This window comes from Lotus japonicus, chromosome 5 (genome assembly GCF_012489685.1).
Source record: "Lotus japonicus ecotype B-129 chromosome 5, LjGifu_v1.2".
In the NCBI taxonomy this organism is placed as follows: Eukaryota; Viridiplantae; Streptophyta; class Magnoliopsida; order Fabales; family Fabaceae; genus Lotus; species Lotus japonicus.
The window spans coordinates 3,444,221-3,584,840 of NC_080045.1; the positions used below are offsets into that span (position 1 = coordinate 3,444,221).

Consider the following 140,620-nt stretch of genomic DNA (forward strand, 5'->3'; position numbering starts at 1 on the left):
GTCGGGTTTCTAGGTTACAAACTTCGAGCTCCCCCTCTCCAGACACCATATGATAGGTTGAAGCTGTATCTGTAACAACGGTTTGAGATCTGGAAAAAAAAATCTTGGATTTTCTTCTCTGGTTTTCCTCTCAGTTATGGCAGATCTATTGTGAGAGGGAAGAAGGGGTTTGTGGGCTCAGTTTCTGGGTGGGGGTGGGTTTTTGGGTGGGGTTTGGCTTGGGTTGCGGTTGGGTTTCTGGGGAGGGGGTGGGGTTGGGTTTTTTCCACCGCCACTATCTCACTCATCTTCTCCAAGCTTCCACTCAACCAGGTGGTTCTGGGTTGTGGTTTGCTGGTGTAGGTTCGGTGGAGGGAGAGGTGCATAGTGAGAAAGATGAGATGACGATATGGAGGGAGAGGTCTGCAACTCCTTCTTTTGGGTTGTGAAATGGATTTCTAATAGTTTTCGTTCCTATTTCTCTAATTCAGTTTTCTAATTTCATGAGGAGATGAGAAACTGGGATCTGCAAAGAGTGTTGAAGAAAAACCCAAGCTTCTAACCACTGGGTGTTGAAAATCAAATTCAGAAACACCTGTTTTTAAGCTCGGCTTGTGAATTGCTGGTGCCTGATGTATTTAAAGTTAGATTTATTTTTGAAATGTAATATTTAGGAGTACTACCTAAAATTTGATGGAACAAAAATCTGGGTTATTGTTTAATGCCATTCGAGGTTGTTTTCTCCCAGTGTTTAATTATAAATTTGCTGCAGAAGTTGAGCAACCACTTGCAACTCCATGATGCCAATGGATTCCAGTGCAAATGATATAAGCAATTGTAATTGATAAGAAACGGTGGAGGAGGAGGAAAAAATTTCGAACATCTTGGATCTTGGATCTGGACTTGGAAGAAGAAGAAATGGATTTAGAGAGATAATTAGATTATAATTAATAAATATCACAAATTGTTGTAATTAGTGTTACCTAATTCGATTAAGCTAATAATTAATTAAAGATTAAGAAAATAAGTTTTTTGATTTTTTTAAAAAAACTTGCTATTGTGGGTCAAAAGGGAGTGGTGCAACTTTGCACCACCAAAAAGTGGTCCATAATAAATTTTCCCTATACTTTATGGTGAAGTAAGAGGTTGCTTAATAAAGATATAACAAGTTGGATGGTTGGACGACAACCATTAAATATGGACATTGCACGTATAAAATATTCGACTGTGTGGGATGTTATCAAAGTTTAGAAGAAGCACATGTAAAAAAGTATAGACATTCAAACTTTTGAAATTTGACAACATACAATAAGACATAACACATAAGTGAATTGGTAGAACAATATAAATCAATACACTTAGATGTATGGTAGAAGCTAGCAGCCAAATAACACCCTACAATTTCACGTTGTTATTGTGGTGCACTAATAAGTCATGTGTGGGTATGATATTCATGAGCATTCTCGAGATTTTACTGTAATCTCTAAACATGACAATGGAGCGGAACAGGTTTCAGGGTGAGTTTGATGAAGGTATGTTAACCACACAATTCTGGATAATTTCGACCTATGTTGCATAATTCGATTTGATGATGAAGTCGAAAGTGAGGAGATTTAAGAAAATTTACCAAGTGTTGAGTGACTTCGACTGAAAAGTACCTTTCGAGATGCGAAGAATTCAACACAGGAAGTCGGTTGTTTTTGAAGATAGTTCACGAAAGACACGTATGGAGCAAAAGGACACGTGTAGGACGAAGGCATATTCGGAAGACACTTGTAATGGTTTTATCAATTGACCGTTAGAAGTTAGTTATATTTTTTAAGTCTATAAATAGTGGGTTTGTAGATAGAATCAGGGTTCACAATCTTTACTCGAAAACTCTCAAGCGCTTACAATCGATCACAATGATTACAAGCCAAGTTAGAGCAAAAAAGTCACTTTGTATTTTAGATTTTATTATCATTATTCAGAAAGTTTACTTGTCTTTTTACTTACTTCAATCAAATCTATTTGTTTTGTTTCCAACTTGTTATCAAATTTCTTTAGTTTTCAGTGATCGAATCGAATTCATTTTCACCAAAGAACCCAAGAGGACTCGAATCCAGTCCCAGATTGATCTTTGGATTCTCTGTTTGTGTTTACCAAAATTTGGTGTAAACAAATTGGCACGCCCAGTGGGACCTCTTCGTGAAAATAATTGTGATTCTGGTTACCATTTGAACTTGCTTGGTCCACTTTTATGCGTTTAAGAAGTGGGAGATTAGTGAGTATGGCGAATGGTAGATCGAGGAATGGTAATTCCCCTCCTACGAACTCCGGGCCTTCGGCTCAGGCTGAAAATCCCCCTGGTGGAGTAAACATTGAGGGAAATGCTTTGAATTCTGGAACGGCGCAAGCAACTACCAATAACGTAGCCGAAAACGTGATGCCTACGGCGTCGCAGGCGGCTACAATACCTTCTCCGACAACCCCAGTGGTGTCACAGATGGCTGTTGGGGCTTCTCGGCCTCAACCGGTGAATATACCGGTTAACCCGCCATTTGCCTCCTGGGTTAATGGCTGGAATAGGGACGTTCCCTGCCGTCTATTCTGATAACATAATGTCAGTTGGGTCCCCACGGAATCCCCATTAGGCTTCGGCTACTAACGTTGGGGGTCGAAATAATATTTACCCTCAAGGAATGGCAGGAGTGGGTATCAACCCTCTAGGGAATTCCTTAACCAATACATTTGTTAATGTGTTGAGGCAACAGATGGATGATAGTAACCATGAAATGGTGAATTTGTTGGCCCAACAAATAGGAACGGTGTTTCACCCTTTTATTCAAAATACAAATGAGTCTTATCAGCAGTTGACAAGACAAATGGGTCGAATTGCAGACGCATTCGGGGTCCCTCGAAATGAAGTGGTGAACCCCGTGGGTACAGCGTTGAATAACGCTGTTGAAGTCAATGCAGTTCCTCAGAATGAACCACCCCAGGCCCACGTCGAAATACCGGTGGGGCAGGGTGGCCGAAATCAATTAGATAATCCGGGCATCCAAGGACTTCAGAACGTCGAGAATCCTGTTTTGATAAACCGAAATATGGATGCGGATAGGATAGTCGAGCGAATTAGACAGAATAACGTTGGGGGGCATCAAAATATAGTGGGAATAGTCGAACAATTATTGAATCAACATGGGTTCAATGTAGGCTACGCGAACCGACCCCATTTCGCTTCGGCCTTTTCCGAGGTTGTTCTCCAGACCGAATTACCTAGGGGATGGAAAGTCCCAAAATTTACTAAATTCTCGGGAGACACCGGAGAATCTACGGTCGAACATATTGCAAGATACCAAATAGAAGCAGGGGACATAGCCAATAATGAGAACTTAAAAATGAAATATTTTCCGAGTTCTTTGACTAAAAATGCTTTTACTTGGTTTACTACTTTGTTGCCTAATCCAATCCATAATTGGGCTCAGTTAGAGAGAGTTTTTCACGAACAGTTCTTTAGGGGTGAGTCGAAAGTCAGTCTGAAGGAATTGGCTAGCGTGAAAAGAAAATTCAAGGAAACCATAGACGATTACTTGAATAGGTTTAGGCAGATGAAGTCGAAGTGCTTCACTCAGGTCCTAGAACACGAGTTAGTCGAAATGGCGGCTGGAGGCTTGGATTATTCAATTCGTAAGAAGATAGATACCCAACATCTTAGGGACATGGCTCAACTGGCTGACAGAGTCAGACAGATTGAAAATTTGAAACTCGAAAAAGAGAAATTTAATAGAGTTCACAAGAAGGGTAAGGTTGCGTTCGTCGAAAGTTGTGAATATGAAGTCGATTATGACTCTTATCAAGGCAACTGTGACGACGTCGAACAACAGGAGGTTGATGTAGCCGAATTGGTATCAGGACCTCCTTATGTTTGTAGGATGTTAAAGCCTTATGAATCTAAAAATAAAGAAACAAACAATGGTGTTAGTAAGTTTCCTGTGAAAGCGTATAACTTTGATGTTACTAAATGCGATGCGATTTATGATATTTTATTGAAAGATGGGCAAATCAAAGTCCCTCCTGATCAAAAAGAAGTACCTTTCGACCAAAGGAAAGGGAAAAAGTTTTGCAAGTTTCATAACGTATTCAGTCACTGGACTAATAATTGTGTGCGTTTCAGGGATCTGGTGCAAACTGCAATCAAAGAGGGACGGCTCAAGTTCGAAGAAAAGGATAAGGCTGCGATGAAGATTGATTCTGACCCAATGCAAATTGGCAGCGCCAATTACGTCGAACCAGCCGGGATTATGATGGTTGAGTTGTCTGATTTGAACCAGGTTGCTACTGGGGATGATGATATCGAAGCTGTGGGGCCTACTCCAGGGATGGAGAAGGTCGAACTTTCTGAAGAAGGAATGGATTCTCCTTCCGTGGAAGAAGAGGTCGAAACTGCTAAGAAGATGGTTTATCCTCGGTCAGAGGAAAGCCTGCTGGAATTCCTGCAGCGTTGCCAAAAGTCTTATTCTGAAGTGATGTTGTGCCCAAGGTGCAGTGTCGTATTCGACAAAGTGGCTGCTCAGGTTATAGAAGATGCTGAAATCAAGAAACGCCGCCGCGGAATAATACCTGAAAGGTCTCCTAGATTTGGGTCCAGAGGACGAACTGATTCTCCCTTCATAAGAGGAAGGGGATCCTTTGGGTTCGGAAGAGGGCGTGGTCGAACTTATATGCCACCAAGTCGAGTTTCGTTTAACAAGTGGATGGCAAGGAGCCAGGCGCCTCACCCTAAGGTTCAGGTGGTCGAATTGGGAAATGGGTCTGCCTATATGGATAATTCTCGAAACAACAAGAATTATACCTATGTCCCAAGACCGTATTTGGGTCGAAACCCAATGACAAAAACTCAGTGGAGGCGTCACCAGAGGGAGAAAGCCTTCGAGGCGGGCCAATCCAGTTCTGAGAAGCCAGTCAAGTACCAACTTTTGGGCCAGAGTGGAGGGGCCCCTATGGTTCCTATTCAAGTGATTAAACAGAGTATGAAGAATGCTGGAAACTGGGTGACTACTAACCAGGCGAAAGGGAAAGAAAAGCAGACTGAAGATGTCGAAATGAAGGACAACTTTGAGATGCTGGAGTCTGAATTTGAGTCTATGTGTAGCTTGGTCTCGATCCTTCCCGAAGAGTTCGACGTGAAAACTGAAATCACTGATGATGAAGAGGATTACTACGTCGAAGAGGATGATGACAATCCACTATGTTATTATGTGATGACCAAAGGAGGGGTCGAAGATGATTGTGCTGTTTTCAAGAAGCCAGATATGGAGATGAAGAAGCATTTGAAACCACTTTTTGTGTGGGCCCGCATTGAAGGAGTTGGTGTCAATAAAGTTTTGGTTGACGGCGGGGCCGCTATCAATCTGATGCCAAAGTTTTTGCTTAAGTAGATTGGGAAGTTTGTCGAGGATTTGCAGCCTCATAATATGATGTTGACTGACTATGAAGGAAAGACCTCTAAGTCCTTGGGGATGCTATTGGTGGAAGCCACAATTGGTACTGTTTCTCGACCTACTCTTTTCATAGTAGTACCGTCGAAAGCGAACTACAATCTGCTACTAGGAAGAGAGTGGATTCATGGGGTGGGAGCTGTGCAATCCTCCCTGCACCAAAAGCTGTCCATTTGGAGGCCAGATGGGGTGGTCGAAAATGTTGATGCTGACCAGAGTTACTACAAAGCTGAAGTGGAGTTTGTCGACCGGAAGAATTTCGAGAAGCGGATGGCAAGCATTGCTCCATATGAATCAGAAGGAAAAGAATACATGGAAGGCTCTACTAATTATGCAATGAATCTTCACCCAGAGTACGGATTTCTTTGGAATAAGAACTTTCGCACTCAGAATGCCACTGGGGAGTGGCAAATCGTCGAATTAGATGATTGAGTCGAGCATAGCTCGAATATCGGCTTATGCAGCCGAGATGAGAATCAAGACTGCCTTGGAGGCCGAACAATATGCAAGAACGGCAAGGAAAGCCGAATATGAAGAAATTTGTAAACCGGAGGAGTACCTAGACTTGGATCATTTAAATGAAGACAGATCAGAACCGGTTCTTGATTGTATATATGATGATGAACCTCTTGGATTCGAGCAATCTTTAGACCCCATGTTAAAAATGCAGGCTCAGGATCCGTTAGAGGAGGTCGATTTGGGAGATGGAACCAAGAAAAGGCCGACATATGTAAGTTCGTTGATCGACTCAGATTTTAAGAATCGAATTGTTAGTTTATTGCAGGAATACAAAGATTGTTTCGCGTGGGATTATGACGAAATGCCGGGATTAAGCCGAGAGTTAGTGGAGCTAAAGTTACCCATTCGACCCGGTAGGAAGCCAGTGAAGAAAACTCCAAGGAGATTCGCCCCAGAGGTGTTCTCAAAGATTAAAGAAGAAGTTGAGCGTCTACTTGGAGCAAAGTTCATACGAACAGCCAGGTATGTTGATTGGTTAGCTAATGTAGTTCATGTACTTAAGAAAAATGGTAAAATGAGGGTTTGCATAGACTATAGAGATTTAAATTCGGCTACGCCGAAAGATGAATACCCTATGCCTGTAGCCGAAATGATGGTAGATTCTGCTGCAGGAAATGAATATTTAAGTATACTGGATGGATATTCGGGGTATAACCAAATTTATATTGCAGAGGATGACGTGTCGAAGACTGCGTTTCGGTGTCCAGGGGCACTAGGAACATATGAATGGGTGGTGATGCCGATCGGTCTTAAAAATGCCGGCGCAACTTATCAGAGGGTAATGAACACTATTTTTCATGAATACATTGAGAAATTTATGCAAGTGTATATCGATGATATTGTAGTAAAGTCGAAATCTCAGGATATTCATATCGAACATCTTAAGTTGTCATTTGAAAAAATGAGAAAGTATGGCCTAAAAATGAATCCACTCAAGTGTGCCTTCGGTGTAATTGCAGGGCAATTTCTGGGATTCATTGTTCACAAGAAGGGCATTGAAATCGACCAGAACAAGGCGAAAGCAATCTTCGACACTCAACCGCCGTCGAATAAAAAACAGTTGCAGTCCTTGTTGGGCAAAGTCAATTTCTTGAGAAGGTTCATTATAGATCTAAGTGGGAAAACCAAGGTATTCTCCACATTGCTTCGACTCAAGAAAGAGCAAGAGTTTCAATGGAGGGAAGAACATCAGAAGGCATTCGAGGAAATAAAAGCCAGTTTAACAATGGCACCAGTCATGGCTCCCCTCATTCGTGGAAAACCAATGAAACTCTACATTTCGGCATCAGAAGAAACTATTGGTAGTGTGTTGGCTCAAGATGATGAAGATGGAGTCGAAAGGGCTATTTATTATTTGAGCCGAATCCTTAATGATGCTGAAACTAGATATAGTTTAGTAGAAAAATTATGTTTGTGTTTATATTTTTCATGTACTAAACTTAAGTATTATATTAAACCTATCGATGTAACTGTTATTTCCCATTATGATATAATAAAGCACATGCTGTTCAAGCCCATTCTTCATAGTCGAATTGGAAAGTGGGCGTTGGCCCTTACTGAGTTCTCTTTAAGTTACCAACATTTGAGGGCTATGAAAGGCCAGGTAATAGCTGATTTTTTGGTTGATCATAGTGGGTCGAAAGAACAGGAGATGGTGGTGACGTTGAAACCATGGGAAATGTATTTCGACGGTTCGAGGCATAAGAAAGGTACCGGGATAGGTATCTTAATAATTTCGCCCCAAGGGATCCCGACAAAAATTAAGTTGGGAATCGAAGGTGAGTGTTCGAATAATGAGGCGGAATATGAAGCTTTATTGATAGGGCTCGAAACGGCTCTAAGTCTGGGGGCTAAAGAGCTTGTAATACGTGGAGATTCGGAGTTGGTTATTAAACAACTAACCGGCGAATACCAATGTATTAGCGAGAACTTAATGAAATATCATTCGAAAGCAGTTAAAATGTTGAGAAATTTTGATGAAGTCGAATTATCTCATATTCCTAGGATTGAGAATGCTGAAGCGAACGTTTTAGCACAAATTGCGTCAGGTTACCGGTTACCTCGGAAAAAGTTTAAAGAATTAGTAAAGGTCAAAAGAAAGTTTATCCCTAGCTTTAAGGAAGGGCGAACGGAGTTCGAGCGAGAGGTATTGGAGGAAACCTGTCGTAAGATACTTGCAAGACCCAAACGCTCCAGTAGATCGAAGAATAAAGTATCGAGCTCTAAGTTACTTGATTTTAAATGGGAATTGTTCAAGAAAGGAATGAATGAAGTTCTTCTAAAGTGCCTAAGTGAGGAAGAGGCCTTTCGAGCAGTCAAAGCCGTTCATGATGGCATATGTGGAGCACATCAGGCAGGCCACAAGATGAAGTGGACATTGTTTCAACAAGGAGTATATTGGCCAAGCATGTTAAAAGATTGCATCGAATATACTAGGTCTTGTGTCGAATGTCAGAAGCATGCTGGCGTCCAACATGTACCGGCAAGCGAGTTACATTCGATCGTGAAACCCTGGCCATTTAGGGGTTGGGCGTTGGACTTGATAGGTCAGATACACCCTTCTTCGTCCAAACAACATGAATATATAATAGTGGCTATCGATTATTTCACCAAATGGGTCGAAGCCATTCCGTTGAGAGGTGTAGATCAAGATACGATTATTAGTTTTATTCAGGAACACATAATATTTAGATATGGAATTCCTAAGACGTTAACTACTGACCAAGGGTCAGTATTTACTGGAAGAAAAATGGCTCAGTTTGCTGAGGATTTTGGAATTAAACTGTTAACTTCGACGCCATATTATGCTCAGGCGAACGGCCAAGTCGAAGCGGCTAATAAAGTTCTGATTAACTTGATTAAAAAACACATTAGTCAAAAGCCGAAAAGGTGGCATGAAACCTTGAGTCAAGTTTTATGGGCTTATCGAAATTCGCCCAAAGAGGCCACTGGAGTAACTCCTTTTCGACTTACGTACGTGCATGAGGCGGTTTTGCCAATCGAAATATGCTTGCAGTCCGTTAGGATTCAGAGGCAATTCGAGATTTCGTGCGATGATTATTGGAATATGATGTACGATGAGTTAATCGAACTGGACGAGGAAAGATTAAATGCTTTGGAGGTAATGATTCGACAAAAAGAACGAATTACTAAAAGTTATAATAAAAAAGTTAAGTCTAAAGCATTTAGCGTTGGAGATTTAGTCTGGAAAGTGATTCTTCCAATGGACAAAAAAGATCGAGCATACGGAAAATGGGCCCCTAAATGGGAAGGGCCATTTAAAGTGATTAAGTGTTATTCAAATAACGCTTATTCAGTTGAGGAAATTGGAGCAATTGCTCGAATATTGACGATAAATGGAAAGTACTTAAAACGGTTTAAGCCAGCAATTCATGAAATAAAAATTGACGTCGAAACGTAGTTCATAAGCTGAAGACAAATATGGCGAAAACGCCATTTGGAAGTACATAGGGAAATAAAGTGGCACATGCGCCATATGAAAACAAAGACATAAACAAAGAAATAAGACTAGAATGGTGGAGTGGCTTTCATGGGAGCATATCGACCCTTCAGTTTCTTGAGTCGTTTGTCAACCTTCGCTTTCTTGTTCTGAAGCTCAGAAATTTCGCCTTCAAGCCGATTCTTATATTTCACGTGAGAGATGGCCTTGGCAGCAACTTCAGTCTTTTGTTTCTTGAATTTGGTCAGGTTGGCTTTGAGGGACTGTTCTTGTTGTTGAAGTTCGGCAATTTGTTTCAAAACTTCATTCAATTTCACTGAGTCAGCTTCTTCGAGAAGTTTGATGGAATCCACTTCAGTTTTGGCTCGATCGAATGACTCAGCTGCATGTGTACACTCAGTGAATTTGGAGGCCAAATCCTGACTGACAAGCTTGGCTTGGTCAAAGGTCGAAAGTGATTCGTCAAGAAACTCCTAAAATTCTTGAATGCCTTTTTCTTGCTGATCAGTGAGGTCCTCATTACCAAGGTCAGAGATAAGTTGCTTAATTTCTCGGCCTAAATTAGGATTTGAGCCGAGGGCAGAAAATAAGTCTTGCTCGAACACAAGGGACCGAAGCTTGTTGATGATGATGGTGGTAGTGTTCAGAGTGCTTGTGCCTTCATTTTGCAGAGAAGATTCTTGGCTTCGACTAGTGCTAAGAGAAACTTGACCGCTTACGAGTTGCTCAAGGGCTAACACGGGGTCATTCATGGCAAGAGCATCAAAGTCTTCAATAGGGATGGATTGAGGAGACTTCCTGCCAGCAACAGGACTTGAAGCTTTAAGAGATTTTTCTTGGTTCTTCGAGACTTTGGCAATGGGCGAGGGGGCAGGTTGACAGTCTTCGTCAGTATCAGACTTTCCGGTCGAAACACCAAGGTCCTGCGTAAAGGACTCATTGTCAGTTGAAACATAGCTAACTATTCGACCAGAAGGATATTGAATTCGTAACGGTTGAGAGTTTAAAAAGTCATCAAGACTTTGGCAGTCAGAAGAACTGGAATCAGAGGAGTTTGGAGACAAATGGATTACTTGAGGAGGAGGCTTTGGTTTTGAGGAGGTGTCCTGAAGAAAAGTGTAAGAGTGCAAAAGGTAAGTATGAGATTAAGGAATGACGGAGAAAGAAATGACGAACGAAGAATACATACTTGTTCTTGTTGAAATTTGGTCGGTGAAGAAGCTCCCGAGCTTTCACTGTGAGAGGAGCCGGAATCTTCTTGGTCAGTTTCTGCTTGTGGTTCCTCTTGACTCGGCTCGGCCCCGGCACGTTTCTTTGCAGAAGAAAGAGGTGGATTCTCTTCGTCTTCGTTAATGTCCGAGGCCTTGGAGCTAGTCTTGGCTTTTCCAGCTTCATTTGGATCAATAGATTTGGAAGCAATGTTCTCGTCCTCAGGAATTGGGTCCACCTGCAAAACATAAGTGAAGGAGATGAGTATAGAAGTAAGAAAATGAAACGGAAAAGATAGAGGATAAGATTACCAAAGTTTTCTCTGAATCATCTTTTTCAGACGAAACTCTCATTTTCTTTCGAGCATCTGAAGTCGAGCTTTGAGAACCTCTCTTCCGAGCCTGGAAAATATATAAGATGTCAACTCGAAGTCGAATAAAGGGTAAGCAACAAAGTGATGAATATACCTTAGGGATGCTCTTTTGTTGAACTGGAATTCCTGTTGAATTGTCAGAACCCTCGTCTTCCTTGCATGGAACTTTGGGTATTGGTTCGGCTGAAAGAAGATGCGTAAGTACAAGAATAGAGAGAGGAGAACAAAAGTAAGACGAGTCTATCTAACCTTGATGAATTTGTGTAAGGACTTGGACGTGACATGGGTTAACATGAATGTGTCCGGGTTAGTTGTGCAAGAAATATTTAGTCGAAGTAACCCTTTTCGGAAGTGGCAAAAGACTTTGTACAAAACATTTGTATGTAAAATGGTCGAGCCACTTTGGGTAAATAACAGGTAAAGCCAAAGCCAGATCACAGGTAGGAAAAGCTGGAAATTTTGGACAGTAATGTCGAAGAATGTAAACGTATTTATCCACAAAAGGGGGAAAAAGTTTAATTTGAAAAACTTTGGCTTTGATTTTTTCTTTTAAAACTTCCGCCGCTTCCGAAATAAGTTCAATCGACCTGGAAGATAAACAGTTTTGAAGAATCTCTGAAATGACTGGATTTCTTTGATGTGCGTACCTCGAGTTTTCTTTGTAGCTTTTTTCTGCACAAATTGAAGAGCTTCGGTCATCTTTCCAATACAAACTCCTAAGGTGGTCTGAATAGACTTGTAGTAGGTCGACCACCAGACTTCAAACTCTCTAGTGCAATAAAATGATGGTTCGAAAGACAATGGCTCAAGACGAAGAGCGGTCGTCTTCTTTTCATAAAAGGTGAGGGCTTCGTAAAAAGAGTCGACATCTTTGTCGCAAAACCCTTCAATTCAAATTGCATCCTTTTTTGAGAAGAGTGGGATAGGAACGATTTGACTTAGGCCGAATTGTCTGGCCACGAGTTGAGGCTGGTAGCCTAACACGTTCACTTCTGATTTTTTGAAACCAAGGGAGAGAACTTGAGGTCGGAAAAATTCCCTCCAAATGCTAATACTTTCACTCTGTTCTCCCGGAAATTCACATGGGAAAGGTCGAACAAGCCATTTAGGACCGGTAGTTTGAGTGGCAAATGGAGCAAGGTTGGGAGTAAAGGAGGTCATTTCCATGAAAGCAGTAAAAAATTCGCTGAAGGTGGTTTCAGGATCGACTTTATCCTTGGTAGGAGTCAAGCAGTTAAGTCGAAAAGCAGCAATGGAGGTCGAGACATTTTGTGGGATTGGTGTTGAAAGTTTGGTCTCAAATATGGCATTTAGCCAAAGTTGAAGAAACCACAAAGGTCCAGCAAACAAGATGTTTTTCTCGGCTCCAGGGGGCTTCTGAAGAGAAGTGATGGCTTGACTCAAAGAAAGGTAAAGTTCGCCTAACAAAACTTTACCTAGACAGACGTCAGCACCTTCATGTAGAAGCTGAGCAAGAAGCACGAATTTCTGAGGAACTTGAAGAGACTTGGAACATAGGAAGAAGGCAGATAGCCAGAACAGCAAGAAAGCTACATGTTCCGAGTCGGAAACATTTGCAGAAGTTTTGTCGTGGTTTCTCAAAATGAAGCTTTTGTAAGTCAGATGGTTATAGTCTAGTTTGATTTCTTTCCTGACAGACCGGTCGAATGTAAAAGAAGATCCTGTAGGTTGAAGACCGGCGATAGCAGCTACATCTAAGAGAGTGGGGGTAATCATTCCATGAGGAGTGTGGAAGGTATTGGTCGAACGCTCCCAAAAGAAAAAAGAACTAGCTAACATCGCCGGATGGTAGACAATTTTCGATCTGGATAATTGAATTATGTTGAAAATTCCTAAAGTTTTCCAGAAATCTCCTTTCACTTTCTCGACTTTATTTAACCATTCAATGTAAGGATTCGTCCTCACTGGAGGTGAAGAACGGAAAGCTCTAGGTGGGTCACCTAAGAAGGACAGATTGTAGGAATCCCTAAAGGCTAAGATCTTTTCATCCGGTAATGGTGATGGAAAGAATGCAGATGCATTCCTTGGGAAAATAGTTTGGTAAGGTCCTAAATATGCATGTAACTTATCACCAATGGAGAAGGGAATAAGTACCTGGGAATTCCAGATCTTAATCTTTTCATCTTCATTGGGAGGTTCTGGAACAAAGGTCCTCCCCTCAACCTCAATGGGTTTTGAAAGAGAAGCAGCGGACGGAACCTGAGAAGAAGACGTAGAAGTCATGGTAGTTGATGGTGAACCGAAAGAAGACGATGATGCAATGATGGTGCCGGTGAAGACTCGTGCAAACCAAAATGGTTCCGGCGGAGCTCTGAAACCTCAAGGGAGTTGCAGAGAGTTAGAAATGGGTTTTTAGAGAGAAAAAGCTAGAGGTTGAAGAAGAAGTAGAAGTGGGAAGGTTTCTCCACCTATTTATAAGACTTGAGCTTGAGTAAGATGAGCGGTTGAGATTGGACCGGATGCCAAAACTTCGTTCAATGGAATTTAGTTTAATCCGTTTGAATTCTGAGTGGGGTATGGCAGTTTCCACTTTCTAATTTCCCTTGAAGAACGTGTCTGACATGATTAGACATTTATGATAGTGGAGTGTGGAAGTTGCTAAAGGTTAAAAGAGACTTTTGTTTTGTCAGGAATGGAAAAGGAAGAAACTAACATTTAGTATTTGGTCGAAATCATGTAAGACGAAAATATCATTTTTCTGATCGAACAAATGATATTTTGGGGGGCATCTGTTAACCACACAATTCTGGATAATTTCGACCTATGTTGCATAATTCGATTTGATGATGAAGTCGAAAGTGAGGAGATTTAAGAAAATTTACCAAGTGTTGAGTGACTTCGACTGAAAAGTACCTTTCGAGATGCGAAGAATTCAACACGGGAAGTCGGTTGTTTTTTAAGATAGTTCACGAAAGACACGTATGGAGCAAAAAGACACGTGTAGGACGAAGGCATATTCGGAAGACACTTGTAATGGTTTTATCAATTGACCGTTAGAAGTTAGTTATATTTGTTAAGTCTATAAATAGTGGGTTTGTAGATAGAATCAGGGTTCACAATCTTTACTCGAAAACTCTCAAGCGCTTACAATCGATCACAATGATTACAAGCCAAGTTAGAGCAAAAAAGTAGGGATTCGTGCAACACTTTGTATTTTAGATTTTATTATCATTATTCAGAAAGTTTACTTGTATTTTTACTTACTTCAATCAAATCTATTTGTTTTGTTTCCAACTTGTTATCAAATTTCTTTAGTTTTCAGTGATCGAATCGAATTCATTTTCACCAAAGAACCCAAGAGGACTCGAATCCAGTCCCAGATTGATCTTTGGATTCTCTGTTTGTGTTTACCAAAATTTGGTGTAAACAAGGTAGGGATAAAATTTTAAAACAAAACCTCATTGGTTTCCGGCAACACCCCAATTTTTAGAGATTAATACAAAACCATCATGAATATGCAATTAAACCTTCAAGACTCTAAAAGTAGGAGTCCGTTTCAAACGTAATATAACTCATCACAATATCCATAAATAATCATTATGCCTAACCATCCATCCGACCTCATTAGAGTAAATAATAATCATTTTACGACTCAAGGGCCTCCTACATTTGGTATACTCCCTTCCTGGCACAAGGATGGACCAACAACCTTATTGACTTACAAGGATTTTTTTTATAATTAACCTTATCATCAATAAATCACTTTTTTATATCGAAATCAATAAATCATATATATTTGTGTGTTCTGGACTAAAAAATATTTAAAAATAAAATATGCAAGATGTCCCAAACTTTGTACAAAAAAGAGTATTTGACCACAACAAAAAACAGAAAGTACGTAAACAAATTGGTGCTCGATAAGAACGCTACAGCCTACAATTATAAGCTCCATACCAATAAGTAACATCAATTCATTTCAAAAAAAGCCATCAATAAGTTGCACAAACAAACCCTATAACAATAGCCTAAAATAGGATGAAAAAAAACATCAATTAAATACGTTCATCACATATTTCTTCTCTTTCTTCGACTTAAAAGAATAAAACTAATATAATCATATTATTTCTTCAAAATTTAACTAATATCAAACTCACGTTCAAAAAAAACTAATATCAAACTCATTTGAACTCCATCAAAATATCATTGGACAACAACATCTGATCAAGCTGCCAAATATTTTGATATGACAAGGATAATGCTTGTAATTTGCTGCATAACACCACCATATTTAGGAAGTAACGAGCGATCAGGAAAAGGGGATTCACCCGGAGACTCCCCTGAAATGCAATCATCAACTTCATCTAAGAGAGCACTTGCATGCACATTCACACCAAGATAATCTCCACTCTTCAAAGCCTCTTGAGTGTCTTGAATATCACCAAGAACGCCCTCATCGGACTCAAAATGTTCTAAGCACTTCTTGTAATGGGCGTTTGCCTTTGGATCACGACCGCTTTTTGCAACCAAAGATTTGAGTAGAGTGATTGTGTTGGTCGCGTTGGCACGAACCACATCAATAGTGTATTGACCAAGGCTAACAAGGTCTTTCCCACCTGGGTTTGAGTTTAGAAGGCCTAAACAAAATGAAGGGTTTTTTGTTTGCTTGCAAAGCTCACCCACACCCACTACTTTGTTGGCAGCATGCGAAGATGCAACAAATAGAAGAAACCCTAGCACGAGGGATGAGAAAACCTTAAACATTGTGTTGATTTCTTTGTATTTCAGTGCTTGGTTTGAACCAAAGTGATTTAATATATATAGTAGTTCTCAATCAGAATAAGGGCAACGATTCGCCTCATGATAAATTAAATTTTAGATATTTTATTTGTTTAGTTTGATTGTGTCCAAACTTTCCAAATCCTTGAGATTAATCTTAATAATAAGTCAGTGAAATATTTGAGCTCGTTACTCAATTTTAGAGAAAGAAAAAGAATTGACTGACCAATTTGATCACATTCAATTACAGTTTATTTACATTTCAAAAAATTATAGTTTATTTATAGTAATGATTTAAATGGAATGAAATCAATAAATATAATATATGACTAATAAATTATAGTTTTATTTGGTCAAACACTCCTCATCTCGCAGATGAAGCGAGGATGGCTAATTTTTCCTCTTTTATTTTGATTCGTTCTATTTTGGGCATTATGTCGAATTTTTTCTAATACAAGATCCAACTTGACCGTAAAAAAAGTAGTTTATTTAAGGTAATGATTAAATGGAAAAAAGTAGTTTATTTAAGGTAATGAATATATGGAATAAATGCAATAAATCGACTATGTTATTCACATTGATATCCAAAAACAAATTGCACAATTTACTCCACGAATCATATGCCTAAAGATTATGAGCTAATTGTATATAAAATATATTGCTTATAAAAAAATGTACAAAATGTTGTCTCTAAATAGAAAATACAGCTGAAATATATACAATGAAGTATCCCAAAATCATAGGAGATAAATATGCTATTTCTTACCTTAAAAAAAATATACTATTTCTAATTACAAAAGATAAAGATAACGTTGACTTTGTCTTTGATCTCGACAGGCCCATCACTGCAAAACCTCTGCTTTAGCCACCACTTGTCGTCGTGAATCCTGAATTGAACCCAGGAAGAGTAAATTTTAAGGGGTCTCCAGTGATGAACCATGAAAAATAAAGTAGAGAGAGGAGTGAAGCGATAATGGATGAAAGGAAAGTGATGGTATTTGAAAAAAAAAAATCACGTCATGCTTGTCGTGCCTCTCACGACAGGCTATCTCACGTACATGCTTGTCGTGCCTATCTCACGTCGTGCACTTTTAGCATTTTCCTAAAATTAAAATGCTACGAAAACCGACATGTTATACCCACTCTAGTTTGAAACTGTTATGGCGTCGTGCCATATTATTGGGCAATCTGGTCATTCCAACCTATGTCATTCATTTAACTCGAGTAATTTTAGGACCAAAGAACTCTATATGCTTTCAAGCGCAACCGAAAAAGAAAAGAGTATTGCTAGTTACGAAAGAAACCTTGGAAGAAACACAATAATTTTAACTTCCACCAATTAAAATTAGCTTGGTGTTCATTTCCATTCGTTTGCATTGCATAGCATCCATATAAATCAGCATTTTCCAAAACAAAATAAGCTGTTAAGAAGGTTCAAACACTGGAATAGCATCATAAAAACAACTTAACTGTCGCAAAGATAATTAAAAACTGATTGAATTGGATTCAGTACGCTGGATTGTTCATTAATTTGGAAATCTAATCAAATAGACTATAGAAATGTCATGCTTCATGCCCACAGGATGTCTTTGAATTGTCAATACCTCAACCTTTCCAATGAAAACTTTCAATCTAAAAATCGAAAGACACCTAGAGATCAATCACACGTGACAATTTCTGGATCCGGTTCAATAAGAAGTCCCCTTGCTTAATAGTTGTTTGGTAAAGAGCATTCTTAGCATCCGGGCGATTAGTTTCGAGAACGCCTGCAAATTTGTCAATCTTACAATGAAGCTTCCCTGCTGCAATAAAACGCGATAGCTCCCTGGAAAGAATACATGTAATGAGTTGCCTCCCACGGCATTTTAAAACTAATAAGGTGCTAAAGCTGAAATTGAGCTAATGAGATGCATTCACTTACACATCAATGAAATCCACTGTAACTCCAAAGGCTTTTGCCATTGCTTCAATTGTCACACTCTTATAAGATTCCAAAAACTGGGAATAAACAACAGTTCTGATCTCCCTCATGTAATATCGGAAGTGCGGATGCAGGTAGCGGTCCAACTTAATTTGCTGCGTCAGGCCAGCTGAAAAAAATCACAAAATAAAATGAAACTAAGAACATGGGACCAAAAAGATAGGAATGAATTGTTTGCCAGCACTTAGTAGCCCCTGCTATACAATACATGATTTCCACAGATTCTCAAATTATAACACAAAGCATAAAGTGTTTCATGTGGAGAGCGGAACATTCAAAAATCACTAAAAGATAACTGAGATTCTGCAGATGTCTACTCACCAAATGCTGAGAAAAAAGACTTGTATTGACAATCATATAAGGAGTTCAAAAACTCTGGAAGATGTGGGATTTTGCCAATCACTGTCAAGATCTCAGGAGCATCTACTACCTGATGCAAATTAGCTGAAGTTAGTAATTAGGCATAAGCAGGCAACTTGCCAAGAAACAATAAATTAAACAACAGTGCAGAAAAAAACATAAATGTACAAGGCTTCATGAAAGAATCAACATACCTTCTGCTTTAAGGAAACTCTGTCCAATGATATAATGCTAGTCAACACTGTGTAGAAAATAAAGGTGTCATAGGGAAAGAGTTCATAGGTCGTAAATGTTGATATAGAATCCAAAAATAATTTGGCAGCCTCCTTAAAGTTTCGTGTGGACATGAAGTACAGGCCTTCATACACTTTCAGTCGATTCTTCCTTTCCCAATCACCACCTTCTTCAAACAAGCTGCCATCACAGTGCAAACAGTTAGAAAACCAATTCTCATCCAAAAAGCAGAGCAGATGGTATAACTACACACATTTATAACTAAAATAATTACCTTTTGGCTTTGTCAATGCTTTTCGAAATGAGATCAAAATCCATATCAAAGAAACCAAGCTGTAATGTATGAAACACCAGGTCCATCTTCTGTCCAACAGCAACTGTCTTGGTTTCAGTTAACTTAAGATGTTCCAAAGCTTTTTCCTGGTAAATAAGAGAATTATCAAAAACTGATCCCTGCAGCTGACAGGAAATAAACAAAGTTATAAAAGCTATACATACCTTGTCCCCAATCCGGATGAAAAACAATGATTTTGCCAAGTGAGCCTCACGAACTTCACTCTCACCGAGGTTTTCCTCAGCATCAGCAATCCTAAAATAAGGCAACATGTAATATCATAAGTTCAAGGATTATCAAACGTGCCACTTCTCAAATAATTATTTGCATCTCGAAGAATTGCAAAATGGGAAATGCTATGACTGTCATCTCGCCCAGTCTCAGCATTTTTTGTTTCCGAGTATCAAGTTTTCTAGGTCGTAGAGGATATATCTCGTATTCTCATAGCTGTAATTTCCTTCTTTTCACTGTTCTAAAATATCATATTAGTATCTAGATCTAGATAAAAAAGAAAAGCAGACCGTCATAAAAAACACATGCATCATTTATCACAAGTCATACAATCAGAGGCGGTCATGCCCTGAAACTTCTAGTTTCCAGGAGATACAATCAGTTTTGTACATGTGGCCCTCAGCCACATGGGGAAGCAGCAACGAGGTTCATCATCATGAGACATCTTCAGTTCGATGGCAACATGATATCTTCCTCAAGTGTGGTGGACACTGATTGTAGTGCTACAGTGTCAGCTCTGCTGGAGTGAAAATGATGGATTTTGGTATAATTCATCTCATTTTTCTCTCAGCCAACAGGTTTGGGATTTGATGGGTTACAATAGTCATTCAGCTTTATATTTGTGTAAGTAACACATAAAAAAAATGCAGAATGAACTCTAAAAATTACAGTCACAACGCAACATCGTTGCAAATGTTACTAGTCAGGTCACATGGTTATCTACTTTGCTCAAGGACTTTGGCATTGATTCAGGTCCTACTCTGGGGATTTGGCTCCTCTAAAGTGAGAGTAAAGTAAGTCGTAACACCATTAATAGCGATTACCTAGTTTGAAAAAAGTCAATAAAAACAACTCAATCAATGGAGTAATGACTTACTTTACCCCATAAAGTGAGTAGACATACTTACTCACTTTAGAGGAGCCGGACCCCTACTCTAGTATTATGAAAGAGCAAAGCACACTGAAATAGATTGCCATCTTGTGAGTGATAAGATAAATAATGGCATTATCCAGCTAGTCCCCGTCAAGTCCGAGCATCAATTAGCAGACTTGTTCACAAACGCAGTCACAACACCTATATTCAAATCTCTTATGTTCAAGATGCGGATCCTCAATATTTATCTACCATCTTGAGGGGGAAGTATTAGACTATATTACTGTATATAAGTTAGCATGCCAATATATTTTCGGTTAATGGTGGGCACCGGGTAGTTCAGAGAGTCTAAGTTACTGAAGACTAGTTGTTAGTTAGAATTGTAACAGTTAACCTATAAGCACTAGTAAGTTGTAACTTCTCTGAATCTCCTATAAATGTAGCTTTTAATTTCACACAAGATCAATAACAATAACAGATAATTTGTCATTCTATACCAGTCTTCCATCCTTGATAAGCATCAATAATGCTAAGAACAAAAAGCCCTCAACAATACCAAATTATCACTCTCATTCTGTATTTAACCTACTACTGCATTTGAAATCTGAAATTCTCAATTAAAATTGGGCAATTATAATAAATCGTAAAGACAGACTCACTTTTCGTCGATCTTTTTGAGCTCATCGTCAATTTTAGCTCGCATTGAATCCAAAAGGGTAGGATCCATGTCCAATACGGAATCAGCAACTAGGGTTTCGTAAAGAGGGAGCATATCTGTACAAAAAAACGAGAGTTAGGGTTTTGATAGTGATGGAAGGAAGATGAGCAAGCTGAGAACCCTCTTGTCCTTACCGTTATCCTTGACATAGTTGAAAACGTCCTCTTTGTAGCGAACCTTGTCGATGTCTTGAACATCGGGTTGTTTCAGAAGGAAGAGCTTGTCGGCGAGCACAAGCTGTGCCTGTTGAGAACCTTCTTCTCCTTCCATCTTCTTCTCTTCTTCGATGATGCAAATGCAGATATGGAGAGGCTCAAGTTTTAACAGATGCACAATGTCACTGATGAACTACTTGTAGATGGAAAAGAGGCTTACTTGTAGAACATGCTATTTGATTTATATATTTTATAAATAATAAATAATAAATAATTGAGCAGATTTATTTATTTAAGAAAAAATTGATTTAAAAGAAAGTAAAGTAGTTATAGTTTTTTTTTTCGTATGCAAGTTAAATAGTTATAGGTAAAGTCACTTTTGTGTTTGATGGTGCGCTGGAAATTGTAGTAATGGATCTCAACTACACTCATAACCCGGAATCATCTCAACCTAATCACAAGTCTTACTTCTTAGTTGTCATCCAGAGTTATGAGATTATTGTTTCGGTAAACAACCATGATAGCATAATATAAAATAAATTTATAAATATTATATTCATAAAACCAGTCCAACCAATAACTTAGTGATTGTGCGATTTTAATAATTTCTATCATTCTTAATCTCCTTCCTATATGATAAAATACATTTAAGTTAAATTAAACCATACCATAATAAATTATCTTCTATCTGGGATTACACAGAGACGGATCCAAGTAGTGGAGTATGAGGGCAAGTGCCCTCACTTAAATATGGAAAAATACATTAGAAAAATAATTTGAGTAGTAAAAGTATGTGGTTTTTTATGATTCCTTTGATAAAAATTGTCCTCACTTATATTCCACATTACTAAATGCTCTCACTTGTGTTTCACATTGCTAAATGTCCTCACTCGAGTAGTAAAAATATGTGGGTTTTTATGGCCCATTTGGTAAAAAATATCTTCACTTGTGTCTCCTTTGATAAAAAAATGTCATCATTTTTAATAGAATATGTTAATTTTTTTATTACAAATTAATGTGTATATATTGCCCTCGCTATATAAAATTTCTGGATCCATCACTGGAATTACATGTGGTCTTAATAAAACTCAAGCCATAATGATTAAACATTATTATCTTCTACATAGGATACATGTGGTCTTCGCAAAATAAGTTATCAAATAATCCAACATATTAAGTCATTAGACTAAACAACTTTAGTTTGAGCTAAAATATAGTTCTTCTTTATCCTCCTTGAAATTTTTCATTCATTTATAAGATCAATCACAAAGTACTGACATGCATTGTCAAAATTCCAATGCAGGCCAAAAAAACTTCCTGCTAAAGATTGAATCAAGGACCATCAGGAATAGTATTTACTGTAATTTTGTACACCCACCTATGCCTATCTATGTAATATGTACACAAATCTGTTGTCGTTGACAAGTTGAGAGAGTGAAAATGAGGACAAAAAGGAAGGAAAATCCTAACTCATTCCTATGACACTACTACTTGCTCTGCACCATCCTGCTCCCTCTTGACCTCAGAAGGAGGCAAGAAGCAATCCGTGGACAACCCACAAATGTTAAAATCAACCTCTTCAATCCTCCATGTCTCCTCAATTCTCCGCTTTTGATTATGCGCCTTGCCGTACCGATACAAAATGGCCACCGTCTTGCCACCATGCGCTATCTTAATGCCATCGATGTACCTATAGTCCTCAATGACAGACTCAATGCTTGTTTCCCAGAAAACAGAGTCATCTCCCTTAGAAGGCTTCATTCTTACCAATTTTATGTCCTCAAATTTGACTAGTAATCCCGTGCGTTGGCTAAAGTATCCCCACACAGTGTGTCTTATGATTTCTGTGTTGGACGTGTTTTGAGCTTGGAGGATGTCTTGTGCAGTCTCTATCTTGAGGAGAAAACAATCTTCTTTGTTGATAGTTTTCTCTCCAACACACACAGCGTCTAGGAACATGTTAGCAGTGCACCTTGGGTCCAGCCCCTGGTAATAACAAGCACAAAATAAACAAAGAGAGTTAGAAAACAATTCTTGATTTAACCCCCTCATAACCTTACTAATAAAGCTAAAATTCTAGTGGCAAGCCAATGAATGATTGACCCAGTTACTCTATAACATGGTTATATATATACATATATGAACTGGCTAATGTGGTCAATCAAATATCCGAAAACAGTCACATTTAATTTGAGTTAAAATTTAACTTCCACTTAGCGAAGGTTTGGTTTCACTATTTACACAAAACTCAATGCATGTTTACTCAGAAGCTGTAGCATGTTTGGTTGCATGTTTAAATATTCCAGAATCACTTCTCATCGCACAAAAGCTACTGTAAGCAGCTTCTTCTTGAATCACTTATCATACTAATGTAGAAATCATCGCATTATACACTAAAACTTGTAGCTTCTAACTATAAGTAATTTAAAGCATTTGACTGAGAAACCAAACATGTTATTAAAGGATGTTGGTGACAAGCATGCAAAAGCATGTGAATTAAGTATCATGAACTTCAAATCACACAGTTATGAGGTTCTACTGAATAACATATCATCAATGATCAAACAGTTGTCCTGCAAAGTTAATGCAGTTATTAAAAATACATGAATATGGTTCAATATCTATCTAGCTGCTAACAAACTAATACCCTCTTATAAGTAAGCAGTACCATTGTCAATTGGTGTGAAAATGTATTAGGGATTTAGTGCTGTACCTGAAAGAAGCGGCGAAGAGGCCTAGGAGGGCCTTTGTTTGCATGACAAGGTTGAGAAGAAGATTGGGTCCAGGCTACTTTTCCATTGCTTCCTGCACTAACCTTGAAACCAGAGACAACCAATTCAAAGTGCCACAAATCAGGGTTCTTTTGCCACAGCACAAAACCTCCCACTTCAGCCCTCCCTATTGGGTGAGTGCTATCATCTCCTGGACGCATCTCCGACCCAAACATCCTCACTTGTCCCACTGCATACATGCTTTTCAGTGAATCCAATGCACCCACTCCCCCTGTCGCAGCTATGTACTGCTGCACTATATATTTTGCAGTCGAAGCTTCCTGCACAAGATCCAACCAAACTATAACTTGTTAATTACTCATTTCAAGAAGAATTAAGAAGAAACAACTTATTCTTTAATTACAAATCAGTCATATTATATATTGTAATTAGAAAACTTCATATGAACATTCTAATTCTAGCTTCCCATATGCAGTCTCAACCCTAATTGCAGCATTGCCAATCATTTGCTAGTAATATTTCTCAAGATAAAGATCGTGATATATAACCACAATTTGAAACATAAACATGTTGGTTAAATAACTTAAGTAAGCACTTATGACAATAATCATTTATTACATAAGCACACAAGCACTTATTCATAAGATAAGATAGTTTGAGAAGCTTAATAGAATAAGCTTAAAATAACTTTTAGGCATGTATGTGTTCATTCATAAGCTAAATCTGAGTGAGTTATGAATAACCTCAAAATCTATGTACTCCGGTTTGGAATAGCTTACTTGAGTTTTATCTTATAGAATTTGCACTTATGCCACTATTTGAGAGATATTACGTAAATAGCTCATAACCTATTTATAAGCTTTTTCGGGTGTATTTTCATGAAGCGTTCAAATTAGCTTATATATAAATAGAAGCTTATGCTTACATATTCCATATTTTTAGTTTATTTCAATAAGTTTCTCAAATTAGTTTATGCATAAGCTATGCGATAAATGCTTATTGTCATAAGTGCTTAATCAAGCTGTTTACTCAATACTCAAACATACCATGTAACTGATATGCTATTTTCATAAATTTTCCCAAACATTTTATTCTATAAGATAATTTCAAATGCAGCCTAATTCTTCCAATTGCACCACAAAGACTCACAATACCAAGAAAATCATTTAATCACTTGTGCATTCTGATTCAGGGTATCAAAGTATACAATCAATTTCAAGGTTTTAGAGGTTTTTGCAGCTAATTCGTAATGTAATAAACAATTATAGTTTAACTAATAATCCCTTGATTCTAATTGCTAAAAACGCTAGTGCTTGCATTCATAATCCTATGCCGAAATCTATCAATCGATCAATTAATTGTGCAATGCATGCTGCTAGATGAAATTAATTGAAATTAAAGAACGAACTACGCTTACAATGGAAGGATCTTTGAGGGGGCGAGTTAAGGTGTGATCGGATTGAACGTGAAGAGGGATTAGCGGTGAACCAACGAGCTTCAACAAAGCGACGAATTCATGGTTAGATGCGGCGGAGAGATGAGAGGCGTTATCGGCGGAAATCTGAGCTCTCATGAGAGCACGGAGGTTCTGCCAGCGGTTAGCGCCGTTGTTACCGATGCTGGTCCACATGTCCTCCGGAATCGGCACCTCCAGCACCGTGTCCAATCCATCCACCTTGTCGAAATTCGGACACAGTTTCCTCATTCAATCGATTAATCGATTTTCAAAGTTCAATTTCTTCTTCTTGTTTTTCGTCGCTAATGTGAGAAATGAGAAATGAGGGTGTTGCGTTATAGAAGGAGATGTGAGGTGCGTTTGGCTGCGGCTTTACCGGCATATCGTTTCTTTTTTCGTCCCCTTTGCGTTAGGGATTCATTACCAACCTTCTTAACGGAAATCTAGTGTGTAACATCAACATGCATGCAACAATAAGGTGATACTAGCTATATGCTATTTTTAAAATTATCTTTTCTCTTTTTATCTACCATGAGGGTTGACTATGTAGTTCTACTTCTATTTGACTCTTTGTACTGACGGCCAATCGGAGTTAGGGTTGTTTTGGTGTAATATGAACGGATTTTCATCTTAGTTTATAAAGAGTTTCTCTTGCTTTTTGTCATGAATGAGCTAGGGAGTCTTGAGTCTTGACTATGGAGATTGGAACTGGATCTGTCGTGTGGAAGTTCAATTTAGAGTTTGTGTTCTGATGTGGTTAGTTTGAAGGGGGGTGCTCCCGACAAATGCACTCAGAGCAACTTGTGACATTACTGCTTATTGGATGCGCTCACTGTGTCATGAGGGGTATGGAGATAATACTCCATTGTCCGCATGATTGTGTAGAAGTTGGAAAATTTTGGAGCCTTTCGAGTGTGGGCTAAGGGGCAGTGTGTTTCATGGTTCTTAACCGTAATGCGTAAAGATTAGCTTAAAGGGTTGTTGACTATACACTCGTATCCTACTACTCACTTATCCTTAAGGTAGATTTGGAGATATAGAAACGCTAGGTGTATGGGGGGATATTGTGCTTAAATATGAGGTATTTTGAGTGATGTATTATCGCTCAAGAATGACATTTGTGCGGCATTTGAAGCTAATAGAGGGGTTTCTACTATTATCAAGTTGGTGTGGTGGAATTCTCCTTCTCATCCTTTCACTACCTTAAATTTTGATGGGAGTATGATAGGATAGGGTAATGCAGACTTTGACGGTTGCTTGAGAGACACCACATGGAAATGGATTTTGGGGTTGAGATCCTTCATATAGAGCTTCTAGCAATGTACAATGGGTTTTTTGTTGCTTGGAGCACAAGGTTTAGGCATGTGATTTGTCAAGCGAATTCACTAGAAGTCATTTATATGTTTTTGATGAGTGAACCACAATCCTAACATATAGATGTATATTTAAAAGATTAAAGATATGTTAATTCTTTCTTGGACTATGTCAGAGGTTCATACTCTAAGGGAAGTTAACTTTTGCTCGAGTTCTCTAGTAAAGCATGGTGCTCACAAGGACTTGGCTTTAGTTATAGTCTCGGAGGTGTTACCAGGAATGTCTCAGTTGAAACTCTCTTAAGCAAAAGGATCCTTCAAGAGAAGGGTTAGGGGTTTCCAGTAGCTTTTGTTACTGCCTTTGTTTTGTTTTTTATTTTCTTTGTTGGCGGGGCTCACTAAAAAAAGCTCATTATTACTAATGACCAAAAACCTTTGATAAAACCTAAAAACTGTTAATAATGTATTATTATCGACAAAAAATTGATCACCATAAAGTTGTACACTTGTACGTATTGGCCTCATCGGTAACTTTTCACCGACGACTTTGCCAAAGCCGTGGGAAGCTTTCCACTAAACCCTCGATAAGTTGGCGATGGATAAAAGCACGTAATTACCGACGGCTTAGACTGTCGGTTATTTCCTTTTTTTTCCTAATCATCACCATCCTCCTCGTCCTCGGATTCATAAATATGATGAGGAAAATTGTCTTCACGGGCAACAAAAGCAGAAGCACCCCTATCTTGTGTAAGATCTATATGAACTTAAACCAATAAAAAATAGTGTTAGAAAAAGAATATCAAAATAAATTTTGGTAGCAATTCTCATTCTCTTGTTACATATTAAAAGCCACCAACATTCCACCTAGTGAATTGTTAAAAGAATGCCACGACAATTTTGCATGTTGCCAAACAATAATTTACTCTTCTCCAAATTTGTCCCATTATACTTCATGTTCTAGACCTGATTGAAGGGCTGACTTGGACAGAAGAGAATCAACTAATATGCCATTAAAAACCGATCAGCCGTTCAACCTTGATATATCATATATGAAGAATACCTTTCGGATAACAGTTTGCATTTTTGAAGTTTTCAATTGCTGACAATAATCTCTGTAGAATCTAACTCACTCCCTTCCTAGAACATGGGTTTCTAGCACATATGTGTGTCTTTTCTTCGAGCAACAGTGCAACTGGACCCCCTAATACCTAGTCATTTTTGTTAAAAAAATATACATTTATACTTACTTTCTCCTCTCTCCTGTTTCATTTTCATAAAACCTAATACCAGCTCCTCTTATTTCTTCTGAACCACCAAATGGTAAAAAATACTCAATATTGTCCTGGTCGATCTAAAGGATCCACTGCCAAGTGAAGACCGTGTTGGTCAGTCAAGATGTCCAATAAAGTTTTAACTTTTAACCCATTCAAAAGCTAGCTGAGAAAAACAAAATTTGCAACTCAAAGGCTCCATAAACGTATTCAAAATCTCAAAAGTTATTTACAATGATTAAACTAAGGTTAAGTGCCTCCATTACTTTTCATACATAACTCTATAAATTAAATACATGGTTGTTCATTATGTAATTTAATCATAACTCATTTAATTTGTCAATTATTGCTCTTTTTAGACTTTGAATTTCTCTCTCTAATCTTAAATTAACTTAACATCCTCGCCCATATTCCGCCATGGACGTTTAACATGCCACCGTGCTCTCAGTCTTGCACCTGCCTGATATGAGTGAAATTGAAGTGTGAACAAATTAATTTCTCACTCAGGTATGAACACCCATGCTCACTTGGATTTCTGGCGTCATTCTATCAGCTGGTGTCACCATTAGGTCCTACTTCTTCCCTACTATTTGGCCGGCCTTCAATTTTTCTAACATTCTTTACCTTATAAATATTATTAACCCTTACACCATTCTCTTCAAGGTCTCAAAAACCTTGAAAGCTTAGCTAGTTTTAATTAATTTGCTACACCATATTTTACTACCAACACCATGGCTAAAAGCTTTAAGCTCAAATTCAAGATCCCTTCATTTCAATTGTGTTGTTCAAAACACCATCATCCCACAGTTCCTTCCATACATCGTCTTTCTCCTATGAATCCCAAAGCATGTGATGTTGGGTACCCAAAAAACCCACCTGCTCCACCACCTTCAACACCTGAATACCAGTGCATAGTTTCACCAAAAATCACTGCTATAGCAATGTTTTCCAATTCTCCTGACATCGTTCACTGTGAAATTGAATCCACCTTTTGCAAAATGGGCCTCAAAGCCAGAGTCCAAAAAACAAAAACAGCCATGGCAAGTGTTTTATCAAGGAGTGCAACAAGAAGTGATTCTTTTGTTCATAAACTCAACAATTATATTGAAGAAGAAGATAGTGAGTCTCTACTTTCATTCTCCGCGAGTTTCAGTGACGAGTTTTACCATGAACCGAGTGATGAAATGGCCCATTCTCCTTACAAGAGCCAGAGGAAAACAGAGGAAAAGGTTGTCAGCAAAACAGAGAAACAGGGGAAGAATAGCAAAAGCAACATAGGGAAGGTTCAAAAACTGAATTTTCTTCATGATTCAGAGATGGAAGAGGAGAAAGATGAGAAGAAGAAAGGGATGGTGAGAAGGGCATCATCAATGGCAGAGGGGTGCGACGCGGTGGCGGAGGGAATGGTGATGAATGAGAGCTTTGCAGTGGTGAAAAGGTCGAATGATCCGTACGAGGATTTCAGGAGGTCAATGGTGGAGATGATAATGGAGATGGAGATGACACAAGCTGAGGATTTGGAGAGGCTTTTGCAGTGTTTTCTGGCTCTGAACTCACGGTGTTATCATGGAGTAATAGTGAAAGTTTTCATGGAGATTTGGCAACAACTGTTTTCTGAAACATCATGCTTCCAACAAAAAATCTTAGAATAAGAAGACAAGTTAATAATCGTGTTCTCCACACATGCATGGTTAGTAAAAAGAGAATTTCCCCTTTTGTTTAAGTTTTTCCTCTTAAGGAGATTTGTAAATTTGGAATTCAAAGACTGAAGTTAATGTTTTGTTTGAATTTGTACTTGAGCTATGGGGTGATCGAAGGGAGGGAGGGAGGACATGGGGTGCCATGGTCCCCAAGCCTTTCAATTTTATTTTTTATATGTTACACTCATGTAAGTAGTAGAACTTATTGTAAGTATGTCATATTTTTTTTTGTTCTTGCCCTCCCTTTTATCTTAGCTCTCATAGTCTCAAATTTCTGTCTCGTCACTTTTGCAAGTAGCTTTGATTGAGAGGAATTGTTAAAAACATTTTGATACATTTGCACTAATTTTCTCTTCCATTTCATGTATATCTCATTTTACCATTATGTTCACGTAGTGAAAATAATGTAGGGGCCAACTCTTGTACCCTCTGAAATTAGGGTTCTTAACCTAGATGTCTCTCTTAGTATTCAAGCGAAGATGCTTATTACAATGAAGTCTTTCCCTTTAACTCTAACCCTAATTCACGACCTCCCTCCTACACGTGGCTAGTATAAGTTACGTTTTACATATGAAAAGTGATGATCCTAGCTCTACACATGTCAGGTCTGGGACTCAATATTGAGAGCGGACAATTCATATGTGAATTCCTGGGAGGACTTTTAAGTCTCTAAGTCCTCTAGTCGCGCAACCTTCTCATGGTCGTCCGAAGGTTATAATTGCCACTTGTCGCCCAATACTTTTCAGCATATCTTTCCTCTACTAGGTCCTAAATAGAGGCAATTCATAGATTGGGTCACCTTAATCGGCGAACCAACTTGGGCGACCCTAGTAGGCTGGGTAACCTCTCTCTAGTTCACATTATTTTCTTTTTCTATCACACAACTCATCATATTTCTCATTCTTCTCTTCACATCTCTCTAGTGTGAGTGGAGTTCTTTTGGTCTAGCAAATGTATCATCCACAAAAGTCAATCATGTTCGAGTCGGAAAACATCTACATCCTGGTGGAGCTAGACGGCTAGGTTTCCCGATGAATTTTTTTAATCCAACGACTTAACACATTATTTAAAGAAAATCAGACACATATCACTTAAATTAATATTAGTTGGTGATTGCGGTGGATTCGGATTCTATAGAGAATTTTTTCTTTGTCAAAATGACATTTGGAAGAGAATTTAGAGAGACAGCTAGCTAAAGACTACATAAAGTTGCGCTGGCACCTGTTTACTGGAAGACTTGCCAAAAGACTATAAAATATTAAAATTAAAGAAATATATGTTCCACATCTCAAGCCCTAAATTCAGCAATAGGCTGAGCTATGCAGTCTTTTATATATGTTAGACTATTTTTAATTTGTATCAAATCTGAAATGTTGCATTTATTAATGCATGCGTGTCCAGGGCAACTTCTGAATCTGGTCGATCCAGTGCCAAGATAACAAAAAATATATAGTTTGGATCAATTAATCAATTTCGTTTGAAATTTTAAACTTAGCTCATGAAAGCTCTATTTGTTTCAGAGTTGGAACCTTAGTTAAGTGAAAGGAAGGCCAGAACTCAGTCTAATTTTAGTGTCTCAATGTCTCTTCAGACTTCTCTATTATCCTAAAAAATAAACAGCCACAAAGTTGTAGGATGAATATAACAAAAACGCTTCGATATATATATATATATATATATATATAAATATATATATATATAAAAGAGATATACACAGTAATGGTAACTCAGAAGACTTAAACCAGCAAAGATGAGTTATGATATATACACACCTTCATCCCTTTTCCATCTTCATTTTTTATTTATTTATCTTTTTTTTATCAATCAAATCATCTATCAAATCTTCACTTTCTCTTTCATTTATTTATATCTCTCTCTTCTTCCACCTTTTCACACCTCAAAAATGAGGTGTGAATATATAATTATTCAGCATTGAAACTTTTTTTTTTACATCGAAAATCTAAACAAGAAACTAAACAACTAAGGAATTAACAAAGAATCATGCAACAGAAGAGCTTGAAGCTCCTCATGAGGCGCCTCAAGCACTGTATCTCTATTGAAAATCTTTTATAAGATACTTTCAAACTTATGTTCCCTGATTGCAGAATTTCTTAAAAATTTAAGTTACAATTCAATTTCACTTATTCTGTGGTTATTTCACACACACGTCCGCATGCACGTACAGTAAAAGAGCATGTGCAAACTCCTTATCTTTTTGGCAGACAAGACAAGTAGAGTTCCTTAGTATAATTTTGCTTGCTAGAAGTTTTGACAAAGTACTGTCCATCCTTCATAAAAGGTCAAATTTGATGGTCTGTATCTTCATTCCCATTTGATAGGTGCTTGGAATGCTTTAATGGTATACTCTTTAGGGAGAATTTCCATTATCTTCTGTGTTTCAACTCTCAAGTGTTCAACTTTTATATCTTCCATGTGCTTGATGAGTTGGATCTATCGTTCTTTAACACTTTCCCAAACCATAGCCATTTTTTTTTGGGTCAAAAAACCACACACATTAGTCATTCCATTTATTGATAGTCTTCAATCCACCTACCATTTATTTTTGGTAAGTAGTAAAATATCCACCTCCATTGTTATCAATTTTTTTTCAATAATGTTATCTTCACACCTCTCTTTGAGGTGGAGAGAGGTGGAATGAAGAGAGAGATGTGAAGAAAAGAAAAAGTAAGAGAGAAAAAATATTATAGGCAATTTATGTGGTGCCCGCAACTTTTTTATGGGTAGCGTACAGGAATTGCTTGGACCAATAACATTATTTCTTTTGTTTCGATTTTTTTAAATCCGAAATAATAGCAGTAGCCTTTCGTAAATCATGAATTTACCCCCTAACTTCATTTATTTATAAGTTGGTCCCTTAGCTAAGGTAAAAGAAAACAAAAGCTAAGTTAAAAAGATCTTGGAGGTAATTTACATTCTGGGTAATTTACATTCTGGGTTCGTGAAAGATTAGATTAGGGTTCATGAGATAGGTTTTGTTCCTGAAGTCACCTAGATTGATTTCCTGATTTCATTTCAACTATTTGAACTGTCGTCTTCGGTAGCCTTTGGTTTGTGTGATTTCGAGGGTTTCACAGGTGATTCTTCTTCGACTGTGCTTTCACTGATGAATTTGGTTGTGCTCGTCTGTGTCGCTGTAAGATTTTGATACGGGTGTTTCGACTTGTACACCACTCTATTGAGCAGGGATCGAAGTTGCGGCTACCTGAACTGGTATGATTTTTAATTATTTTTACCCTAAGTATGGTTTTATTAGGTAGCAATGTCTTGAATCCTCGGTTTTGATTTTATTTCAGAGTTGGGAAAATGAATGATTCTTCAGGAGATAACTGGCTTAATCCGTTTGATGACGAGCTTTATATCATCGATGAGGATGATAGTCTGAATTCTAGCCCTGCCAACGGTTTGAAGCAGGGTGTGAATGAAGGGGATAATGATGGGGGAAATTTTGTGGATGTGGATGAGATGTTTGAAACTGGAAATGACAGTCAAAAAAACTCTGATGTAGAAGTTAAAGTCATGAAAAGGATTACTGAATTGTCTGCAGACGACATTAGAGGGATGGATTTCTCTTCTGAGGAGGAAGCATGTGAATTCTATTCTAAATATGCTCGTATCCGTGGATTCTCTCCAAGAAAAGATGATGTATACAAGCATGATGATGGCAAGATTATCTCACGACAGGTGGTGTGCAATAGGGCTGGACAAAGGCATCAGAAGCATATGCATAATAGTGGCAGAAGAAAACAACCTAAGCCTATTACTAGAGTGGGTTGCCTTGCTAGAATTCGATTTCGTTGTTTTTCTAGCAGTAAAAGGTGGAAAGTGGTTTTTTTTTTGCGATGAACACAATCACCCATTAACACCATATAAGCATGTTCATTTGATTCCAAAATTCCGGCAATTGAGTGAAGGGGACAAAGCTCAAGCAGAAGGTATGAACCTATTTGGTGTGAGGACCCGCAATATTATGGAGGTGATGATGGGCCAAAAAGGTGGGGCTGAGTCGGTAGGCTTTACCGGCAAGGACTTGGCCAACCACCTAGACAAGCAAAAAAGGAAAAGAGTCAAAGATGGTGATGCAGTTGCGGCGCTGTCCTATTTACAAGGAAAACTTGACAGTGACCCACTATTTTTCTTCAAGTACAACAAATCGGAACAAGGTAATCTCCTTAACTTGCTATGGTGTGATGGAACCAGTAGAATGGATTATAACGTGTTTGGAGATGTGGTTGCCTTTGATAGCACATACAAGAAGAACAAGTATAACAAACCTCTTGTGATTTTTTGTGGATACAACCACCACAACAAACAACTATCTTTGCTGCTGCACTTGTTCATGATGAGAAAACTGAGACTTTCATATGGGTTTTGGAAACCTTGACTGAAGCAATGTTTAACAGGCATCCTAAGGTGGCGGTTACAGATGGAGATCTAGCAATGAAGGAAGCTATTAGAGTTGTGTGGCCGAATACCACGCATCGTCAATGTGCATGGCACATTCACCAGAATGCTTTGAAAAATATTAGAAATCTTGACTTTGCAAATGAATTCAAGTTATTTGTGTACGCTAACTTAAACCCTGACAAGTTTGGAGAGAAGTGGGATAAACTGGTTGAGAAATATGGTATAGCCAACAATCCATGGATTGATACGATGTATGAGACAAGAGCTTCTTGGGCAAGCACCTTCATGCAAGACAAATTTTTTGCCGGTATTAGGACGACATCCTTATGTGAAGGTATTAACTCATTCATAAAGAATTATCTGCATTGCAAGTGTTCCTTGTTGGATTTTCTTTTCAATTTTGAGCGGGCTATGAAGAAATACAGGCACAATGAGTTGGAATCTGATTTTAAGTCTTCTTATGGTGAGCCTGTTATGACAACAGCACTTAGTGGCATTGAGTATGGAGCTGCCAAAATATTAACAATCCATGGATTGATACGATGTATGAGACAAGAGCTTCTTGGGCAAGCACCTTCATGCAAGACAAATTTTTTGCCGGTATTAGGACGACATCCTTATGTGAAGGTATTAACTCATTCATAAAGAATTATCTGCATTGTAAGTGTTCCTTGTTGGATTTTCTTTTCAATTTTGAGCGGGCTATGAAGAAATACAGGCACAATGAGTTGGAATCTGATTTTAAGTCTTCTTATGGTGAGCCTGTTATGACAACAGCACTTAGTGGCATTGAGTATGGAGCTGCCAAAATATTAACAAGGAGCATGTTTTGGGAAGTCAAGGGTCAAATTGAGGATGCCCTGGGGCTAAATGTGGAGCGTTCTGAGGTGGCCAATATTGTGATGATGAAAATGAGAAAAATTAGCAATCGCAGAAAAGAATATATTGTTGTTTATGATAAGAACCAGAAAAAGTTTGTATGTGAATGTGGTTATTTTGAGTTTTATGGCATCCCTTGTTCTCATATAAAAGCTGGGATGAGAAGTGAGTATATTGATGAATTTCCAAGCAATCTAGTTTCTAAGAGGTGGTTGAAAACAGCCAAGTCTGCTCATGTGTATTCAATTTCAGAGCCTAGTATTCATTCACAGAATATGAAATTGTTGCGAAAAGGAGCTATGTCTGCCGCATGCAACTATCTCGCAGAAATAGCATGCGAAAAGGATGATGATTTTTCAAGTGTAATGGAAGACATTTATAAGCTGTTGAGGGATGTTCAGAAGAGTCGCAAACCGGGTTGTACAACAAAGAGTGCAGCCTTTAATGTGGGTGATCCAACTGTTGTACAGGGTAGAGGTGCCCCCAAGAAGACCAGAACTGTCACCAAGAGAAGGCATTGCTCAAATTGCAGGGGTATTGGACACACGATTCGTACGTTCCCGGTTTTGCTTTATCCTGATCAAGTCAATAACAGTGAAACAGGTGAATCTGCAAGTGAAGGAATTGAGGACAGCACAGACGACGAGGTGATTCTGATATTCACCATATTTATTGCCTGGTCTGATCATAATCATGTTGCTTGTGCATTTGGATATATAATTGTTAAAATTGAAATGATTTACAGACAAACGTTGGTAGCGTAGATCGGCAGAATAAGGGGGCTTCGGTGGCAAGTAAACTTAAATCGCAGCAACGGAAGCAGGGAAATGACTCCTCATCCACCCAAGTATGTGTAAATGAAATGCTTGTCATTCATCTTAAATTTTCTTGCATTGTGCTCAAGTTTTCTTTTTAGAGTGATATGTGCTTACAAATTTTGCAGAACAAGCGTTCAAATCAGAACACGGTGTCGACAAAACAAAATAAGCGTAAATCTAAGCAGCGAGAAGTCCCAGTCATGATTCATTCAAGCCAAGTATCTGTGAATGAAGTGGTGAGTATTTTTCATTATCTTCTTGTTTTTAAGTTTACTTAAATGCATCAATGTGTGAGTCTCTGATTCCTGGTCATAACCTGTGCAGACTCAGAGTTCACCGAATAATGCAGGTCGCGGTGATGTGGATAACAACAGAGTTACTTTGTTGCCCCAGCATCCACAGGAAATACCTTTGACCCAAGAATCTGTGAATCAGGTAATTAGGATGGTTGTATAATTTATTTATTTTCCCTTCAGTGGTGTTTACTCAAGTTTCTCATTAAATTGTTTTCTCGTGGACATAATCTGGGTAGGTACAGGTTTATAACATGGAGCCTATTGTACAACAAGTCCACTATCCTGTTGTTCGTGCTTCAGCTGGACTTCCATTTTTGCAACCTACTTATGCCGTGAATATGACTAATGGAGTTCAGGTGTTTCCACAGTTTATACAGCACCAAAACGTCCAGGTTCCTTACCAAGGAGTTCAGATGCAAACTCTATTTCAAGCTGGACCTTCTGGCTTACTCCCGACATTTTCATCGACGTTGGCGGCAGTCGATAGGAGACACAATAGAAATTCAAGTTTAGGAAATAATTGAAAGCATTTCATTTTAATTCAGTTTGATTTTGATATTGGAACAAATTATGTATTTGTGTGAAGGAAAAAAATTATTAAATTATATTTTAAAAACATCTTCTGAAAAAACAATATAAGTGCAGACTTTACAATATGTGAACCACTTATTTCATGCATTTTTTTTGGGTCAGAGTGTTGTTCATCTCACAAAAGGGTCAAGCCCAAAAACCATGAGCCTGTTACAAGTGAGGTTCAAAATAAAATGATCAAACAATAAAATTACAACAACAAAAAAAAAATAGCTGATCACTGATTGCATTAAAGCTGCCTTTGTTCACAATAAGAATTGGCTGAACCCAAAAATTTTTTTGATTTGGCCTTTTGTTGTGAAGACCAGCAATGAAGTTTTTGTTTTTGGTCTGTTAGCCCATTGATCAATATAAACTGCGTTTTAGATCCTTTTATAGTCCCAAAGGTTTTCATTTTGGTCCAGTTAGCACATTTCATCAGTAGAAATCAACTTCAAACATGACAAATTAAACTAGCAAAACGTAAAATTATCGCTAATAATTAAGAACAGTAACAAAGATTATCAGCAATAGCTACCGAAATTGTTCCAAAACGTCACCGAACATGTCGGTGAACATAAAAGTACGGTTACCAAACAGTATAGCTTAGGTTCAAATTATAAATTTCAGCAAAAAAAAAAAAAACATAGCCAGTCCAGTTTCCATCTCCACTCCACCCTAATCAGCAAAGGCAATCATGATGTCCACAATTCTCTGATTCATGTAATGAAACTTGAAAGCACAGACATCCCCTTCTGCAAGCTGATACTTTCTAACGAATTCCCTCCAGCCACTACCAAACTTGCTCTTCGCCTGGCCATGAATGAGTTTGCATTCCACCAGTTTATCATTTAGACCCTCATATGGACCTTTCAGAAACACTGGATCAGATCCAAACTTCTTTAAGTGCTTCCCAATTTTCACAGGTAGGTCCTAAGAAATTGCATAAAACATGGGTTATATGCTTGCTTACATGGTACAAGAATTAAAAATGCTGATGAAAATAAATATAGAAAGAACAGCAAGTTACCAGTTGGCTTCCTTTGGCATGATGGTCTTTGAGGGTAATAGTGAAGGAGGGATTTTCAGATTCATGGTTAAATAGCACAAAGGTGGAGTTGGGAATACGCTTGAAAGGGGGTGTTACTGTAGGTGGTGGAACAGACAGGTATTCACGAAGCTTATTAACATCATCTTCCTCTGTCTTCACGGGCCAGCCATGATATTTGATTTGCTTATGCTTAGAATTGAAAATAACAATCTTAAATCTTGACCTGCCCACACATTTGAAGAGGAACCAGCATACACCAGTGAAACAAAAGACATTGCGTAGCCGTGACCATCCTGTTGTCAAGTACCCTTTTCCATGCAATCTTTCATACCTAACTTTGTGTGTTACACCTAGAGGGTCAGTCAGATACCAAGTGCAGTCCACCCGGTAATTGCCCATCTTGACCAATGTCTCAGGGACTTCTAAGTGAGTCTACAAAGAGGAAATCCAAGTAAGAAATCATCAGACTAAAATATACATGTATGTGTATGAACAGATAGTATCTAGTTAGAATGCAGACTATTACCATAGCTTGTTCATGACATGCAACGAAATCGTGCTCGGGGATCCTTTTTTGACTGGGTGCCATAGTAGAACACAGTACTTGCTTCTATAAACATGTTTGCACAAAAAAACATGAAGTAAATCATATGATTTTCAACACAATGAAGAGGAAAAGTAAGAAAAGAGCACATAATAAATCGTTTACAAGTAGCACATGCATGAAAATCAGGGTAAAGGACAAACACACACAAAGTATTCTATTGGACAGAGATTATTCAATATGATTTTCATCACAATGAAGAGGGAAAGTAAGATAAGAGCAATATATTAGATGTATAACATGCATGAAAAATCAGGGGAAAGGGAGAATGGCAAAATATTCAATCTGACAGTAAGTGAAAAAAGGCAAAGTATTAAATTTGACAGGAAATGAGTTACAATTGGAACTATGTAATTTAAGTAAAAATTTGTCATAAACAAATGTTTGGTAAAAAATGGAAAAGAGACTATCAGTATTGAGAAAGGTGGAAACTTTGAACATGAATATGGCATATACCATAAAGACATAATCAGATGGTCAAAGGTCGTTGTCAGTCTGAACAAAGATGAAAAATTTGTGATGGACCATGGCATATAACTTTAATTAGTTCTTTTGTACTGCAGGCAAAGGTCACTATCATACCGAAGAAGGGTGGAAAATTCGTAATGACAAGTTACATAAAGAAATCAATACCCATTAGAAATAGAACATGCATGAACATCAGGGGGGGAAAGGGAAACGGAAAGCGATTCAATCTGACAAAAACTTGTGAACTCAATGTTTTCCATGCACAACTAAATCGGCGACCCAAATTTCATGAATATCAAAAAGAAATCAGGAATATCAAGTATCAAAATGGAGTGAAAATTCTGTAAAATTGAAAGAATCTTACTAGAGATGAGTGCCTGCAAGCGTCTCAAATGTCCGTGCAAAAAAACCCTAAAATCGCCGTCCACTGCTTGGAAGAATGTCTACCCTCTCGATTTCTCCTATGAGTGGGTTGTGATGGTTTTTTGTTCTTGATAATCGAATAATCGAATAAGCATTGAATGATCGTAACCGATCATATGGGAAATATAAAAAGTTGGTGAAAAAGTTTCTTTTTTACTGAATATATAAATTTTGAGTCTTATAAAAAACAAAAAACAATCACTGTCTAAGTGGTTAATACTACTCTTATTTAGCAATAGGTCCAAGGTTCAAATCTAAACTTGGACAGTTTTTCATTTTTACTAATATGTTAAAATTTTTATATTTAGTTATATAAAAAATAATATATTTTATTTTTTGCGAAAAATCATTTTTTTTGTCATAGATTAATTAACCTTAATCATGGCTGGAACCCTAGAGCATCTAACATAACCTAAGAAGCATTGATTCGTCGTTGCGTGGGACTAATCGTGTTAGGCCAATGAACCGTAAAGCTAACCCTAATAAGTGTTACGCATGACTCGCACTATATCGTTGTGTGAGCCATGCACGAGGGTGAGCGAGCGATTTGGATAGCTTGGTGTGAGCCACTATATCGCGGGAACCCTACATCATCTAACATAACCTAAGAAGCATTGATTCGTCGTTTGGTGGGACTAATCGTGTTAGGCCAATGAACCGTAACGCTAACCCTAATAAGTGTTACGCATGACTCGCACTATATCGTTGTGTGAGCCATGCACGTTGGATAGCTTTGTGTGAGTCACTATATCGCGGGAACCCTAAATCATCTAACATAACCTAAGAAGCATTGATTCGTCGTTCGGTGGGACTAATGGTGTTAGGCCAATGAACCGTAACGCTAACCTAATGCACTATATAGTCTAAATGGTGTTAGGCCATGACTCGTACTGTACTCGTACTATATAGTCTAAATGTCTAATACATTCTAGCACATGAACCCTAATGCATCAAGTGGCGGAACTTGGACAACAGATTTACAGAGTATATACTTAAAGAGTAATGATAAATAAATTGGGTTATATTCAAAATTGTTATACTTAAATGACAATTATAAATAAATAGATGTATATAAAATCTCAAAATTAGTATTTAAAGATAATATTTAGAATTGATATACTTAAATACTAATGATAAATAAATAGATGTAAATAAAATCCCAATAAAAATATTTAAAGTTTCTGTTTAAAATTGTTATACTTGAAGTTTAATGACAAATAATTAGATGTAAACAAAATCCCAAAGTAAATATTTAACGAGATGGAGCAAAATAATACGACAATGTTAAAAAAATAAAAAAGGTTGGGTGGATCGAACCCTACCAAACAAGGTTGAATAAATAGTGTGCAAACCACTGGGACAAGGGAGACGTTATGAATTTATATGGCTTTTATTCTATAAATAGTATGTATCAAAGAAAGAAATTTAACCTAATCATTAAATGATCGTAACAGACCAGTGGGAAAGACGAAAACTTGTTTTCTTGGTTTTTTATAAGTTTTGTTTTAGTAATTGGGACATATAAGTGTTGAGTTGACCGTATAACTAAAAACAATCATTGTCAAAGTGGTTAATGCTACACTTATTTAACCTTAGGTCCAAGGTTCAAACCTAAACTTGGACATTTTTTTTATTTTTACTAATATGTTAACATTTTTAAACTTAGTTATATAAAAAAATAATTTATTTTATTTTTGGCAATTAATATATTTTCTTTTGTCATAGATTAATTAACCTTAATCATGGTGTTACGCTCATGAACTGGAATGGAGAAGATCAAAGGTTTATTTAGTTAACATTTCCAAATATTTATGGAGATTAAATTAACGAATTTTAAAAATAACTCAAATTGGTTGATTGATTATGAGGTTTCTTAAAACTTATTTTTTAATTTTTTAATTTTCCAATGATCCAAAACCAATATGCCTTTGAAGCACTACTGGTAGAATTAATTAAGAGACTATGATGACAAAAATTAAATTATAAGGATGAAGGGGAAAATCAATTGAACACACGTTTCAAAGAAATTTCTTGCAAATTTTACTTGATAAAATTACATGCACTATCGGAGAAGAAAATTTATACAACACATTGATTCAGAAATCCCCATACCCAAAACGCTCCTAAATATGCTCTTGAAGCCCTACACCCTGTGAATATAAGCAATTCGATTCACTGCATTGGTAAAACGGAATCGGAGAAGATCAGAAGCGCATATATCGTTAACATCGCAAAAACTACTCCATCCATCCCCCATCTTAGCAATGCTGGAGTTGGGAAGAAGGTGCATGGAAAATTCCCTCGGATATTCCTGAGGACCGATAAAAATCCACTTGTCAACCCCAACTCCTTTCAGGAACGAAGCACCAGATTTGGGCACGGGCTGCATAAAATAAAAAATATTGAATATGGATTAGAAGACATAAATATCACAAATTCATATATAGCAAAAGATAATCATAAAGAAACTTACAACTTCATTAAAAGAAAAAAACTCTGAAGTGATTTGTGTGTCAAATTCACATTCAAATAACACTTCATGAACAACATTTTGTTGATCAGCAACATCAACTTGCCCACCTTCTTGAATAGAACTCTGCTCATCGTCAGACAAAATAGGAGGCTCAGAAGGAGTAGGAGGGTTATACGAAGGACTCCCATTCGGATCAACTTCACCTGAAAAGCTAAGATCATGATCCATTATAACCGAATAAAATATGATATGGGAAATCCAAACTAAAGAACGGAAGAGTTTATAGAGGGGAAGAATTAAAAGACATGATGGTTGAAGTTCCATGCAAAATGAGATGTTTACACGTGTTCCACTTTTAAACCACCTTTGAAATTAAAATCAAGGAGAAGGAGAAAAAAGCATATGAAGCATTCGTTGAATAGACATTGATATCTGGTCATGTAAGTTGATGTAACAGGTGCAGTTGAAGACGGAAAGGTGGTAAAAAGAAGCAATGATGAAAACAAAATCGCATTGGTCCCCGTGCTGGTTCGTTGGTACTTTCATTATACTAGTTTAAAAAATCCGCGTGGTGGTCCCGTGCTGGTCCCGTGTTCGAGTTCATGTCTCAATTTTTTTTTCCTTTCATTTGTTTTCTTGTTTTATGATTATTGTGTTAAATTATTAGACTTATACCTATTAAATCGAACAGATCACAAAAGTCGATAACTGTCAAAGTGGTTAATGCCACACCAATTTAGCTATGGGTCCAAGGTTCAAATCCAAACTTTGGCAGTTTTATTTTTTATAATTTTTTTTGATAAGCTAACTTTCGCAGTTTTTTAAGTAGGTGACTTAAGGTTGATCTTAAAAAAAAAGTTAAATTAGGATTTGAACGCTCTTACTATATCGTTGTGTGAGCCATGCACGAGGGTGAGCGAGCGATTTGGATAGCTTGGTGTGAGTCACTATATCGCGGGAACCCTACATCATCTAACATAACCTAAGAAGCATTGATTCGTCGTTTGGTGGGACTAATCGTGTTAGGCCAATGAACCGTAACGCTAACCCTAATAAGTGTTACGCATGACTCGCACTATATCGTTGTGTGAGCCATGCACGAGGGTGAGCGAGCGATTTGGATAGCTTGGTGTGAGCCACTATATCGCGGGAACCCTACATCATCTAACATAACCTAAGAAGCATTGATTCGTCGTTTGGTGGGACTAATCGTGTTAGGCCAATGAACCGTAACGCTAACCCTAATAAGTGTTACGCATGACTCGCACTATTTCGTTGTGTGAGCCATGCACGAGGGTGAGCGAGCGATTTGGATAGCTTGGTGTGAGCCACTATATCGCGGGAACCCTACATCATCTAACATAACCTAAGAAGCATTGATTCGTCGTTTGGTGGGACTAATCGTGTTAGGCCAATGAACCGTAACGCTAACCCTAATAAGTGTTACGCATGACTCGCACTATATCGTTGTGTGAGCCATGCACGAGGGTGAGCGAGCGATTTGGATAGCTTGGTGTGAGCCACTATATCGCGGGAACCCTACATCATCTAACATAACCTAAGAAGCATTGATTCGTCGTTGCGTGGGACTAATGGTGTTAGGCCAATGAACCGTAACGCTAACCCTAATATGTGTTACGCATGACTCGCACTATATCGTTGTGTGATCCATGCACGAGGGTGAGCGAGCGATTTGGATAGCTTGGTGTGAGCCACTATATCGCGGGAACCCTACATCATCTAACATAACCTAAGAAGCATTGATTCGTCGTTGCGTGGGACTAATGGTGTTAGGCCAATGAACCGTAACGCTAACCCTAATATGTGTTACGCATGACTCGCACTATATCGTTGTGTGATCCATGCACGAGGGTGAGCGAGCGATTTGGATAGCTTGGTGTGAGCCACTATATCGCGGGAACCCTACATCATCTAACATAACCTAAGAAGCATTGATTCGTCGTTGCGTGGGACTAATGGTGTTAGGCCAATGAACCGTAACGCTAACCCTAATATGTGTTACGCATGACTAGCACTATATCGTTGTGTGATCCATGCACGAGGGTGAGCGAGCGATTTGGATAGCTTGGTGTGAGCCACTATATCGCGGGAACCCTACATCATCTAACATAACTTAATAAGCATTGATTCGTCGTTCGGTGGGACTAATGGTGTTAGGCCAATGAACCGTAACGCTAACCCTAATATGTGAGCGAGCGATTTGGATAGCTTGGTGTTTTGAATAACTTGGAACCATGAAAATAGTTTAAAGGCGTCATTCTAAAAAGAATTGAATTTGCAAAAAAAAAAAATATATATATATATATATATATATATATAAAAAATTAGGTCCTATGTAGGAGTTGAACCCTTAACATGTTATAAATTTTATAAAAATTTGGCCACTGAACCAAGACAAATGTTTGAGTAGAAATTGAATTGAGAATATATATATCTGAGTAAATGGTCTTACTAGCTGTTAAACACAAATTCTCTACCATCTCCATTACGCGCCAGAAGATAGTTTCTTCCTTCCCTTGTTTATCAGCGTTTTCCTACTACAAATCATGACCCAACTAATCCCACTTTTAATAAATGTCAGGGTCAGACATAATGATTCCAGTGGGAAAGAAGAATTTTGCACAGTATTCAAAGGCTGCAGATTGAATCTACACACACGCCTAAAACTCTACTGGCCATTGTGAGGAATTGAAAACGCCATATAAATACCTCAGAGATCATTTTTATGGGTTTTTCACTCTTTCCTCATCCAACCATCAGGATTTCAAAGGCAGGGATTACGAAATTGAGGTTAGCCCCTTTTGGCATTTGATAGGGTTTCTGCATTTTTTTCTCACGAATTTCTCATCCAACCATCAAGCACTCTTGTTCCTGTTTTGACTCTTGTTTTGGCTTATTTATTTTTTAATTAGGTTTTCAGGTTCAATTTTCCCCCAAATTTTCCTGCATATGCTTGATTTGATTTGTAGTTTATCTGATTTCATCACTAAGTAACCATATTGTGCCTTTGTTATAGCTTTGCTCATCCTCTATTTTCGGCTTTGATACTTATTTGCCTATTTACATTTTTTTTTTGAAATGGCCTATTTACAATGTTGCTCTCAACTGCCTTATACACTCATTGCATGCAGTTACTTGAATCAAGTTGCAGTTTATTTTTATGGAATGCTGTGGCGCACACACACACACACACACCGTAACTTGGTTGCAAACCGTTTGGTAACTTCCCCCGTTTTGGCCTATATATAGTGATGTAGTGGTGTATATTCCCTCACGTATTCTATTAACCGAGTGTAAAGGTGCAATTTTCAACTTTTAATAACTGAGTGTTCAAGATAAATATGCATTGTTTGAATTCTGTTTCATCTTCGAATTCAACATGCAATCTGTTTCTTTCTAAGATGCGTGTTTCTTGTTGTAGCATAGATATCGCCTTTTTTGTTTAGTCCATGATTGCTGATGCTATTCCCTTAAATTGTTTCAAACATACTTTTTGTTGGTGACATACTTTAAGTTTATTGTTAAACTGAACAAACAAACCCCTTTTGTTCAAACCCGATTTTGCTTTCTGATGTATACATTGTCTACATTATGATTTGTTTGCAGAAATTATTACTGCCATATTTCACAAGATGCCTCCAAGAGCTATCTGTCCACACATGTGCTATGATCCAGAGGACTTTTCTCTTTGGAAACTTCCTGCTACTGATTTGATCACACTTTCATCACTGGATGCAATCAACACTGCTGCCTATGGCCATATTTACCCAGAAATTGTACAGGAATTTTGGGGGACCGCAAAATTGACTGAAACTGATGGACTGTTAGGGGAGTTTTTTGACTATGTCCTTAACTACAACATGAAGACAATATCAGAAGTGTTAGGGGTTCGAAGTGAAGGAGTACAATACAAAAGAGGGTGGAGGGTTGAGTCTGATGATGATGATATCAGAAGCACTGTTTTTCAAGATGGTAAACTCTCTGCCTCTGAAGCCACGAAGGAAACCAATCTGACACAGGCTGCAAAATTGATTCATGTGTTGATCACACATGTGTACTGCCCGAGGCTCAACTTCCATGACTACGTATATGACAAGGACATTTTCATAATGTACCATATGCTGAAGGGTGTCCGAATAGATCCTGTGCACTTAGTTTATGATCACCTTATAAGTGTGCATGCCAACACTGGACATGCAATTCCATACGACTATCTCATCACAAGGTCTCTGAATGCAATGATGTCTCACCCCTTTCCAGGTTGGAGCCACTTCAATCCCCTGAGAACTGAGGTTATGAACAAGGATATCTTTCTGTGGAACGGTATCACAGTTCCTGATGATGACAATGAAGATGATGAAGATGCTGGTATGGATTCAGAGGATGGGGACGAGTAGGGTTGATGCTGATCTGTTCTGTTGTTGTTTTTAGTATAATTTTAAATTCTGGTATGTAACTTAACAAGTGTTTGGACAAATTTATGTTTCATTTTCCTCTGGTGAGGCAATAGTCAACCAGATGGAAGCTAGCATTGCATGCCCTCAACAATGGTTTTATGTTAGGTTTCAATTTATGATTCGTTTTGTGTGCTAAATTGCTTAATCATTTTGACTATGGTTTTATGATTTTACTTTCATTATAAGTGGTGGTTGTGGTTGTTATAAATTGATTTTTGCAGATAGTGGTTGGGTACTTGGAACTTGGAAGCAAAGTTACAGTTGGCTAAATTGATTTGATGATTTTTCCCAGTTTGATTATATGTACTTATTTTTTTTTTTAAATATAAACTACATACTTAGTTTATTAAATTAAAACGGGTCTAAAAGAAACATACTTAAGTACTGGTTCGTTGGTTGTTCTGTTTAGTTATCCCTATATCCATCCTTGCCTGGGTTCGATTCCATGTTTCTTTTTTTTTTCGTTTTTATGACAAAAAAAAAGAAAAAAAGCTTTGGACATCAGGACATGAGTTGAACCCAAGACTGTATAGTGTATAGATTTGGGTTACAAGAGTTTCCATTGAACTATAATATCCTATTCTATAATATACGTTTTACTATATTTATAAATGAGCCATAACATGAGCATTCATATACGTTCTACACTGGTTCAGTGGTTGGGAAGAACGCATATGTTGTTAAGGGCTAAGGTTCGAATCTAGCCTCAATCCTTTTTTACATTACATTCTTTTCATTTTTAACAGCTAGCCTTAGTTAACTTGCACAAATATTAAAACTTATAGGGTTCCAAACTTTTAAAAGGAAGTTATTTAAAGGTAAAATATATATCCATAAACCAAAAATTGAAAAGAAAAAGTAAATTTTCAAGATTATTAACCTAAATTATAATAAATTTTCAACAACAATATTATCTGAACTATTTTTTTTATAGTTTATATATTGCAATCTTCTTTTAGATCCCTCAAATTTTTTCTTCAAGTTCCGCCAGTGATGGTGAGACATTTTTAATTCATTACAAGGTAGAAAAATAAAATATGATTAATATTATTAAAAAAAGGTTCAGTTAGGATTTGAACCTTCTACCTTAAACTACAAACAAAATCACTTGGCCACTTAGACAACGCATGATCATTGTCTTCTTCCTCAACAGAATTCAATATAATAAATATTAATTGTTACACGGTGTTGTAACACACAATTCATCAAGGTCCTCCACTTCGCGGCTCACAAACAATGACTGCATCTTCGTTTCCTTCCTTCAATAGAAATCCTACCTAACTAGACCCTAATAAATGTGTCACCATCCAAAAAGGAAAAAGTTGCACTTTGTTCAAAGGCTGCGAATTAAATCCCACACCCACGTCTGTTCTGCAAGCCCTAGGGTTCGATGCCTAAATGACTCTCTTTCTTCTTCCTTCTTTCCAGACGCATGCAATGTAGTGGTGTCGATTATTCTCTTCAACACATTCCTAATGTGCATCACATATCCAAAGAGATATAAAATGCTGATTTTAGGGTTTCGTTTGAAACTTTTTTTCCCCAAATTTCCCTCCTACCATCAAACCTCGAACACCAATCTGAATGAGTCATGGCTCGCAAGGGAAAGAACCCTCGACGAAATCATCTCAGAAAGCGTCCATGGGGAATTGACGGCAGTCAATCTGTGTCCGGTCCTTTGTTCAGTCCTAGGGTTGAAAGAGCCCTTCGAGCCAATGCTGGCAAAAAGGAGAAGCCTCCATCTTTAATAATACTATCCTCAAGGTATTTGTTATGTAATCGATAATGCGGTGCAAAAAAGGTTTATGATCTGATTAGTTTAGTTGTTCACATTTTTTGCAATACAAGTTCTGCTCAATGTTTTTTCAATTTAACATTTGAAATCCAAAATTTTTCAATGTTTTAATGTTTACAAGAAACCCACCTCACCAAAATTGTCTTTTATTTCCAGTAACCAAGAAACCGAGCTCCATACCAAACAAGTAGATGTATTATGCGATGAGTCTCCTACCATGAAAGACTGTCAAGAGAAGGATGCCAATGTGAATCAAGAAGATAAGGTCGAACAAGTTGCCTTTTTTGATTCTGTTTCTTTTGTTTATTGTTATCACGATACCATGTTTTGTTCAGTACAAAACAATAATTTTGTTTTTCTTCATGTCTTAATTCACAGTTCTCTGCTTTAGATGAAAAATTGGAAAAGGTTATTCTAGCAGTAGGCATGCTTAGCCAGGCCCTTCATAGCCCTCAACAATATACTCAGTTGGCTTCATCATCTCCGTTGCCCCTTTGTGTTACTTCACCAAACAATTGCACAGTGTCTGAAAAAATGATTGCTACTGAAACGATCCTGAAAAAGTTTATGCAACCTGATGAAGAAGCTCCGAATGACAATGAAGAACGTGTAAGGGCCAAGGCAAAGGGATTGGTGAAGAAGCTTTTTAACCGACCTGCAATGGATGAAGACAATAACTTTGTACCTGGACATCGACCTATAGTATGCACCCCTCCTGCATCACCATTCTCGGTTCCAGATGTAAGTATTAATTCATCTGAATATTGTCATGAATTGATACATTTAAATTTTGCCTGATGAAGAATCTTTAGGTCCCTGCAATGAGATGTTTCCTTTTGCATTTCTACGATATATTGTGTGCTTAGCTTACATATCTTTTATAGCTTTAATTCAACAACACAACATTAGTTTCCCTAAACCCTAAAATGACAGTCATAGTAAGTCCTCTATAACCTTTCCAAATATTTATGGAGATTAAATTAAGGAATTTTAAAAATAACTCAAATTGGCTGATTGATTATGAGGTTTCTTAAAACTTAATTTTTAATTTTCCAGTGATCAAAAACCAATATGCTCTTGAAGCACTACTGGTAGAAATAATTAAGATACTATGATGACAAAAATGAAATTAAAAGGATGAAGGGGAAAATCAATGATGATTAATGAATCTAGTTTGAAGTTTTAGGCTAGTTTGCATAAGTTAAGTTCTTTCAGGTTATGTCTTAGTTGCATGACTTTGTTGTCATTTTTATTGTGAAATATAATATTACTGCTTCATGTTACTGCTATATTTTGTTAGAGTCATTTTTTATAACCTGAACATTGTCATTAATTGATACACTTAAATCAGTTCATTAATTTACATTGTCATTCAACATTTTTTTATTAGTGGCTGCCTTCCATGTTTGGGAATACAAATGTGATGCATTTGAATCATCTTGAGGTTGCTGTTGCAAATTACATCTTCAACCCAAAACATAAAACAGGGGCTCCACTGTAAGTTTAATACTATGTGGTTTGTGGTTGTATTTAGACCAACAACATTTGCATGCCCTTAATTATAGACTTTATATTTTTTCAAGGGAAGAAGAGATTGTGAAACTTGAATGCAGGGATGCTTATGCCCTTCGAAAGGATATGTTATGTCTTCAACCAAGAGGGAAGCTTCAGGATGAGGTGAGTTATAATCTAAAGATCATAAATGGTGATAAATTAGTTTAATCTGATTATATAGTTTGTCCAGATACTGACCTTACATGCCAACATACTTACACTGAAAGAGCGAGCAATGACCTTCTACCCATCTATACGGTTCATGCCTACTGCATTTGCCGTGAGTTTTTTTCATATATATGAAGAACCGATATTAGGTTTTGTTTATAGTGATTCATAACTAAAATTTGACATATTATTTGCACTGTTATCATGTCAGCAATTTGTCCAGTCCTGGACCGTAGAATCAGCTGACATGATCGAGTTTTACCAGAAGGATTTTATGGGAAAAATCAACTATGTTACCAAGGTACAATGATGCTGTATGGAATTAATTAACAAAAATATCCATTACATGTAGTCTCAATGTTTGTTTTACTCTTGTAGATATACATTCCTATGAATGACATTGGCTGCCACTGGTATTTACTTGTTGTTGACTTTGTCAACAAGAACTTGGTGCTGCTTGACTCCTGCCCAGATCCACACAGGCTTGATTTTAGAGTGTTGGACATAAAGTACATGGTTAGTAAATAACTATCAACTACATTGTATTAGATACCAACATATTGTTAATATATTTACCTCTTTATATCACTCAATCATTGTCTCAGGCTCTTTTTATCGAAAGAATGTTAATGGATCAATCATTCTATGCAATGGGAATGGCAAGGCCTAAGGTATCGGAATTTAAGATTGTTATTCCAGAAGGGTTGAGCATGCAGAAGGATAAAACGTAAGTTAGATTTCAAGTGCTCCATCTCTGATTAAAAATGTTTACTTAGCTATAAAACTAACTTCTTGTTGTGCCTGTAGGAATGATTGTGGAATCTTTGTGGCTAAATGGATGTCACACCATGGATTCATTCACTACAAGATTGAGGTAAAAAAGAATTTCATACTTAAATATTTTATAAATTACTTGCTTCAAATTTTTAATTATTTATCGGTATTTACGCAGGTTGATGAAGGTTCCAGGTTGAGGCTAGCTCTGGACTTGACAATGAATCAATTTAACAACAAGTATGATGTCCTTACCAAAAAAGCTTTGACCTGCATGGACATATGCAAGGATGCAGCTGTGTCAACAACTTGAGATTTTTCATTACTTTCTGGGCACCTACTTTCTGACATTTAACTGCTTGATCGTGTGTTGAATCTTGTCCTGTTTCTGTTCTTGATCATTTTCGACTTTTTATCCCGGTTATTTTGTTTGGACAACTAAATATTGTGACTGCTGGTGGTTAAATGACTATAATTTTGCTATGTAGTCTTTTTATATCTACTGTTTCCTGTGAATGGTTGAACTAAATATTGCTATGCGTTATTGTCTAACCTTTCATTCATTTTAGAAAAAAAAATTTGAGTATCAAAATGTTTTCAAAGGAATTTAGGTGTCAGGTTATATTACTATTTCAGTCACAAAAAAAACCTGTACTGTATCAAATAATTTTCCCGAAGCATTCATCATATAGTTCGCAAAATTAATTTTTTCCTCAAAATTTTCCCTTATTTTTTCCAAACATTTGATATTTCAAGTATGAAAATACAATGTTAGCGTATAATTTTTCTATAACGTATTTCCTTATAAATTTTCCATATATTTTCCACATTAACAATTGATATATCAATTATATTGTTGCATCAATTTTAATTTTAGCGTTTTATTTTACTATCAAGTATTTCCTCATAATTTTTCCATATATTTTTCACATTACTAATTGATAGGAAAATTTGTCTGATTAAAATTTATGAGGAAACGCCAAAATAAAACTTTAGCGTTTGAAATTAAAATTTTAGCGTTTACTACTTTTCCTATTGAATATTTCCCCAAAATATTCCGTTTATTTCTCAAATTAACAATTGATTTATTATTAATTATGCAGTTCAAATTTTAGCATAAATTAATTGACTTTTAGCATAAAATTTTTGCATAATTAAATTTTTAAAACAAAACAAGCATACATTACTTTTTTTTTCTAACTAAATTAATTAATAAAAAATTAAAGCGATTATTTTATTATTTTTCCAAACATGCTTATTTTTTATTTTATGAAAATCAAAAAATATTATTCTCCTCACTAACAAAATACACACACTCACAAATTGGTCCTCTAGTATTGGGAAATCAAAAACAAAACCTAGCCCCTTTCTTCCCAAAACGCATCAGCCACCCTAATCATCACTGCATTGGAAACCATCAAGGTATTCAATTTTCTCTTAAGCACTCTGCCAAATGGCTGCTGACACGAGAATTGAAACCATACTCGAGCATCTCAACCGGTGCAATATCAACACACGATGCCTTACCCCTTGAATATATGAAGAGATTTCCACAACCACTGCAAAGGTTTTTCGACACCTGCGGAATTTCAAGGTACACACCATTTTTTTCCATTTTTTTTCTCAAATTAGAAGTTAGGGTTTTAATTTTCTTCATCTATCATCATGTCGATTGCTTTCTTTGTGGTTTCGGTTAGAATCTTGTAAGCGTTTTGTCAATTACTCAATTTAGAAATTAGGGCTTTATTTCTCGTTCTCTATCATGAAGTATAATGCTTTCTGTGTGATTTGGATTACAAACGATTATGGGTATTGTCAATTGTTCTTATACTCTATTTATAATAGATTAGGGCTATAATCTTCAAAACTGCTTCATCTTCGAGTTCAACCTGTTTGATGTTTTATGAGTTTGGTGCTTTCGTTTATTTAACATTGTTATTATTAACATGTTTGAGTAGTTTGTAATGAGGAAACCTGTTTTATGTGTGTTATATTCACAAAAACCAGTATATGTATGTTTTTCAATGTTTACCCCTTTTCAGAGTTTTTTTCCCAAATAAATCATAATTGCTTCCTATTAATGCTTCTAATATATGAATATAGATGGCGGTTTTTTGTGAATTATCTACATTTTCTGATCCCTTGTAAATTCTCACATTTCTGATTCCAGGCTCAAATGGCAAATAGACCCATCTGCAAGCCATATTTTATTGACACTCATGACTTATTGGAGTGGAACATACCAGGCGCCAAACGTATTCATTCTAGTTCGCTTATGCACATAAATTATGTTGCTGCTGAGGAAACCATCTTTCCAGAGCTTGTGAGAGAATTCTGGGGCGGTGCCCGGTTCGATGAAACAAGTACTTTGAAAGGGCAGGTTCTGGACTATGATTTGTCATTTGACATTGACAGAATCTCCGATCTTCTTCAAATCCCAACTGGAGGGGAAATATATGATAAGGACTGGAAACGTGGGAAGGACATGGATGATATTCGCCAAACTGTGTATGGCGCGCAGGAAATCTCCAATGCAAATGCCACCCGCGTCATATATCTGACCCCTGCTGCCAGCCTTGTTTTCCTTATGGCTGTCAACGTCTTCTGTCCAAGGGTATCTCAACATAACTATATCACAGATCTGGATGTGTTCATCATTTATCACATCTTGAAGAAAATTAAGTTAGACCCTGTTAATCTCGTCCACCAACATTTAAGGCGTGCCCAAGCAAATAACTCCATGGGCATTCCTTATGGATTTCTGATAACTCTATACCTGCGGTATATGGAACCGATGCGCTTTGCTGGGTGGAACCAATTTGCTCGACAAGAAGCACGGCAGATGTCATCTGCCTTTCTTGAATGCAGAGGTGTTGGCACTGAGGAGCGCCCAGAGTCTGAAAGGGATGCAGATGATGATGATGATGATGATGATGATGATTTTGCATTGGATGCTGCTGCTGCACATGCTGAAGATGATCATGATGGTGCAGGAGATGCTGAAGATGAACATGTTGATCCAGATGATAACAGTGGGGACAGTGAAAGCACATCCAGCGTTGTTAATTTATCTGACACTACTTCAACCTCTGGTAGTCCTTCTTCATGTCTCAGTACAAGGAAGAGGAAGAGAATTTTTCCTGGATCACCTTCTCAACCAAATTAAGTTTATTTCTGTTGTTATCATTATGACTATGACAATTTTATGGCTAATTATGCCATGGTTTGTAATTTTTGGGCATTGCTGACAATCTTTTTGGGCCTTTATGACAAATTTCGGTTTGATTTGCATTTTGTTAAGATTGGAAAATGTTTTAATGGCTGATTTTACATCTTTAAGTTCTTTACTTGTGATGCTTATCCTTATTGATATGTATGGGGTCATACAGATACAACTCACCACATGTTATTGTCCTATAAAAACAGAGCAAAGGTTAGGATTTTTTTGAAGTTTTTGGGTAGACTCGCTCACTCATAGACATAGGAAATGGGCCTGGCCCAAGTTCTTTTTTTTCGGTTTAGTTTTCATTCCACTTCATTTCACTGCATCCAGGTTTTCTGTTTAAGATTCAAGATTAACTGTGGAGATAAGATAAATCTTTTTCCATGAAGCTTGTGAAAAATTGTACCATGTTTTCATTCATTGCTGAAGATGAATAACCTTTCCATGAAGTTTCATTTACATCTAGGGCTAACAATGATAAACATATAACTTTAGCAATGTACTTATAACCACAAAAATGTACTTAACTTATAACCACCAAAATGTACTTAAGCACCAAAATGCTAAAATTTAGCATAATCCACACTTAGTCTAATACAATAATTCGAAGACAATAAACACAACAATTACAACTTCAAAATAACAAGCAATAACGTAATTAGGACCACCACAAGAATTCCAAAAACTACAGTCAACAACATTTGGTCCCTGGACTTCATTCCATCCACCAGTTTTTTAATTTTGGCATCTTCATTCTCATGGCCACTATTCTCTTCTTCTTCAGCTAATGGATTAACAAAACATGTACTCGCTTGATTCCTTGGTTGTCTACTAGTTCGTTGTTGGATGCGTCGAGGAGGATCAACCCAGACAAAATAGTCACACTTCTGTAAAAATGAAGAAAGAAAAGAAAAAATATGTGATTCAAACAACTTGAATCAAGAATTCGTGTTAGCAACCAGAAACGATGATTACCATTGCAGGACAATTATAGAAACGACGTCCATAGTTAAATTCTGTCCAGGATGTCCTAAACGAAGCTAACAGACCACATTTGCATAACCTTTCATAATCAACATGACTACAAGATCCTGGGGAGCTATGTGATTGGGATGTCATGATCTTCATGTAACACCTACTAAAAATAGGATACCACACATAAGTTATAGCATGCTAATAATATGCATTTTCAGATTAAAATTTTAGAATTTAAAAATCCAAAACACCCAATTCGATAAATTATAAACCCTAATTTCCCAATTTCGCAAATCTGGGTACAATCAGCCCCAATTTGTACCCATTTGACAAATCATGACTTATGCTTTACCAATAACGATCCAATTCAACCCTACCGTCTCTAATTTTTCATCTCAACAAATTAGGGTTCCATTAAATCCCAAATGTTCCCCAATTGACAAATTGGGGTTTCGGATAACAGTAAAATCAGCCCCAATTTGTATGCATTGGACAAATCGTGACTTATGCTTTACCAATAACGATCCAATTCAACCCTACCATTTCTAATTTGTCATCTAAAAAAATTAGGGTTCCAATAAATCTCAAATGTTCCCCAACCGACAAATTAGGGTTTCGGATAACAGTAAAATTAGGGTTCAAATGTCTCTAAAAATGACAATCAACACCAACATAATATGGAAGCTACTACTAAGCAAATTAATCGTTAATTTAGGGGAGCTAGATCCAAAATTTTCAAACGGAGACGAATGAGACATCTCACATATACTAACTGACAACACTCAAACTGTCTAACAAAGAAAACAAAAGTAATCTTACCTTAACTCAGCGAACGAATGAGGAGGAAATAAGATGAAGAAGAGAACAGAAGTGGAGGATCGAGTCAGCTCGCTAATGGTTCACAGCCATGCTCATCTTCTCCGTGCTCGCGAGTTGATTCCAGAAGCAAATGGTGAAAATGTTTTTAACTGAGGCAACCTCAATTTTACTAGGGTCATGTATTAAATAGTAAAATAAAATTGGGGCTATTTCACAATTAATGAAAGTATAAGGATATATTAAAACACTATGTAAGTTCAGATCATGTGCTTAAATACTAGTGGTCAGTCAAATTCCTGTACCTACCCATGTTGAAAAATGCGGGCACCACAGCAAACACCAATATTATATGTGATAGATGATAAGAGGAGAGAGATAGAAATAAAAAGATGTGGAAATGAAATGTTTCAAAGATGAGGTGTGTATATATGATTACTCTTTTTTTTTGGTGAACCATTGTTATCAATTTAAATTGACCAGTTTTTCAAAAAAAATATTAAATTAAATTGACCAGGATATAAATCCAATATGTCCATATCAAAACACCAAACCCAGCCATAGGCCCAGTACTTGTTGACCATAATGAAACATAGGCCCAGATACGTAGGAAACAACGCACTACACTAGTTTCAGGTTTAAAAAAAAGGTTAATTATCATTTTAGCCAATTTACATATGGTAATATTTGAATTTAGTTCCTCGTCAGACTAAAATTGCATTTGGATCTTTAAGATTAGAAACAAGTTTGGTTTTGATCCTTGTCTAAATCTGAGATTATGTGAAATGATCACGTGGCTGGTGAACGCTTACGTAACACGCCTAGATCATCCGCAACGTCACGTGAAAGACAACATGATGAGTGATATGTTAGTTGATAGACTAAAACCATTTTTCTGATTTTAGAGGGATAAAAAACTCACTTAACCTATAAAGTTGATTTTCTTCTACGTCCAAACCCTATGCTCATTCTCATCTCTTCATCTCTCCTTGTCACTATGAACAGTCAAACCCAAGCCCCTTTTTCATAACCTACACTCAAATCAACCTAGAAAACCATGATGCAACCTCTTTTGCAACCCAACCACCATCACAACCAAAACGACCCATAACTGTCGAATCTACCATCTTTCTGGCCAAACTTCATCGTCTTTAGAAAGTATGCTCTTAACTCTCCTAAAGTGAAGACATTTGGGTCTTTATTTCTACATTCAAAATCAAGGCTCTATGGGGATTTGAATGAGTGCTTATGAAATGATATCCTTCATTGCTTCCTTGACGGTGGAGCTTTTTCATGGTTGTGTTGAGAAATGTCACATTGACTAGAGATATAGTCAAGATATCTTGAATGTATGGGAAGACAATTCTCACATTTAAAATAGCTTTGGGGTAGAGTTAGACCTCCTAAATTCTTGTATGGTATCAAAGTTTATCCTAAATTCGTTTAGTGGGGACCACCCAACAGATGACGAATCTTGCAAATCTCATGCTCCAAATGCTCAACCCTAAGCGTGAAGGTGTGTATTTAGAAGCCCTAACATTGAATAGAAATATGACCAGGATAACTCTTACATATTGAGAAGACTATTATCACCTCTTCAGCTAGTTTTTGGTCCCTCAACTAATAAGTCGCTCATCATGCTATCTTTCACATGATATGATAGATGATGAAGGTGTGCCACCTAAGCATTCATCGAACACATGAACATTTCGTCAGAGCTAAGATTTAGGCGAGAGCCAAAACATTTTTATTTATTTTTCTAATCGTAGGGATTCAAATGTAACTTTCCTCCCACAAATGGATTAAACTCAAACATATTTCCATATTACTAGGACCAAAATGATAATTTACAAAAAAAAACAAAACAAGGTGCCGGTTAATACTATATAACTTACTCATTAATTAATTATTTGTGTCACTATTTATTTTAGCATTTGAAAACCCTTTCATTTCACCAAACACACATTTCCATATTCTCAGCCGCTCGCTCACTCCCTCCGTGGTTTACAATGAAGGCTGCTTTGAAGGGCAGGTACGACATCGACAAAAACGGTGGCGCAGCCGCTACCCTCGCCGTCAACGCCGGCGACGTCAAGCTCAGAGCCTCCATAACCGACGCCACTTTCATCAACGGCCCCAGCTTAACCGGTTTGGTCCTCGCCGTAGAGAAACCTGGTTCCTTCATAATCGACTACAATGTCCCCAAAAAGGTAAACACTACACTCACTCACCTCAAATTCCCCGAAGAAACAACCTTAATCTCCGTTACCTCGTACTGAACAAACCCTTTTCGTTGTTTTTCTTCTGGCGGCGCAGGACCTTCGGTTTCAGTTCATGAACACTGTTAGGGTTGCTGAGAAGCCGTTGAATTTGACTTACATTCACAGCAAGGCTGATAACAGGACCATTTTGGACGGAACGTTGGTGTTCGACGCTGCCAACAAGGTTTCTGCGAATTATGCTCTTGATTCGGGGAATTGCAGGTTGAAGTATAGGTATGTGCACAAGGGTTTGACCACGTTTGAACCTTCCTATGATGTTGCTAAGAACACGTGGGACTTCGCGGTTTCGAGGAGGGTTTATGGTGATGACTCGTTTGGAGCATCTTACAAGACATCCAGCAAGGTGTTGGGGTTGGAGTGGTCGCGGAATTCCAAACAAACTGGTTGCTTCAAGGTGAATGAATACACACCATGTTAATTAAGAACTTTCTGGGGATTTTAGTTGCTGTTTAACCAGTAATTTTTTGTGAATTTTGATATTTGACATGTGTGGTGGAGTTTATGTTTGAAATTAGTGTTTTAAATTGTGATTTAGAACTGCAATTGCAGCTCTAATACTATGGTATTGTTTGGAAGTTTTTGCAATTGCAGTGGTTATCGCGTTTATCTGCAATTGTCTGTGATGATGATAGAAGCTTCGCTTCAATTCACTTCTATTGGGCTTGACTCCTCCACACATGGATGAAAATACATCTGATTCATTAGGCAGTTTTTTTTGTAGTTCAGTCTTATTTATGTTTCTACAATAGCATGTGAAATAGGAGAGAATTTGTGTCACTTGTGTGGCTCTCCTCCACTTTAGGTTTTTTTTTTGTGCCTTAGACATACTATATATTTTATTTCGGACCTTGATGAAAAGGTAATTGATGTTATTTGTTTTCGTTCTTATTTTAGCTATGCTTCTTAAATTAGAAATTAGGATTCTTGATAGAGTGGAGGTATGAGAACCTGATGCATCAATTGATAGAGTGACTCACCCTATTAAGCAAGAACCCTAATTTCTAAACTAAGAAGCAGTGTTCAAATATGAAGAAAGACAAATAACATCAATCTTCAGATACCTTTTCATTAACATGAGAAATAAAATGTAAACTACAGTTAAGTAAAAAGTTCTGAAATGAGGGAGAACCACACAAGTGACACAATCCTATTTCATGGGCTATTTCAGAAACAATAATTAAAATGGAAATAAGATTGAATTATAAAAATAAACCTCATAATGGAGGAGTCATAATAAAGGAGTCAAGACTGAAGCTTCTATCAGATGACTGTGACAGCAATTCAGAACCTCTGACGTGATATCTATGCTTTTGTATGTAGCTTGAATTGATATGTGAGGATGAAATTTGTGAAGCTTGTGTTGTATATATTTAGTCTCTTTCTTGGTAAGCTTGAAATTTGGACATTCATGGAGGGAGTGTTAGTTAATGCATTGGACTAAGATGGTTGCTGGAGTCGTGTTACTGGTTTTAAGATTTCAACAGTTAACCTCTTTTTTGACTCTGGTAATCTGGTTAGATTGTCGTTAAGTAACACTTCAATTATATGCTTAGATGATTAATGGATTTGGGGTCATGTGAGTTTACTAGAAGATTCATTCTTTGAAAAAGAAGCTTCAAGGGCTTGCAATCTGAAAGTTTACTGATGATTTACTGTCTTTAACGTAAGAATAGTGACCGCCCTGAGTGAGGATACAGCCCTTCCTCTTGATAAGGGAATTCATTTTGCGAAAGTAAAGCCAGTAATTTTTTATGAAGTTGGTCATCTTGGAGGAGGCACAAACTGCTGTCTCTTGGGTTTAAGAAGAGAAGCATGTGCAAGTGAAGGCTGTATCAAATTATTTTTGTAAGCTCATAAGATAAAGTTGTGTTCTTGAATGAATAAGAGTTTGTTAAAGAAGGTTTGAAATAGGTGCTAACATGTTTCTTCTTTTTTAAACATACCATGAAGCAGCTAATACTTGATTTGCTGCCTTGATTTTTTCCTCATTTCTTTATACATTATTACCCTTAACCTTAATTAGACTCGATGTTGGGCGTGTTACACCGTAAGGTTTTTTTCCCCCCTGGTATAGTTTGAGTTATAATGAGTAGGTCAGTGCTGTGGTTTCTCTTTCTGTCAAACAATATTTTGAAGAGTACAGACTTGGGCAAATCTTGGAACTTAGAACTGTTTCTAATACAACTTATAGATGCCTTGTCTGTTTTCCTATTTGAAACTCAACTAGTGCAGGTTTATCTTTTGGAGATGCTTATATAATCTTTATTCTTGCATGAAATTTGAGAATCTAACTTTGAGCACTGCCTTTCAGATTGTGGCGTCCGTTAACTTGGCTGAGGAAGCAAAAATTCCCAAACTTAGTGCTGAGACCACCTGGAATTTTGAGATGTAGATTGCTGCTTCCTATATCTTTTCTCAATTGCAGGACAGGTTTGCTATCTTTAGTGGCTTTTGCTATCACCATTGGGGGGCATAGTTTTCTTTTGAGAATTGTATACTTGAAAGTGATTTAATCATGTTTTAATGTGCTACTCTCTGGCGTTGATCGTCCACTTACAACTTTCCGTTTGATTCTTCAACAATTCTGGTACTTCCCCCACATTGCAAAAGCATGTAATTGCTTGCCTATTGGGCAGTCACCTCTATTCTCATAAAGTTATTCTATTCTTTATTTACTTTTCTTTTTGCGATAGATGCCGACGAGGATGATTGGTAGCATGTTTGAATCAGTTCCTCTTTTCTCATAATCAATTATGACACCTGGAAGCTACTCTTCCTATAATTGATTTTGGCTTCAGAATCAATTGTTTAAGGATTTTCATACATGTCAGGGAAGGATTATATTGTTATGCTTGGAAACATGATTTCATTGTAATTTCCAAGTTGTGCTGACAAATTGTTTGGAACTGGAAACCTAATATACACTTAGGCCCGTTTGGAAGAGCTTATTTGAGCTTATTTGATAGCATAAGCTCTTATGCCAGTGTTTGAGAGAGCTTATGCAAATAGCTTATGACCTATCATAAGCTGTTTTGAGCTTATTTTCATAAGCTACTCATGATAGCTTATGAAAAAAAGTTTATGCTTATATATAGCTTATTTTCGATTTATTTTAATAAATTTTTAAAAATAGCTTATGAATAAGTGCTTATGTCATAAGCGCTTATAACCATAAGTGAATGTGTGTTTGGTACAAGTTGGGTGTAATGTGAATAGATTTTAATCTCAACTCAAAAGAGTTTTGTTCTGTTTTTGTTTTCAAAGTTGTACTAACGTCCGCATGATTGGCCCCAAGAAATATCCAAATATGGTCCAAATCTGTTGGGAAAACATAAGTTTTCGTTTAACTTATCTATCAAAACCTAATTAAACGTAAACCCAGTTTCACCAAAATTTAAATATCAAGTTTAGATTGTATTTATAAAAAAAATGGACTATAACCTGTTTGTGTTATAGCTTGCATGCCCCAAACTATGCGAAGTTTGTTTAAATACCAACCATTTGTTTGCTGGTCCAAGTTGTTTGTATTTGGTCATGGTCTGGAATTCAAAATATGATTTTCGGTGTTTCTTTTAACATTTTGAATGCAATGGATAGATAATATGGAAAAAAAAGTTTAGCCACGGGTCTGGGGTGATGGTTGCTCAATTCATTTCTTAATGAGATTGGGGGTTTGATACTTCCCCAAAGGAATGAAGCATAGCTTGTGGTCAATCGTTTATTATTTAATGTGACCTCTTGTGGTGAGATTATTCATAATTGTTGTCGGCGATGAATACTTGCTCTTAACACAATAGAACAAGAAATAAAATTTTAGAGCCATTAGTATTCGTAACCGGAGAAATAGATTGCAATCGCAGACAAATAAATTATAAAGCTTGATATGGGCATTGTGAATATTAATTCAATGAAACAATCACAAGCCCTTTTTTTCAGTTGTTAAGGAAGAGTCACTTTCATTTAGAAGGTTGCGTGCTTCATTTTGAATAATCTTATGTTCACACCTCTAAAAAGAGGTGAGGAGAGGTGGAGGAAGAGAGAAATAGAAAGAAAAGAAAAAGTAAGATAGAGAAAATATGAGATGTGATAAATGATAAAATGAGAGAGATAGAAATAACAATGAGTAGAAATATAATGTTTGAAAAATGAGGTGTGTATATATCATTATTGCTTCATTTTCATTGTCAATGTGAGAGATGTGTTGGTGAGTAATATGTGAGTACTTCCGTAAATGACCTATGATTTTAAAGGCATGTATGATCCGTGGTGGTGACCGGAGTCAAACCCACCCAAACTTTTATTTATAAAAAAAAATGTTATGACTAAGACTAAATCAAAGAATACAAATTTCATTATTCTTATTGATGTGATCATAGGAATTGATAATAGGAGAAATTGTGATCCTAAACAAACAAACACCATATGAATGCATCCATCTTGTTCGCCAGCTCCTTTTGCCGGCAAGGGCACTAAATAATTGCCAATTTGCCATTTATATATTTAGATGTATGTAAGTTCACCTTCGCCATTTGAATTACATATACCTAAATAGAGAGAATGCGTATACATCAATGGTGTACTTGTGATGCTTACATAGTAGTCAAGTTTGTTATAAATCGTTTTCTATCCTCATCTCAAAACCATGGACCAAGCAAGGCCTGTCTTTCATTTTAGGGAGAGGCAGAACTTCAATCTGAATGTTAAAGTGCCATTAGGCTTACCTTTTGTGCTTCTAGGATAAGTGTTTAAAATGGTTTCTACATAATCACTTAGAATTAGGATTATTCATTGATCAGATACAGATGGTTTCGATGGTTTTAGATCCGAAATGCGCAAACTAAAGTAAATTACATGTCCAAATATCTGGTTCAATTTTGTCCGTTTTAGCCTTGGGTTAAAGACAGTGCAAGTTGAACAAGTTGATAGATAAACCAAGTGGGCTTACACTGGTTGGCCTTTTTTTTGGATAATAAAAACCTAAAAACCACGGTAAAACATTCAACTCGAGAGAGGAAGGGTTGATGGCTTCTTATTTCCAAAACAAGAAAAATAACAGAAAGAAAATTGCTACTTAATTGGACAAAAAACCCTCACGGGAGAAATCTTTTTTCATACGCACCGTTCAGTTATTAAACTCTACACTATATACTTAAGAAATTCTGCTATTTACTAGTTGTGCTAGACATTTGTTGATTAAGATTTTTTTTCTACGTGATTGATTGGTGTGCAACATCCACATATATGTGAATGGTTATGGTGCAAAAAAATAACATAACTTATTCTAGTAAACTAAAATCATATAAAAATTTGTAAAAGTTCAACATAATTTTGCATGTCCATTAATACTACTCACTTTCAAATCCTATAAAACATTAAATATTTTTTCCAAATTTATTTTGAATATTTTAATGTTTCATATTTAATCCCGTAACTCTCAGCAATATTTTTTAGGGCATTGCTCCGGTACCCACTGAAATATAAGAGGGTACTAAATCCTTTAGTTCATTTTTTACCATACAAAGGACTAAATAAATTTAAAAAAGTTCATCATGGAGAAAATATGAAGAAAAGGTACGGAACCCTTCACTTTCAAAGGGGTACCAAAGAAATTGCCTATTTTTTATTAGTTTTCCAATAAAAGGAAATTTAAGAAATTTATTATTCTTTTTACTAACTTTAGGCTAATAACTAATCTTAACTAACTTTCTTAATCCATGTAAGTAATCACTAACTCAGCGCCGTGTTGCGTAAAAGCGCGGGTCACTGAATATATAGCGTGGCTACGAGTTTCAATCATGGAAGTGCGTTCTTGGATGAACTGTTCGCAGTGGAGCTAGAAACATAGATGGAAACTTGGCTATAGAGAAGTCGTGTGTTCCTCAGATTGTGCAAATGTTGTTGAAATTCTCCAACTCCATGATCATGTGGTGGCGCATTGGGCTAGAGATACTATTGCTCGTGTTAGAGCTATTCTGGATTTGGAATGAAATGTCATAATTCTCCATATTCTACGGGAGAACAACCAAGTTGCAGACACGTTAGCTCGCCAAAGCGGCTAGGGATGTTTGCAACGTCGGATTTAGAGACAATCTTCATCTTATTTGATTATGTCTTTGTTTCATGACGCGATAGAGTATTGGTTGTTTTCTTTGTTGTTTTTTCTTCCGTATGTAAAAAAAATTTAAGTAACTACTAAAGGAGTATAAACATTAGATACTTATTGCTTATGTTAAAGGTGAAAAAGGTTAGGACCCATTAATTAGTACTCTAATATTTTGAAGGATTATTATTTAAAGTAACAACCTTTTGAATTGATATCTAGATTCAAACAAATATCAATTTTCATATTGGAGTAAATGTAGGACCTAAATTTATGATTGTCTTAAATAGATTATTTGACCAGGTCATATAATGTCACAATAGAAGTGAAGTGAGTTTATCTGGTTTTGTTTGTTTAATCCATTTGCTATTTTGATGCCCTAATTTCAACACAAGTCAAAACACTGTCCAAAACCCCCTTCCTCAGATTCACCAAATCTAACATAGATTTCTGCTAAATTCTCCCCTTTCAGATCCAACAATTTCCGACACAGGGCTCATAAGCCCTTCAATTTTCCTTCCTCTGATTCAATGGCGGCTACGCTTCATCATCATCATCATCATAAAGGCAAGTTTTCTATGTTCTGTTTGCTGTTCTGTTTCTCTTCTCTGCTTGTTTCCACCACCCCCATCAACCCTGAATCATGTTCTGCACAATCCGAGCTGGACCATGATTCATTCAACAAGGAACCTGTAGCAAATCACTTGAATAATCAACAAGTTTTGTTGAGTAAACTTGAAGAGCTTGTGAGAAATCTTAGTGATGTAGTTGCAAGATTGGAATCAAAACTTCAAACCCCTCCTCCTCTGGAAATGGCTCAGGAAAAGGGTAGGGTAGCTGAAACAAAGGGTGCTGAATCAGGTGATGTTGATGGAGGATCAAGTAATATAGATAAGGAAATTGATGGCAGACCAAGAGATGGGGAGAGAGCTAGGGGAATGTCTGTGACAAAATATACTCCATTTTGGTCTGAGAGGTTCCAATTTGCATCTGCTTTGAAGTTAGATTCTGATGCCACTTGTATAAATGTTCTGCCTTTTAAGGACCATGAGGGGCTGAGTAAGTATGTGGCTGTGAGTGATGAGAAGGGGAGAGTGTATGTGTTCTTGAGGAATGGTGATGTTTTGGTTGAGTTTGATACCTCAATGGAATCACCCATCACAGCAATGGTTTCATACACCTCAGCTTACAAGAATGAGAGTTTTGTGGTGACTGGTCATGGGAATGGGGAAATCTTGATCCACCGGGTTTGGGAGGGATCAGGTGGAGATGATTGGAGTTCTCTTTTCATGGAAAATGTTGGTAAGTTTGTGTCACCTGAAAACCATGTGAGTAGGTTGCCGGTTACTGTTTTAGAAGTTCATTTTGTTGGGAGGATGAAGTACATTCTGTCAGCTGATACTAGTGGCAAGATCAAGGTGTTTAAGGAAAATGGTTCGTTTTACGGTTCTGTCATGCCAAGTAGCAGACCTCTAGTTTTCTTGAAGCAAAGGTTGATGTTTTTGACAGAAACCGGTGCAGGCTCATTGGATCTGAGAGGCATGAAAATCAGAGAAACGGAATGTGAAGGGCTAAACCATTCAGTTGCTAGGACTTATGTTTTCGATGCCACGGAGCGATCCAAAGCATATGGTGTTACCTCAGAGGGGGATCTGATTTATGTCTTGTTGCTTGGAGATGTGATGAACTTCAAATGCAGGGTTAGATACAAGAAAAAGTTTGACATGGATGAGCCTGTGGCATTGCAAGCAATTAAGGGGTATTTGCTGATTGTGAACCCCAAAAAGGTTTTGGTGTTCAATGTTTCATCTCCACATTATGTGAGAGTTGGGGTGCCTAGGCCTGTTTTCTCCTCAAGTATTGATGAGATTAGATCATCGTTCTTGAATTATCCGACCACGAGTTCAGATACGGAAACAAGAGTGATGATACCTTTGATAGCTAGTGACCGGGAAAAGCTTGTTATTGTTGGCCTTGGAGGAGGGTATGTTGGAATGTACCATTCCAATCTACCTATCTTTAAAGGGGACTTCAACACCATGCTTTGGACTAGCCCTGTGTTGTTCTTCATACTTTTCCTATTTGGAGCTTGGCATTTCTTTGCCAAGAAGAAGGAAGCACTTACATCGTGGGGACCAGATGATCCTTTTAGCTCGACATCAGCTTCAACAGGCGCGCCGTTGGCGTCCAGCTCTGGTGACAGATCTTTTGTGGACTCATCTTCAAGAAGTGCTGATGTTATGGAACTTAGAGGCGGGGCTTTGAGAGGGCCTCCTCCGAGAAGGTATGGCTCTCCTTCAAGGTTTCCTGGCGGGGCAGCAAGTTCATATAGACTTGGCTCTGCAGATCACAATCCTAGGCCAGCTTCAGTAGATCCTGAATTCCGAGCGGCATCGGAGCTAAAATTTAGGGCCTCCACCATGGATCCCCCGGGTTTCCCTAAGAGAAGAGACGGTATGTTTGTAGGAAATCAAGTTGTAAATGATCGCAGTTGAGTGACAGAGTTGATTGCATAAACTTTTCTCTGACTAGTTTGAAATCTCCTAGTTTGTTTTTTTAATCTTATAATGATCATTTGGCATCACCACTTTGCTATTTGGTCTCTCAGTCTTTGCTCTTCTCTAACTAGTTTGAGATTCTCTTATTTTCTAATCGTTTGGTGATCATTTAGCATCACTTTGCTCTTTGGTCTCACAATCTTCTGCTTTCATGTTGTTGCATAAAAGAGGGAAATAAAGTATAATGAGAAACTTCCAACCTTTTTTTGTCCAATCATTTTCTAATCCCTCTTTTGTTGTCTATGTATGTGTTTGGATATTTGTGGGCACCAATGCAAAGGAACATTAGCATGCACTTCAAAATATAAAATGAACAGAACTCTTACAGATTTGAATCAAAGTCAGTTCATATTGCACTCAACTTGTATTCAAATAAGCACGAATTGCATGCATGACGCACCACTAGTGTCATATGATAATTCATCTTCACCTCTGGTTCATTCTCTATTTTTTTCTTTCTTACTGGATACTATGCAGGAAAGGAGCTACACTGAAACAAAAAGTGGTAGTTTACCCTTAAAGTAAAAAAAATGTTCTAAGTATAGCGGTTGGTAGAATAAGGATAGTACATGATGGTAAAATTTTCTCCATTTCACTCCAAGCCAAATAAACTACCATGCTGATTTCGTGAGTGGTTTGTTCACTTTGTTGGTTTGGAGGTTGTCTCCTACCCTACCAGGTCCTCAGTTCGAAATCGGCACAGTAAGAAAATATCATTGCCTATGTTTATATTTGGTTAAATTCTCTGATGAACAAGTTAGAAGAGTTTGTCGGTTTGTCCACTCTAAAGAAAAAAAGAAAAGAACATATTAGTGGATAACATTAATGCTAATAGGGATTGGCTAATCTTAATTTAACGTTTAAGTGTCATATAGCAAAGGGGTTACTTACAATGTAGTATTGGTTTAGTGGTAGATAAACAAGATCTTGGTAAGGGTGATGACACAAGTTTTGAACATGTGAATGTGAAAGTTATCTTTTAGGAGGGGCGAACACAATTTCTGCAACAAGTTTAAACTCAACAAAGACAAATATATTGCTCTATGATAAGGATATTTTTATATGAGAACATAAGAATAAATAATGTATGTTAAACTTAATCATGAGTGACTAAGATTAAAATAATTTAATAGTCATATGATAGTTACATGACCATTTAAAAATGTCATGTGGCTTAAAAATAAGAATCCAATCTAAATAAAATCATTGTTAAATTCAAAATCAAGTGTATGAGTCGATTAAGTTTACCTAAGAGATTATGGTTTTAATTTATTTATTGGGTCTTTTCCACCCAAGAGATTGTAGCTAAGCAATAATTATAAAATTTACAATCAAACTAAACAATTGACTAATTAAATTATGGATGAACAAGTGAGGAGAACAATGAGTTTACACATATAAATCAGCTTAATTTGTGTGAAATCACACTTTTTTAATCTTTACTTATTTTCTAAACGAATTTTTTTTTTTGTTACAAGAGAAAGAGTTCTACACAAGTTTACATTCAATTTACCTTAATGATTGCCTTTTATAAGTTTAAGTGAAATTTAACTCATGTTATGATCTGCTTTAATTTTAAATTCAGTCCTTTAAACAAGAACTTAAGCTGTAAATTGGTACTTAATGTAAAGTATTTGTTTTGATGTGTGTACAAATTTATGTACAAGAGTCACAATAAATCAATTACAAGTAGGATGACACCTGCACGAGGCGGAGGCGGGGAGTGCCTTCCCGCTTCCCTTCCCCACATCTTTTTAATAAAAATAATATTATATTCAGAATGGGTGAAGGTCAAGCATAAACTGTTCCATTATGTCCCATAAATACCTTTAATTTCTGCATATTATTGCATTTCTATTTATTTATATTGTTAATAAAAATAATATTAATAATTATATTAAGAATGAGTGAAGGTCAAGCATAAACTGTTCCAATATGTCCCACAAACACCTTTAATTTATGCATATTATTGCATTTCTTTTTATTTATATTATTAATAAAAATAATATTATATAAATAAGGTGGGGTAAACCAAGTTTCTTTAATAGTTTGAGTTTTTTTTTGATACAAGCAAGCCAAAGAGAAAGGAAAAAAACCAAACTAACTAACGCCTAAGAAAAGAGGTGCCTCTCACATCATCTAGCAGCAACAAAAGATAGCCTCGGAGGAGTCTACAACACCAAACTAAAGCTCTGCTCCTACGACGCTCCAGGCTCCAACTTTGGCCAAAAGTCCGCACAGGCATTCACCTCCCAGAGCGTGTGGTCAAGCCACACCTCCCACTATTGCAGGAGAAGATCACAAATGTTGGCAATGAGCACTGCATAAGCGTGAAATCGCGAAGGGGAACCTTCAATAATAATAAAAATTATAATGATACAATTTTCTATTTTTAAAATAAGTTTTTCAATTGGACCAACTAAAGAAAAGAAAAAAGTCAAAAAAACACCCCTAATAATATTAATTAATGAACCCAAACCCTAGCTTACCTAAAGAGAAAGTTGAAGATAATCCAAAGATTTTGTCAAATATATACAAGCATGTTTCTTGGCGTTCATCTTGTTGTGGCTGTGGCAACCCATTTCAAGCGGGAAACTTAGCGGCACGCAGAGCATCTCATCTCATCTCATCGTGCCTCTTTCCCTTCCACCTAACCCTAATTTCAACCTTCTCTTCCAATCCCTAACAATTAGGGTTTTTATTATTCCCCCAAATCACTGTAAGATTCTTCAATTTCACTCCAAATTTATTGTAATTTATCATACCAACGATTTTCTGATATGGGTTTTGTGAATCACAGGTTTCTGAATCAGCCAAGATATTGAAAAGGGGTTTCTGTGAATCAAGCATCATTGATGCATCTGGAGTTACTATGAGATTGTATTTAGCTTCTAGCGGTGGTAACCATCTTGAAATTCAATTGCTTTATTGGTAAAATAATGCCATCCAGTTACTTTTCAAGGGTTGGAACTGCAATTCAGAGGTCAATTGCGGGGAAACAAGGCGAGTTTCGTGACTCTGCTGAGGTTCTTATTGGACAAGGGAAGCTCTTGTTCGGTGGTTCAAGGCTTTCCCATTCTGGGTATAGATTGTCTTGTGTGGAACCTCGCTCGGTTGCCACGGGTGCCGGTATTATTGCATTAGCTTCAAGATCAGAAAGAAAGGGGTTTTCTGTGGTTGACGCTCTGTCGAGGACGCTTTCGGTTCCTTCTGTGTCGGGGCCTTCAATTCAGATCTGTGGATACCATTCTGGACCTGAAAAGTTTTCAGCTGGTGCCAGGTTTCAGGTGAAAACTATGGCGGCTCGCTTGCCTGGTGCTGTGGTTGGTGAATGCTGTTTGGATAACAGAACTTTGAAGGGTGGTCGCCGGTCACTGTCGACAAAGAATAGCAGTAGTAATGTCTGTTTGAGCGCTGGTTTGAGGAATGGCGGAAGAGTGAGCATGAGTTTGAAGAACCACCATCAGCCAGATAGCCGTTCAATTTATAGCTATTTTGTTTATAATGTTGCAAAGAATTGGTGCGGCGCTTTCTCTCATTTGCAGTCAGGGTCTGGAGATTTTCATACTTCGTCGACTTCTTGTTACACTGTTGGTCCTGCTCAGGATGTGCCTTTTGAAACTTCTGCCCGCGAGGAGAAGCCAGCAAATTCTGCAGATTCATCTGAACAGTATGTTTTCTCCCTTTCATACTCATCATTATAAACATAACATGTATAGGAAGCCATGTCAAGTCTCTGCAGTTAAATCAAAATGCATGTATCAAGTTTTTGCGGTTAAGTCAACATTTATATATCTTGGTGCTGCATATGTGCCTTCACTGTTTATAATGATAATTGGGTCACTTATACTTGATTGTTCATGGTTATGGCTACAACAAACAGCCATTTATAATCTAAGGGAACTTTCAGAGGGAAATATTTTGAACTTAAGGATTGAGTGAGAAAGATATAGTTAAGTGAATCCGGTCTTTACATAGTAAGGATCACCAGGCTCTTTTAGCTTTAATGTTTTTGAAGCACTGAAAAATTGAGATTCATTGAACATTTGCATTTACTGATGCGATTTTGGGAATATAAATGGGAGGGTTGCCACTTCCATTATTAAAGAATGGGGAAATGCACAAAATCACCCTTCTAAATGGAACAATTTTTTTTAGTTTTAATGTTTATTACAAAATAATTGTGACCAGATTAGCGGTTCTTTCTAAGTTGAGAGTGGATGGAAGTTTATTAGCTAGAAAATTAGTAAAGACCAATTTATTGAACCCTTTTTCAATTGCGAAAGGGTAAGTTGTCAAGATTGGAACTTGATGAATCTATTTACCAAAAGAGACAAAGACACGGAGTGAAAAGATATTTTAATGCAGTAATATTGTGCTACAGGGAAAGAAAAAACCCCTCAGAAATTTAAGGTGTAATATTGACTTGTGGATCAACAGAAAACATGTATAGGATATATAACCAAAAACATTGGCCTTCTGTATATGTGCTGACTAAATATATTCTAAATTTGCAATTTTAATGACTGATTTGACGTGGTTGGAGATGATGACTACAGGAAAGCTCCTTCTGGCAAAACCCTTAAGTTAGTATCAGGATCGTGCTACTTGCCTCATCCTGATAAAGAAGATACTGGTGGAGAAGATGCTCATTTTATATGTTCTGAGGAACAGGCAATAGGGGTGGCAGATGGTGTTGGTGGTTGGGCAGATCTTGGTGTTAATTCTGGATTTTATTCTCGTGAGCTCATGTCCCACTCAGTGGAAGCTATTCGGGAGGAGCCCAAAGGTTCAGTTGATCCAGCTAGGGTGTTGGAGAAAGCACACTCAAGTACAAAAGCTAGGGGTTCCTCTACAGCATGCATTATTGCACTCACTGACCAGGTTACCTTCATCTTTATGATATCCTTTCGGAGTATTGCTATCGCTTTATTTGTGTCAGGCTGACATATAGTACTTTAAGCATCTCAGAATGCTGATAGACTAGTACTAAGTTTATCTATCGTATTTACTGTATCTATTTTCTTGATATTTCAAGTGTTGTTTTTTATGCTTCAATGGTTCTCTGGTGATTGCTTTCAGTTCTTGCACATTATTTTCTTGTGGTAAATTTATTTGTGACAGATAAAAAACTAGTCAGTGATATATAGGCAGAAGTAATCTTAGAGCATTGTAGATTTGCACCCATGGGAGTTTTAACTGAATGGGTCTATTGATGTGAAAACCTGTTTACAGAACAAATTACAGTATTAAATCATTTATCAGATAAAGGTGGTTTTCTTATTTAATTTTCTGAAATATAAGTTTGTCTGCATTGGATCAAAGCATGAGGTTATGTAATATGAAGCTCAAGTCAATAAAGATGATGGTTACTGTTTAGTACTTTTGAACTCCCAAAAGTACCAATCATGTCTGAACTTTCTAGTGAAACTTAGCCTTTCTTTTTTCTGCTGTGCTTGGTGTTGCATTTATTAAGGATATTTTTGACTTATCTAAGTTACAGATATCCTGTGATTGGAAATAATCAGTTTTGATATGTTATTTCATTATCCTCAAAAGGATCTCTGCTTCATTGCATTTTGTTTTTCAGCATAAATTCATTTTTTTATGTTCCTTTCATAGGGGCTTCATGCTATTAATTTGGGGGACAGTGGGTTTATGGTGGTCCGTGATGGGTGCACTATATTTCGGTCCCCAGTGCAGCAACATGATTTCAATTTCACCTATCAGCTAGAATGTGGCAGTAATGGTGATTTACCTAGTTCTGGCCAGGTATTTTTCCGTTGTCGATTTCATACTCAGAATTTGACTACATTGGTTAATGAACTATCATTTCATTCTCTCTTAATGATGATTGTCTTAATCCTTGCAAATTTTTTGCTAAATGATAATTTGTTCACCCTTGATGGACTATCATTCCATTCACTCTCGATGACAATTTGTGTAATCCATATGTAATGTTTGGTATTGGATCTGCTGCTCATTTATCACTTCCAATGATATACTTTCCCTTAGTACAATAAATGCATACAAAAGGATATGCGTACAAATTAGGCTGTTCAGTGCTTTGTGTGTCATATACACTTTTATATTTTAGCTCCCATGAAAACTTCAAATATGATCTGTAATCGCGAGGTCAAGCTGAACATATTCAATGTTAGCAATTGTCTAATTTTGGTGGCAGCCTTGATTCCTTGATTACAGGTAGTAAATTTAGGGGCTTAATTGAAATAAATTAGCTCAGCAAGGACTTTAAAGAGTAATAGTTAAAAGAGGGGAACGTGGCCTGAAAATGTCTGACTAAATCATCATTTTCTTGAGAGTTATGTTGTATTCCAGTAAAGAATTAGCTAGTATTTTGACTGAATTCAGCTAATTAAATGATGGTTGTTAGCAGGAACAACTCATCTATCCTAGAGTCAATAGGCATGCAAACTGATTGTGCAAAATTACCAGACACCTAAGTACCTAACGCTTTTGTTAAACTGTTGTTGAGTCAAGCATATTATGTATGTAACCCACGATCCAATAAGATGTAGCAGCTGATCTAATTGTTAGGAGACACTACAGATTTGTATTTGACGCCTTAGTTCCTCAGTGATAATGACATTGCTTGTTCGCAATAAAACACACACACACGCACACCGACATGATAAAATTTACTTGTTCTTTGCTACTTGTAGCATATGCTTAGATGGGGTTGTTTTGTTTGTCAGGTTTTTACAATTCCTATTGCTCCCGGGGATGTCATCGTTGCCGGCACTGATGGGCTGTTTGATAACCTTTACAACAATGAGATTACAGCGGTGGTGGTTCATGCCGTGAGAGCAAACCTAAGCCCTCAGGTGACAGCACAGAAGATAGCTGCATTGGCACGTCAACGGGCACTTGATAAGGACAGACAGACCCCATTCTCTACAGCTGCTCAAGATGCTGGATTCCGTTACTATGGTGGCAAGCTTGATGATACTACGGTCGTTGTTTCATATATTACTGGCTCTGGAGATGCATGAATTCATTTTGCTGTGTACCCCCCTGTATATATATACTCATTTTGTCACGGTTGGAGATGTATTTTGGATCTTATTTGGAAAAAAAATTGTTAGTCACAATTGAGATATAGCTCCATTCAATTTAGAGTTTCCTTCGGCTTGTTTTTTCAATTGGGTAGATACTGAAGTTTGAAAATGGTACTATTTCCAGTTATAAATTTGAATAAAAAAAGATTTGTTGATGTTGAGGAATGATGTATCGAGTGGATTGACCTATGGGCTGAGACTTGAGATTGAAATTATTCCTCTCTCACTCTTCATAAGTATCAAGTAGGTGGAGATCCCCTGAAAGTTTATGAAGATAAACACAATATTTAACTTGACATTGTTAGGTCACATTAGAAGATTGTAATATGTTGCGATTAATTCTTGCTATGAATGGAAGTTATAATAACTGGATATTAGTAACTCATTGGCTAAGGGTTTTTTGGTTGACTTTTTATATCTTTCATTTTATTTTATTTCCTCATCTTTAAAGGGGTTTCGATATGGATTTGGACACGAGAGTGTTTTGCAAGTACACCATGGACCACCAATTTATGCACGGAGTTGAGCAGAGACGATAACAACCCAAACCTAATCTCTTGTCCAAGTCAATGTCTCTTGGTAAACATGATATGAATACGAGTAATTATTCATTTACATTTCACTCTCTCATAAATCTCATTTTCACTTTTTTTTCTTTCTATTTCTTTTATTCATTCACATTTCTTGTCATTATCTTACTCATGTATAAGAGTAATTAATATGTAAACAAACTATTTTTCAACAAAACATTTTCCAATAAAAAAGATTGCAAACTAAGAAAGATATGACAGCCAGATAAACATATGAAAGCATATATTAAAGTTAAACAGTATTTTGTAGCTCTTATTTGTGGATTTAACTGAAGAAAAGAGACATTAATACATTAATTAAATACACACACAAACTGGGAAGACAGTTGTGTTGTTATTGTGTAGTGTAATGAATCCCTCTTCTCTGTTTCTCTCCATTTGCCATCGAACCAGTTGACGACCACTTCACCTCTCTACTCCACCTCGCAGTGCAGATCATCACCATGGCTGGTCGTAGAGACGCCTTGCTCACCAGAGACAAATCCCAATCCGCCGCCGGATCTCGGATCGCCGCCGCCGTACTCATCGGCGTTCTCCTCGGCTGTATCTTAGCCTTCTTCCTACCCCACGGCTTCTTCACCTCCTCCACCACTCCCATCCTCAATCACAAGGTTCCCTTCACTCTTTCCTGCATTAATATCCTTGTTTTCTTTCATGGGTCTTGTTAATATTGAATGCTGATATTTTTATTGAAAATCTGGGCACTGTTTAGATGGTTTCTTCTGCGTGTGAATCGCCGGAACAACTTGATGCGTTGAAACTGGATATTGAGTCTGCCAAGGAGAAGAATTCTGAGCTGAAGAAGAAGGTTAGGGGGCTAATGGAGAAGCTGCGTATGGCGGAGCAAGGGAAGGGTCATGCTCAGGAGCAGGTTATTGTGCTGGGTGAGAATCACAAGGCTGGTCCTTATGGCACTGTCAAGGGTCTCAGAACAAACCCACCTGTGATTCCTGATGAATCAGTGAACCCCAGATTGGGTAAATTGTTGGAGGAGGTTGCTATTTATAAGGAGCTTCTTGTTGTTCTTGCTAACACTAATGTGATGGAGATGTTGGAGGTGTGGTTCACCAATATCAAGAGGGTTGGCATACCTAATTACTTGGTTGTTGCATTGGATGATAAAATTGAGGAGTTTTGCAAGGCAAATGATGTTCCTGTTTATAGGAGGGACCCGGATCAGGGTGTGGATTCGGTCGCAAAGACGGGCGGGAACCATGCTGTTTCCGGGTTGAAGTTTCGGATTTTGAGGGAGTTTCTGCAACTGGGTTACAGTGTTCTTCTGTCAGATGTTGATATTGTGTACTTGCAGAACCCCTTTGATTATCTTTATAGGGATTCGGATGTGGAGTCTATGTCGGATGGTCATGATAATAGGACAGCTTATGGTTTTAATGATGTCTTTGATGAGCCTTCAATGGGGTGGGCTAGATATGCTCATACCATGAGAATATGGGTTTATAACTCTGGTTTCTTTTACATAAGGCCTACTCTTCCTTCGATTGAGCTCTTGGATCGTGTTGCTAGCCGTCTTTCTACGGATTCAAAAGCGTGGGATCAGGCTGTTTTTAATGAAGAGCTGTTTTTCCCTTCACATCCGGGTTATGATGGACTTCATGCTGCAAAAAGGACAATGGATATGTACCTTTTTATGAACAGCAAGGTTCTCTTTAAGACTGTAAGGAAAGATGCTAAGCTCAAGAAGTTGAAGCCAGTGGTTGTACACCTTAACTACCATCCTAATAAATTTGATAGGATGAAGGCTGTAGTTGATTTCTATGTCAATGGGAAACAAGATGCGCTAGACAGTTTCCCTGATGGTTCTGATTGATAGGAACATCAAAATAGTGATGAGGGTTCTAACACGGGGATGGAATCATGTGCTCAAGCTGATGTGATACAGAGGCAACCATTTTGGTTCAGGATCGATTTTATCTCATTGCACTTTCTGTTTTCGTTTTTACAATCTGTTCTGTATGATATCATTGATTAAACAGGTTTCTGTACTCTAGTCTATGCTCTTAACTTTGTATATGTTTTGTTTTCTGTGTATGAAGTGGAAATTCAATGCTTATGCAACCTTTTTAAAGGCAAATGAGAAAAATTAACTGCTGCTGCTATTACAGTTCTAGTGATGTTTTCTAAAGATTGTAATGGGGATCTTTAGACTCTAGTTGCCTGCATATTGTTTTCCGCATTGAGGAACCAGCTGAAAAGGAAAATGATACTCCAAATCTTGCATACTTGTTATTGTTAGTGTTTTGGCATTTGTTACAGTTGTTTCATTATAGCTTCTTGTTCTGGATTTGACTCTTTTCTCTTGCCACATCCCAACATGGTCTCAAGTACCTTCCCATAACTCTTCTCCTTACATCACATGGTGGGTTTCTTTCTTTTTTCCATGCATAACATGAAAAATGATGAATCACATGTCAGCTGTACAGGAGAGTTGACTTAGGGCGCTAGTCAATGAATCAAATGTACAGATAGTGCTTATAACGTTGTGTCATAATACCTGGATTCCAGGCCAAAGATTCATGAGCTAACAATATCTTTTTCCCTTTTTCCTTCTTTTGTAGTAATTCACAATTTTTCTCTCCTTTTACTTGCTTCTTTTAAATTTACCATAATAGGAGGAGCCTAAGCATTTATTTAAGCAATTGCTTTCCCATTAATAACCATACCAATTGCACCAGTCATCCTATAAAGCAACTAAATCATTTAAGCATCATGAGCATACTATTTAAGCACCTAAAATTATTCCAACCTTATTATGAGCACGGTGCCAAAAGATATAAATATATCAATAGGCTCAAAGTGAGTACTACCTAATAATGATACAACACTAATTTTGAACATCAAGAAAGATGCCTAAAGTGCCTTAGTCATTTTGAAGCATTCAAACAAAAAAGAATGACCTTAACAAGGTTTCCAAGCAAGTTATGGAGCACACAGACCTAGCTAGATACAACCAATCGCACATAGAGAAATGGGTAACATATAACAATGTAGTTCACGATCCCTTATGTATACTCAAATCACTTTTAGAAGCTAGGTCCAACAAAGAGTAAGCTAATATGAGGTTTAATCTAATCATCAACTTCCTGAAGATTATCTCACAATATATTTAGTTATTAATCATCAAAAGGGTATTTGGTTCCTATGTGATATAGCCTTAATTTCCTTATCATGCATGTATTATGAAATTATGACTCAAATACAATTTCATTTCTCAACATATTAAGTGCATAGAAGAATGTGAGAGTTTCTAAATGTGAGCTCCTCTTTTCATTTTAGTTTTGCCTCTATGTTCACCTTGGTGAGTTTCTTACAAAAATGATTCATTGGTTCATTGTAGTACTAAAGTATACATGTTGGCTACTAGTTCCAAATGAGACCTCCTCTTTTATTTTATTTTTGGCTCCTTCTAGTAGCAGTTTCATCCTTTTTTAGCATATTTCAGGTCTCCTTCAATTTCATATTCTGTTCAACTTTTAGGTTCCATTCAAGAGGAACATTTTTTTCTTCCTCCAACAACACTACATCATTTTTTTCTCTAGGGTAGCGACCTCTTTTTCTCCTCAAAGTAAAAGCCTCAACTTGCTCCAGACGACTTGGTTCAAGTTGGCTAGGCTATGTTTCTTTATTCTTTGGATCTAGAGACTTGTACATTGGTTAGGATGAGGCTCTGAATTGCTGAGCCCCCATCTTCAAATGTTGGATGTAAACCATAATCAGCTAATTAAGTTCGGTTATTGTACCTATTATCAATATCCGAGTGGATTGGACGGGACATAAAGGATGCTTATGCTCGCCCAAAATGAGCAACCAGATGAACAAAAGCAGCCTTGGCGGGATTCACGGAACAACACCGAATCCCGCCCTTCCTTTAGGTAGGCCCACACGCCAGCTGGAAGATTCCTTTAGGTTTGTCTTATATGTATAAAGGCTTGAGCCCCGGTTGTCAGGCCCAAGTACAGCGAAAGTCCACATCATGATCATTCCCTCTATAAAAGGAGAGGTCAACACCTTGTAAAAAGTACCTTTTGAACATTTAATGAGAATATTCCTTTCATGATATTTTTACTCTGCTAGGGTTTACTTTCTGTCAGTTTCTTACGTCAGATCTCCCTAAGTACAGAACATTGGCGTCGTCTGTGGGTCTTACCTCGATCTATTACTTGACGTAGAAGGTGAGCTTTAAGATCCATGGAAACTCGTTCGTGTGGCGGGGGCCGCCGCGATCATCGCCGGAGGGGTGGTGGTCGTCACGGCGGCCGCGGCGGTGGACGATACAACAACCGTGAAGTACCTCAAGAGCCGGAGCAGGAGGCTTCTTCGGAGGGGGTTCACTCAGTGGCGCAGTCACCGGTGTCGTTGGTGAATGCAGCTCCGGGGAGACCTTCAGATCTGATAGCTAGATCAGATCCAGGAGTCAGGCGACGATCAGCGCCGCCTGAATACATAAATCTGGACGACCTCAAAAAAACCAGCGTTCCGAGAAAAGCACCAGAAGTAGTGACGGGAATCACTCCGACGGCCTTGCAACAAATGTTGGACACTTTGCAAAAAGTACAAAGCCAGAACGAGCAGTTGCAAGCCCAGGTGGAGCATTTAACCCAGCGACAAGACTATAAGCAAGAACAACGGCTCGAGGCTGAGGACGTTGTTGAATTCCAGCCTTTTGTTCCCGCCATCACAAGGGTGGGCATACCAAAGCATCTGCAAACGATGGCTTTGGACGCCTTTTCAGGCGACTCTGACCCCATGGAACACTTGCGTTACTTTAACACAAAAATGGTTATTGGAGGAGCAACAGATGAGGTGAAGTGTAGGTTGTTACCATCAACGTTCAAGGGGATGGCGATGCAATGGTTCATCCGCCAACCGCCCTTCTCCATTGACAATTTTACTGATTTGTCCACGAAATTCTTAACTCAATTCTCCGCCAATAAAACTACCAAGGCAACCATGTTTGACCTTATCAGCATACATCAACAGCTAGGGGAGAAGCTCAAGAACTACATGGCACGATTTAGTAAAATGGCGGTTCAACTGGAGGAAGACAATCCGGATGTTTGCCTGGCGTCTTTCAAAAATGGCCTCAGGGCGGGTGATTTGAACCGAGATTTGACTAGACGACCGGCGAAGGACATGCTGGATCTTCGTGCCCGCGTTCAGGAATTCATCTTGATTGAACAAGATGATCAAAAGAAGCAAGAACGAGAGGAGGGGAGAAAAAACGTCCAGCCTGGCGGAGTTCCGCAAGAAAAGAACAAAACTGGAAAGGATGCACGAGTAGCTCAAACTCCACGTATTCCAAGACCCGGCCCCTATCAAAATTCCAAGCCCGGGTTCCAGAATACGTGGCACAGGAATCCCCAGGGTACCGCTGCAGCCCTGGCTGGCCAACAAGGACCATCGCCAACTCCTGTCCCACTTACTAAATTGAATGCCCCTCTAAGCACTATTTTAAAGGCAGTTGCACAGACAAATGCGGTGCAATATCCGCCGCCTCCTAGGCGACCACCAGCCAATGTGGATACAAACCGATGGTGTGAGTATCACAAAACGTTGGGGCACACCACAGATAATTGTTGGAATTTGAGGCGGGAGATCGATAGATTGATCAAGGCTGGCCATCTAGCGAATTTTGTTAAAGAAGCAGCAACATCAGAGGCCACTAAGATAACCCAGGGGGACAAGGGCAAAGGAAAAGAGATAGTGGAAGAATTGGGCGACCCTGTTGGAGAATGCTCATCGATTGCGGGAGGATTTGGAGGAGGTGTTGTTTCAAGCAAGGCCAGAAAGCGATACGTGGCGGCTATTCATTCGGTTCATGAGGTGTATGAGGGCGAGTGCTGGTTGAATCACTCTCCCATCATTTTTACCCCTCAAGATTTTGCACATGTTATTCCTCATGAAAATGATCCGATTGTAGTAACAATCAGGGTCAACAATTACATGACCAAAAAGTGTTTTTGGACCAGGAATTTTCGGCGGACATCATTTATGGGGACGCCTTTGATCGCCTGGGGTTGAAGGAGACAGACTTGAAACCTTATACTGGGACCCTGGTGGGGTTCACAGGGGACCGTGTCAATGTGCGAGGATATGTGGAAATACCAACGGCTTTTGGCAAGGGGGATTTCGTCAAAAAATTTCAGGTGAAGTATTTGGTATTGGCATGTAGGGCCAATTACAACGTACTCTTGGGGCGGGACACCCTCAACAAGTTATGTGCCGTAATTTCAACAGCGCATTTAACTGTTAAGTACCCAGCTTGTAATGGGAAGGTTGGCGTTCTTCGAGTAGATCAAAGTGCAGCAAGGGAGTGTTACCTTCGCAGTGTGGCTCTTTATGGGAGAAAGGCCGCCAAGGAAAGTCACTGTATCACGGAGATTTTTCCACATGAAGGATTTAGTCTGGATCCAAGGGATGACGCTGATGATTTCCGCCCACAACCTTTGGAGGAAACAAAATCAGCACAAATCAAGGATAAAGTTTTGAAAATCGGTAGCGGATTAACAAAGGAACAAGAAAAAAGATTGATCACCTTGTTGGGCGAGAACTTGGATATTTTTGCATGGACAATCAATGACGTGCCAGGAATCGATCTCAATGTAATCACTCATAAGTTGGCGATACGGGCAGGAGCAAAACCAGTCATCCAACCAAGGCGACGGATGAGCGACGAAAAGAACAAGGCGGTTCAGGTAGAAACTGAGAAATTGATCAAGGCACAATTTACTCGTGAGGTACAATACCCGACCTGGCTCGCCAACGTTGTGATGGTCAAGAAGGCTAATGGAAAGTGGAGAATGTGCACGGACTACACAAGCCTGAACAAAGTGTGTCCCAAAGATTCATATCCTCTTCCCAATGTTGATAAGTTGGTAGATGAGGCTTCTGGCAACGAACTTTTAAGTCTCATGGATGCATATTCTGGCTACAATCAAATCATGATGCATCCTTCGGATGAGGAAAGTACGGCGTTCATGACTAACCAGGCGAATTATTGTTACAAAACCATGCATTTTGGTTTGAAAAATGCTGGAGCCACCTATCAACGCCTCATGGATAAAATCTTTTCAAAGCAAGTTGGAAGAAATATGGAAGTGTATGTTGATGACATGATTGTTAAGTCGACCAAGTCAAAGGATCATGGCGACGATCTCAAGGAAGCCTTTGCCCAGCTAAGGAAATATCAAATGAAGCTAAATCCCGAGAAATGCTCGTTTGGGATTCAGGGGGGGGAAATTTTTGGGCTTCATGATAACAGCAAGAGGGATTGAAGTAAACCCAGATAAAGGCAAGGCGATCTTAGAAATGAAAAGCCCAACAAGTGTAAAGGAGGTTCAGCGATTAACAGGACGAATGGCCGCCTTATCACGCTTTCTGCCAATGGCGGGTGATAAAGCGGCCCCTTTCTTCACCTGTTTAAAAAAGAATTCCAAGTTTCAGTGGACAGAGGAATGCGAGCAAGCTTTTACCAAGTTGAAAGAAACATTAGCAACGCTACCGGTACTCTCCAGGCCAACGCCAGGCGTTCCATTAATACTCTATCTAGCAGTTACTGACAAGGCGGTGAGTACGGTGTTGCTCCAGTTGGAAGGAAATAAGCAAAAGGTTATATACTTTGTGAGCCATACTTTGCAGGGGGCAGAATTGCGGTACCAAAAAATTGAAAAGGCGGCATTGGCGATTCTGAAAACGGCAAGGCGCCTTAGGCCTTATTTCCAAAGTTTCCAAGTCAAAGTCAAAACTGATGTTCCCTTAAGGCAGGTACTCCAGAAGCCTGACTTATCAGGGCTGTTGGTCAGCTGGTCAGTTGAGTTATCAGAATATGATATACAATATGAGCCCAGGGGCCAAGTTACAATACAAAGCTTGATCGACTTTGTTGCGGAATTAACACCTACGGAAGGCGAGAGAAACCAAGGCGAGTGGATCCTGGCTGTTGATGGATCCTCAAACAACACCGGAAGTGGAGCTGGAATAACCATCGAAAGCCCAGATAAGATGGTCATTGAGCCATCTTTAAAGTTCGAATTCAAGGCAAGTAACAACCAATCAGAGTATGAGGCCCTGATCGCCGGACTAAGGCTGGCCATTGAGCTAGGTGTTCAAAAATTATTCATCAAGGGCGACTCACAGCTGGTGGTTAAACAAGTAAATGGCGAGTATCAAGTCAAGGACTCGCAACTTTCAAAATACCTGGAGGTGGTGCGAAGATTAATGATGGAAATTGGGAAGATCAGAATAGAGCACGTTCCAAGAAGTTAAAACGAAAGGGCTGATGTGTTAGCAAAGTTGGCTAGCACGGGTGGGTTGGGCAATTATCAAACAGTTATTCAGGAAACTCTCCCTCGCCCCAGTATTGACTTGGTGGAAGTGAAGTTAAAATCAGTGAAGTCAGTTATCGAAGGCGAGCCTTCGTGGATGGAGCCAATAAAGATTTTCTTGTTAAATCCTTCAAAGGACGACGGTTTGAACTCAAGAGCAAAACGTAGGGAGGCCAGTTTTTATACACTGGTTGATGGTGAGTTATATCGGCGAGGAATTATGACTCCTATGCTGAAGTGTGTTGACACTAAGGATGCTCCTGGGATAATGGCGGAAGTCCATGAAGGAGTGTGTTCCAGTCATATCGGCGGGCGATCATTAGCGGTAAAGGTATTGAGGGCAGGATTCTATTGGCCAACAATGAAAAAGGACTGTCTGGAATACGTCAAGAAGTGTGAAAAATGTCAAGTCTTTTCTGACTTACATAAGGCTCCGCCAGAAGAATTAACAACCATGATGGCGCCTTGGCCATTTGCCATGTGGGGGACTGACATTTTGGGACCATTCCCAGTGGCAAAGGCTCAAATGAAGTATATCATCGTGGCGGTTGATTACTTCACCAAATGGATAGAAGCTGAAGCAGTGGCGACTATCACGGCAGCCAAGGTTAGGAATTTCCTGTGGCGACGAATTGTGTGTAGATTTGGGGTTCCCATGGCTTTGGTAATGGACAACGGGACCCAATTTACAAGTAATGTCACCCGGGAATTTTGCGCAGAAATGGGAATTGAGATGAGATTTGCTTCAGTAGAACACCCACAAACCAATGGACAAGCCGAGTAAGCTAACAAAGTTATTTTGAAAGGCTTAAAAAAGAAGCTGGATGAAGCGAAAGGGCTTTGGGCGGAAGAACTACCAGGCGTTCTTTGGGCATATAACACCACTGAACAGTCAAGCACGAGGGAAACCCCGTATCGTTTAACTTATGGAACTGATGCCATGCTCCCAGTGGAAATAGAAAATCAAAGTTGGCGAGTGTCTCAGTTTAATGAGAATGACAACGGGGAAAATCTGATAGCAAATCTAATTATGTTGCCTGAGGAACAACGGGAGGCACACATAAGGAATGAGGCGGGAAAAGTGAAGGTTGCGAGAAAATTCTCAACGAAAGTAATACCAAGAAAGATGAGGGTAGGAGACTTAGTGCTCCGAAAAAATACAATACCTGACAAGCACAACAAACTCTCGCCCAATTGGGGCGGCCCTTACAGGATTATAGGCGACGTTGGAGGAGGAGCTTATAAGTTAGAGCAACTTAATGGTCAAAAGGTTCCACGAACATGGAACGCCTCTCATCTGAAACAGTATTTTAGTTAAAAGAAACAACAAAGGTAAATGAAGCTGTACTCTTTTTTCCTTTCTTTGGAAGGTTTTTAATGAGGCAGCATGTGTAAAGAATGAATGGACAATTGTTCCATGTATGAAAAAGTAATGAAAAGAACATTTCAACAGAATTGTTATTTATTAACTTATATTACGAGTTTATGCAAGGTAAATCGTATCAAGGTATATACTACCGCGAGTAAATCTTTCGGAATAAGAAAGTAACGCCACCAAACATTACAAGCCTTGGCAATTCTAGTGGCCACTAGAAACCAAGCCTCGTCGAAAAATCGGCTAAGGTATGTAAACCTAAATAACAACAAAGTGTGGTAACAGCCTCAAGGTAACAACAAATAAACTTAAACAGATTTCATTAAAGGTAAGAATGGGGCGAAGCCCATACACGACTTGAAATAACAATAAACAAAAGGGCAATGCCCAGAGCAAAATGTTGACTTCATTAAATAAAAACAAATTCAAGGCAGATTCTCGTTGTTGGCGCTGTTTCCTTGGCCTGCAACAGCTTGGGGGTCTTCCTTTCCTTGATCCTCACCCTTGTTCTGGTCATTTCTATCTCCGCCATCATCATCTTCTTCTTCTTCAGGCTCACTTTCATCATTGAATTGAGGAAGGAGGTCGAGGCTAATGTCATCATCGCCAACCACCTGACCATCCTTGATCTCCTTCAGATACCCAATGCGGGAAAGATCAAAGCCGGGCTCAACCACACTTATTTGCTCTTTGGCCGCCAGAAAGCCTTGAGCAAACTGGAGAGAAGCACGCCCTAAGATAGAAGCATTCAGGCGTTCGTACTTCTTTTCCAGTTTTTGGCACTTGGCTTGAACAGCAGTGTGTTTGTCGTTGATGGCTTCTTTCAGAGACTTGATCTTCTGAAGAAGCAGGTCAGAAGCCGCCAAGTCATCAGTTAACTTAGTGCACTTTTCCTCAGCAGATTTCAGCTTCTTGTTGGCGGTCTCAGCATCAGCCTTAGCTCGCTCATAGGCAGTCTTATAATCGGCCGCCTTCTTCTCGAAACGATTATTGGCTGAAATCAATTCCTTCACACACTGAGCCATTCCCGCCACAGTGCTGGCGGCGGAAAACGCATGAAATATTGCCAAGGAAGCAATATTGGGGGGGCCTTGACCGGAAATATCTTTGTGGACCCGGTTGTCGAAAGTGCGGGTCATGAAGTCCAACCCGTTGAAGTGAGGATCATTTAAACTCAGCAAAGGGGGAGGAGCCTCGCCACCAATGGCTGAGCTAGTGCCAGCTTGGCTAAATGGAGTTGGCGGGCGGTTGATCAGCATGCTTGAATCCTGGTTAGGTGGCGGGATAGTGTCATGTCCCTTCTTTTTCTCCGCAGGCTGACTTTTGGAAGCTGCACCAGCTGAATCGAGAGTTGATTGATGAGAAGGTTTACCACCAGTAGCGCCTGAAGTTCTTTGGCGCTTAGGGTCCCTGACATTATCAGAGCCCGAAGCACCTTCATTCTTCTTCTTTTGCTCATTTTCGGCGGCCCTTTTCTTTGCCGCCGCTGCAGACTGGACGAGGTATTCCTTCATCTTCAATGGGTTAGAGTCAACCTTGCCTTTTCCCATCGTAGCTGCACGGAAAGTATTAGTTAGACAAAACACATGAACAAAAAGAAAGGCAAGTCATGTGCAAAGATCATAAACTTACTAAAAAACTGATTTAAAGTGCCGGCTTTCGACGCCTCAATCAAGTCATGGCCAGAGAGTACTGGTAGTGTGCGAAGATAATCGGCGATACCTTGCTCAGACTCATCTAAGGCGTCATATGAAATGGATATTTTGCGGCGAGGATTTTTTGTCCAGTAAAAGGGGAAGAGTGGATTATTATCGGAATCTCGAAACAAGTTATTTATTTCGGGCGACTCCATAACTTTGAAATATTTTTTCTGCCACACTTTGTAATGGCTTTTAAGGGCGGTGAATCGGCTCATGTTCTTACGGGCTAGAAGGGGAACCCACTTGACAGATGTAGGTTTTGTGGTGACTGTCTTATAGAAAAGGAAAAACAAGGGGTAGGTGGGAGTGAAACTCAAATGTTCGCAAAGAATTTCAAAACAACGGATAAAACCCCAGGCGTTGGGTTGGAGTTGACAAGGCGCCACGTTCAGAAAGGAAAGAACGTGACATATAAAGGGCGAGAATTGAAGTTTGATATTCAAGTCCAAGAAAAAATAACCATAAACATAAAAGAAATCGGGCGATTCATCGGACAAGTCTTTGCGTAAAAGAACACAATCACCCTCGCCACAGGGAAGAACATTCAACAGGTGATCTACGTTATTAGAAGTGGCGGGGTTTATTTTTGTAAACCCTTGGGACGATATTCGAAGCGAGCTGATGCTTCCAATACTGCCCCAGATGGAACGCAAAAGACATTTATCTTCAACCAAATGTGCGTTTGAACGCCACTCGGGTGAAGACAATTCTCCATTCGAAGAGAGAATAGAGTCTACTGAGCCGGCGGGACCGGAATCCTCATGAGTAGAGGGCGAGGAATAAATTTCAATAACGGCGGGGGCAGAAACTTCCCCAGTGGGGGTAGAAACTTCCCCCTCCGTAGATGGTGAAGAAAGTTCTAAAGAAGAAATGCTGATATTTTGCAGTGACATACTGGGTAATTTCATAAAAATAAAAAGAAGATGAACAGTTGCAGAAAGAAAAAAGAAGAAGATGAACAGTGTCAAGAAAGAAGAAAGAGGAAAGACTCACCGGAAGAAGAGGTGGAGGATGGAGTAGAAAGGAGGTCGGCTATGGGAAAGCACCGCGCAATGACGACGGCCGGAGTGACGGAGGTTCGCCGGAGTTCAAAATAGGAGAAAGTGAGAATCGCATAGGGTTTGAGGAAAAGGGTTTTCAGAAAAAGTGAAAAGTGAAAAGTAAAAAGGGTTTTTATAGAGGAAAAGGGAGGAGAGAGAATGAGTGGGTAGATCGTGAAGAGTCGTGGGATCGTGGGATTTGAAATTTGAAAAGGTATGAAGCGAAAAGACATTACTCCTCGAGACGCACAACTGAAAATTGCATTCATGGCAAATGATGACGAAATCCCGGAAAACAAGGATACGTGCGTCAGTTGAAAAGACGTGAGTGACGGTTATGATGAGGGCGATGTATCAACGAAAGTAAAATGGCGACATATCACGGAACATGAAAATGACGCCATATTGACGAAACAACGAAATGGCGATGAAGGCATAAGCACGAATACGGCAACATGCCCACGATCGCAAGGAATGACGGTATGCACATCAAAGGGCTATAAAGCAAGCGCATTAAAGACATTTCGACTCAAGGAACCTGAGCCTCATGTCTTGGGGGCATGTGGACTGGGCGGGACATAAAAGATGCTTATGCTCGCCCAAAATGAGCAACCAGATGAACAAAAGCAGCCTTGGCGGGATTCACGGAACAACACCGAATCCCGCCCTTCCTTTAGGTAGGCCCACACGCCAGCTGGAAGATTCCTTTAGGTTTGTCTTATATGTATAAAGGCTTGGGCCCCGGTTGTCAGGCCCAAGTACAGCGAAAGTCCACATCATGATCATTCCCTCTATAAAAGGAGAGGTCAACACCTTGTAAAAAGTACCTTTTGAACATTTAATGAGAATATTCCTTTCATGATATTTTTACTCTGCTAGGGTTTACTTTCTGTCAGTTTCTTACGTCAGATCTCCCTAAGTACAGAACACCAAGTATACTTAGCTTCATCATTGTTTTTTGGAGAGAAATTTCTTGATTATGTCTTGGAGGTGGCCTAAGCCTTGATTATGTCTTTGGAGGTGGTATGGACGTATGGTACCGTCCATTGACACATGCATGAGATGTATACTTCAAAGCTTATTGGAATCATCATTTAACTTCCAATGTAGTTTCTATAGCAAGTATTATTTTTTTTTCCTTATATTTTCTTGTTTTGGGCCTGTAGATTGACTTATATAAGACTTAGTACTTTTGTTTGCATTTTGATTTGAACTTGTATATGAGTCTACATAATTTAAGATTGGGCTTGGGGTATGTATTCCAGCCCACTAGGGTTTTAGGATGGTCCAATTACAGGATTATAGCATATTGAGCCAAATTGAGCCTATTGATATACTTAGGCATCCACTCTTTAGGCGTCACGCTATTAATTTCTTCCCCTGTTGGTTCCTTCATCCACTAGCATGCGCAGATCCATGGCTTTTGAAGGTGGATCCACATCATCCATATTATGATTCTGATTCTAATACACTTGATTCTCTCATCGTGAAGTGCTTAATGGCTCGATTTGGATAGGTCAAGCAAATTGAATCATTGGATGAGTCATGAACTATTCTAAGCTCGTATGGTGCCTCAACCGCAGAATAAAAAACGTTCATTTTTTAAGTGTTGAGAATGATTTTACAATTTTAACATGCATAGTAATTGTATAAAACATAATTCAATGTTACATCTTATTCCATGGAATGAAACTCTCTTTTTTACCCTTAATTTATTTGATCTATCTATCAATATCAAAGAGTACATTTTTTGGTCCAATTTTATCTGTATGGGAACCATTGTCGTTGGTTACAGCCACACCAGGTCCTACTATTGCTGTTGTTTAAGTTTTTCACCTTGAACAATGTAAACAATGTAATGTCCTCACCCCCCACGTGCTCTCACTGACCATTGGCCTTTCTGGCAAGTGGCAACAGCAGCAGCAGGCTTGCCTTTGGGATTTGGGACCCCTCCTCAGTCTTTTCTCCTCGTAACTCAATTTGTTTCTTTCTGAATTGAAAAATTGTCTAGCAATGTATACGGTGATTCTATGAATGAACCAGCCAAGTGGTCCATTTAACTTGAATTATTTTTTTCTTGTTCTTAGCACTCCATTTGCATTATTATAGGATGAGTTTGATTGTTGAGTCCATGCATGCATATATGCACAACTTGTATTAATTAATCAAATCATTGTAGACTTTTAGTTCAGTTGACTGCTCTGCCACAAATGATGCCGACGAATTTACTCACCGAGTAATTCATAGATTTTGTGTGTGTTAAGTGTTAACTAGTGTATTTCCAGTTTTCCACATCTATATTTATCAATTGTGAAACTTTTATCTCGACAGATAAGCAAAAAATGTTTTTGCAATTATCTCATACATACAGAGTACATCAACCGTATTTTGTAAAGATTCAATATGGCCAAGCCAAGCTAATTGTCATACCATTGCTAGTCATTTTCGCCTAACTAAAGAACAACCCGTAGGATGGAGGAGTAAGAAACTTCATTGGCTAAGATTCCAAATGCTTCGACCATCGGAAGTTTGATGTATGCAATGGCTTGTACTAGGCCAACCATTGACCATGTAGTGGGAGTTGTAAGCAGGTTTATAAAAAATTCACGAAAAACTCATTGAGAAGCAACCAGAGAGATTTTGAAGTATTTATGAGACATAATAAAGAAGTGTATGTACTTTAAAAAAGAAGAATAAAAAGTACACAACTACGTAGAAGCACACTTAGAATAAGTACCACAAGTTACATTTTCATTGGTACTACAACTCTCTTAGTTGGATATCGCGGTTACAGAAGACTATTGTATTGTGAAGGTGTGAATGTATATTGAAATTAGTCTTCAAAGTGGAAGATTGTTGAAAAGTCAAAGAAAATGACAACCAATGCGTGGCCAATGTTTTTTTTTAACCTTCTCAACACTTTCATATCAAATCAAAATTTAGTAAATTTAATTATCTTTTCAGTTAGTTATTTAAATCAAAATATTTGTAATACCCTTAATTTTATTTCAATCAAAGCTAATTTTTTACTTCTATTAATTAAAATTTTATCTCATTGTGATTTTTTACGGTGTATCTAAACATATATAAAGTATGAGTATGAGTGTAATTAAACCTAATAAAAATGTGAAGTAATTTTTTCCCAATACATCATGATATAAAAAGGTTGCATAGTCAACTGTCGAATCTGGATTTTTCATTGTCTTTGTGGTGTTGTTATTTACCATCTTAAAGAGGGATACTCTTTTTCCTTTACTAGATTTTCCCAAGAAAATTTTCCCTAGTAAGATTTTAATGAGGTCTCTTCCTATAATCTCTCTTCCTTGGAGGGGTTGGTGGTGGGTTAGTAAATGGTTCTTTACCATTTTATCAATAGGCTTAAGTCTTAATGTATCTACTCTATGCTCTTTCTCTTTTTGTATTGGGTTGAAGTACCCCTTGTACTTCGCTTCAATATAATTTTTCTATTGCCTATCAAAAAAAAATCACAATTCAATGTTTCTTCCCTATTATTTCCACTTATCCTTTTTTTTCTATCACGGATAATATATTATATTTCTTATTTATCACTCTTATTTTCATATCGTACACTTGATGTGTGAATGAATATTTATTAAAAAAAAAGCTCTTATAGGTTAAGAATTGATTGAGAAAATTGAAATTTTACCCATGTTTTTAAATAAGTATAGAAAAAATATTATATTAAAAAACACACATGTACAGAGACAGTTCTGAAATTTTCAGTCCCATTTCTTTCACACATGTGAGATAGTAAAAAACAGTTTTTTTTTTTTTTGTGTGTGTTAATATTTGACAAATGGATTAGAGAGTTGAGTTGCTAGTTGCTACTAAACTAAAAACACATTTTGTTTGTTCTGTCTAGTGTCTACTTCACTCACTCCTCACTCTCTATTCAGCTGGGACTGTGAGTGTGAGCTTTCACTTCATTGCTTTTTGGAACTTTGTCATTCTCTCTCTAATGGCGGCTCTCTTCCAATCTGTGATTGTAAGTTCTCTTCCTCTTTCATTCATTCATTCACTCATTCTTCTCAGTTGGGGTTGTAACAATATGTAACACTTGCTTCTTGCTTTTGAGGTCACTTCTCTCTCTCTCTCTCTCTCTCTCTCTCTCTCTCTCTCTCTCTCTCTCTCTCTGCTTCTGCATTAGCATTACCCGGTACTCTTTGAGATCATTCCTTTCTTTACCAAAGTACTAGCATTTTTCTCTCTTTTCTCTGAGATGTTTGTTGCATAGCACTCTTCTGTATGTAGATCTGAACTAAACTTAGAATATCTCTGCTGTGAGGCCTAACTGTTCATTTTTTCATGTTAATTTGGATAGTGCCCCCTCTGTTTCTAGTTCATGCCTGCTCAATTTTTCTGCTCTCAACAACTTTTCTGTGATCTGATACTTGTCCTGGTTTGCTCCTCATTTTGCATAATGTAGTTAAGGTCAAGATGCTATTTTGTGCTGAGAATTAAGAACCTATTTGGGTTTTTTTCACTCTGGAAATTATTTAGAAGATCTCTTATAAAATATTGGGAAAAAGGGAAAATTTCCCTCAGTGAATGTACCCTTGTCATTACCTCAGAAATTTGTTGGGATTCTTTTCCTTGCTATAGTTCAACAACCAGAGAGTTGCAATTTTAGTTCCACTTGCAACCTCTCTTTTTTCTTCCTGTAAAAAGCTAACTAGCCTCCAGTTGAGAGAGAGAGAGAGGGAGAGAGGGGGGGAGAGAGAGAGAGAGAGAGAGAGAGAGAATATCTTCATTGATTGTTAAGATTTGTTTTGGTGAAGTTAAATTGAATACTAAGTTTATTAACATGCTTGCAGGCCTTTGGATTCTATATCAATTTGTAAATTTCTTCTTGCACTTAAAAATAGTGCACTAATTGAAATCTGAAGGCATTTTTACTTGTATTTCCTTTATAATTACTCATAAGAAGCAAGTTGCTGCTGATAAATTTTTTCGAAAAAGTACTCCCTCCGTTCCTATTTAACTGTCCACTTTGAAGAATTTTTTTTGTTCCTATTTAACTGTCCACTTAGCATTTCAAGAGAGCATTAAATGATGTTTTTACATATAATGCCCTTAACAGAACAATAAATGAGGAGAGATAACACACTTTAAATGGTAAATTAGGAAAACAATCCTCACTTTTTCTAAAAATCAACAAAATTAATTACACCCTTAATATGTGTGCCTCCACCCAAAGTGGACAGTTAAATAGGAACGGAGGGAGTATGTTTTTAGAATTAAAAAATGTGCAACTTTATTGTCTTTAGAAAAGGAAGGAATTGCCAAGTCTTAGCAAAATACTTTCTATGCACAATTGAAGATGTGAACATAAGTAGATGATGCACTATCTTAAATGTTTGTGGAGTGCAGGTAGTATGTCAGTCTTCTCCCTAGGGAAAGATGAAATTGAAGTCTAAGAAAGGATGGAAATCTATTGTACCTCTTCATTTGAAAGGAAAGTCAGCGACTCGCTTTTCTTTATTTCGCAAAGTTAATTCAGCTAGCTATGGACCTGGCAAAACACCAGTTTATCTGAATGTGTATGACTTGACACCCATGAATGGTTATGTGCATTGGGCTGGTCTTGGTATATATCACTCTGGTGTAGAAGGTATTATTTAGGCTTCAATGTCTTAAATTTTGATCTTGCTCTGTCTCTTTATCCAGGCATATATGACTTGTAAGTTGTAACTACCGTGCTTTTTTCTCAAATGTAGTACTTCTAGACCGTGTGCTGGAGGAGCATAAATTATTTTCATTTAAATGTGAATTTCATCTTCCAGATAATGAGACAGCCTGGCTGGCAACCTAGGAGACCTAAATTTAAATCCTTGTATGTGATAGTGATATGCCTTCAGTTCAACCTTACCAAGTCTTGCTAGGTTATGCTGTGTCAAAATTATTTCATGACTAGAGAAGGATATTTTTCTTAAGTGGCTGATGAGTGGTGATTGATTGGATACTAAATTTGCCTAATGCTTATAATCGGTGGCAATATGATAAAAATATTTCTAAACATATGGTAATTTGGCAGATAATGGCTTTGCAATTGCATTTATAAGAATTTTCAAGTTATTTCTGAAATCACTAATATTTACATATGAACTTTGAAGTATTCTATGCATCAGTAATGCAAAGTTTAATAGTTCCCTATATATGTTGTTTTATATCTAACATAACATGTTGATTAGGTATTGTATGATTGTCAATCGTCCTTCTTCCTTCTCTAATATAGCAATGTCAGCATGCAGATTGTCTGATTGCTTTGCATCTTTTCTCATATAAATTTTTACACTGATAACTTGATGGTACTCTTGAGTGAAGAAACTGGAAAATGCTGCTGAGCACTGAAACACCAATTTGTAACTTCCATTAAGAATATTTGTTCCCATAGTTTCCTTGCTTCGATCTCTTCTTCTTTTCAAGTGCCCTAAATTTTCTCATCTAGAAATCCAAGGGATGTAATTGTTTTTCCTCCGTCATATGCAACTGTATACAGGATATAAATTAGGGACTTTATTTGTACTCAAGGTGGTTCCCGTATTCCGCATTAAGTTGCTGTTTGGATACCTCTTCTCTTTAAATGTAGCACTTCTATTCTGATGAACTTTACCTGTGTTTTACAGTTCATGGTGTAGAATACGCATTTGGAGCTCATGACTACGCAACAAGCGGTGTTTTTGAGGTTGAACCTCGGCAATGCCCAGGCTTCAAATTCAGGAAGTCAATATTCATTGGAACTACATCTTTGGATTCTGTTCAGGTTAGGGAGTTCATGGAACGCCAGTCAGCAAGCTACAATGGTGACACGTATCACTTGATTGTTAAGAACTGCAATCACTTCTGCAAAGACATCTGCTTCAAGCTGACAGGGAAATCAATTCCAAAGTGGGTTAATCGACTAGCCAGGCTAGGTATTTTCTCCACTACTTGTTTCATTAAGATGGTAGCTGCAATGTGCTTGATTAGAACAAATGGGGGATTGAAAGGTTTTATTCAACCTCACTTGTGTTTGGAAGAATTATTTTAGGGGAAGAAATTAACTTTTTACAAGCTTGCCCAAAAAAAAAATCTTTTTACAATTGACCCTCCAAAATCTCATGTTTAGGAGATCTCTAAGTTCATTCCCTTCCTGCCCCTTGCAACTGCTTCTAACCTTATGTTGTCATATATGATTGCTTGTTTTATTTGTATATCTTCATTTCATTATTCTGAAAAATAAAAGCTAACATTTCATGGATATTAGACAGGTTAGAGACATAACACTACATATGAGCTCTGTTCTATGTTTGTGGCGTATTAAAAATAGGACAGAACAAGATAAATTTTGTTTTCACTAAAACAGGTGGACTCCGAGAAATAAAACAAAAGAGACTGTCTCATTTTGTGCTGTCTGGGGCAGCCGCTTTCTTATGTAGCCTTTGGTTCAGTTTTCTTAGCTTAAAAATTACTATAATGCTATCCTCTCTGTGCATGGTTGGAAATCTTTCTACAACTGACTCTAAAATCAATTTTAGGGAGAAGCAATTGTAAGTAGCTTTTGGATTTCATTCTGAGAAAAGAGAAGTTGATCCAAACATACCACTAGATATGATGTATACTATTGTTTTATGGCGAAACCTAGTACCACGCATGCATACCCAACATCATCATCAATGTTGATACATTGTGGCAGGTTCAATTTGCAACTGCATTCTTCCTGAAGCACTGAAAATTTCTGCTGTGGGACATGATCCTGATTGTCAGCCTCGTGATAGTGAAAAGAGAAGGCTTCGAAACTCCTTCAATTCCCTGTCCTCGATCTCCATGCGTCAAAAGCAACTGTCTAAATCTTCACTATTTCTGCAGTCGCCACTAAGAGGGTGCTTGTCGTCATCCTGGCCCTCGTGGGAGTTGAGGAAGTCCATTAATCGCTCCTTGAAAGAAAGGTAACTGTTCAAAATGTAGGAAGGAAATGCATGTATGGTTGTATTCCTACGACTTTTGCTGTCTGTCTTTTGTAAGTAGATTTTAGGTTGTCACATAACTTGTTCACTTTCAAATACATTTTCTGTTGTCCTTGGCTGTTAAGTTTATCCCTTTCTTATTGAATGTGGCGCAACGTTTGCCTTCGTCTCATTGATATGGCTTATTGTGCTGTCAATCAAGATGATCCTTCCTGAGCTATGCTGGAGAAAGCTAAGAGAATTGTCAGGTTGAGTTGAGTTTAACTGAAATCTATACATGCTAAGGCTTTATTTTTTGTCAAGGTTACTTAGATTAACATTCAAACGGTTGCCGAGCAGCACTTACAACTTATATCACGTGAGAATAAAACCACATAGTGATTCTACAATACAAGATAATAAATTAAGAAGGTGATACAAGTAGCTAACACACTAAAAGTCATACCGAGCCCCTAATATCCAAGATTCAACAACATAACAAGCTGACTTCTGAGCTTGACACTGGAAGAACTCAATCGGCAACATTGAGGGCGAGATGGTGGTGGCAGTGGCTTAGATGGGAGCAGTTGAACTTGGAAATAATACGCATTTGCATGGCACAGAGATCAGCATCCAAAGTCAAATTCTATGAAGGCCATAATTATGCCTGCTGAAAGTCACGATTTTGTTGATAAGATGATCTATATTTTGATGCATACAAGGCCGATAAGTTAAGAAAATGCATAACATAATCGTTTTTAATTATAAAAATGCTATTTTATTTTTACTTCTTAATTTCTCCGTTTCTATTACTAGAATTGAATACTTGACATCAGAGAAGTGTGTTATAAGTTATAACAACTAGCATGCGGGCCAATATTACCAGTCTTTACTTCTTATTTTGAAATGATTATATTGAAAACAATGAGAAAAAAAATCACTGCTTTATTATAGAAATCCTTAAATGTAGGAAATAAAATGACATTTTCATAGCTAAAGATAAAATAAAAACAAAAATAATTTTATACCTCTAAATCGACACTTAATTTTTCAATTAAAATATATCTATTTCTGTACTATTTTACAATTCAGTGTACAAAATGAGTGCATTTTTTACAATAAAGCTCTGGTCAAATGTATGTCAAGGAGATTCATTACAAAAAAACTGGATTAAATAGTAAAAGTCATGAAATCAAATCAACCAATTTACAAATTTACGCGCTTCTCTGCGCCATTCCTAAATAGTTGAACTCCTACCTTCATAAAGCTTCAGCAATTAGATTACAGGGTTACAATTTACAAACTTGCAGGTTGCAGACTAAATCTGCTCAACCATTACCAATGAATAAAATAATCAGAAGTCGCAATGACATTCTAAACCTCCAATTGGAGAGGATCCTCCCCCTGAACCTCAACAAATTGATCAGCCAAAAAATAGTACCAGAAGGTGTCTGCTCTGATCCTCACTCATACTTCAGAAGTAGAACCTATTAGAAATGCGCTAATGTGGAAGTGGAACCTTAACAGGATCCATGACATATACATTTTCAAATATTAATCCTGCACCGCACAGGATTTCCTATATTTACTTGTCCCTTCCTTATATACAATGAATACACAGACCACGTATGCTGAACTAGCATTGGGATGACAAACCTGCAGAAACATGAAACAAATTATTCAGATCCAAGTTTACAAGGCCCTTCTAAAATGAGTTTAGGATATTAATCACATATGTCCCTTCAATTGGTGCTACTTCCATGAGTTTAATTTCTAATATAAGTGCATGTTTTGAGGTTGTTCTGGAATTGATTCTAAAGGCAGAATCAAGACTCTCAGCTTCTGCGTTTCAGAAATGATTCTGAGGAAAACAAAAACCGATTCAAATATGCTATAAATCAATGAGTTTACTTTTAACAGGCACCTTGTTTTTCTCCTCTGTTAAATATTGATGGGAAAATTAAAGATTGATGGGAACAAAGGAATTTTGGGTTAAAAGTTACCAGACTTCATAAAAATTATACAAATTTTTATTATACAAATTTTTATTATGAACTTACAAGAGTAATCCCATGCTAACCTAGGAAGGTAGGACCAAATCAAACTTCCTTATCACAATCAGGACTATAACACACAATAACCTATACCTCTTATTTGCGTGCTTGAATGATAGTTAACCAGCAATTAACTAAAACTCATTATTGACATTAATTAGAAGATATTAGCATAATAGCATATGTAAGCAGTATTAGAGAACATGAGTACACAGTACTCATGTGCACTCGGTTGTATTAGATCGGCACATAAGAGGCAGTTAGTTTGAAAGCAGACTGTTAGTGACAGCTGAATATTGGTAATAGCTTGCTGTGTAAGCTACCTCATAAGCTCTATATAAAGAAGAGCTTAGTTTACAATTCTGTGAATGGAAAATACAGATTACTATCATTTCTGATTTCTCTCTCTCTATGAGTTCTTTCACTTTAACAAGCAGATACAATAGTGTCAAACTATGTCAAAAACACCACTGAAACTACATAACATTCGAAACTCAACTAAGACCGAGACCATGAAAAATAAATTGTCTTTGTAATGCAAAACACTAGGCAGGGTATTATTACCATTAAGAGTAGCGTGATATATTCGTTTTTCAGCTAGCCCAATATCTGAAAGTATGAAATTACCCTGCAAACGAAACATATTAACAAAATATATTAACAATGTCTATCTCACACATATAAATAAAGATTGATTCCATCTACAGTTATAAAGGGAGTTACATACCTCACTGGCCATCAACCTTCTAACATTGTTAGCATATACTTTAGCAGACGCCTTCTCCTGCTGTGAGGGATAATAAGTAGGTAACTGTATCACCTCCATATAATTTACAAATTGACATAGAAGAAAAATTACATGGCGTACCTGTCGACAACATATATGCATATTAAAATTTCAACCAAAAAAGTTGCTAAGAGATATGCTGATCTTTCAAAATTAAATTATAAACAAGATTCAATGAAAGAACATTTATTAGCTCAGTATTAGAAATGTGCAGATAATATGAAAAAAAATATGATAGCAAACAAGAGCCATTTGTCTCTCCTAGACGTTTAGCATTGCATACTTGTGAGTTTGAACAACATAAGCGTGTCTCTACGAGCCTGAATGAAAGAATGACATTTTAAATATACACAAGTAGAAAGCAAATAATTTAGCTGACTCTTCATCTGCACTACTGACTGACCATTCTCGGTCCCCCATAAGAATCCCGAGGGTAAGTTTACCTATTCACCTGCTCCCTCGCAATCTATAAGCACGAGATCAAACTCCAATCGTTTAAGAAGTAGATAATTTTTAACATCCGAGGCACAACTCTAGATTATAAATATAATAATATAATAACATATTAACTAAATACCAACAGAGAGCTGCTTGGATGTTTGGTACTGAAATACTAGCTTTCATTATCAAAATCCAGAAAAACACAGGAAACTCTAATGCTATGCAAATGCTTACCCCGGATATGGAATCCCAGGCAGGGCTAAATCTCTGGTAATGGTAATTTAAAATTACAGGAAGTACCGGTGCAGTTGCCAAAAAACCACCAGTCTTGAATGGAAGGAGAAATTCTCCATTTGTGGTTGTACCTTCTGTAAATTATTAAAACTATTAAATTAGATTAGAAGAACATAAATATGCATGAATAACTAAGATAATCCAGATCAATTATGACAAATAACTGATAGATACTAGCTTTAATATATACAAGGAATACAATGAGCAAATGGGTAAATATTGACTAGAGTATGGCACGCATGTGCTCCCACATCCACCAAATACTTCGCCCACTAGCAAAACAGAGAATGTTAATCAAACCAAAAGAAATTGAAGGTATGGACCATAAAGATTTGAAGATAAAAAATAAGAGATGAAGTAGCTAAAAAACGAATTTAAAAAATGAAATTTTAGGTTGAAGAAAGAATATCAAAAGCATTTCCCCACTTAGTGAGGTCAACTACATGGATCAAATGAAGCTATAATATCCTATCAAAATCCATTCTAATTTCCACGTCTCCTGCTACCTCTAACTCTAACTATTGAACTATCACCCATCAGATATACCCTCCTATCTAGGACTTCCACATATCTTCTTAACACATGCCCAAACCATTCTAGTTGAGACTATACCATCTTATCCAAAGGAAACTAAATTATTGAAAAACCTAGCCATTTACTTTCAAAAGAAATTTGAAGTCGGAACAATAAATCAACATAAACTTCCGTCCATGGTCCTAGAATGAAAACATGGATGCAAAATTAATTTAATTCATGGGATAAACAAGGTGAAGCCCACAACTTTTAGGATAAGATTTGTGTGCAAATAAAAGATGGAGAAACATCTACATCTATCAATAAAAGAATGTGAAAGATACAAAATGAAAATATATCAAGCAAAAGTGACATGTATAATAATAATAAAATCAACAGAAAGAAGGTTTTTATCCCTCTTCCAAAAAAAGAAAAAGAAAAGGATGATAACCTGGAAATAACATCATCATCGGAGCAGACATATTTTGATGAGCTTCTCTAATTCTTTCAGTGACAACAGCTGCAGTTAGAAATATCACAGTTCAATTTTACCAGACATTTTACAGACATATATAGCTCACAGAAAGATTGGACAGTATCAAATTTAGTTTCAAATTGCAACACTAGACAGACATATCCACATTTAAACACAGCATTAAGATCCTAGTTTGACTGACTATTGTACATGAACATGCATAGTGGAAAGACAACTGGGGCACCCCTACACATGACAAATAGCTCTATATGAAGAAGCCAAAATGGAAATTCAAACACAACAGCAATCTAAGATGCACATATGCACTAAGCAAAAAAGTTTTAAGAATGGTCCAACTTTCTGAGAAATTTGTTTTCTTCAACATATTGAATTTCAAGATGCAAAAGCCCACAGGATTGGCATGCCACATAAAGACTAAAGAGAAGAACGGAGAACTACCCAGCAAGGGGAGAGGGGCAAAGACAGAACTTAACTCATTTAAATTGCACATATTTTCAGAATTTCAACAAAATGACACACACCAATAATCTATGCACCTGAAACACCCTTGAAGTCTGATGATTTCGATTCCCGTTGAACGTAGATACAACCAAGACACTTACTGCCACAAAACATTCCATAATATGTAAGTACTGGATTATGAATTGTCCTAGCTAGTTCTAAAGAAAAGATAATGTACATTTTAGCAGAATGTAGCATTCTTATTTCATAAACCATATATTGCTTAAAATTAAAAACTCGATCTGTCATGAGCTAGAGAAGAAGAAATCAATAAAAAAGACAACAGACCTGATGAGACCAACAAGCGGAAGTTTAGCCACTGATCTCTTCATCGATGAGATCCAAGATTGAAATAAATCATTTAAGAAAGAAAAAAAGCGTCAGTAACACAACCAAAGGTCAATAATAAAACATGTTTTTGAGATAATTTGATCAAGCATGGAAAAAAGCTAGTCACAACATCACAAACCTTGGCAACGAAACTCGGGAACGAGGAAGACATGTGATAAAAAATATCCAAGTAGGACACATGATTCGATATTATTACTCCCGGTCTTCCCATCGCTTCAGGCTGACCTTTGTTTTCCTTCGCACAATAAAACAGATGTAAGATAATATAAAATAAGTAAAATAAGTACAAGTAAAATCAAATACCAACACAGAAAACTCTTCATGCAGAACTCAATCAAACGATGCATCTAATAGCTGCTCAAACACATTCATTGATGGAGGACATAAAGAGAGCAGTTTCTCAATAGGTACATATGTAGCAAAATATGTACAGATATAGCAAATTACAATATATTCATCTTATTATCACAATATCACACTTCCAATGGAACATAACCTACACAATATTCAAATACAGGCACGCGTTAATCAAGCATATCACATTTTCAATTATTCTCGTTAAAAACTGACATGCAATCAGAATCTATATCAGAAACAAGAATGCAGAATGGTTTATTCTGAGTAATCGAACATGAAGCACCTCGGTGGTGGCATGAGTCTGAGGAATGCTATATGATTTGGAGATCCAATAGAACCCTAAAACGAAAAGCATGAGCCTGGAGAGCGCTCTCCCGCACTGCACAATCACGATCCTCCTCCACCCAACGAGGTGCGCGTAACCCTCCTGATCCTCTTCCTCCTCTCGATTAGGACCAGAGCACAATGTACAAACCCTGCAGATCAAGTAATACACCACCAATATAGCAGTCGCCGCAACCAACCTCACCGGAACCAGCGTCACGAGCGCCAGGCCAAGCAGCACCTTCTCCCTCGTCGGAAGCTTGCCGCGCCCCATGGCGCCGTACGCATCGCGCCGCACGAACGGCGCGAATTTGTTCTCGAGTTCGGTGATGGAGATGGTGGCGGCGGCGGAGGGGACGGAAACGGAGTTGAGGAGGGGGCGGTCATCGCGGGTCGGGTCGGGTTGTTTGGGCGGTTTTGCATTCAGGTCTTGGAGTTCGGACTCCATGCTTAAGAGGAGTTGGAACGTGAATCATGTGAAGAGTTTTTTTTCCATTGTTTGTTTGGTGAGAGAGAAAAAGGGAAGAAGGAAATTGAATAATTTTCCTACCCTCTGCAAATCGAAGATGATGATGAAGGATTCGTGTTCGCGCGTGGAAGGAAAATAATTTTACTTTTAATTTTTAATTGCTGTAGTTTATTTTATTTTTGAATGGCCCAGACTTTTTGTTCCAAATTCCAAACATATTTAAAATGAGCTCATATATTTCGGACTTTTCCTAGAGCAATGATAAGTTTGCAATCAATTTAAACTTCAGCACCATGAGTTAAGTTTTAACCGCCACAAATGTTAGGAGGGTTAAAATTGACGTTATTACCAGGTTTCCTTAAGGCCATCGACCTCCAAGATCGGCTTAGTAAGATCTATCTCCACGTAGATTGGTGCATACTTGCCATGTTGCATGTATGTAGTGTTCAAATCGACCCTAATGGGTGTTCCTACCATAGAGGTCAGCGTGAGTAAGATGTTTCTATCATAAAACTGAAAGGCCAACCCTAGGATTCGTATCCAAACCATGGTTGTCCTAATCTTTGAGTTTTTCGCAACAAAATCCGATGTCCAGGCTTGACGACTAAGTAATGATCATAGATAAGCCAAGGTGTTGATCAAACTTCAAAAGGAAGTACCATGATGCACGTCACGTATCCTTTTATCAACTTTCACATTGTCCTTAACTTCTCACAGAGGGCTCCATAATCAATATGCTTGCCCAATAGCTTCACCACTAGAGACATACCTTCCGAAGTTTGTAGATCTCTTTGTACGTATTTGGACCTACAAACTTTGGAAGGTATGTGTAGTGGTGAAGCTATTGGGCAAGCATATTGGTTATCCTGGTTCACCCAATATAAGGAGGCTACATCCAGTACTTGACAAACACTAAGATTTCCACTATCAAGTATCGAGGAATTCCTCCTTACAAGTATAGTCCATGACTCTTCAGGCATGAGTATTGTTTTTTTACTGGCTCTCCATGCATTTTTTAGCATTCTTTTGCAAATTCCTCTTCAGACATTGTTGAGTATTCTTAAGAAACTGCCTCTTTAGACATTGTTGAGTATTCTTTATCCTCTGCCTCTCCAGGTAAAATGAGTATTCTTTTCTTACTTCCTCTCCAAACATTGTTGAGTATTCTTGTACATGCCTCTTCAGGAATAACAAGTATTCTTTTCTCATGCCTCTCTAGTATTATTTTTCTACGCCTCTTCAGGAAATTGATATACAAATATTTATATTAGAGGCGTTGTTTATACAGACTTCAGAGATGCATACAAATGAACCTTAAAACACAATTCATTTCTAGTTGTATAGGATAGAGCTAATAAGATCTAAGTGCTCTCAATCCTCAATCTTCATGACTTGATAAAATTGTTGGATAAACGTTGTAGACTCCTGATCAAGATTGATAACTCCTAGGCAAGTGTACCTATTCATCAAGTAGTAATAAAATATCGAACTCAAGGATTGCGGTTGTCTAAATCAATTTAACCTATTAAATAACTAAAAAGACTAAGTAAAAAGATTTTGGGGGTGAATAATTGATGTAAAAGAACTTAATTTAAAGTTGCAAAGTTCAGCGAAAAGCAAGTACGTAGTATTGAGAGCAATCAAAAGGGGAAGTACCTGGGGTAGGATCAATTTCACTTATGTTCTTAATAGACTAATTAACTCATGAATTATCTAACTTATCTATGGTGCTTGCCTAAGTTTCTACGTGATAATCTCTTAACTACGCAGAACTTCCAATTAAACTGCTAACACTAATCTCTTAGTTCCTAGACGAATTCAATTGGAGAATTAAAGTACTTAGTTACTAGCCAACACAATTAGAAGTTACCCTTATCTCTAAGGCGTAGGAGTTCCTAATCAATTCCTCACCGGATCCCTATTTTCTACCGATTTCTCAATCGCATACAAAATAGCAAAGTTAATCTTCATGCATAAAGATTCATAGATAAAAGATGAGAAATTCATAAATAAAAATAGGATTCATGAGTCAAAAAGTAAATCAAAACATAAGGTCAAGAGAATCAAACCGAACACCCCAAGTACCTACGGAGGTTTAGCCAAGCATGGCTTCCATGATCAAATAAATTATTAAAATAAAAAGAGTTCTTCAAAAAGCTCAAAAAAGTGCTAGGGTTAACTCCAGGGAAGAACTTAAGAACGGCTGCTGCTCTCCAATCGTTCTGTACGTTTTTCCAATATATATTGCTTCTGTTGCTTTTCTTTCTTTTTCCGTCTTTTTCCAAACACAATCTGTATTTTTAAATTGAATCACGTGATATGCTTCAAATGGCCAAAATCTTGTCTTTTAGTGCTGCCACGTGTCGCCCTTCCACTGGTCCATGCTTTAAAGAATAAAATCAACTGCTTCGCGGACCAAAGTTGTATGGTGGACCTCTGGCACGATCACGACACGTGGAAGGGAATTAAGCTGCAGTCGTCCGATCCCTGCACGTGCATAACTTCAGTGGAACAGCAGCGCTGGATCAGCTCTAATATTCCTAATTTTAACATTAAATAAAAATCAGATAAAATATGATAAAATCCATAAATAAACAAACTAAATCCTAAAAAGATAAAATAAATCAAAATAAAACACTAAAAAAAATAATTCAAAATAAAACATATCAATTAAAAATAAATTAACTTAAATCCTAATAAATCTAAATAAAAATCATAAAAATATATAAAAATACTAAAAACCACATAAAAATAGTAAAATGCATGAAATAATCATGGAGTGACCTAAAATAACCAAAATATCCTAAATAATATATCAAAATGCATGAAATAAACTAGAAAAAATAGCTTAAACACCCGGGTCATCAAAGATCATTCTGCACTCTTGCTCTCCCAAGCATAGGCAATGATGATGTCGTTAACTCAGCTTAGTCTTGCTTCTCTCCATCTTCACTGTTGCTCCTTCTCTTGAGGTCTTTTGGATATTGCATAATCAGATCCTTAACTTCAAAGAGCTTCTTCCTCTTGAATTGATGAACAACTTCAAAGAGCTCCTCTTCCTCCTTCTTCTTCTTCCCTCCTTTTTTTCATTTCTCACTTCATTTTGAATTTGACTGGATGGTTCATTCTCTTTTCTTCTTTCTCTTCTTCTAATTCATTGTGATCGTTAAACCTCGATCATCTTTGGACAATCGTCGTCATCCTCTTTCTTAAACATGTCCCATTTATACTAAGTCTTTAATGTATGACCGTTATAAGGTGTGAGACTTACTGAGTGTATGTAGTGGACGTTAGAGAGTTGAATATAGTCGTTCTTGCCACAAGTACCTCATTTTGATTTGTGTTAGATGAAAGAATACTTTTGGTGGTGAGAGAAATGCTTTGAGAAAGTCTTCATCGTCCATGATAGTTGTATGATATACTTGGTTTCTTGAATTCAGCTGATCATGTTCAGGTTTAATTTGAAATAAGATAGTCTCTTGACCGCTAAAGCTAGCGCTTGATAAGACATTTCTCATTTTGGCTTTTTGGCTTATAGGCACTCATCATAGCTTTTGTGGAAGTGACAACTCTATACTTCTGATTTGTACTTTCGTCCAGCTCAACTAGTCACGTGTGAACAAACATAGTGTTTTGCTTTAGTTGCTTGTTTCTGGTTGTTTGCTTTAGTTGCTTTTCAAATGAACCATTCTTATGATTGCTTGAGTCGTTCATGGATTTTGATTCTTCTTGAGATAAAGTCATTTTGCATATGAGTGGAACTCAATCGATGACTTCTTGGATCATTGTAGTTGTGAGATGTTGAAACAATAGACGATTTAAATTGCGAGCAATGATCTCTTGGGCTAGAGGGATAGGATGTTCATTGTAGAGATGTTACCATGTTATCACACATGTTGAGTTTGTCTTGTGTGCTTCAGTTGATCAGACCATGAATGTGTAGACGACACCAAATCATAACACCGTTGAATTAACATTGTTTTATACACATTCCTTTGCAACATCCTTCTTCCTTCAACTTGCTTAGATTTAGGCATATAGTGATTATTTTATGCACAAATCATGACGCCTTAATAAATTCGACTTGACGCTTTCTTGTTGATGCATGAGATATATCATTTCCAGATGCACATGAATATTCTTTATTGTCTTCACAATATCTTCAGACGCTGATTGTTGTTTTGTAGGCTCTTGAAGTCTTTAGACAATGGTTGCAGACCGTAGCCTGTTCAATTTATATACGATGCTATAATTTAACCTTTGTTAAGTTGGCCTTGGGTGCTTCAGTTGACTTTGACTTTCTTCAGACTTTGACACTTTGTAATTTTAATGCTTCTTGCATACTCTTGTGTTTCTTCATTTTTCTTTGTAAATCTTCTATGAGAGCTTTGGTGCTTTGCCATCAAGCTTTGTCATAGTCTTCATTGCTTTGTCTTGATATTTTTTGTTTTGTCTTGACTCCATTGTTTTGTCATCATTAAAATATATTAAGACTAGGATGACTAGTAGTAGGGGAACAAGGATAACGCTATGAAAGAGATTAGAGAAACATACCAGGATGACTAGTAGTAGGGCGTTCGCATCATATTTGACCATCTAAGGCTGTGAAAGCCCCCTTTTCCCCAATTTCCCAATTTCTGTTAAGTGTTTATTTTCTAGTATTTTCCCTCTTTCTAAATATGTTTTTTTTTTATGAGTGTAGTATGAACTGGACATCATATTGTTATTGGTTGTGTTTAAAATGATTAAGAAAGCTTCCCTGTCCCCCATTTCCCAATTTCTGTTAAGTGTTTATTTTCTAGCATTTTCCCTCTTTCTAAATCTGTTTTTTTTATGGGTGTAGCATTATCATATTGTTATTGGGTGTATTAAAAATGATTAAGAAAGCTTCCCTTTGTCCTCCATTTCCCAATTTCTGTTAAGTGTTTATTTTCTAGTATTTTCCCTCTTTCTAAATCTGTTTTTTTTATGGGTGTAGCATGAACTGACTATCATATTGTTATTGGGTGTGTTAAAAATGATTAAGAAAGCTTCCATTTGTCCCTCATTTCCCAATTTTCATTAAGTGTTTATTTTCTAGCATTTTCCCTCTTTCTAAATATGTTTTTTTATGGGTGTAGCATGAACTGACAATCATATTGTTATTGGGTGTGTTAAAAATGATTAAGAAAACTTCCCTTTGTCCCCATTTCCCAATTTCGGTTAAGTGTTTATTTTCTAGCATTTTCCCTCATTCTAAATCTGTTTTTTTTATGGGGGAAGCATGAATTGGGCATCATATTGTTATTGGATGTGATTAAAATGATTAAGAAAGCTTCCATTTGTCCCTCATTTCCCAATTTATGTTAAGTGTTTATTTTCTAGCATTTTCTCTCTTTCTAAATCTGTTTTTCTCCTTTTCGATGGGTGTAGCATGAACTTGGCATCATATTGTTATTTGGTGTGTTAAAAATGATTAAGAAAACTTCTCATTTCTCTTTTTATGTTAAGTGTTTATTTTCTTGGTTTTTCCCTCTTTCTAAATCTGTTTTTTTCTCTTGTATCATGGTCTGTGCATCATATTGTTATTGAGTGTCTTAAAAGTGATTAAGAAAGCTTCCTTTGGTCCCCTATTCCGCGATTTTTGTTTTTATTTTCTTGGTTTTTCTCTCTTTCTAAATCTGTTTTTTTTTTCTCTTGTAGCATGGTCTGAGCATCGTATTGTTATTGGGTGTCTTAAAAGTGATTAAGAAAGCTTCCCTTGGTCTCATATTTCCCGATTTTTGTTGGGTTTATTTTCTTGGTTTTTCTTTCTTTCTAAATCTGTTTTTTTTCTCTTGTAGCGTGAACTGGGCATCATATTGTTATTGGTTGTGTTATAAGTGACTAGCATGAACTGGGCATCCATTTTGTATTTTTCGAATTAATAATCATGCATTTTTTCTTATTGCAGATGGCTCAGACGTTTTTGTTTGGGGAGGTTAAGCCTCATTGTTACCTTGTTCCCTTACTTAAGCAACTTCCTTCATCCCGTTACCGTTATGTGTGTGTTTGCACTAACGACGTAGGTTTGCTAATCGATAAGTGTGTCGCGAAGAATACGAAATTGCCTATAGTATTTGAGGTAGACCACTTCGTCAGCTCGAAGACATTTGATAATCTGCTGAAAGAGAGCATCATATCTTATGCAGAAAAGAGGGATGTGATGCACATAATTCGACGGACGTATACTTCGCATCCAATTAGGGTACTTTTTGTATTTTACTTTTTTTAATTCAGTAGAGTTCCCTCATTTTCCAATTTCTGTTAAGTGTTTATTTTCTAGTATTTTGTCTTTTTCTAAATATATATATATATATATATATATATATATATATATATTATAGGTGTAGTATGAACTGGGTATCATATTGTTATTGAGTGTGTTTAAAGTGATTAAGAAAGCTTCCATTTGTCCCCCATTTCCCAATTTTCTGTTAAGGGTTTATTTTCTAGCATTTTCCCCTTTTCTAAATCTGTTTTTTTATGGGTATAGCATGAACTGGGCATCATATTGTTATTGGGTGAGTTAAAAATGATTTAGAAAACTTCCATTTGTCCCCCATTTCCCAATTTTCGTTAAGTGTTTATTTTCTAGCATTTTTCCTCTTTCTAAATCTATTTTTTTATGAGTGTAGCATGAATTGGCCATCATATTGTTATTGGGTTTGTTAAAAATGATTCAGAAAACTTCTCTTTGTCCCCATTTCTCAATTTTCGTTAAGTATTTATTTTCTAGCATTTTCCCCCTTTCTAAATCTGTTTTTTTTTATGGGTGTAGCATGAACTGACCATCATATTGTTATTGGGTGTGTTAAAAATGATTCAGAAAACTTCTCTTTGTCCCCATTTCTCAATTTCTGTTAAGTGTTTATTTTCTACCATTTTCTCTCTTTCTTAATCTGTTTTTTCTCCTTTTCGAGGGGCGTAGCATGAACTTGGCATCATATTGTTATTTGGTGTGTTAAAAATGATTAAGAAAACTTCTCATTTCCCTATATCTGTTAAGTGTTTATTTTCTTGGTTTTTTCCTCTTTCTAAATCTGTTTTTTTTCTCTTGTATCATGGTCTGGGCATCATATTGTTATTGGGTGTCTTAAAAGTGATTAAGAAAGCTTCCTTTGGTCCCCTATTCCCCGATTTTTGTTGGGTTTATTTTCTTGGTTTTTTTCTCTTTCTAAATCTTTTTTTTTTCTCTTGTAGCGTGAACTGGGCATCATATTGTTATTGAGTGTCTTAACAGTGATTAAGAAAGCTTTCTTTGGTCCCCTATTCCCCGATTTTTGTTGGGTTTATTTTCTTGGTTTTTCTCTCTTTCTAAATCTGTTTTTTTTTTCTCTTGTAGCGTGAACTGGGCATCATATTGTTATTGAGTGTCTTAAAAGTGATTAAGAAAGCTTTCTTTGGTCCCCTGTTCCCCGATTTTTGTTGGGTTTATTTTCTTGGTTTTTCTCTCTTTCTAAATATGTTTTTTTTTCTCTTGTAGCGTGAATTGGGCATCATATTGTTATTGAGTGTCTTAAAAGTGATTAAGAAAGCTTTCTTTGGTCCCCTATTCCCCGATTTTTGTTGGGTTTATTTTCTTGGTTTTTCTCTCTTTCTAAATCTGTTTTTTTTTTCTCTTGTAGCGTGAACTTGGCATCATATTGTTATTGGGTGTGTTATAAGTGACTAGCATGAGCTGGGCATCCATTTTGTATTTTTCGAATTAAAAATCATGCATTTTTTCTTATTGTAGATGGCTCAGACGTTTTTGTTTAGGGAGGTTAAGCCTCATTGTTACCTTGTTCCCTTACTTGAGCATGACGGGAAAGGGGTTTATTCAGTTAACTCATCTTATTTGTTTTTGCAGGAACAAACTCTGGAGGAAGCAGACCCAGTATTCAAGCTGGTTTGGTCAGTACCTGTTCCCTGCAACGTCAGAGCATTTTCATGGAGGATGTTGAAAGACAGGATTCAGACACAAAATAATCTCTGTAGGCGTCGAGTGATCACGAATGAGGAAGGTGTCTTGTGTCCTTTGTGCGGGTTGGAAGAGGCGTCTACAACACATCTTTTCTACTTATGTCATGCCACAAATCCAATTTGGTACAAATGCTCTAATTGGCTAGAAGTTCTATCATCTCCGATGCCTTCTCCACGGGAACATTTGCTTCAATTCTCTTCCATTGGCATCACTAAAGCACAAAGAGTGGGAGAGTCTGTTATCTGGATGGCAATTGTGTGTACTATATGGCTACTTCGGAATAAAGTAATCTTCAATGGGGGCAGAATTTGACAGGAATCAAGCACTAGAGCTGGCACAATTGAAGGTGGCTACGCATAAAAGCGGATGGATTCACCTTGAGGAATCCAAGTTCTTGTATTGAAGCGTTATGAAGGGTTGAGCGGCTGGAGCAAAATGCTTTCAGGTTGAACAGGGACTGCAACTCAAGCTCTACTGATATAAAGATGCTCACAGTGCAGATGCAGTACCATATTCAGCGCATGGGGTACTGTATAGTAGCAATGAGTAAACTATGTTGAGGCTTAGCATGTCAATCCCATTCTGGTTTGACATTGATTTTATATTTTTATTTTCGTTATGTCATGTATTTCATGTTTCTCTTACTTTCATGATGGTTCTAGTTCTTTCTAGTCCATTGCTCATTGTATTTAGGTTAGCACCCCTTGTGTTAAATTGAATGCAATATTTTGGCTTATCAAAAAGAAAAAAAATAACTTCAGTGAAATCCTCTAGGTAGGTAGGAAGATTTATTGCTTGAAGTATGAACTCCATTCCTCGGTTCCAATACTCTTATACAACCTGAATGGTTGCAGTTTACAACATAACCAAGTAGATTTTCTAAAGGCAGGACCAACCAAAGATTGGTATACACATTTTGGTGTCATGTGAAGAGCAGAGGAAAAAAGTAATAAATGTGATATACGATCGTGTTATCACAGGAAGAAAGAAATAAAGATAAAAAAGATATATACAGGTGTTTTGTTACTGGTGTATGGAGGTGAACCCTACGGGTGTTATAAGTTAGGGTAAGTTAGTCAGGCACTTATCTCACAAAGTAATCTTATGGTGCCCACTAGGATGGACAACTTTTTTTTTTGTCCACCAGTGATCCAAGCTTGAACACCGTTGGATTTAAGCATCTTGGAATATACTTTAATTGAATGGTTAGGATTAAGTGAATGGTAAAAGGGTACAAATGTAAATTAACAACCCATGGTCCCCCTCTTCCTCTCCATCTTCTGGAAAATGATGGTGGCTTCCATCCCACCTCTCTCTCTGTCACCGCTACTCTTCTCTTTCTCTGCCGCCGCTGATGCTAATGGTTGGCCCTCCTGAGAACGTGAGAATTTTGTCTTCATCGCCAAGCACGACACATCGCTTGACCCAAAACCATATTCAAGAAGAAGAGAGGTCACGTCAGCGCCGGACACGAGCGAATAGGAAAGCACCCTGGAGATCGCGGTAATGCCGGCGACATGCACCACCACCGCATCCTCTTCGACAAGCTCCGCAACCAGTTCGCCCCACCGTCAACATCGACAAGCTCTAGTCTTTGCTTCCGCAATAGGTGAAGGAAAGTGTCCACCCTAGTGGGCACCTAACCGTATAGTGCTCTCGCTCAAATCATACTATTTATAGCAAGGAAAAAATTATTTTATCTTTACAAATATACAGGAAAACAAACACAAATTAGATTTTACATTTTATGAAAAATTTCTAAAATAATATTTTTCTCATAAATTAAAAATATTTCTTTTATAATCCTAAAGAAAAGGCCCTGAATCTAGGCCAATAGCAATCCACGCGTGCTTCCACAAGTCTAAAGCTATCAATAATTCAAAAGTCTAAGTCTTGCTTTTTCCAACTTTCACTTTACTTACCTGATACCCTATTCTATGCATTGAAGAGATATCATCAAATCATTCCCAAATCCCAGAAGCCAATTGAACTTCTTACCACATAAACTTTCATCATTTCCACTGGATTGTTAAGAGTTCTGGCGAAGAAGATCAAAGATTGAGGAACGCAAATAGAGAAAAAGACATAAATGTAAGTTCCTTTCTTATAACCTGCAACTTGTATTCTGCTTTATGTAGAATTTACACATGATTTTTAGAAGATGTGATATAGTCATACAGATATAATTGAAAATCAAGAGAAAGCATGGAAAACTTTTCCTGTATTATGAAATCTGAAAACTTAAACTGGACTGCTTGATCTAAGAGCTAAACCTTTAGTTAGAAGTTTAGACAAAACTAACTACTCCTCTCAATATAACGGTTACAACCAACTGTATTTAACAGCATATAACAAACTTAGCAACTAACTGTTAAACTACAGCTTGTTAATGGGGCGGATCCACTCATAGGCAAGGTGTGGCTTTAGCCACACCAGTTTTTTCTTTTTTTTTTTCGTAAAAAAATTTATATGCTTGCCAAAAGAAAAATCCTCAATAGTTTAACCAAGCTCTCTCTCTCTCTGTTCATGCCTCTCTCACGCAAGGTCTTTCTGTTTTCTCTGCCATATGAACTGGTTAGCTAAAAAAAACATGAAGAGTAGCTATTATGTTCAATGTCACCAACAAGTTGATTTTACGCTTTCTCAGTTTTCAGTGTTTCGCTGGCGCATTTGTGTGGGTTGAATATCCAAAAAAATCTAGTTCACGTTTAAATCTAATATCCAGCCTACAATTCTCAACAATTTTCATCTTCATTATTGTTGTCTTCATTATCTTCTTCATCATCCTCTAACTCTATTTAGCTTATTTCAATAATTTTTTTATGGAAGCTTACAAATTAGAACTTACAGAATAAATTATAAACTATGTTGACATAAATTTTCACCCTTTAGGATGTGATTAATTAACTTATTTTCCAAAATACAATATGTACAGACTTTACTTGCATATACAAATAAAAACTCACTAAAAAGGTCCTGTAACCAGAGTCAAACAAGATATATAACATGAATACTCTTCCTACATTATTAGTACCCAATAATGGAAGAAGCAGACATTGATTTCTTTATCAATTGAAGAGAAGGTTACAAACTTACAATTCTACAATTGAGGTTAGGAGAGACAGTTTTTTTGCTTATCAAAAAAAAGGAGAGACAGTTTTTGACTTTTTGTCTTTACCTTATGTTGCTCACTTCACTAGTTAGACAAATTACAGAGTTGTTATAAATCTCCCTTCTCTTCTCCTTCAATATATATTACAATTGATTATAAACTGTATACACAAACCATTATAAACTATATCTGTGTCCACTGGATTCTTGTTAGATACATGATCAGATGACTTAGTTCCTAATCCTTCTTCCTGTTATTGAGAAATCATCAATATATTTTATATGTATGTGTATAATATAATTATATATGTGTATTTATAGTTGTGTTCGTTGGTTTTCTTTTATTTTTCTTATATAGACAGTTTTATTTGAGTTTGGTTTTTGTGGGTAGCAGGTCGGTGTAAGCAAAACAGAATTGTTGCTCTGTTATTTTGGTTTTTGATGGTTTCATTGCTCTGTTATGTTTAGCCACACTGATATATAAGTTCTGGATCCGCCCCTGCTTGTTATACATGATTACATCTCACATCACATACTCACAATTTCTTAATTTCTAAACAGATCGTCCAGCATCGACTTTTGCTATGGATATCAACAGAATCCAAAGCAGCTCTTCATCACCTTTGTTTAAATGGAAATATGATGTGTTTGTGAGCTTTAGAGGTGAAGACACAAGGAACAACTTCACTGATCATCTTTTCGGTGCTCTCCAAAGAAAAGGCTTTGTTACTTTCAGGGATGACACTAAGCTCAGAAAAGGAGAACAGATATCCACTGAGCTTCTACAAGCAATTGAAGTATCCAAGATTTTGATTGTGGTATTCTCAGAAAACTATGCTTCTTCCACATGGTGCTTGGAAGAACTGGCAAAGATTGCTGACTGCATTGAAGTGCCAGGACAAACTGTTCTGCCTATTTTCTATGATGTGAGTCCATCTGAGGTGCGAAAACAAACCTGGGATTATGGAAAAGCCTTTGCAGATCATCAAGAAAGGTTCAAAGAAAATTTAGGGATGGTTCAAAAATGGAGGGAAGCTCTAACACAAGTAGCCAATCTCTCTGGCTGGGATGTGAGGGATAAGTAAGTAACCCTTTCTGTTTTTGCAATGAGTTGATCAAGGGGGTTGTTATTAACACCCAAAAAACCACACCATGAGTAATTTCCTAAAATGCAATGATTCATTGTTTACGAAATTTGGTACACCTTTTTGCTATTAACATATGGGAATTAAAACTCGGTAGTAAAAACCCAGTAGCACATTAAAATTACCTGGAAAACCCGGTAACTCACCTGCTGGATTTTCGAAAACCTAACGGGTTTTAGAACCTAGAATTTAAATGTATATATACTGGAAATTCAAAAATCTTGTAGATGAGATTTTAAGATACTGGATTTTCAAAAATCAGGTAGATATGGAGGTTATGGATGAGAACGTGGAAGAGGCGGGAGTAGTTTTGGAATTTTAAAAAGAAGGGGGTGTATTTGGGTGTTGGGGGTGTGAATAACGACCTAGTTGATCAAATATCAACAAAATTCAATGGTTTTCCATTTAACTTTTTTATTAAAGATTTCTTAGAAAAGTTTTAATTAATTACAGAAGCACTTATATATATATATATTATGCTTTTTAATGATTTTGTTTGTTTTTAATAGAAAAGAAATTGTTAAGAATTCTATTAAATTACATAAAATATTTTTTCTTTCATATACATTTGTAGTTGTTAGAATATAATATTAAACCATTCATATGACCCTTATCTAATAGCTTAAGCTTTTGGGATAATTGGTCACTTGACATGGTATCAGAGCCTCTATGACTAAGTGGTTTAGAGTGCGATCCTTGCCGCCCCCATTATTCTTATAAAAAGATAAATTTCAGCATATTGTATAGGTGAACCTGTGTATTGTTCATGCTTCAAGCCCAAGTAGACTATTGTGTGAGGTGTGTGTTATAATATAACAAGACTTAGACCCGCGCGTTGCGTGGTTAGAGAAATAACTTTTATTTAGCCATTGCTTTTCTTTGATGGAGTAGAAAGTCACATATAAAATAAAATACTATAAATGTGTCAATAATATTTTTTAAAAAAGGTGCCAAAAAAATTAAGGAACTTTGATAGCGAGTAATGTGATTGTAGATAACTCTGTTTTCGTGTATGTTAAGTATATTTGAAGATTTAAAAGTATAAAAAAGAAAGGTAATTGTCATTTAGAAATCCTATGATGGACACAATATTTATGTAGTTTAAAAGAAATATGACATTTAGAATCTTGAAAGGTATCAGAAGATTTGTTAGAAAACCTTTATTCTTTTTCTAAAAATTTTGAACTTTTTCTTAATCTATTTTTGGGTATTTGCTCATGATTCTGGTGCGGAAGATTAGTAGCAAGACGATCTGCATGAAAACATTTGTAAATATTAGTAGAAAGTAAAGGGCTGAACTTGTGTCTTATTAAAAACAACTCTAGTTCAACTTTTTCTAGTTCACAATTACTTATAAAAACATGAGTCATTCATAAACTGAGAGCAAAATGGTGGAAGGGTTGTAGAAGAAGAAAGAGCATATGCCTTCAAAATTCATAATCAAGTAACAAAATTTGACAATATGATGATACCTCCCCTAGAGATGTTTCCTAGTGCCCATTAGTTGTGGTGTCACTCTTTTCACCATCATGAGCAAATTCCATAATCTCAATCAAACAAACAAAATGCAAGTAAGATACCCCAAAGGATAAAAAAAACAATTTTACAATGAAAATGTAGAGTATTTGTGTAACAGGAATAATAACTACAAGATAGCATATTTTATAATTCAAAATTAGACACATACCAAAGGGATGTCCAGCTTTATAAGTAATATTGAAAATAAAAACTAACAATGTATTCCCAAAATCAAATAAGCAGTATCATACCAAAGAAATAAGGTAGTCACACTCCTTGTCTGACAAAAAAAACCTTTGTAGAGAAAGACCCTACAGCAACAGGGACAAAACAACATCAAATGTTGAAATATTAAAAGCAATGTGAGTAAAAAACTGCTAGTATAAGTGAAAAAAAATATAAGATCCATTTCAAAAAGAAAAAATATAAGATCTGCATAACTTAATGGCTAAGGGGAAGTTCTAGAAAGTACCTGACCTTGGTTGCCAAGAGATTTGGAAAACACGAGAGGGATCAACTCTGTTAGAAAAATAAAGAGAGTCTCCTTAAAGCCCCAACTCAGAATCATGTTTGTTCCTTAATTCCTTGCTAGTGCAAAATTAACAATGGCAAAACCAGTGTAAAGCAATGTACTTTTATATATAGATTGTGAGAAGCAAAATTGGTGAAAGAGATAAATGGAGAGGAGGAGGAGGAGGAGCAGGGTAAGGAAAAGGGAAAGGGAGGGCATTGGTTCATGAAGAAGGAGTGGTCGTGCAAAAGTGTTTGTAATTCTTTGTATATCTGTGAATGTGATATGAAATTTGCAATTCATTGTGATGCGAATCGTTGCTAGTTTGTGAAGAGGATATTGATTGACAGTTTCAAAATAAATGTTTTAGGTGAAAATTGGAAACGGTTGCTGGGAAAATAAAAAAGTTTTGTAAATTAAGAGTGGGGAAAATAACGTAAATGTTTCATGGGTGGACCGATCAATTAGGAGATGAGAATGGGAACAACACTTGATAAAATGGTAGAAGATGACACATAGGATAAAATGCTGAGGTGGACACTTTGACAAAGAGTGAAAACGTGAGGTGTCAATGTCACATTACGCGCTTCACAATTCCTATATTATAATAGATATAAAACATTCATGTGACTCTTACCCAATAGTTTAAACCTTTGGGATAATTAGTTATTTAATATTATGGGTTGTCATTTAATGATATGTTGTTTCTTCCTTTGGTCTTAAGGCCACAATATGCAGAGATTGGAAAAATCGTTCAAAAGGTAGCGTGCATATTAGCTCAAAAACATTTAAAATTACCGCATGATATAGTTGGGTTGGACTCACGGGTAGAAGAACTTGAAAAGCTTCTGGCTTTGGACTCAGATGATATTGGAGTTGTAGGGATTTGTGGAATGGGTGGAATAGGGAAGACAACTCTTGCTACTGCTGTGTATGACAGAATCTCTAATCAATATGATGCATCATGTTTTATTGATGATATGAGCAAACTTTATGCAAACTACGGTCCCATTGGCGCACAAAAGCAACTTCTCTGTCAAACTCTCAGTGAAGAAGAAAATCTTCATATATGGAATCTTCCTAAGGCAAATAATTTGATTCGAACAAGGCTTTGTCAAACAAAGGCCCTCATAGTTCTTGATAATGTTGATCAAGTTGATCAATTGGATAAATTGGGTATGGAACGAGATTTGCTGGGTAAAGGGAGTAAAGTCATCATAATTTCTAGAGATGAACATATCTTGAGATCATATCAAGTGGATGAAGTTTACATGGTTCAACCTTTGAATGATTACAATGCTCGTCAATTGTTTTGCAAAAAAGCTTTTAAATGTAATGATGTAGTGAGAGATTACATGGAATTGGTATGTGATGTTCTAAGTTATGCTAACGGCCATCCTTTAGCAATTAAAGTATTGGGTTCATTTTTGTTTGGTCGTGATGTTCCTGCATGGAGAAGTGCATTGGTCAGATTGAAAGAAAATCCAAGGAAAGATATAATGGATGGGCTTCGAATTAGTTACGATGCATTGGAGAGCACCGAAAAGGAAATATTCTTGGATATTGCTTGTTTCTTTGATGGCAAAAATGAGGCATATGTGAAGGAATTTCTAGATTTTCGTGGATTTTTCCCTCAAGTTGGTTTAAGAGTTCTCATTGATAAATCACTCATAACTGTTGAGAAGAGGCTTATTAGGATGCATAAATTGTTGAGAGAGCTGGGAAGGAGCATTGTTCGAGAAAAATCACCCAAAGAACCAATAAATTGGAGCAGGTTGTGGGACTACAAGGATCTGCAAAATATTTTATTAGAAAACAAGGTACATAGTTTTTTTTTATAAAATCCTAAGTTCTCATTTTTATAGAATTGATAGGCAATCAAAATATTTAACATTTTCTTTTCTCTGCAATCCTTTAGGAAGCGGAAAATCTGGAAGTCATAATCGTGAAGAACTTTTCACCAGATACAACAATGAGGGCTCATGTTGATCAAAAAAAAAAATAAAAAAATGAGGGCTCATGGTTTATCAAAAATGAGTCACCTTAAGGTGCTTGAGCTTTGGAATATAAATTTTTCAGGAAGCCTCAATAATCTTTCTAATGAATTAGGATATCTTTCTTGGTATGAATATCCTTTCACATGTTTGCCATCAGAATTTCAAACTGACAAACTGGTTAAATTGGAGCTACGCCGTAGCAATATCAAACAACTATGGGAAGACTCAAAGGTACCGTAAATTATTGTTCTTATTCTCTATTTAACTTTTCCTTAGATGAACTGACAAAAAGATAAGTTACCATTTTTGAGTTAAACTCATCTCTTGATATGCCCATTTTTGCAGCCTCTGCCCAGTTTGAGACGTATTGATCTCTCTAACTCGAAAAGTCTTATTAAGACGCCAGATTTTAGAGAGATCCCAAATCTGGAGCGGCTAGATCTTGAAGGATGCGTAAAACTTGTGCAGATCCATCCATCCATTGGAATTTTGAAAAAGCTTATTTTTTTGAACTTGCAAAATTGTAAAAATCTGGTCAGTATTCCCAATAGCATTTTTGGAATTTGTTCTCTTAAAGATCTAAATCTCTGTGGCTGCTCAAAATTACTTAAGCTCTTAGATAAAACAAAGGATGGAGATCATTTGAAGAGGCTTGAAATAAAGGAAAGAACTATCCAACGACTGTCAACATCATCCATCTACAAAATTCTTAAGTTTCCTTTCCATTCTCGGAGGCATGGAGATGCATTTGGTTTATTGCAATTGCCTGATTATGCTTGTCTCCCATGTTTGCAATATCTTGACCTAAGCTTCTGCAATCTACTTGAGATCCCTGATGCTATTGGGTTGTTACATTCTTTAGAAAGATTAAATTTAGGAGGAAACAGTTTTGTGAAACTACCTTCTAGCATCAAGGAACTTTCCAAACTTGTAGTTTTGAACCTGGACTACTGTAAGCAACTAAAATACTTGCCTGAGCTCCCATCAAGAACTCTCTTGCGAATAAGAAGCGGAACATTTTATTCATGGTTTTATATTTTTGAGTGTCCTAAATTGTGTGAGATGGATCGCTGTTATAGCATGGCTTTTTCTTGGATGATACGAATCCTAAAGGTACATACTCTATCATCTGTTTCCCTATTTCTCGTTTTGTTCTCTTTTCTGTGCAAGTAGACTAACACAGACTTATTTTTCTCTTACCAGGCACTTCACATGCAATCCTCTTCCGCCCTTGGTCATGTTGAAATTATTATTCCTGGAGCTCAAATTCCAATGTGGTTCTCCAATCAAAATATAGGTCGTTCAATAAGGCTGGATCCTTCTCCCATTTTGCTTAACAAAAATTGGATAGGTGTTGCTTGCTGTGTAGCATTTGTGGGGCATCATGATCCAACTAATTTGAGTGATGACATAGGTTCTCCCATTCTTTGCGGTTTCCAAACGAAATTGAATGGGTACTTTTCCCCCATGCAAGCACAGGTTGGGAAAGATCTGATCACAGATGGATTAGATCACATGTGGCTACTCTTTTTCAGTCGAGAGGAATTTTTTAGGATATATGCAACAAAAGGAATACATGATCTTCTTGATGGTATGAAATTTGAAACCGATGTTGGGCATCCCAAAGGTTTGCATTACGAGGTGAAAGAGTGTGGGTATCGTTGGGTATTTGAGGAGGATCTGGAACAATTAAACCCAGAAATGATGTATAGTGGAAATTCATTAGATCGGAAGCAAAAGTTCATAGCAAATCATTAGCTGTGTTGTATCACTGAGACGTTTAATAATCCATTTGAGGTAAGTCTTTATACATAATAAGAGCACTATACATGTTATACAATTATAATAATTCACAAGCACTCTGTTTCTTATATGCTAATGGCATATGATATGGTGATTTTGCTTAATCTTGTCTATTTCCAGGCTGGAGTCAATTTTAACTGTGAACATTGTTCAAGTCATGATTAGTATTGGGCCTTGGATTGCCATGAATGATCTGCAGCTAGTTGTCATGATTTGGAGGGGGAAAAGGTACATAATCTACTTGGACATAACTATCTATGTTTTTTTTTCCAAATTGGATATAACTAACTATCTTAAATCAAATATTTCTAACAATATTCAATAGATTAGTTGAAGTTGTTATCGAGCTCCTTTTATCATTTTACGGGCGTAAATTATTTGGTATTCCGTTCGTAATTTTTTTAATATTTATGGAAGGGAATGAAAGACTTCTACATTTCACATTTCAATAGTAACAGACTAAATGTAAGATGCCTTGAGAATCTATGCTACTGAGAAAAAGTTAAAATTGACATTTCTTTATTATTTTAAAAGAATATGTGTACACAATGATGTTTGAGTGTCTTTAATCTTTATGGTACCTGTTTAGCACATTCACCTTTTGTCTTTAGGCACCCGTTTAGCACAAAAATTATTAGTTTATCACCATTTGTCTCAAACCAGAACACTATCATAGACCACCAAACTTTTCATCCCCAAGTACTTGAACTTGAAGATACCGGAAGAGGTTGGAACAACACCAGACACCATAGTAAAAGTAGACATCAACTTAAAAATATTTTTATAAGGAACTCAAAGAAGAGACAGACAATAAATTGTGGAATAGAACTTCATAATGAAATAACTTTGTTTTGGTAAAAATGAAAAGAAGAAAAAAGACTTGAGGTTTGTACCAGAACCTGAGATTTTGTGCTGACTATCTTGATGCCCTCTTCGTGTTGTTTATTTTTTGTAACTTTTAGGACGTTTACTACTAGAGCTTTTCATCAACACTTTGGATGAACACTGCGGCAAAATCTATTTCTTGAGCTAATAGTTTTTCCATTTTTTGACAGCTCCTAAATCACCTAATAAATTTGAATCATTTGAAGGAGTTTTACCAGTGGGATTCAAAGAGAGGGTTCAAGGACGAGGGGTTGTGTGCATAAGGGTAGGTATAACTCGTATAAGTTATGGTGCAGTCTTTCATATGGTGCTCTCTGATGTTAACAAGTTCCAAGGTGTTTTTACCTGACATAGTTAGTCAAATTATGAAAGCAGGATTGATAAGCAGCATCTTAAAAGTTTGTGTTGAAGTGGAGAAAGCTGAAAAAGATGGACAAATGAGAGTGCCTGCAATGCTCTGAAAAGTGAGGTCGGAGAAATCATACTAGGTCGAGAAGACTTTGCAATCTGAAGTGTGTGTATAGTGATATTTTATATCACAGGCTTCCAAGCTATACTCGGGTCATTTCCTAGTGTCATGTATGACAGTCAATTTACTTTTGTATCTGTAAAAGTTAAGATGCAAAAGTGTGCAGAAACTTTCAGTGAATAAAGATGTATTGTGTTGATATGTTGAGGATTAAGTGTATTTATTGGTGTTTGTATTTATTGTGGAAGAGGGCCTTGCATTTCTTCAGTTAATTAATATCCACCCCTTTGTCAGCAGAAATTATTCCTTTACAATTTTATAGATTAACTTACAACATATTAGCCAAGTGCTAGGAAGGTATGAAAATCATAATTACTTGCATGGTTTTGATGCTATTTGGAATCATATCTGTGAGTTGACTTGGTTGTGGTCTTTAGGTCTCAAAGTGTTTGAGGAGTACCTAGTGTTATTTAGGGACAGCAATGGCCAGCTTCATTGTTATGAAGATCGATCCCTCCACAGGTGAGTGAGTGACTTGCAATTCATAATGACTGTAGTGGTAGGTTGAATTTGCTATCAAGTGCCATCTGGGATCACATGAACATCCCCTAAGGAAGACACACGAGGAATTCATTATTTATTTAGCTAAAGATGCAATACAGTAGCTCCACTATTTTGAAACTATGTTTATGTGGATCACTTTCATAGTAGCTTTGCTATTTGCTATGGGTTAACTCTGTTGAATTGATTTCTGAAGTTCTTTGCCTTGCATTGCAAATTAATGTTTTTTTGTGTCTGTAGGATGCTAATCTAAGCGCAGAGTTGGTTCTTTGGTCTCTCACTTCCAAAATTATGCTTCTTCTGTGGTATTTCCTTTTAGAATATGATTTTAGCTCTATAAAACTGTTAATTGGTTTTTAATCTGTTCTACTGGGTGCTCTGTCCTTTGTCGAGCTGAACATTCAATTTGCACTGCTAGGCTGATCATAGGACAAATGCGCATTGTGCATTAGCTGTTTAGCTAAGTAAACTGTAAAGAATCACGTATGAAGAATAGTCATCATGTCATCTTCAAATTTTGTTCTCTAAATTAAGTTGTTAAGTCCTCTTGTGATCTGCAAAACTAATCATTTAGTAGTTCATGTTTACTCTCGCGTGGTTTGCTACCCTCATTCCAATGGCTGTCTATTTCAATAAACATGGTCTTAGTTCTTGGTTTAGTCAAATCATAGTCAATGTATTTTTTTCTGTCTCCTCTATCTCCCTTTTCACTCCGGTGGCTAATATTCATTTAGAACAATTTATTTTCTTTCACTGATAATTGATCTTCAGGTCTTTTGCCTTTCATCTGTTCCCTGGAGTAAAATGAGTGAACTTATGGTATTTTTGTTTAATTGTGTTGCATCAGTGTCATACTGTTCTAGTTGCTTCACCATATCAACCAAACACAGCAGGAACCTTTAGTTTTTCTGATTTGAAATATTCAGAAGCTAAATAAGCTTCCAAGTCCAACCAACTGAATATGAGAATGTAATGATTTATCAGCTTGCATGTGCATTCTTTTGGAATAAAGTCTTCATCCTGAATCTTGTTTCATTTCTGTACTTGTTCTTTATTCTGCATTTATCATCAGCATCATGTTCGTGGTCAAAGCATATACTGAATCAAAGCATGTGTTTGGTTTTTGAATCAAAGCATATTCAAGGCATTTTAGAAACAATGAAGGATGTCAAATGGGTCATAATAAGTTCTGAGTCTTGTAAGTGCTGTTGATTGCCACTGAAAATATGTTTTGTAATTATGATCAAGTTCAATGCATCATATTGTATTACCATCATTACTCTCCAGGTTTTTGACATGTTCAGTGTCATGCACACAAGCCAGAGAATATGCATTATGCAACATGTTGTGTTTATAAAACTTTGCTTTTTGAGGAATTATTAGAACAAATTATCACATTCCTTGATTGTTTTAATGATATGATTTGCTGATGTTACTATACAGTTTGTTATTAGTATAGTCAACTTTATCTTGGCTTGGACTTGGGGAGGAGTTTGGGGGAAAGCCATAGCATGTGGTAAATGGTTTGCAACAGAAATTTCCCAATACAATTTTCAAATTTTGAATCCATTGAATTGCGAATAAGGTGATTTCAACCTTACCTTGCTTGAATGTTTGAAATAAATACTTTATGAAAAAAAAAAATAGCCGCTTATGCTGTTTTTTTGTTAATTTCAGCGTTGTCATATAGTGGAGTTAATCAAGAAAATTTACTTCAATCTGGTTTATGAGGGAACAAGAGGAAAATGGAAGGAATAAAATTCTTCCTAACTCAATTTTGACTCCCTGTTAAGAAAATTTGAATGAAAGGTAAATCATGTGGCTAAAATATCACTACTAAGCTTTGGAATACAACCCCTTGTGTAAAAAAAAAAACAAGGTAACAATGCGTGAAATAGATCATACGGTCGAACTCTTTTCGACCCCTTCCTCAGACCTCACGCATAGTAGGCTGAGCTTGGTGCTTGTTGTGGTATCTTAATTTAAATGAGGGTACGGTACCTTAAATGATGTAAAACCTCTTTATCTCCAATTTTTTTAACTTCTAAAAGCCTCTAGCATAATCATTTATGAGCATTTTAATAGATTATCTCATTATCTTGTCGTTCGCCAGACACTAATTTTCATATCTCACCCTTATTGTGGTCGATAACTCTCTTGTTCTTTCTTCGTATACAATTTCACTTCCACCACTAGTTTCTGACTTAAAAGAGCTACAACAACCGGCATGACGTCTAAGATTCCAACAAAAGTTAAAAGGTCTAATCATTTCACTTTATCTGCCCTTCAATTTCACAATTTCATCTAGTCAGGGTACCGTACCCAAAAGAATTTCAGGGTACCACATAATTTACCCAGGAGCTTTGATGCACTTGACTTCCCTTTAATGTTTTGGAATCTAAAATTATATTTTAAAAGAAATGGCATGAAGAGTGCATTTATTAAAAAATCATTCTCCTCCCCTTGTAAACGAAACAAGGAGATTGTTATTAGAATATTAGTATTTCTCTCGTCTTCGCTTTTTAAGAGAGCATAATGAGAATTAAAATCCCTTCCCTTCCCTCATTTTAACCAAGCAAATCACCTCTTAAAAACAGAACAATCATGGAAGAAAATAAATTACTAAGCCTGTTCTGCTAGCAGAATATTAAAACATCAGACTCTCCAAAAACCACTAACTTTACACACCATATTAAATCCTTAACCTTAAATATAAAATATCAACTAACTCAGTTAAGCTCAATCCAAATATGATGCAATCTAAACAAGCAAACAGCGGTATCATTTTACGAGAGCAAACAATAAGATACTTGTATGATAAATTGATGAGTAGTAAGCTAGTAGCAACCATTATGCAGCAGGAAAGCAATTGATCATCAGTTAGTTTGGAAGGTAAATTATTTGTCTCGTCCAAAAGGAACAAGCACAATATGGCAGAGAATCAGATGCAACTAATCAGTGGAAGGAAATACTATGTATGAACCAATCTTGTTGTTAGTGTATATTCATCCAAATCAAGAATGGGGAAGCATCCATCAACAATGTTTTACCACGTTGAGTTCAACGTAGATTCACATTAGTTTAATGAAAATTCAAACACACAAATAAATGTGTTCTGAAAAAGCACATAATATCCTGAAAGGTGGCAGGAACAAAATATAGTAATATAATCTTCTTTTCACTGTCTAGAGCAATACAATTTCAACCCCATAAATAACATCAAAACAACCTTTGTAAACAAACTAAAATACACAATCCAACATAATTGAATTCCTTTAGAAATAGTTTTGGCATTTTTTTTTTATTTTACTTTTCATGGAACAACAGATACTCTCAAAAAAGAAACATCCCATTTTCCATAATCACCCAATAAGAGTTGCAATAAACCAACGTGTTGAGGAAAGTAATACATGTCCAAAGGAGCATTAAGATGGAAATTCTCAAGTCAGTAGCAGCCCTCTTCCCCAATATGAAAGAGAGATAGAAGTTGGATTAGGACACCAGTCTTGCTTAATAATGTAGCTAATGGAGAGATGATAGAGGAAATAGGAATGACTAAAGAAAACTTTCCTCATGCTTACACTACATAGAAGCTCTAAAACAAAACTCTTCAAGATAAATGCTTCAATAGACAAGAAACATAACATTATTACACGATTTAAATTACAATCTATAGTGCAGTCCACATGAAAAACTGAAAAAGTAACCATGTAAAATTCATTTCCACTTTAACAGCCATTCCAAATCAAGTTTCATAGGAATTCAACCTTTTTTTTTCTTTCTCTATTTAAATTTCAGTTTTGTGTTTTGTTAAATCAATGGGAACTGGGAAGCCATACTTGTTATAATGCCTCTGAACATATAAACTGCCCATCCCTCTAATCATTTCATTTAGTAATTCATGTTACCTATCAACAGAAATCCAAATTGACCATATAATACAACAAAATACAGATGCTAAATTGCTAATATGAAGCAAATCTAGCAACCTGAAAAATGCCTCAATCACAGCATGACAGACCCAAACAAAGAAATTTCTGCAAAAACAAACCTTAAGAACAAATAGAATCAACGGTCAACCGGTCATTTTATTCAAGGATCAGTGCAGATAAACCAACTAACCAAGCAACTTCACTCGGGGTCTGTGTATATATATTATTATGAATATTTCCTACATCTTTCATGTGTGAAAGGTAAACAATAAAAATGATTCATCGGAACTAATTAACGCACCAGATTGCAATCCTTCTAAAATTGATTCTAGAGCCAAAATCAATTGAGTAAAAGCTTCCCTGAGTAGCTTCTACGTGTCAGAATTGATTCCGCGAAAACTGAAGCTGATTCAAACTCAGCAAGACACCCAATTCTTGTGAGTGCTGATGAGAGCAGACAAAAGCCCTGCAGAAGAAAGCAAAATCGGCTTCGAAAACGGTGCTTTCCCATCCAATATATCATCCAAAGCCATCAATCCATCAGCCAAATCCTGAACAACTGAAAGCTGCTTCATCAGTTTCTTCTCCCTCAACTTCCCCAATTTCCCTTCTTCTTCTCCACACCCAACCCCTCTCAACCCCGCAATCTCAACGCTCGATTGCAAGCACGCTTCATCCTCGATAATCAACCTCAAATCCCTCAATTTCAACGCGATGCTTCCGAAGTACCCAACGAATTCCGCCCAGGCGCTAATCTTCCCCAACGTTCGGGAATGTTTCGGATCGATCAACCCCGATTTCGCCAGCCACACGAACTGCTCCACGAAGTAGTAGAAGCCTTCGCCGCCGTAGGCGATGACGGAGAACACGAGGTCGCGTTTTGGATCGGAGGCTCGGAGCGCGTTGAGATCCTGCACGAACTTCCCGAGCCTGAAGGCCTTGCGGCTGACGCCGACGCTGGACTCGAAGGCCTTGAGGCGTTGGGAGAGGTTCGTGTCCGAACGGAGGAGGTTCGGGGAAGAGGCGAGGAGGAGCTTGGTGGTGTAACGTGAGATCTTGAGAAGCTTGTCGACGCCGTCTCGCTTGGCGAGGTAGGCTTCCACGTGGTTCAGAAAGTCTCTCTTGTCGTTCGGTTTTGTGGTGGCGGTTGCACTCGGTGGCGGTGGTGGTGGGGTTGGCTTCGGGTTCTGCGGCGGAGCTGGAGGTTCTGAATCCATTGCAGATTCCGAGACGGTGGTTGTGGCAAATTCGCAATTGCTTGATGGCAGTCTACTTAGAGATGATGAGTAGCAAAGTCACGTTGTGAAAACGTTATAGAACATGCTGGATTTAACATGTTACTTCGAGCCTAATGAGAAGCCCTTTAAGTGAAGCTTCCGAGCGCACGGTTGGTTTGGTGTTGTCGTACTTAGGCATTTGTCTCGAACCTTTGTCGGGCTGGTCAGACACTTTGTTAGTCTCGTCAGGGTGGCATGTTCCTGGACTAGGTCGTTTCGGCCAACCGCCTAGTGTCTGCTTAATAGCATTACTTGTGGAGTCTGTCGCGGTGTCGTCGGGTTACATAGCTTTTAGAGCCGACCATAACACTAATGTTTTGTTTGGTTTACTCCATAAAGTGTGAATAGAGAACGTGATCAGAGACTCGCTAAAAAAATGTGATAAGAGATGACAGGAGTAGAGAAAAAGATGGATTGAATGCTCAATTTTGTCCTTGCGCCAAGCAATATAGTCATTAAAAAAATGAAATACCTCTCGCATTGTATCGAATCTCTATCAAGTTAGCCCCTACTACATGAATAATGTTTTACCATAGGAACTAACTTAATCGACATTTGGACAATAAGTGATTGAGGTATTTCCTTCTTCTGGAGACTAATTTGCTCGACGTTTACATTTTCACGGACAAAAAATGAGTATTCACCCGAAAAATGTGAGAAAAAAAGTGGATTGTTTAGTGTGATAGAAATAGAAGAGAAAAAGTGAATTTTTCCTCCCTTTGTTCTGTTAAATGTTGAATAGAAAAAGAGAATATTACCTTGATATAAAATTACATTTTTATCGTAAACATATAAATATTTATAAATAAGTATAATAATAAGAGAAAAAACCATGGAGTTGAGAGAAGAGATGGGCCGAGGGCCACACACGATTTGGCACCCTACCGGCTACCACTCTTCTTGGAGCCACGCTTTTCAAGAGGAAGACGAAAAAAGATGGCGATGAAGTGACGAGTGACAGTGAGGCTTGACTCAGAGGAAGAAGAAAGGTGCTCATCTCGAGGGAGAAACGACGACAACTGGGTTCAGAGGAAGGAGAATGATGCTCCTCTGGGTGGTGAAACGACGAGCGACAATGACAACTAGGCTCGGAGGAAGGAGAAAGATGTTCCTCAGAAGAGCGACGAATCAACCCATGATCGCTGGTCTCTCTAGAGATTGCTCTCAGTCCCCATGCTTCCCTCCCACAATTATCTTCTCTGAATTTTCTTTTGATGTTTGCAGTTACATGGCTTCCTGAAGCTTGAAGATGATGAATGATGATGAACTATGTGTTGCTGCAGACCCTCTCTCTTTTCAAAGGTGTTAAAATTTTAAACTACGCCAACAAACTAGTGACAGAATTCAAAGTCTCATTCTATTCTTTGCTAAAGCAAAAGCAAGCAGACAAGTTTAGTTAGGTTTACATCCAAATTTTAAAAGATGCTAACCTTGTTGGAGGGTCGACTATCCAGAGCAAAAGAGTATTTGGAAGAATGTCTTATCTTCACCTCCAAAACATTGATTCCTAGCCAAAAATGCAACTTATATCTGTATATCAATGGAACCAAGTATGACTCCTAATTCTTTGCTAGAAACTACAGCCCAAGTTGATATTAAATATGTGGACCCTCGAGCACCGATTAGATTTCAGTTAGATTCGCCAAAAAGCACTTGTACTTCATTTCAATATATTCATTGCCTATAAAAAAAAAAGTTAGATTCGCCAAAAAGCACTTCCATCCAATCCATTGTGAGACATGGATATCCGTTGAAAGTCGTTTTGATTTTTCCTAACGGAAATTCAAACACACGCCAAAATATGAGAACCCAACCAATGAATACTACTGAGCATCAACCACCCCCACCCCACCATGAATTATACATAACTGAAAACAAAGAGCCATTACTAAAAACTCATTACAAAAAACACAGAACATACCAAATAGGCAAATACTACTAGGACAAAATGTGACAGCAATCCTCAAAATGTGACAGCAATCCTCAAAATGTGATAGGCAAAAGAAATGACTGTTCACTCTGAACAGACTACAAATCTACATTCTCTATAAATTCATATAGATGTAAGAGGTCAACATTGTAGATAGGCATATAATGTAAATTTCAAAATTACATTTCCAGAATATAAAATAGATGAGAGAAGGTTGTGTGTACTCTTTGGGGCAATTTAGAAAAGTTAAATTCGAGAGGGTGGTAACAGTAGGTGTGGGGATGTTGATAAAAGCAACCCCCAAATGGTTGACAGCCAGAAGAAATCAACCAATAATCATGCGAAGTTAAAATTAGAAACAAAGGGGAAGAAAGTTAACATTTAAAATAGACGATACAAATTCAGACATGACCGTAGATTATCAAGGAGCAATCTCACTTTTAAGGAATCATCTATCCATCTTTTTGACAAAAATATCTGGAATCTTGAAAGTGAAGTGGTTCATTTCCCCAAGCAACCCATTCAGCCATAACTTCTCTAGCAAATAGCTCAATACATCGGGGATGCTTGAGCCCAGGAACGTAGTCTCGTAATAAATCTGACCGCATGAACACAAAGTAACTTCAGCTTTCAAATCACTTACAAATTTTCAGTAAAACTTATTTACTTCGTGTCTTCATTAAGTGAAAACACCACAGATCAATCAGATAATCATACCTTCAATTGGGGGTTTCCTTGAGTAATCTCCAGGAATGCTCATAATCACATGATCATCCTTCAATGGTTTGAATTTTGATTGGTTATCAGAATTTTCTACCTAGAAAGTGCAAAAGAATACAATTGTGAGAGCCATAAACAAAGCGCGAAAAACAAAATGTGATGGTTGGAAGGGTCAATTAATCAAACACTGCAAAACCTGACCTTTCCAGGGCTGTATCCCAAGATAAGGCTTTCATACGGCCTATGATGGAAGAGATCTAAATCACTGATCAATGATCCATTTGCTTTCACCTGCAATAGACAACAAATACCAGAGATTGGAATGGCAACACACTCGTATGCCAAGTAACGGTGAGAGGCGTAATAGAGATCACCTTTAACCAATAAAAGTTGGCAGCATAGCTGACTCCCCATGCAGTAAAAAGCTCTGTTTCAACGAAATTGCGTAACTTCTCTCTGTTGGTCACCCACAAGGCTACAAGTGCTCCATCTGTGTGAGTAAGTTGCTTGATAGGAAGGGATAAAAAGTATCTGTTGGGCAAGGTTGGGTACCTACATTGACGACATACCATATCTAAGATTTCTTTCAAATAAGCTGTGCATTACCTAGCCAGTTTATAATGAGTAACAGATATTAAGTTCATCATTGAGTTCAAAGCTATCATTATTTTCAATATTATTGACACACATCTCACTCGAATGAAATTTGGTTCATCTTCATGTATCTAACAACCCTCCCCTCCTCTCAAAAAGATTGAAGTTAAGATTCCAACCACTTGATAAGTTTATAGAGAGAGATTATCCGAACAACAAGTACCAAAGAGAAGCAGGGCATGTCCTAAAGGCCATGCATGGCTAAATTACCTCGCATAAAATTCTATTATTTAATAAGACAAAATATGGTACAGCAAATTCTTAATACACTACATCAGCAAAGCATAGTGCAACTTTTTATACACCTTGATTTCTGGTGGGCACTAGCATTTTCCCACGGTGGATCCACCACTATGAGGTTGAAACCAGAATCAGCATGAGCTGCATAAATTAATCAACGAAAAAACCATTAATTACGGAAGGCACTACCGTCTTACACAAACATCTAGATAAAATTAAATTCTCTTTAAATTTCCACATAAATTCAGCAACTGCATTGCCATTTATAACATCGTACATGAGGACCGGCAAGACCTTCATCTAACATAATTCGATGAAGTCAAGATAACTCCACTCATATCATCACATGTGATTCAACTTTCGCGCCATAAGAAAGGAACATAGTTAGAAATATCAATCAGTAAAAACTAAAAACTAAAACGGATGCCTGTTCTTTGCATTAAGGTGATTGTAGCATAAAATCAATGCTTAAAAAGCTCAGATTTTTAAATCAAGGAACAAGCAGAAACATGAAGAAGAATCAAGGGATGTATAACAAGAAATAAATTTTGAATTTTATATGCAACCATTACCAGGAATTAGATTGCGAATCTGTCCCAGATCAGACTTCGACATATGAAAACAAATAAATATTAAAACATGTAAGATACACACCATTGGATCTGGGGTTAAGAGTTTAATTGGTTAAAAACATAAGAAAAAATTCCTTAATGAAAAAACACGAGCCAAAGAAGAGACTACAACAGAAACAAACTTTGAAAAGCAAATACATCCCAACTATTATTCATGAAGGTTTCAACATACCATGTAAAAACAACTCTCCCGGGGCATGATATAATTATTGCTCAAAATTTCAGCCACCGCGTCATCCTTGGTGTCATTAGCAACCAAATTATTGAATGCGGGAAGCACCCTCTGTTCATAGCACTGCACACTTGGGGAATCTGAAATGACAAAGAATTACATTCATGCAATAAGCTTTCATGCACCAGCCACCTCCACACAATCTAACTAATAAACAGGCCAGCATTATGCCAACATTACAATCTAAGAAACGAAACCGCATAGGTAGCCACAGAAAAACAGATATCTTGACCTTGATAGTAAAATCCCTTAGATGTAAGTCCGAGTCAATGCATGACAAAATAATAAATAACTCAATGAAACATATTGTACTTCGTACCTCATTACACCCAATACTTCCATTTCTGTTCTTCCAATGCGGAAACATAGTATTATCAAACTTATTGTTTATTAATCTCAATATCATAACATTCACGCATCAAATAATCCTAATTTTTAAACAACTCAATAGCATATACTCCTCATTCGCCTCATTTTTTCTCTTTATCTTTCCCTTTTGGTCACGTCACATCAGATATCACATCCATAACTTCTTTCTCTTTTCTTCTCTTCCATTCTAATTTAGGTGTCCATGAAGCATTTACCCTCCCCAAATTAAATACAAGCATCCATGCATTTCATAGTAAAATATTCAAAATCATAATTTTACTCCAGTTCACTATATCCTACCCAATCCCAGTCCACCAATGATCAAATATTCAATTCGAAGCCTCACCAAGGTGAAATACTAGGACAAACAACCCACCTTCCAAGTCATTTAGCTTCTGGTGAGGGTCAGTATCAGAATCACCGAGGCGTAAATTCAGTGTTACCTCAAGCGAGGGTATGAGCTCTCCCAGTTCAACGAAAGAGTGTTTGGAGTGTTGACCACTCAAACACTCTTTCAAGCAACTAGAATCACTTCTCAAAGTGCTCATAGCACCCAAAAGCCTGATTGATTTCAGCAAACACTCATGCGCCTTCAACAACAAAGGCCTCGCTTCCTGCGCAAAATCAGTATAACAATAATTACATTCACAAAACAAAAATTTATTAGAAATTAGGAGGCATAAACTAAACCAGAAAAGCTAGCTAGCTCAAGAGTTGAGGTTTGCACTACCCTTATAAAGGCTATCTATGCTCTATCTCTAGCCAACGTGGGACTTCTAACAAAATTAAATCAAAAATTAATAAAACACACACTCATTTTAGAATCGTATATACCTGGTGACGCTGTAGCGCAATGCGTTCTCTGTGGTTGAGAGGTGGAGGTTGTTTGGAACTCCGTTTGCGTTTCCGGTTACGGTGTCGTTTTGTGGGGGAGGAAGATGTGGCGACGGTGGAGAGAGGTTTAGGGTTTGGGGATTCGAAGAAACGGGGATAGTAGGTTGAGGGAGAAACCGTGAAGCGGTTGTAGGAACGGTTGAGAACGCGGACGGGATCCACGAACACGACGGCGTTTGAATCGTCGAAGTGGTAAACGCCGGTTTCGTGAAACTGTGACAGTTTTTGTGAGTCCTCCATTGATGCCACCGCGGAACTCACAGCTTCATGCTCGAAGAAGCTCCCAAGTGCGATGTGCAAACACTGTTACACTTGCACACCAAAATTTCGGGATTTTTTTTTTGTTTTCTTTTTAATTGGGCCTAACAGGCTTCATAATCATATCATCAATTTAGAATAAAAATAAAGGAATTTAAGAAAGAAAAAAAAGTTGTTTAGGCCTAGTATGAAAGAGCTTATTTGAGCTTACCTAATAACATAAGCGCTTGTACAAGTGTCTGGGAGAGCTTATACAACTATAAGTTGTTTTGAGCTTGTTTTCATAAGCTACTCATAATAGCTTATGAAAAAATAGTTTAGGCTTGTTTATTCATCTCTTTTATCAAATGGATATTTAGGGATCTCTCTTGTTCACAGATCTTGAAACCAAATCAATAATATACTTTTATCAATATATCTATCTATCGATAGATAGATATAAATCTCTATATGATTATATCTCCTTATCTAAGAAAGAACCAACACTTAATTAAAGGGTGTAACCAACGGTAGGTTCTCACCTTGTCCCCGGCATTGTTCTCCGACGATGCCCCCTGGGTGAAAGGGGCCACCATTCTCTTTCTTTCTTCAATCGTTTCGATGATCAGGACAAGTGGGTTGGTTGGTTTCGTCCTATTTTCAATTTATTTTAATAATTTTTTAAAATAGCTTATCCCAATTTTTTTTTTCCAAACAATTATTCTTATCATTACATATACTTTAAATCGAAAATCATAAGTATACTACTAGCTAGTATTTCCAATAAATAAAATCAAATTATTTCATACTACTAGACCTCGATAGTAGTGTCCTTGTGTCTCCATGACATGTTTAATTCCATTCACACCGATGGTGTGTTTTTTCCAGAGGTTCTATTTATTACTTCTCAACATGTTGTTCTGTTTTTGTGCTAAAGGATAAAGTTCGCGCCAAAACAATCCAACGGTGATGACAAGTCATGATTACATAAATCCACGGCTCTCGTTGCTCCTCCGTGGCGGGAAAATAAGTACAGGTAAAGAACTGGCGGGAGATAGAAGGAGAGAGGGGAAATTATTATTATAATTGTTTATTTCATTTTTATTTTAATATTTTATTTGTTTGTTTTTGTTGGCGTGTGTGCGACAGATCAGAAGAGAGCGCGTGGGTGTGAAAATTTCCCGTGCTGGAGAGGACAACACCGACGACAGGTACAACTTTCTGTATACGTGGGACCCTCCGGCGAAATTTCGGGTGTCCCTTTACGTTCTTCATTCTTCCTTGTTTCATTCTCTCTTTTGAACCATTCTCTTATTAATTTACTAACATACCCCTTTCAAATCAATCAATATCAATATCAATATATATTAGAAAAGAACAACTTCTAGCATGACGTGTCGCTCTCACAGGCCAAGTTAGTGACGTGTCGCTCCCAGATTAATTCTCACCTAATATTTTACATGTAAGCTCTTTCTCCTTAGCCCCACTTGCCACATGTGCCCTGATTTTTCCTTACCTTATTTCTCCTTAATAAAAAAATACATTTTTAAATTTTAGATTTGATTAGGATTTAGGTTTTTTATTTCTTGATTTTATCTTAATTTATTTTTGATTTATTTTTAGAGTATTAATTAATTTTTATGGTATTTTTATTGAATTTTCGGATTTTTAATTAATTCCGGATTTTATGAGTTTTTATTGTGATTTGCTAGATTTTTTGATAGTTTTTATCTATATTTATTTAGTACATTTTTAAATTTTAGATTTGATTAGGATTTATGTTGTTTATTTCATGATTTTATCTTAATATAAAATCTGTGATAAGTGATTTAAATCAATAATACATCTCATCAGCAAAAACCCTCTTAAAACCCTGCCTACCTCCACTATCTCCTCCATGGAATTCATCTCCTCCATGCAATTTTCATCCCATCTCTCAACTGAACGGAATCACCCCCACAAAATCGTCTCATCTCTCAACGGAACCACTTTGCCATCGACTTGCAATCGCATCCCTCCGATTTGCTGCCTTAGACTGATTGAGAAGGTTGCAGATGGAGGTTTCAAATTATTTTCTTCCTTTGCTTGCATAATATGTTATGGTTTTTTTCAATTTTATTTTACTTTACCTTTAACTTTCATTCACTCATGTTTGACTTCAAGGTCAATTTCGTTCATCACTTGCTATGCTAATTTCAAATTCTTTTCTTCAGTTTTTTTTTTATAGATATTACACCAAAAGAGATTCTTTGGAAGTCATGGATGCTGAGTCCATTTTATATTCTATATGGAATTTTGCAATATTTTGATTTGTTTTTTATGTTTTCTGATTCTCCTTTGTATGTGATTCTATTTTATTCGTTTTTCTTAATTTGCATCTAAAATTTGTGTCCTATGTTATAGGAGGTGAAACATTGATCTGTGTATGTTTTGATTAACCTAATCATTGTCAGTGAAGTGGATTGAGGGAGTGAAAGAATTGAGGGGAGAGAAAGGAGAAGTTGTAGATTTTTTTCCTTGCAACTTTTTTATTTGGTAATTTTTTCTTTTTGCCTGCTTCTTACACCGAGGAAATTAATTATTATTGTTGGTGCTTGCCGTTACAACTACAGAACTACATATCATGGATGAGATTTTACTGCTTATCTTTGTTCGCTCAAGCTATACTATTGATGTAAGACCCGGATTTGCAGAACTGGATTTAAAGTTTAATTTCCGACTCACGCGTAGAATCAGTGTAAGCGTGACAGGAGTTCGCCGTTTGAGAAAGATTAATGAAGAAGAAAGTTCAGGAATTGCTTGAGGAATGTTTCATAGTTGTTTTAGGAGTTAGTACGAGTCGTCTGCACACCCGCCTTATGGCGAGAGTGTCCAGAATAGGCTAATTTCGCTCTTAAAGCAACGTTTAAGTGAGATTTCAAATCCTTAGAAAAATAAGAAGTTCTCTTTATTTTTCCTTCGACCAGTGTTTCATTTCGGAACCCTGGACTGTACGCACGATGGGATTCACTTCTCGGAAGTCCGACGACGCTAATTTCTTTGCATCAAAAACCCTAAATTCAATCACTGAATGAAGACTTTTTCTATTCGGAGCTTTTAACGAAGTTTCCATCAGCGTTGTCAGATTTCTTTCGACGTTTCCAATCTTTCTTCAGAACGAAGTTTTGTCGTCTGACCTTCACAGCAAAAAGTAGTTTTTCGGGGCAATTTAACTTACATTGCTTTTGGATCGTTTTTCCCTAATTCTAGAGATTTGTTTTGAGTTCTTGAATTCTGTCGCCAGAATCTCGCTTAGAATTCACCGATGAACGTGCTGCAAAAATCGGAATCGCGAAATTTTCATTTTCCCGCGATTTCACCTTCCTATAAATAGTAAAAAAATCAAAATATCTCCCATTCATCCCATTTGAAGCCGCGAGTTTGAGAGAGAAAGGAGGAGAGGAGAATTTCGCCGAAACTCGACCGATCTTCGAGCTGTTTGTCCCTACTTCAAGGTATCGAGGTAACTAGCTTGATTCTTACCTCTGATCGCTCTTCTTACTGCTTTTCTTTAGCTATTTTTGTGCTCAAAGTTTCGAGCTTTTCGTAAAACTATCCGTTTTTCTTGATTTTTCGCTTGGGATATCTTCTATACTTGCCCAACAACCTAGAACACTCGCCGTTGTTCGCCGATTTTGATCGAGTTGTCAAAGATCTGAAATACTGCTTAGAAAACCCATCTGTGCACATATCGAAACTTTAATGTCGAAAAGTCGCAATCCGACTTAGTGCCTTTAGGATTAGTTGCTACAAATGTCGTTAGGAACATCGCTATCAAATTTGTTTTCCGAAGTTTTAACTTTGAGTTTTTGAGCTTTTATTTTGGACCAAAACGCCCCTGAATAGCCGTATTTTGACCCGGTTGTTCTAAAATTTTTCCGACAGTTTCTTTACCCTAGTTTTACCCTAAAACTACCTTGTAATTAAATTAGATCGAAGAAAAAGAGCCGGAGCCTTTTTCCTCTTGTGGCCGAGAGCATGTTTGTGTGGGGGGGGGGGAGTTTTTCGTTTGCGAAAACTTGTCCTTTCGTACTCGATTGTTGTATTCTGAAGCTTCAATGCTTTGTCTATCATTAATTAGTTGTGTTGTGATCGAGCTAATCGATTTTGTTTGGATTTCTGCTTTGTTTTCTCCGAGGTTCAGTTGAAGGAACTTTGGGTTTTTCAGAGCATTTGTGTGAAGAAAACCTTGACCAAGAGACTGGAGCAACTCGAGGTTAGGGCAACTTACCTTTTAGCTAAGACTGCATGATAGGCGTCGATAAATTTAACTTATGCTTTACTTTGATATTGATTATGATGATGAATTAATGTTATGATGTTTTCCATAACTTATGATATTGAGATGTTATTGAATTGTGCGTTTTGACGCGACTTCGGAGTGGAGAATCACTGAACTGGTTATTTCTTATCTTTCGGGTTGGGGAAACAACCCTAGGAAAGTACAAACAGGGGTTTGAGACTTAGCCATTCGTTGGTATACTTAGACTTTCCCCGGGATTTACATTGGTGGATTTTTGGAAAACTTAGAATGAATAGAATTTCGAAAACTAGAGACTTTAGAGAATTTAGTATTCAAGAACTAAACTCATAACTTGACTAATTCAATTCGAAACATTTTTATTAACGAATAAAACATAGGAAAACTAAAGGGGAAAATAATTGCGAAAGACGGGGAAAAGTCGACTTTTGTTGTGGGTTCTGGAGAATTGCTGGACACCAGGGGGGTGAGCCACGGTGACAAGGGGAAGTTACCGAGTACTTTAGTACTCTTGTTGTTGGAGTTGTGTTGTATTAACCGACACTAAACTCTTGGGTTTTGAGATTGGGTTTTGAGCTAAACACCTGCGTTGTGAGGACGAATCGATGTTTGGCTAACCATATTGCATCATGCATCATTCGAGGTTTGTACGATCGAAAGATTGGGCCTCGGTGAAGAACGGGAAAGCTTCACGAAGGTTGGGGAATGCCTTCATCGAAGAACACCTGGGTGTATCTTCGGCATAGCGGGCAGAGTGGCACGACCTAGGGTGGTTGGGGCTGATCCGACTATGCATGGGTTTGTAAGTGACACCCGAGCGGAAATGGTTAAACACTAGGCCGGTGTTAGGACTGACTCGATGGTGCCCATCCCAAATTGAATTATCCGGATCATATTGAATTGCATTTCACGCATATATTCACTCTGACTGGAATTGTATGCTATTTGAATTATCGAAGCATTGTTAGAGCCGATAACATGATAGGATTAGGGTTCAACATATATATATCTATACCCCAATCACATGTTGAGTGTATAATTACTTTATTCCGTGAGTTGACCCTAGCGCCTTGGCTTTGGTTTCATGTTTATGTTTGGGCGGTCGGCCTGCTGCCAGATGTCGATGGCGGAGTGGTTTTCGATGGTCTCTCCCTCGGGGGGGATCAGGTTTGAGTTGGTGGACCGTCATGCCCCCACCGCTTGGGTGATCGATACTGTGGATCATCGAGCGACGTACCGGGGAAGGGTCATGGAGGACCGGACAGGCGAGCGTGGACGTTTGACGAGGGGAGTGCTACGACGCATGGAGCTGAGCTTTGACTTGCCGCCTTCAGTTCGCTGTGGACCAGGTACTGGTCGAGGACCACCTGCACCACCTCCGACTTCATCTTCTTCCGATGACGAGGACCCATCCGAGATCGAGGTTGATGTTGCTGCGCCTGTTGCGCCACCTCATGCTACTGTTATCGATCCTACCGACGTGGCGTCGTCCTCGAGGCTCGTGGAGCCGAAGAGGGAGTCTGTTGTTCCATCTGCCTCACGTCGTTTTCCTTTTACTCCACCGCGCGGCTACCGTGTGGAACCCCTGGTTCGGGTGGTGGAGGAGGATGTTCTTACTGGAGAGGTGGATGTTGAGACGGGCTTGACTAGGACGATGCGCAGGACAGTTAGGAGGGAGGTCGTGGACTTGGACACCGAGATGATCACGGTGGATTCCGACTCGGACTCCGACAGCGATGTGGACAGCTACTCGCCGAGCGACGAGGGAGAGGAGGAGGAGCTATGAGCGGAACTGGGAGGGTAGGTTAGGCAGCGTCATATTTTGCGTAGAGCTCTGATTCGTCTGACTTTTGAGACAGGGTAGGTTCCCGATGCATGGCTTTTTGTGTGGTTCTCTTGACGAGGAATCACAGAGAGTCTGTCGGACTATAGGGGTCTTTTGTTTAGGCCATTTTGGAGCCGACTTTCTCATTGGATGACTGTACGTAAAACTTTACTTACATTACTGGTTCTGTACATATTTGCCTACGGGCACACTACTTGGGGTCACTGCGAGTGCGCGTGACGTTGACGTGCAGCTGAGGCTGTACCTGTTTATATTTGTATATCGGTTAGTTTAGATGCTGGGGTATGTCTTTATTTTCTATCGCTTTAATTAAAAGGAATCAAACGAAAAAAAATACCTGTTTTCCGCGTAAAGTTTATTTTTGAGTTACTAAAGTGACACCTGGAAATCGGGGTGTTACAATTGAGGTTAGACTTTTAAAACTGGTGCTATCCTTTCTAATATGCTAAACGCCTAAACCAATGTTCTAACAATAAATTGATTTCCTTGGCTTCCCTGGAAGCATTTGACATGAATTTATCTGTAGGTACAGAACGACAATGAGGTGCATACCTCTTTCTGACTACACTCTCTGATTCTCAGCTAGCTGAAGATGAAACATAATTGATGACTCAAGATCTTATCTTGCTCGCATTTCAAGTAAGCCACGAAACATGTGAGACCAGTACTCATGGAGGTTTTTCTCAGTCCATTATATGTATATATTCACCAGATAAGAGATAGAGATGTGTGTTTGATGTTGCACTACTGTGATGCATATGTATATATTCACCAAATAAGAGATAGAGATGTGTGTTTGGTGTTGCACTACTGTGATGCATATATAGTTTTATTGACTTAGTTCATGAATTCTACATCTATTTATCATCATTACATATATTAAAAGTCACTTTTCGAAGGCAATATTAGATTTTATAATTAATCATTGTTCTACTATGGTTCAATTAATCAAACTTTAGTGTGATTGGAAGTCTTGCTTGCATGAGTGTGTAATTATCACATTACGATTTAGTATCAGCATATGTTTTTGATTTGGTTATTGTACTTTCAACAACAGTGCTACATAAAGCAAATAGTTATTTTAGCCGTTCAACAAATATAATGGGTCTAAAATTTCTAGAGGGGGTTTCTTCCATTCATCTTCTTTAGTAGCATGTGATTAGTTTCCCCTTACAAATAGATCTGATTGGTTATGGAAACCACTGGAAGGCCATAGCCAAAAAGTGGCTTCAATTCATTATTTGGCTTTCATATCTGTCTGCAAATTTGATTGCTATCTTTGCACTATCATAGCTAGATTGATGTTGCACATATTGCTATTATGTTTGGTGGTCTTTAGTCTATCCTACTCTAACATGTCTATCAATCTCACTTCATGAGTTCTTGATTTTCTATTACTTAGAATGCAGATACGGCTGGAAGCTGCTGATTACTCTGGTTGCAGTGAAAACAAAATTTGCATATGATGTTAGGTACTGTGTGGAATTTGTGAGTGTGTTTGTGGATAATTTATAAGAAAAAACGGTGGTGATAGTGAGGTAGAGAAATCTGAGAGAGATTTTGATGTAAATGGAGATTTTTCTTTCTTATGAGATTGGACTTTTAACCCTTATCCACATCATTCGAAATTTCCATTACTATTATTTTCGACACTTATGTCACTGACAAATAATAATTAGGTTCTGATGTAATGTATATTCTTTGTAATGGAGAATTAAGTAGTTGTTTTTAAGAGTCTTTTATATATAATTCAGATGCAAACAGTATGCACTCAGCTATCACTTGAGCACTAGAGCAAGTAAAGGGAGCATACTACGACTGCTTTACTATTCTGAATTTTTTTATCGCAGAAATGCTCCGGTAAGTACAACAAGCTCAAAAGCAGAATAGCATGATGAAACTACTAAATATTATTAATGAACCAAACCTTTCAGTTCCAAACTGTCAAGACCTTCGCTAGAAATTTGTTCTAAAGTACGCCCATTAGTACTACTATAAGAGCAAAGCAACATGCTTCTTATATTGGGAGATAGACAAAAGCAGAAGTTGCCTTAGTAAGTTTTCTCACCTAGATCAACAGAAAAAGCAACTGAAACTCGATCGATGAAAGTTGGAATGGCAAGGTTTACTCTTAAAGTCTTCGGCAGGAGGAGGATACAAGAGATCGACCTTGAAGCAAGCAATGTATGGTGGGTGTCATCATCTTCATCGATATTACCCACCAGATAGACTTGAGAAAATACTTTCAGGCATCCTGAGAGTAAGGAGAAGCTGGATCTAAATGTATTAGAAAGAGCCTAAAAGCTTTTATATATAGGAAGAATATTTTACATGAAAATACTTATACATAAAAATAAATGTTAATAAGATTTCATTGGAATTTTTTTTTGTCACAAGAAAAACATAATATAATATAGTTTGATGTTAATTTTTTACTACATAATAATATAGTCCACTTTAATTTTTTTGTACAAATTATTATAGGAGTTAAATTCTCCTACGGGAAGAAATATATTTTAACAAGAAAGTACCTTCATTAAGTATTAATTAATGTATCAAATACAATAACAAATTTCGCGGTACATTCTTTTTTTTCTAAGATTAAAATGTGTTCTGAATGCTTTATTGGTGATTCTTCATATCTATAATTTGTGTTATTGTCTTTAGGCTCGTGAAGAATGTGAAACGACTTCATGTTGATATGGGTCAAACTTAGTTTATTTTATTGTGTAAAAAATGAACTCGCATAATCACGTACATAAAGAATCTTTTCTCTTTTTTTCATTGTAGATTAAATCAGCTATTGTTTATTAGCCATCATTAAACCACATACCCTAATATGTTTTGCATAATTTGAGATTTGGTTAA

General features: G+C 37.3%; 15 protein-coding genes and 2 long non-coding RNA genes across 20 annotated transcripts; 10 read left to right on the plus strand and 7 right to left on the minus strand.

Annotated features, from left to right (window-relative positions):
• Window positions 1-15,202: 15,202 nt before the first annotated feature.
• Window positions 15,203-15,742, minus strand: LOC130717460 (pectinesterase inhibitor 1-like). Its single transcript, XM_057567690.1, has one exon. It carries the CDS (start codon window positions 15,740-15,742, stop codon window positions 15,203-15,205), a length of 540 nt encoding a protein of 179 aa, XP_057423673.1.
• Window positions 15,743-17,204: 1,462 nt separating this feature from the next.
• Window positions 17,205-20,865, minus strand: LOC130720258 (26S proteasome non-ATPase regulatory subunit 6 homolog). The gene is made up of 8 exons (XM_057570886.1): window positions 20,624-20,865; window positions 20,431-20,545; window positions 18,831-18,921; window positions 18,607-18,752; window positions 18,293-18,512; window positions 18,060-18,168; window positions 17,679-17,847; window positions 17,205-17,582 (listed from the first exon to the last, which is right to left on the minus strand). Exons 1-8 carry the CDS (start codon window positions 20,757-20,759, stop codon window positions 17,408-17,410), a joined length of 1,161 nt encoding a protein of 386 aa, XP_057426869.1. The 5' UTR covers window positions 20,760-20,865; the 3' UTR covers window positions 17,205-17,407.
• A 1,006-nt stretch (window positions 20,866-21,871) lies between these two features.
• LOC130716560 (uncharacterized) lies at window positions 21,872-25,295 on the minus strand. Its single transcript, XM_057566522.1, has 3 exons — window positions 24,794-25,295; window positions 23,358-23,696; window positions 21,872-22,630 (listed from the first exon to the last, which is right to left on the minus strand). Exons 1-3 carry the CDS (start codon window positions 25,079-25,081, stop codon window positions 22,121-22,123), a joined length of 1,137 nt encoding a protein of 378 aa, XP_057422505.1. The 5' UTR covers window positions 25,082-25,295; the 3' UTR covers window positions 21,872-22,120.
• Window positions 25,296-28,064: 2,769 nt separating this feature from the next.
• Window positions 28,065-29,351, plus strand: LOC130721477 (transcription repressor OFP7-like). The gene has a single exon (XM_057572277.1). It carries the CDS (start codon window positions 28,148-28,150, stop codon window positions 29,066-29,068), a length of 921 nt encoding a protein of 306 aa, XP_057428260.1. The 5' UTR covers window positions 28,065-28,147; the 3' UTR covers window positions 29,069-29,351.
• Window positions 29,352-32,599: 3,248 nt separating this feature from the next.
• On the plus strand, window positions 32,600-34,186 carry LOC130717463 (protein FAR1-RELATED SEQUENCE 5-like). The gene is made up of 3 exons (XM_057567693.1): window positions 32,600-32,945; window positions 33,049-33,397; window positions 33,538-34,186. The coding sequence occupies exons 1-3, from the start codon at window positions 32,600-32,602 to the stop codon at window positions 34,184-34,186; spliced, it is 1,344 nt and encodes a 447-aa protein (XP_057423676.1).
• Window positions 34,187-35,177: 991 nt separating this feature from the next.
• LOC130721317 (uncharacterized) lies at window positions 35,178-36,022 on the plus strand. Its single transcript, XR_009013408.1, has 3 exons — window positions 35,178-35,267; window positions 35,364-35,474; window positions 35,563-36,022. It is a non-coding gene; the product is annotated as an uncharacterized LOC130721317 (long non-coding RNA).
• Window positions 36,023-53,838: 17,816 nt separating this feature from the next.
• LOC130720567 (uncharacterized) lies at window positions 53,839-55,242 on the minus strand. Of its 2 annotated transcripts, none has more exons than XR_009013171.1 (3): window positions 54,910-55,242; window positions 54,091-54,250; window positions 53,839-54,002 (listed from the first exon to the last, which is right to left on the minus strand). It is a non-coding gene; the product is annotated as an uncharacterized LOC130720567 (long non-coding RNA). The 2 variants fall into 2 exon arrangements; XR_009013170.1 differs by having other exon boundaries at window positions 54,091-54,253.
• Window positions 55,243-56,840: 1,598 nt separating this feature from the next.
• Window positions 56,841-59,863, plus strand: LOC130720358 (outer envelope pore protein 24, chloroplastic-like). The gene is made up of 3 exons (XM_057570983.1): window positions 56,841-57,116; window positions 57,223-57,582; window positions 59,500-59,863. The coding sequence occupies exons 1-3, from the start codon at window positions 56,916-56,918 to the stop codon at window positions 59,578-59,580; spliced, it is 642 nt and encodes a 213-aa protein (XP_057426966.1). The 5' UTR covers window positions 56,841-56,915; the 3' UTR covers window positions 59,581-59,863.
• Window positions 59,864-63,626: 3,763 nt separating this feature from the next.
• LOC130718212 (uncharacterized membrane protein At1g75140-like) lies at window positions 63,627-65,970 on the plus strand. The gene has a single exon (XM_057568735.1). It carries the CDS (start codon window positions 63,819-63,821, stop codon window positions 65,781-65,783), a length of 1,965 nt encoding a protein of 654 aa, XP_057424718.1. The 5' UTR covers window positions 63,627-63,818; the 3' UTR covers window positions 65,784-65,970.
• Window positions 65,971-68,361: 2,391 nt separating this feature from the next.
• LOC130717565 (probable protein phosphatase 2C 55) lies at window positions 68,362-73,086 on the plus strand. The gene is made up of 5 exons (XM_057567824.1): window positions 68,362-68,565; window positions 68,647-69,516; window positions 70,406-70,730; window positions 71,469-71,618; window positions 72,563-73,086. The coding sequence occupies exons 2-5, from the start codon at window positions 68,786-68,788 to the stop codon at window positions 72,857-72,859; spliced, it is 1,503 nt and encodes a 500-aa protein (XP_057423807.1). The 5' UTR covers window positions 68,362-68,565; window positions 68,647-68,785; the 3' UTR covers window positions 72,860-73,086.
• Window positions 73,087-73,783: 697 nt separating this feature from the next.
• LOC130718877 (arabinosyltransferase RRA3-like) lies at window positions 73,784-75,632 on the plus strand. Its single transcript, XM_057569508.1, has 2 exons — window positions 73,784-74,126; window positions 74,228-75,632. The coding sequence occupies exons 1-2, from the start codon at window positions 73,959-73,961 to the stop codon at window positions 75,341-75,343; spliced, it is 1,284 nt and encodes a 427-aa protein (XP_057425491.1). The 5' UTR covers window positions 73,784-73,958; the 3' UTR covers window positions 75,344-75,632.
• Window positions 75,633-89,821: 14,189 nt separating this feature from the next.
• On the plus strand, window positions 89,822-94,111 carry LOC130718891 (deSI-like protein At4g17486). 2 transcript variants are annotated; one of them, XM_057569523.1, is made up of 4 exons: window positions 89,822-89,978; window positions 91,364-91,604; window positions 92,620-92,907; window positions 93,669-94,111. In XM_057569523.1, exons 2-4 carry the CDS (start codon window positions 91,394-91,396, stop codon window positions 93,923-93,925), a joined length of 756 nt encoding a protein of 251 aa, XP_057425506.1. In that variant the 5' UTR covers window positions 89,822-89,978; window positions 91,364-91,393; the 3' UTR covers window positions 93,926-94,111. The 2 variants fall into 2 exon arrangements, with proteins under 2 accessions (XP_057425506.1, XP_057425507.1); XM_057569524.1 differs by having other exon boundaries at window positions 89,837-90,068.
• A 961-nt stretch (window positions 94,112-95,072) lies between these two features.
• LOC130720669 (lysophospholipid acyltransferase LPEAT1-like) lies at window positions 95,073-100,633 on the minus strand. Its single transcript, XM_057571345.1, has 9 exons — window positions 99,996-100,633; window positions 99,474-99,590; window positions 99,293-99,330; window positions 99,040-99,104; window positions 98,459-98,527; window positions 97,435-97,568; window positions 96,700-96,840; window positions 96,537-96,600; window positions 95,073-95,574 (listed from the first exon to the last, which is right to left on the minus strand). Exons 1-9 carry the CDS (start codon window positions 100,482-100,484, stop codon window positions 95,555-95,557), a joined length of 1,137 nt encoding a protein of 378 aa, XP_057427328.1. The 5' UTR covers window positions 100,485-100,633; the 3' UTR covers window positions 95,073-95,554.
• Window positions 100,634-110,358: 9,725 nt separating this feature from the next.
• Window positions 110,359-120,204, plus strand: LOC130716704 (disease resistance protein RUN1-like). 2 transcript variants are annotated; one of them, XM_057566706.1, is made up of 9 exons: window positions 110,359-110,580; window positions 112,162-112,681; window positions 115,499-116,594; window positions 116,693-117,002; window positions 117,117-117,884; window positions 117,975-118,568; window positions 118,695-118,802; window positions 119,630-119,728; window positions 119,835-120,204. In XM_057566706.1, exons 2-4 carry the CDS (start codon window positions 112,185-112,187, stop codon window positions 116,777-116,779), a joined length of 1,680 nt encoding a protein of 559 aa, XP_057422689.1. In that variant the 5' UTR covers window positions 110,359-110,580; window positions 112,162-112,184; the 3' UTR covers window positions 116,780-117,002; window positions 117,117-117,884; window positions 117,975-118,568; window positions 118,695-118,802; window positions 119,630-119,728; window positions 119,835-120,204. The 2 variants fall into 2 exon arrangements, with proteins under 2 accessions (XP_057422689.1, XP_057422687.1); XM_057566704.1 differs by having other exon boundaries at window positions 119,630-119,724.
• LOC130717473 (disease resistance protein RPP2B-like) lies at window positions 116,808-120,742 on the plus strand. Its single transcript, XM_057567704.1, has 8 exons — window positions 116,808-117,002; window positions 117,117-117,884; window positions 117,975-118,477; window positions 118,695-118,802; window positions 119,186-119,301; window positions 119,630-119,794; window positions 120,366-120,450; window positions 120,730-120,742. Exons 1-8 carry the CDS (start codon window positions 116,808-116,810, stop codon window positions 120,740-120,742), a joined length of 1,953 nt encoding a protein of 650 aa, XP_057423687.1.
• A 3,815-nt stretch (window positions 120,743-124,557) lies between these two features.
• On the minus strand, window positions 124,558-125,951 carry LOC130720451 (peroxisomal membrane protein 11A). Its single transcript, XM_057571095.1, has one exon. It carries the CDS (start codon window positions 125,636-125,638, stop codon window positions 124,838-124,840), a length of 801 nt encoding a protein of 266 aa, XP_057427078.1. The 5' UTR covers window positions 125,639-125,951; the 3' UTR covers window positions 124,558-124,837.
• Window positions 125,952-127,616: 1,665 nt separating this feature from the next.
• On the minus strand, window positions 127,617-131,675 carry LOC130721191 (methyltransferase-like protein 2). The gene is made up of 9 exons (XM_057571942.1): window positions 131,310-131,675; window positions 130,852-131,089; window positions 130,047-130,186; window positions 129,815-129,848; window positions 129,308-129,383; window positions 128,723-128,900; window positions 128,550-128,639; window positions 128,346-128,445; window positions 127,617-128,226 (listed from the first exon to the last, which is right to left on the minus strand). Exons 1-9 carry the CDS (start codon window positions 131,607-131,609, stop codon window positions 128,081-128,083), a joined length of 1,302 nt encoding a protein of 433 aa, XP_057427925.1. The 5' UTR covers window positions 131,610-131,675; the 3' UTR covers window positions 127,617-128,080.
• Window positions 131,676-140,620: the final 8,945 nt, after the last annotated feature.

What these genes read in the sequence shown, in the direction of transcription:
- LOC130717460 (XM_057567690.1), bottom strand. Translation starts at nt 15,742, where the DNA reads ATGTTTAAGGTTTTCTCATCCCTCGTGCTAGGGTTTCTTCTATTTGTT.
- LOC130720258 (XM_057570886.1), bottom strand. Translation starts at nt 20,759, where the DNA reads ATGGAAGGAGAAGAAGGTTCTCAACAGGCACAGCTTGTGCTCGCCGAC. An exon ending in GAGTTTCCTTAAAGCAGAAG is followed by an intron (nt 18,169 to 18,292) that starts GTATGTTGATTC and finishes AATTTGCATCAG; the next exon opens with GTAGTAGATGCTCCTGAGAT. An exon ending in ACAGTGGATTTCATTGATGT is followed by an intron (nt 17,583 to 17,678) that starts GTAAGTGAATGC and finishes TATTCTTTCCAG; the next exon opens with GGAGCTATCGCGTTTTATTG.
- LOC130716560 (XM_057566522.1), bottom strand. Translation starts at nt 25,081, where the DNA reads ATGAGGAAACTGTGTCCGAATTTCGACAAGGTGGATGGATTGGACACG. An exon ending in CCCTCAAAGATCCTTCCATT is followed by an intron (nt 23,697 to 24,793) that starts GTAAGCGTAGTT and finishes GATCTTGTGCAG; the next exon opens with GAAGCTTCGACTGCAAAATA. An exon ending in CTCTTCGCCGCTTCTTTCAG is followed by an intron (nt 22,631 to 23,357) that starts GTACAGCACTAA and finishes TGTTATTACCAG; the next exon opens with GGGCTGGACCCAAGGTGCAC.
- LOC130721477 (XM_057572277.1), top strand. Translation starts at nt 28,148, where the DNA reads ATGGCTAAAAGCTTTAAGCTCAAATTCAAGATCCCTTCATTTCAATTG.
- LOC130717463 (XM_057567693.1), top strand. Translation starts at nt 32,600, where the DNA reads ATGTTTGAAACTGGAAATGACAGTCAAAAAAACTCTGATGTAGAAGTT. An exon ending in ATTTCGTTGTTTTTCTAGCA is followed by an intron (nt 32,946 to 33,048) that starts GTAAAAGGTGGA and finishes AATTGAGTGAAG; the next exon opens with GGGACAAAGCTCAAGCAGAA. An exon ending in AGCACATACAAGAAGAACAA is followed by an intron (nt 33,398 to 33,537) that starts GTATAACAAACC and finishes AATGTTTAACAG; the next exon opens with GCATCCTAAGGTGGCGGTTA.
- LOC130720358 (XM_057570983.1), top strand. Translation starts at nt 56,916, where the DNA reads ATGAAGGCTGCTTTGAAGGGCAGGTACGACATCGACAAAAACGGTGGC. An exon ending in ACTACAATGTCCCCAAAAAG is followed by an intron (nt 57,117 to 57,222) that starts GTAAACACTACA and finishes CTGGCGGCGCAG; the next exon opens with GACCTTCGGTTTCAGTTCAT. An exon ending in AACAAACTGGTTGCTTCAAG is followed by an intron (nt 57,583 to 59,499) that starts GTGAATGAATAC and finishes ACTGCCTTTCAG; the next exon opens with ATTGTGGCGTCCGTTAACTT.
- LOC130718212 (XM_057568735.1), top strand. Translation starts at nt 63,819, where the DNA reads ATGGCGGCTACGCTTCATCATCATCATCATCATAAAGGCAAGTTTTCT.
- LOC130717565 (XM_057567824.1), top strand. Translation starts at nt 68,786, where the DNA reads ATGCCATCCAGTTACTTTTCAAGGGTTGGAACTGCAATTCAGAGGTCA. An exon ending in TTATTGCACTCACTGACCAG is followed by an intron (nt 70,731 to 71,468) that starts GTTACCTTCATC and finishes TTCCTTTCATAG; the next exon opens with GGGCTTCATGCTATTAATTT. An exon ending in ATTTACCTAGTTCTGGCCAG is followed by an intron (nt 71,619 to 72,562) that starts GTATTTTTCCGT and finishes TTTGTTTGTCAG; the next exon opens with GTTTTTACAATTCCTATTGC.
- LOC130718877 (XM_057569508.1), top strand. Translation starts at nt 73,959, where the DNA reads ATGGCTGGTCGTAGAGACGCCTTGCTCACCAGAGACAAATCCCAATCC. An exon ending in CTCCCATCCTCAATCACAAG is followed by an intron (nt 74,127 to 74,227) that starts GTTCCCTTCACT and finishes GGCACTGTTTAG; the next exon opens with ATGGTTTCTTCTGCGTGTGA.
- LOC130718891 (XM_057569523.1), top strand. Translation starts at nt 91,394, where the DNA reads ATGAAATTGAAGTCTAAGAAAGGATGGAAATCTATTGTACCTCTTCAT. An exon ending in ATATCACTCTGGTGTAGAAG is followed by an intron (nt 91,605 to 92,619) that starts GTATTATTTAGG and finishes TGTGTTTTACAG; the next exon opens with TTCATGGTGTAGAATACGCA. An exon ending in TAATCGACTAGCCAGGCTAG is followed by an intron (nt 92,908 to 93,668) that starts GTATTTTCTCCA and finishes ACATTGTGGCAG; the next exon opens with GTTCAATTTGCAACTGCATT.
- LOC130720669 (XM_057571345.1), bottom strand. Translation starts at nt 100,484, where the DNA reads ATGGAGTCCGAACTCCAAGACCTGAATGCAAAACCGCCCAAACAACCC. An exon ending in AGACTCATGCCACCACCGAG is followed by an intron (nt 99,591 to 99,995) that starts GTGCTTCATGTT and finishes TATTGTGCGAAG; the next exon opens with GAAAACAAAGGTCAGCCTGA. An exon ending in CCGCTTGTTGGTCTCATCAG is followed by an intron (nt 99,105 to 99,292) that starts GTCTGTTGTCTT and finishes GTTTTGTGGCAG; the next exon opens with TAAGTGTCTTGGTTGTATCT.
- LOC130716704 (XM_057566706.1), top strand. Translation starts at nt 112,185, where the DNA reads ATGGATATCAACAGAATCCAAAGCAGCTCTTCATCACCTTTGTTTAAA. An exon ending in GGCTGGGATGTGAGGGATAA is followed by an intron (nt 112,682 to 115,498) that starts GTAAGTAACCCT and finishes TTTGGTCTTAAG; the next exon opens with GCCACAATATGCAGAGATTG. An exon ending in ATATTTTATTAGAAAACAAG is followed by an intron (nt 116,595 to 116,692) that starts GTACATAGTTTT and finishes GCAATCCTTTAG; the next exon opens with GAAGCGGAAAATCTGGAAGT.
- LOC130717473 (XM_057567704.1), top strand. Translation starts at nt 116,808, where the DNA reads ATGAGTCACCTTAAGGTGCTTGAGCTTTGGAATATAAATTTTTCAGGA. An exon ending in GGATGATACGAATCCTAAAG is followed by an intron (nt 117,885 to 117,974) that starts GTACATACTCTA and finishes TTCTCTTACCAG; the next exon opens with GCACTTCACATGCAATCCTC. An exon ending in ATGATTTGGAGGGGGAAAAG is followed by an intron (nt 118,803 to 119,185) that starts GTACATAATCTA and finishes TTTTGTCTTTAG; the next exon opens with GCACCCGTTTAGCACAAAAA.
- LOC130720451 (XM_057571095.1), bottom strand. Translation starts at nt 125,638, where the DNA reads ATGGATTCAGAACCTCCAGCTCCGCCGCAGAACCCGAAGCCAACCCCA.
- LOC130721191 (XM_057571942.1), bottom strand. Translation starts at nt 131,609, where the DNA reads ATGGAGGACTCACAAAAACTGTCACAGTTTCACGAAACCGGCGTTTAC. An exon ending in GGGAGAGTTGTTTTTACATG is followed by an intron (nt 129,849 to 130,046) that starts GTATGTTGAAAC and finishes CATATGTCGAAG; the next exon opens with TCTGATCTGGGACAGATTCG. An exon ending in AGTGCCCACCAGAAATCAAG is followed by an intron (nt 128,901 to 129,307) that starts GTGTATAAAAAG and finishes TCGTCAATGTAG; the next exon opens with GTACCCAACCTTGCCCAACA.